The 144,179-nt window shown below is 44.5% G+C and overlaps 1 protein-coding gene and 1 long non-coding RNA gene across 2 annotated transcripts; one reads left to right on the top strand and one right to left on the bottom strand.

The window, feature by feature from the left end:
- Positions 1 to 1,906: 1,906 nt before the first annotated feature.
- On the bottom strand, positions 1,907 to 114,857 carry Sgpp2 (sphingosine-1-phosphate phosphatase 2). The gene is made up of 5 exons (XM_016009877.3): positions 114,577 to 114,857; positions 60,983 to 61,141; positions 28,939 to 29,118; positions 25,072 to 25,161; positions 1,907 to 5,355 (listed from the first exon to the last, which is right to left on the bottom strand). The coding sequence occupies exons 1-5, from the start codon at positions 114,736 to 114,738 to the stop codon at positions 4,804 to 4,806; spliced, it is 1,143 nt and encodes a 380-aa protein (XP_015865363.1). The 5' UTR covers positions 114,739 to 114,857; the 3' UTR covers positions 1,907 to 4,803.
- LOC143268302 (uncharacterized) lies at positions 65,189 to 72,253 on the top strand. Its single transcript, XR_013044060.1, has 2 exons — positions 65,189 to 65,559; positions 70,404 to 72,253. It is a non-coding gene; the product is annotated as an uncharacterized LOC143268302 (long non-coding RNA).
- Positions 114,858 to 144,179: the final 29,322 nt, after the last annotated feature.

A 144,179-nucleotide genomic window follows, 5' to 3' on the forward strand; every position in this document is an offset into this window, starting at 1 on the left:
AGAGTTTACAATGCAAGCAAAGCTGGGCAGATGGCTTACTGGTTGCTGTGAGAGCTGGAGGACCTGAGTTCGAATCCCCAGAACCCATTAAAAGTGGGGTATCGGCTGGGCATTGGTGGCGCATGCCTTTAATCCCAGTACTTGGGAGGCAGAGGCAGGCAGATCTCTCAATTCGAGGCCAACCTGGGCTACAGAGTGAGTTCCAGGAAAGGCACAAAGCTACACAGAGAAACCCTGTCTTGAAAAAAAAAAAAAAGGGGGGGGGGGTATCATGTCTTATGTCTATGACCCCAATACTAGGGGGCAGAGACAGGAAGAACCATAGGGGCCTGCTGGCCTAGCTGTCTGGCCAAAATAGTGAGCCTTAGGTTCAGTGGGGGGACTTTGAGACATACGGTGAGAAGCAATGGGAAGATGTGCCAGGCATTCATGTCAGCATACACACTCCTACAAGCAAAATCAACACAAGTGGCTTTGAGGAGGATACTGTCTAACATGAAATGTGCTTGGCCTGGTCAGTGTAATCGGGCTGGAGAGATGGATCCAATCACCAGAGAGATGGAGGACAGTGAGGAGTCCTGGCAGAGCCCTGATCACAGCAAGACAATTCAGTTTTGGAGGCGAGTTTGAGGAACTGAGAAGACTACGGGATGTGGTGGGCACAAGGGACACACAGCTGCTTTTTTTTTTTTTTAAATAAGGGGACCTGGGAACAAGTGGTTCAGAGGTGCAGAGGAAGGGTACCCAAGGCAGACTGAAGTAGTTGAATGAGGATGGTAGAAGGAGCCTGTGACGTCACCACATCTGTCACCCAATTCTTACATAGTGACTCGGTCTGGGTTTTCCCTCTAAGAGCTGGGGTGCGTGCCTCCATCCAGCTGGTCCCTAGAGACAGTATCTTCTTGTACCTTGTCACCCACCCCCACCCCCTCACCCCCCCCATTCCCCCCACCCCTCCTGCTGAGGCAGCCTGGTCTCTTCTTTAAATCTGGCTCCTGCAATAATCTCTAGAAAGCCTTCCTGGACTTGTTCTGCATGCCCAAATAAAACCTCTTCTTGTCCCACCCCATCCCACGGCCTGGGTTTTTCCACACAACTTTGACACTTCAGATCTTGACTTTAAATTCTCTGAGCCGGTGTCTTCTCTGACCTGGGAGAACTCCACAGCACAGAGTGGAGCTTTACAGCTCTTAGGTGTCCAGCAAGTATGAGTGACAAGTATATCCTGGTCACAGGACAAATGCAGCCTTGCGTGCGTGTGCCCTTGGACATAACTTAGTTTGGCACTTTAAAGAGAAAACTGGGGTGCTTAAAGACAGACAAAGCATTGTAGTGAGGCAGATTTGACTCGGGAAAGTGTTCAGTTGGCTCGGCCACTAGGGTAGTCATTTATGAAAACATTTCATTTTCCTTCAGTAGCAGCACCTATGACAGTTTCCTTTTGAACACAGTGAGTGACATCCATCTCCACATAGCAAAAGGATTCTCTCATCAAGGAGTTAGAAGGACTTAAGCATACCTCCGTGACACACTTATTTCCTGCTAGACAAATCTGTGGCCACTATGAAGTTGACCAGCATTTGCATGCAGAGGGATTCTGGAAGCAGAAACTTCTACAGCCTGTCATTGACTTCTCTCCCACTCTCTTCACTTCAGGTCTCACAAAACCAAGGAAAAAACCCAGGTTAGGAAAAAACTACCTGGGTAGAGTGGATCACACCCATAATTCCAGCACCTGGGAGACTGAGGCAGGAGGATTAACATGTGCTACATTAAAGACCAGCAGGGACTACATAACTACATAGCAAGCTCTCGGCTAACCTGGGTCATAGAATGAGACCTTGTCTCAAAAAAAGAAAAAAAAAAATCTACAGAAACAACCATTAGATTTTAAAGCATTTAACAATCACAGTCAAACAAAAGAGATTTTATTTTAAAAAGAATAAATTTACATACAGTGCATAAGCAAGACAGCTGAAGCCTTCCAAAATAGAAACCTGAAACATATGGTCTGAAATACCACATGCTGTGATTACCCTGGGAAGATGCGCTGTGTATTGGGGCAAGAAAATCCCGTGACCAGGCACAGTGTGGAGGGTTTTAGTGGCTTCTGTCAAAGGGTGTTAGTGTAGGGGTCTTGCCTATGTCTTTTTCCAGCATGTTCGGCTATGGCACAGGTCTGAGCAAATAGGACACAAAAATGACAGCTCTTTGGAAAGTTCTAGATGGGTGCTTTGGCCTTGGAGTAGAAGCAAGATGGGAGAAGGGTGTGTTATTCTTCCCGATTCCCGGAGGGGCCAATATGCCTAAAAGCTTTGGTGTCAAGGTTGGTCCGGTGAGCATGACGGCCCAGATCAAGAGGGCCTTTCGACTGAGACTGGATCTTAACCAGCAGGGGGCACTCTTTCCCCAGAGAGAAAATCCAAGTGTTCCGAGGGGACACAAGAGAGAATTCACTAGGGGGAGGTGCTCTGAGAAGTGAACGAAGTGGATTGAAAGGGATCAAGCAATAGCTTTTAAAACCAGTACTGTCGGAATCCAAACCTAAACTTGGCATCTCCAACAAATAATTTCTCCATCCATTGGAGGTCATCAAGTACATCCAAGAGTGGCCAGTCATGACCAATTCTCAGGCCACTGCTTAATGCTGTGTGGCTAATATATTCATCCACCATCTAAATTATGTAAACACGGCCTTAAATGCACCCAGACAGTGGTCAGCTTTCCCGTTGTTGGGACTAAAACATCTTAATCACCACGCCCCGCTGCTGTGACAGTAGATGTAGCCCTTCTTTTGCAAAGATAAACACGGAGGAAGCGAAGCCTTTTGTCACTAGGCTTCAGACAAACCGACTAAAACCATCCTGCGAAAATATTAGCCGGTATTATAAGCTCTCATTTGGTAGCTGGGCGTGGGGAGAGGGAAGAAAGGGCCTCATCAACAGCTATGCCCTAGAGAGGCTGGCCTGGGTGAGAGAACCCGTCAGCCAGGGCTTGTAGCACCCCAGCCGTGGAGCTGAAACACCGGCAGAGCAAAACCAGGCAAATGATGGGTTATTTTGATCCCTGCTCTTAACTATGATAAATGAGAGAAGTGTCAAGTTAAAAGTGGGCACTTTGTGAAGAATATTTGTTATTCTTTTTGTTTGTGTGTTGTTTGTGTCTTCAAGACAGGGTTTCTCTTTGTGGCCCTGGAACTGGATCTGTGGAGCAGGCTGGTCTCGAACTCACAGAGATCTGCCTGCCTTTGCCTCCTGAGTGCTGGAATTAAAGGCGTGTGCCGCCATGCCCACTCCAAGAACTATTCTTGAGAAATTAAAACACTGTGTTCAGTACCAAGGAACATCATTCCAAAATCAGAGAACATCATTCCCAAATCAGAGAATATGTTGCTCTTGGTTTTCACACTGAATGCAAAGGTCTGAACCTTGGTAACTTTTAAGGGGTGGGGATTAATTTTGTCCAGTATGTGTGGATAGTGTTGAGGTGTTAGGATCATGAAACATTGGCCTCAGTGGTACCACCCCTCAAAAGATCGGTAACTATGCATCTACAGCATCTTTTCAGGATGGGCTGATACCTGATCATGGTTCTGCAGAGGAGTCCAGGGAAGGAGCTCTGTATTGCTGTCATCCTAAAAAACTGCTGCATCTAAGGAGGACCATGCTAGGTTTAATGGGTGCTATAATGAATTGGCTTATTTTCCCAAAATAGTCTGAAGTTGTTCTTGCATGAATGGCCCTTAAAATTGCCAAGAGATACGAGGTGGGAAGACTGAGAGGGAGTCCCTGATTCTGCTTAGCAGGTGAATAATTAAAAAACAACAAAAAACTATAGAACGTAGCTGAGCAATGATGAGGTAACGTTAGGGGTATTGGGGCGGGGGGGGGGGGGGGGAGATGAGGCAATGTCAGGGCTGCCTAGCCTCTCTTGGTCAGACTTCCAGAGGACGAAGCTCATCCATTCTCGTGCTGATCCAGTGCTTTCCAAGTTTATATGGCTACTTAAACTGAAGGTGCCAAAGACCAAGCAAGAACGAGCAGGAGTCTCAGCGTGTCCTGTTTTCACCTGCGAGGAGGTAGCAGCCCGTCATGTGTGGCTTAGACTAGTGCAGGAACCGAAACCTGGGATGCTGCGAACTCTGTGCAAGGAGGATCAGCTTCTTGTTTCCCTAACGGTGGGCTGGTAGAGAGCAAGCTCTTCCTGGGGGCCTCCGAGCTCTGCTACTACAGTCTTAGAGTCTCTGCACAGGAAACTATTCCAGAAGAGTCTCACCACCCACTCAGGCACAGTTTAGTCCGATTACAGCACAAGACGTCGCTCTGCCCAAGGAGTGCAGTTTTCCATGGTACCACCCTTTCTCCCAAACCCAGTTCCAGGTTGGGGAATGAGACTAGGCATTAGGCAAGGTTGGAACGGAAAAGAAGTGTTCTGCCTTCATATTACCTCAAGTCTGTCGGCCCTCTGGAGCCCGATAGGGCTCGAAGCCATTTCAAGCCAGGCCACAGTTCCTGTCCACCCAAGACTGGGTCCTAAGTCCATGTAACAGAAAGGGGAGGGGTTGGTTGCCTTACAGGTGTGGTTGCAGGCTGGGGTCAACGGGAGCACAGTCCTTGCAGACCAAACACACTGCTGGTGCCACAGCAGGAGTTATCACTATGACATCAGCAAAACAAACAAACAAACAAAAAAACATTACCTAAGATTTCCTTACATAGGAGGGGTTGAGATCGCCCCAACTGACGGCTTTCTCACGTTTTTTGCCTTTCACATTATCGGACTAGTTTCCAACTGTTCAGGGTCTCAGAGCAGTCCCAGAAACCTGTGCAGCATGGGCACAAACGTTGTGGCACAGACGCCGACAGACGTGTAGGTGACAAACTTGTAGGGGACCTCGATCTCCAGCCTTCGCCTGGCCTCCTTGTTCCTCGTCACCACCCTGAACCACGAGAATAACACTTGCAGGGAGAGCTTTTGCACCAGCTGCCGAACCAGGACGATCAGCACGATGCCCACCATGAATTTGGTCAGCCCCAAAACCAGCATGTCCGTGGTGAGGGGTGGGATGCTCTGAATCACAGGGAGGGGCGGGGTGGGCTTGGACACCAGCTGGAAGAAGTGGTTAATCCAGAATCCCAGGGCCACCCCAGCCCCGGCAGCCACGATGGTGGTGGTGTCTGCCCTGGTTGGGCTGTAGTAGTCGGACACGGGGTAGTTGTAGCACAGGAAGAACGGCACGACGATGACACACACCGGGAAGAGGGGGCTGGCGGAGTCCAGCGAGTCGATGAGGGTCCAGGCCGGGTAGGTGAGGGTGATGAGGACTGCGGTGATCAGCACGCCGCCCAGCACATCCTGCCGGAGAAAAGAGCAGTGGTTTATCAACACTTGAAATTCAGTCTTCGCACTGTTTTATTTTATCGTGTGTATTCAAGGAAAGTGAAAATCAAAGAATTTGGAGTGAAAATAGGAAATAACACATATAGATAGCCACCATGTTACTCGCATTACATACTTTCTTACAAGAGTGTTTCTGTATTGTAGAATAAATTCTGGGTTTTTTTTTTTTTTTTTCTGAGTAGTGATAGTCTTGTAGTCATTGAATCTGACTTTGTTATATATATCTCAGGTCACAAGAATTGTCATAGTCTTCACAGATGTGGCATCATCCTTTCTTGGCAGCACGATGAGGGCACTAAACTCTAGTACTGTGTTTTTGAAAAACTGAATATTAAACATTACCAATTGGATGGCCTGTTAGCTCCTTAAACCCTTGGCTAGAATAAAAACCACAGGAGGAATGCATGCCCCAATAAGTACCTGGCAGTTATAGCAAAGGGAATACACCATTTAATATTTTCTTTCTAATATTTAAAATACTCCAATGTCAACTCATAATAAGAGAGATGAATCAAACCATTTGGGGAGAAATGAGAACTTGAGTTTCTGTAACAGCTGGTTTTTGAATGTTTATAGAGATTATATTAATTCCCAAACTGGAGACAACCCCAGATTCTTGAAGGGGTAAATAGCCTGTGGTATATTTATGTCCTAGAATACTTTTCAGCAATTAAAAAGCAATGAACTACTGATGCATATAGTACAGCTCAGATAAAATCTCCAGGAAATACTGCCGAATGGAACAAGCCACCAAGCTTCATGGGTACATACACAACATGGTTCTGTTTATATGGCATTTCTAAAAGACAAGACCCCAGTGACAGAGAAGAGGGTCAGCTGTTGCCTAGGGGACTTGGGTTATCTGGTGTGACCATAAAGGATATCAAGAGGCAGTCTGGGGATAATGAAACTATTCTCTACTGAGATGGTGATTATAAAAATGTATGTGTGCTACAATTCATAAAACATTAAGCAATTATTACATTGTTTTATGTGTATGCATGCACACGTGTGCATGCTACAGCAGGCATGTGGAGGTCAAAGAGAGCTGGGTCCCTTCTCCCCTTCTTCTGTGTGGGTCCCAAGGATTGCTCAGGTCATCAGCTTTGGTGGCAAGCATCTTTACCTCCTGCGACATCTCGACAGCCCCAAATTCACAAAATTTTATGCCAACAATAGTCATTCTTTTCAATTAAGCATTTCAAGAAATGAAAATGAAAATGCTAGTGGGCTCTTTTGTTCCCATCTACTAACCTTGCCATGTGCCAATTGCTACAGCTTAAGAGAACCCCAGAGACCTGGAGAGGGTCCCTAATTTCACACTTCTCCCTTCTCAGAGTGTGCTGAGAATCTGCTAGAATTATTACCCAGTTCTTCTGACAGAATTCTGTTAGCTGGGCATGGTGGTGCATGTGTGTGATCTCAGCATTTGGGAAGTGGAGGCAGGAAGATGCGGAGTTCCAGATCCATTTGGACTGTATAGGGAGACTTTGATTCAAGAAACTGAAGGGCCAGGTGGTGATGGCACAGGCCTTGAATCCCAGCACCTGGGAGGCAGAGGCAGGCGATCTCTGTGAGTTTGAGTCCTGCCTGGTCTACAGAGCAAGATCCAAGACAGCCAGGGTTATGCAGAGAAACTCTGTCTCGAAAAGCCAAAGCCAAAGCCACACACACACACACACACACACACACACACACACACACAAAAAAAAAAAAAAAAAAAAAAAGAAAAGAAAGAAAGAAAACTTAAATCTGTTAATGAAGCTATCTTCCACCCATCCCCTGCATGCAAAATGCCGCATGCTTTCTGGGGCAGGAACTTGTCAGTAGCTTTTAAAAGTACACATTTATAGCCGGGTGGTGATGGTGCACACTTTTGATCCCAGCACTTGGGAGGCAGAGGCAGGTGGATCTCTGTGAGTTCAAAGCCAGCCTGGTCTATAGAGCAAGTTCCAGGACAGCTAAGGCTAGGACACATTTATGGTCTGACCTAGCAGCCTCACCCTGGGACCTAGCCCCGGGGCTGTAACTGCCCACAGCGGAAGTGAGATGTCATGTTCTTTAAGGCAGTGTTGCTGGAAATAGCTCACCGAGTCTCCCTCCAGTAGCGTCATTCCACTGAACTGTGGGATAGTCACACCATGGAATACTACGCAGCCGTGGCGAAGAGAATGCTCTGAGGAGTTTCAAAAGGCAAGATGGGCCCGGGGCTGTCGGGGTCACTAACAACGGCAGAGCACAGCTGCCGCAGCTTTCTGCTGACGACATTCAGTCCATCTGGCAACAGGTCCAGATGGAGTCTGCTTAGACTGTGTGAGTAGTGCGCTTAGGCCATCTCCACCTGTCAAGTTCTTAGAGCAAGCGCCTAGGGCTCAGCTCTAGAGCTGTGCCTCTCGGTCACATGTCTCCAGAGGTGGCGATGATTTCCCTCCTCCCTAAACTGAAGCTAAAGAACCATACTTCATATACTTTCCCATTTTTATCTTTGCTGTGAATAGATACTTTCCTTTGGGCCAGAAAGTCAAGGTTGAGCCAAGATTGCTTATTTGCGTTCTTCCTCAACGCTCCTGAACTAGTGTCCAGACATTCTCTTACAGAGTCAGGAGGCAATAACTGTCATACCAGAATGTCTGGGGTATTGGCCACCCATTGTTTCAAAGTAGAACTAAGAATTTACCCTGTTTCCTTCTGTCTTCTTCTGTAATTACAATGACCAAAGTCCCTGACATCGGGTTGGAATAGCCTTTACAAGCTAACTGTGTTCATCTTCAACCCAAACTACATTATTCTGGTCCACATCCCCAGCATTTCAGACAAAACTAATTTTAGCCAACATGGCTGATGATGGAGTTTTTCTCCTCCCTTCTAGGCACACACTTGGATTTTCATCAAAGGTGAGGCTATAATAAAGACATTTAGGTATTAGTAAGAAAAATACCTGAGCCATAACTAGTGACAGTTGTTGCTAGAGTTTTCCTGCCTTGCCCACAGTCAGGACAAATCCCTGTCACCCGCCAGTCCCACAGCCACTCAGACCCAGCCAAGTAAACACAGAGACTTATATTGCTTACAAACTGTATGGCCATGGCAGGCTTCTTGCTAACTGTTCTTATAGCTTAAATTAATCCATTTCCATAAATCTATACCTTGCCACGTGGCTTGTGGCTTACCGGCATCTTCACATGCTGCTTGTCATGGCGGTGGCTCGGAGTGACTCTCTCCACCTTCCTGTTCTCTCATTTCTCCTCCCTGTTAGTCCCACCTATATTTCCTGCCTGGCCACTGGCCAATCAGTGTTTTATTTATTGACCAATCAGAGCATTTGACATACAGACCATCCCACAGGGGACAGTTCCAGGTTGGGGACTGTAAATTGCTTATAACAAAATTATTTTTTAAATACTTCTAAAAGTATTTTTTTTTTTTTGAGACAGGGTCTTCTCATTCTGTAGCTCAGGCTGGCCCTAGCACTAGTCAAAAAAAAAAAAAAAATTAAACAACAACAAAAACCAAACCCAAAACAAAAAAAAATTCAAAAATACTTCCAGAGATGAAGATAATTAAACTACCGAGCATGCTACATTATATAAACCTGCAGACCTACAATTCTACTCAAGAAGTTTGAAGAAAATGAACAGAATAAAACTGTTCACAAAAGTTCACATCACAGGGTGCTGCAGAGGCAGCTTAGTTGGTGGGGTGCTTGCCCAACATGCAGAGACCCCCAGCATTGTGGGGCATTTACCCACCAACCCCACAGTTCCCCAGAGTTTTCTTGAGTTCAACCTGCAGGAAATATTAGAAGGATTTAGATTGTGGAGATAAACAGAAAATACAGGATAGCCTCGAGAGGGCCTGGCACCTTTTCCAACAAGCCCTGACTGTCTCTGCCCCAAGGTATTTATAGAGATGCCAAGGGGGGAGCAAAAGACCTCCTCCCCCAGCACAGCCAAGTGCAGACCATCTCAGACACCTGCACTCAGGCTTGTGGTCCAATCATCCTCTCTATGAGTACCAGCTGGGTAAAGCCACGAGGAACCTGAAAATGGGCTCCCACACAGCATCAGCACAGTATCAACCTAGGACATAGTGCTATACATCTGTCATCCTAGAAAACAGGGCACCTAAGGCAGGAGGGTCAAAAGTTCAAGGTCATCGTCAGTCACAGAGTGAGTCCAGTGACAGCTTAAAATATATCAGACTAGGTCTCAGGAAGGAATGAAAGAGGGAAGGATTAGTTTACTCTTAAAACTGGTCCTTTCTGGGTTATTTCCACTCATGCAACGAAGACCAAAGGTAACATGATCCAATAGAGAAAAATCAGAAAACACACAAGCAAGCAAAATTAGCATAAAGAAAGGGACACACATCACAGACTCTGAAAAGGCACGAATCTGTGGTTCACACAAAATATAAGAGGTGCTGTGGATGATTGATTGATAAATAAAATGCTGATTGGCCAGTAGCCCGGCAGGAAGTATAGGTGGGACAAAGAGAGAGGAGGATTCTGGGAAGTAGAAGGCTGAGAGGAGGAGATGCTAGCCTGCCGTCCAAGGAGCAGCATGTAAAGGCAGCAGGTAAAGCCATGGAACATGTGGTGACATATAGATTAACAGAAATGGGCTGAGTTTAAGTGTAAGAGCTAGACAGTGGTAGGCCTGAGCTAATGGCTGAACAGTTTAATTAATATGAGCTCCTGAGTAATTATTTTATAAGCCGTTGTGGGGTCTCTGGGGCTGGGCAGGACTGGAGAAAACTCCAGCTACAGAGATGAGCAAACACTGTTTCCTTATTAATAATAGAGGAAGACAATTTTCCATGTGAAAAGACACATTCTTGAAAGTCTCATTTCCCTCCCATGGCTTCAACTTTAACAGTTAGTGAGATGTATTGAAGAGAATACAAAATCTAAAGTATATGCATACCTATACACACACATATATATATATGTATGCATACATGCATGCACACAAACACTTATAGCCATGAATGAAATATTAGAAGGAAAGAAAATGATGGAGGGTGGGTTTCCTGTGTGGGAATATTACAGATGACTTCTGTCTTCACTTTACTGACTCACTGCCATAGTTTCCTGAATTTTCTGCAATTAATACCTTTTTCTTTTTTCTATCGCAATAGTATTTATTTGTTTGTTTATAGAAAAATGTTTCCTGAAGCTTGCTATGTTGCCAAAGATGACTCTGCACTCTTAATCCTCCTGCCTCCACCTCCAGAGTGCTGGCATGGCAGTGTGCATTACTATGCCCAGCTTTGTATTTTCATATTAATAAAAAATGCCCTCAGACTCATCACAATAGCCAAGCTACGGAATCAGCCTAGATGTCTGCCAACAGGTGAATGGATAAAGAAAATGTTGTGTGTGTGTGTGTGTGTGTGTGTGTGTGTGTGTGTGTGTGTGTGTGTAAACCAGTTTCATCCAGCCAAAAAGCAGAATGAAATCATGTCATTTCAGGACAATAGATGGTAGTAGATGTCACTGCTTTCAGCAAGATAAGCCAGACATAAAAAGACAAGTATCAGAAGCAACATCAGGACAAAGTATAGTGAAGAAGGCTATTAACACGGGCATTGTGCATTCTTACCTTTAGCCTAACAGCAAGGACTCATTCACTCTTTGGTGAACATCTCTGGAGTTCCTACAGTGTGCCCTTACCCCTCAAGAACCGTCTACATTTGTGAATTCTGACCCCCCATCCCTTTCCCGTGTGTGGTGTACTGGGAAAAAAATGTCATCCTATTTCCCAACATGTCCCCTGAAGAACACTACTGAGGGGCTGGTGCAGCCCAATATTATCTGCCTGGAAAGAGGGGCAGAACCAGCCCTTGGCTCATTTGTTTGCAAAGAATGCTTTCAGGTCCCTGGACTATTTAGGCATTTAGGCTGGGGAACTCTGACTCTAGCATCTTCCCGCTCTGCCAGGCCCCCTGCTGAGAATGCGAAGGGCCTGCTCTGCCCTGGAAGGCGGCCTCACCGAGTGGGCTGAAGCCAGGAACCCAGACAAAGCCAAGATGGGATGAAGGCTTTGAAAGCCTCTACACTGACAGGGAACAAGCCAGACCTGGCCTTTGTCTGGAGAGCAACTGCTATGAATCTGTCAGTGTTTCCCTCTGAACATCTCAGAATATGCTTTCCTGTGCTAGCAAAGGTTTAATTTGATTGCACGGAATAATGAAGACAGGCCTCCATAGCTGCCTCAGCGGGCAGGAGGCCACAGGGCTCATGAATATGCATATCAGTGATTTCAGGAACCTGTGTGGTATGTCATTCCCATTTGTTTGGGGAGGGAAGAAAAGTGAATGCCTAAGTTCAAAAGTATTTCTTTCCAATGGTCACACAGAAAAGTCTAATCTATAGGATGTAGAACCCATTTCCTATAGGATGTAGACCCTATTTTTGGCCCAGCAGACTTAATGTACTTCCTTATTATATTTCTGAGGAGATCTAGTTATTCCTTCATTAAAACTTACTGGCATAGTCACTATTCAGTGAATTGAATACAATCTTTGAGCTAGGGCTGGTAAGATGGCTCAGCCATTCAGAGCACTGGCTGGTCTTGCGGAGGACCCAGGTTCAGTTCCCAGGACCCACATGGTGGCTCACAACCATCTGCAACTCTGGTTTCAGGGGACCTGATACCCTCTTCGGCAGCACCAGGCACATGCATGGTGCACGTACATATATGCAAACCAATATGTCTACACATTAAATAAAAATAAATGTTAAAAAAAAAAAACATCGGCCCATGTTAATTTTGTATTCGGAAGACGTGTAATTTGGAAAGGTTTTAAAAAGATGTTCCATTAAGCAGATAAATATTTGTAAGTAAAACTATCTGTGATGATTATGTGTCCTGTGCTAAAGAATTTACTTGAATCAATTTTCCTTATATATTATCTGTTTTTATCACTTATTTGTGTGTCTGTATGTGTGTATGTGTGTGCGTGTGGGTGCCCACAGAAACCAGGAGAGGGTGTTGGGTTCCTGAAGCTGGCATTACAGGTGCTTGTGGACCAGCCACCATGGATGCTGGGAACCCGCCTCTGGTCCTCTGCAAGAGCAGTATTCACTCTTGACTGGGCCACCATGTCTCCAGGCCTCTCACTTTCATTTTAGCCCAGGGTATCTCACTGACCCAACCTTGTGCTTTAGCTAGACCAGCTGGCCACTCGACCTGCTCTCTCTGCCTCATCAGCCCTGGGGTCACGGGCATGGGCTTCTGCTCCTCCTGGCTTTTATGTGGGTACCAGGGATGCAAACTTAGGTCCCCATACTTGTATAGCAGGTACTTTACCCCCCGGGTCATCTCTCCAACCCCTGTATGTCTTCATTAAATGGTTCTAGGACACTTAAAAGTAAGGCAGGCATTATAGTTCCTAAGATAATTATATAATCTGGTATTATTATAGCTTTGCATGATATCAGTATTATCTAGGAAGATTGGAGGATGATGGTCTTACTAATAAAAACCCAGAGCTAGATATTGGGGTGAAAAGCTGAGAGATCAGAAAAGCAGAAAGAAGCCAGCCACATTCTTACCACTTGGAGATCCTCTGCCAGAGAGCTACTTCTGGTATACCCACACCTACATGCTTTTCCGTTCGGCATTTTACTTCCTCTCTCCACCCAGCTACATCACTTCCTCTTTCTGCCCAGTTCTGTCACTTCCTGTCTGTCTGTACAGACCTCCAGAACTTTATGGTTAACTAGTGTTGGAATTCAAGGCATGTGCTACCACGCCTGGCTCTGTTCCCAGTGTGGCCTTGAACTCATAGAGATCCAGACAGATCCTTGCCTCCCGAGTCATAGGATTAAATGTGTGTGCTACCATTGCCTGACTTGTATGTTTAATATGGTGGCTGGCTTTTTCCTCGGATCCTCAGATAAACTTTATTGGGGACACAAATAAAATGTTACCACAGAAGATACTGGTACAGTGTCCATTTCTAAACTTTACCTGTACCTAGCCAGATTTAGGAAATCCCTTGCTTCTCTTGTCTCCACAGAGTCTAGCGAGTCTGAGCAGTCGTTCTTCATGAGGCACACCAACCTCCCCACCCCGAATTCCCATGTGTATGAACAGTGGAGCTGTGATGAATGACAGGGCTTGGCAGGCCCGTAGGGTTATGACAGCAGCTCAGACATGTTTCCAGGCAGGTTTTAACATCATCTCTGACAACGGCTAAGGAGCTCACAGGAATGGCAGGCCTGAGGAAGGACGATCTGCCGGGAGACACAAAAGACACTGTCAAACTCTTCAGTGGTCTTTCTCAAGCCTGGGTGGGCAGCAGGGCGTCAGAGTAACCGGAGAATAGAGCAGAGTCAGGTTCCGTGTGACGTAAGTGGCCAACAGGCCTGTGCAGGTTGTGTGCAGTTGGCATTGCGGCTGCCTTGTCTGGGGATGTGTGTGGACCGCTTTCCAAACTGCACCTTGCACAGAACCCCACAGGGAAGCTCTTGAATGTGGCTTACGATGATGTAGGTCCAGGTGGGACCTGAGATGGCATTTTTAGTGAACTCTCAAAAGATGCTAAGAGTTTGAAGCCAGCCTGGATAATACAGCAAGACCTGGTCTCAAGAGTCCCACTACTAATACATGCTGCTGATGAACACGAAGCTGCATGCAATAAGAGGGACGTAAGCGAGATTGAAAGACACCATTGAGATGCTCCTGGTTATGGGCAGTTAAACAAGTGGACAGTGCTGGTGATCTGGGGAGTGGTACCTCTAGGGAGATGCAGAGCTGAGGCCCTGAGAGGACTTCTGGAGTGCTGATGTTATCTTCTGATGTTGGTTGTGTTTACATGCAGCAAAGTATGCTCTCCTCGCTAGAAGGTCCCTGAGCTTTGCAAATAATAATTTGGCTCCCTTATATGATACATCCATAAAATGTTTTATAATTTTTTTTCTTATCTGAACCACAAAAGGGATGGTCCTAGGGTTAGACTCCATGTCCCTTATCCTATGTATGTGACACTAACCTTCTCTTTAATTGCTAGTATTGCTTACATACTCTCATCCAAGGACCAAGTAGCAGGGTCTGTTGTCATGACATTTTTAAGTTCAGGAGAAAACACAGACTTCCTTCTCCATTTCTGACTGCTCTGTCATCCCAATGATTAAATGAGATTTGCCCAGCATGTCCTGAGGACCTCTTGTGAGGTGTCCTTCCCTCCTAAGAACTGGTTTTGGGGAGCTAGCTCAGTGAGTAAAGTGGGTGTTATCCTAGCATAAGAGCCCGAGTGAAGACCCCAGCTCCCATGTAAAAAGCTAAGCATGGCCATGCATTCCTACAACCCCGGTGCTGGGGGCGGGGGTGGAGACTGGAGGATCACTGGGGGGCTTGCTCCACCCAGCTCCGGGTGCAGTTAGGACTCGGTCTTAAGGGTATGAGATAGAGATCAATAGAGCAGAACACTGATGCTCTCCTTTGTTCTCTGTGTTCAGAGAGAGAGAGAGGATGAGGATGAGAATGAGAATGAATTGAACTCCCATATAGCTGAAATTCACGTGATTCTAGTTTGGAGATAAATTTGTACACATCACTCCAAGGTCACTAAGCCTGCCACCCTCTACTCTTACAGATTTAGAGGCATAGACCCAAGCATCCATGCTGACACAGTATTTGCTATTGTACGACACTGCCTATTTCATATTTTTATAGGATAAAGATTTTTCTCACAAGCAAAGCAGAATAATGCTGGGGAAAAAAAAGTAGTCTGTGATCAGATGAACTCAGACCCATAGCTGAATCTTTTATAGTCTGACTCAAGAAACTGCAAAGAAGTAGGAGGGGGGAAAATGAGATTAACAGATGGTCATCTGTTAATACTGGTGACAACCCAGTGGACATTACTGGGAGCCTGGGATCCTGCTGGGAACTGGGGTGGGAGGTGATGGCATGGAAAAGTAAGGAAAATAGGGGTGTTTTCCTCTAAGGACTCACAGCCTGAGGGGCCAAACAGACCGACTATATCCAAGCACACACTTACACCAGTTTGTACTTCTCCTAACAAGATGCACATTCAGCATGAACTCAGATCCTCAGTGGCCCTTAACTCCTGGGCCATCTCTCTAGCCCCTCTGTTATTACTTCTAAAACATCCCTGAAAATGCAAATGAAGTTACAATAGTCATTGAATATTTAAATTTGAGGGAGCTGTCTGTTCCTGGTGACTGGTAAGCTAGCCTTTGCTTCGTGGATCTTTACATTAATCCATTTTCTGGGTGGCTTTGAGGTGTCATGAAGAACATGGGAAGCTTCCTGCTGAGGCAGAGAAAAGAGTCTCAGTCTCCCCCCAACCCCCGTTGAGTCACAGTCTCACTATGTAGCCTTGGCTGGTTTCTAATTCACAGTGATCCACCTACCTCTGCCTCTGGAGTGCTGGGATTGAAGGCATGTGCCACCACACCTGGCTAGAACCTTACTCTTGACGTACTGTGTTTCTGCCTTCATGACACTGAACTTCTGACCTTTCACATTTGAGGGGTTGGAGAGATGGCTCAGCTGCTCTTTGAAAAGACCCAAGTTGGGTTCCCAGGACTCATGTTGGGTGGCTCAGAACCGCTTATAACTCTAGCTCCAAGAGATACAAGACCTTCTTCTGGCCTCTGGGAGCATCTGCACACATGTGGCACACACACATGCATGTATACACACACAATGGGACTGAGAGGCCACTCAGCAGTTAAGAGTCTGTACTCCTCTTTCCCAAGACCCAAGTTTAGTTCCCAGCACCCATGGCGGGTGACTTACAACTACCTATCACTCCAGCGTCAGGGGAATCCATTGACTTTGGCACCCTTCGTATGCACAAACTGCCTCCCCAACACATATTAAAAAGAGTAAAAACAAAACAAACAAACAAAAAAAAAAACCCAATAGTTTTTTAAAAGCCTCAAGCCATTTGAGACTTTCCAAAGGAGTGTCTGACCTCTGAAATGGTGGACACTGGATTGACATTTGTCCTCAAGATGGGTATGGTGGCCAAAGCCTGTAGTGCCAGTACTTTTGGGGCTCAGGTCGAGGCAGAAGGATGGTGAGCCACTGCCTCAGAAGACAAAAAAGAGAGTTTGCTTTTAGATCTGATGGGACCTAGAAATGGGCCTTATTTTCAGGTTTCAGGAGTTAGCTGAAGAACTGCACCCAGCCTTGGATTTCATCATTTTATCCCCCTCCCCCATGTGACCAAAGAAGCAATGATTACAGTGCACTTTCAGGTGGAAGGTCCTTCTTAATTTCAATTATGCCAATAAAGGAAAAGTCAAATTAAGTTTTGAAAAAAGCTAACTTTACAAAATTCAAGGATGGACCATGCTGTTTCCATTGGAGAGGCCATGGGCTTAAGACAAGCCCCACCCTCCAGTGAATCTGCAACACATTTCACAATCCCAAAGGGCGTGCCCAAAAAAAGAAAAAAAAAACCACACTTGGAAGCCTGCTTCTGTGGAAAGCTCAGCCCGTCCCTTCTTCTTCTTTTCCCAGTAACTAGGACTCGCCTAACCATCGGATGCACCAAGCAGAAATGCTAGGTCCCAATCCATGCTCTGTCCCTGAAGGTGGCCTTTTACATTTTATTTGGGGGAAACTAGAAATGTTTTCAGTAGGACCTACAGTTAATACAGGGTTTAGGAGGCACCTGTGGCCCTCTCATGGCCATGAACTACATGCTTCCCAATAGTTACCTCGGAGGTTTGACTCAGCATCCTTAGACCAGTTCTAAGGGGAGCCCAGCCATCGTCCAGTCATGAGGTCTGGGAGTCCTTCTCCCAGCCCTCCACACTGGGCTCTTGCCCAGCTTTTTCCTAGAATCGAGGCACTTCCGGGACCCTACTCATCCACATCTATAGAACAGAGAACAGTGCCACAATTGTGACTTTGGGGTCAGTATTGAAAAAACAAAGTAAAAAGAAATTAAGTTGTCTATGTTTGCTATTGGGATTGTACACTACAAACAATTCTTGCTAAGCCCTAACTTCCGTTTCTCCGATAAAATGCCTCAGTTTACCTTATCGCCCCCCAACAATGGCTGTCTGGACTTCTGGTTACTGAATAATAATGATTTTTTTGTCTTAACAAAAGAAGAAAACAACCCAAAACTTTATAAACAACAGAGGTTGAAGTACCATGAACACTGACTACTTTTGAAACCAGAAATAATTCTCTATTTTTACAAAAGGATAAAAATATTTGTGCCCAGGGCAAAGAGACAAAACAGACCTAATAAATAACATGGTGACAGAGGCTGGGACACGCAACCCAAGTCCCTCTTTATCTCAGAAACAGACTTACCTAACGGTATAAGAGAAAGCTGGGCTTGAGGAGATGTGATTTATGTTGTCATTGGGTCTTTCCTTGTATTAAAGGAGGGACTTTAAAGGCAGTTCTTTCCTTCTTCTAAGTGGTTTCTGACAACTTGAAAAACACACCCAGAATATTGTCGACCAGAGCCAGAACCCAGCTCCTGTGATCTGCAGATAATTTAATATTTGACAATCCTTTTCAACATCCTCCAACTCCAAACAAGACTAAAACATTACTTGGGGGTGGGTGGGTGGAGAGAAGTCAGCAAATAAAACCTAATACCTAAATAATTAACCCACAGATGAGACAATAAAAACGCAGCAGCATTTCGGCTTGTCCAAGACAAAATAAGGGACTGTCTGCCATTTGCTCACAGTTCCCATGTTTGCTGATCGACCGACAAAAACATCAGGCTAATTTTACTGTTAATACATTGGGATGTTGCTTCATCACTCGGTGGATTTAGAACTGGTCCTCTGTAGTTGCATCAGTCAGGATATCACAAATAATATAGTGTGGCCAGCCTTCCACACGAGTACAGACACAGTGCCCTGTCTGTTTTTTGAGCCTTTGACAGAGCCGGAAAAATGCCGCACTGGACTTTGAGATCTTCTTCTGATAACTGAGAGCGCTTTACTTGGGAGAACTGCCCCTGCTTAGGCATGACGACTCAAACCCTGAACCTACTGCCAGTTCTAGTTCTCACTAAACAGGCTGGCTCCTGAGCCAGCTGGCCCAGTCCCAGAGAGCCCTTGGCCTGATGATGCAGCAGAGGGAGTCATCGTCCAATAAGATGTTTTCTGAAACTCTCATCACAGGCATCCTTTCAGAGGAAGTGAGGCAATCTATGCCCAGAGTTCTTAAGCTCTGGCTTCAGGTTAAAGAACAGCCAGACAGCATGAATCACCTTTGCAGAGATGAACTGGAGGAGGTGGGGGGGGGGCAGGGAAGAAGGAGCTTTTGGAAGGTCCAGACATCAGCCTTTCTCTCCCAATGGCCACTAGTGCTTCTTTTTATCATGGTTACAAAAGCCAATGCATTTTCCTCCAGGCTTAAAGTGGGTTGAACAAGTATCTGCTATTTGCATTCCTGACCAGGTAGATGGTGACCAGTTGATGTCTGATCTCACTGGGTTCATTCCAGTCTCTGTTCTCAGGGCACTGCTTTGCAGCCCACAGGGATGGCTCCCAAGATTCCATCCTTGTATTTGGACCCCTCCCAGAGCCAAATGTCAGGTCCCAGCAAAGTCTCACATACATACGTCCAAGTTTTGACGCGAGAGCTGTTGGGAGATAGGCTATACCAACAGTGAGAGCTAGCCTCCTCACAGCCACCTGCTTCTGGTCCTTGATGTTCAGTGGTGGGAACCAGTTGTCCATGAACTACTCCAATCACTTCAAGACATTTCCTCTCCTCTCCTCTCTCTCCTTCCTCCCCTCCCCTCTTCTTCTCTCCTCTTCTTTCCCTTCCTCCCTCACCTCTAACTGGCTAGAACTATTTCATTCTTCAAACCAAGAGAACATGAAATTAAACACCAAGGGGGACAAAAAAAAGATTCTGCAAGTCACTGTATCCTTTCAAATGCTTTTCACTGCAGCAAATGGGAAATGTGAGGCTCAATACAAACTGCCTTAAGCAAGAAGGAACCCTGATTTGTTGTTTTCTCCTGAATGGTGAACCTGGAGGTAGGATGACCCTAGACATGGCATCATCAACCAGTCAAGGATGTCAGCGGTGGCCCTGTGTTTTGTTTCCATGTTTGGTCTAACAGTGCTGACATCTCCAAAGGCCCCTGAAGGCATCATGTACTGCCCAACCTAGATGGAGTTATGCCACTGTGCACACCCCGCAGCAGAGAGCAACTTCTCTGTGCATGGAACAGGTAATCATAAACAATATCCTGTTAGTGAGGTGAGGACATAGTTAGGAGTCAGAATCAACTCATCCCGGTGACTACTTGGATGTCAGAGGTGTGGGAGGGAAGGGCTAGGGTCATGCCCATATTTCTTTTGTGGGTATGTTGGTCATAGGGAGGTCCTTCGCTGAGACAGGGCCAGAGCTGGTTTGGCAAGGATGGCGCCATAGCTAAGCAGATCTACAGCTCTCCGTGTTTTATATGGGTCTGCCCAGGAGTCGAACTGGGGCTTGTTAAGAAAACCTTGTCCTGGACAACCAGGCGTTCATACCTGACAGGCAGTTCTGCAGGGGAAACCACTCTTCCCATTATGTGCCAGTGGCCATTAATGGAAATCATGAGCCACCTCAATGACACATTCATATGCCCTGAGCATTGCAGCTGTCTCCACCTCCCCTTCCTCTTACAACTGATCCTGTTCAGATGCGTGTCCACCCCACACCAGATGTGATCATCCTTGATAGAGTCAATGCTTCTCGGCCCTAAATTAAAATCAACCAGGGAGCTGCTGGTGTAGCTCAGGACCCATGTTCTGAGCAAGATGTGTGTGTGTGTGTGTGTGTGTGTGTGTGTGTGTGTGTGTGTGTGTGTGTGTGTGTGTGTGTATATCCATGTGTGTGAATGAGGGTACACCTACGAATACCATGGCACACCTACGAATACCATGGCACACTTGAGACGGTCAGAAGACAACCTGGGGTATCAGTCCTTGCTTTCCACCTTGTTTGAGACAGAGTTGCTAGTTTGTTTTTGTTTTGTTTTGTTTTTTTGCAACTTACACCAGGCTAGCTGGTCTGTGAGATTCCAGGGATCCTCCACCTCTCTCCCACTTCCCCATAGGAATTCTGGGATTGCTCCATCAGGTTTTACATAGGTTCTAGGGCTTTGCAGGTCCTCATGCTTGTGTGGCCAGCATTTTTACCCACCCAGCCATCTTCCCAGCCCCTGGAGGAAATCAGGAAATTGTGGTAACAATGTTACTACAGACAAGCATCATATAAATTTCACGGTCTTCACCACTGTAAAGTGGTGTCAAGCACGACACTGCCGTGCAACCACCCCCAGCATGCATCTTCAGAACTTTTTTCTAGGCCAAAATTGATCTTCTATGCTCAGGAAATAATTCCTATACCCTCCTACCCAGCTCCGGCAACATAGAGTGGACCTCCTGCCTCTTAAAACGACTACTCGAAGCTCTCCAGGTAAGTGGAATCACACAACATTTGTCCTTCTGTTACTCGCTTATTTCACTTAACATGATACCTTTGGTACTTAGGATGCCGCATGCATCACACTTTCCTGCTCACTTGAAGCTGAATAATATTCTACTGGGAGTATATACATTTTATTTATCTATTCATTTACCAGTGGACATGGATTGCTTCTTCTTCTTTTCTTCTTCTTCTTCTTCTTCTTCTTCTTCTTCTTCTTCTTCTTCTTCTTCTTCTTCTTCTCCTCCTCCTCCTCCTCCTCCTCCTCCTCCTCCTCTTCCTCCTCCTCCTCTTCCTCCTCCTCCTTTTTTTGTCTTTTGCTGTTGTGACTAATGCTGCTATGGCTGTGGGTATCTACATAGCTACATATATATCTGTAGATATGTCCAGAGGTATTTTTAAGATTTCCATGGGATAATGGAGGGGCCCAAGAGGCGCCACGCCTCCCGAGGGATTACCGACTGTTAATGGTTGCTGGTGGAGCAGAGATCAGTTTCTTCAGTGGTGTAGCCAATGATCAGTTGTCCAGGGCTCCAGCAGATAACCTTCCAGCTAATTAGATTCAGAGAGCCACACATAAAGAGGACGTGAAAGTAAGAGGAGACTTCTTGGGGACAAGAAGGGTTTCAGTTGGCGGGAGTGACAGAGGCGAAAACAACTAAAACGTATTATCCATGTGTATGAAACTGTCGAAGAATAAGAGAGAAAAGGATTTCCGTGGGATTGGAACAGTGGGATTGGCAGCAAGAGTGGGGATACCATTGGTGTTGCTTCCTGCAGACTGTTTTGAGGGGTCCTGGGAAGAGACCACATTATCTCAGTTGGCTCCTGCCAGCTGGGCCTTGCTAATTATAGCCAAGTTATCTCCAGCGCGTACATCTGCCTCCTTCAGTAGACTCAGAGACCCAGGAGAGTGGGTGGGTGGGTTTGCACCCCTCGAGATCCCTAGATCTTGTTCCAAGCCTGACGCCCATCAGAATTATCGAGTTGCTGCTGAATAAAGAGCTACAGGAACCTATAATTTCCCACCATCCCACACCGCAAACAGCGATCCCCTTCGCTGCCAGGATGTCGTGACTCATGGCCTCCTGAGCCAGCTCTAGTTCTGCAGCCTGATGTGTACTCTGGGCCCGAGTCAACGTGGGGGTGCAAGATCTTCATGAGACAGAACTGCAAGTGTGAGAAAGCCAGTGGGCTCCAGGAGTGGAACAAGGCCAAGGAAGGAGAGGAGATGCCTTGCTTTTCACTCTATTCTCATCCTTCCCAAGGAATGGCTACCGCCCATTCTTGCATCTAAATAAGAGGCCCAATCAATCTCCCCGCAAGTATCTGCTTCTCCATCTCCAAAAGCCACTTAAAAAGAAGAGAGACAAGAATGTAACTGAGTTTCACTGGAGTGGATTTGTGTGTGTTTTCCTCTCTGTGTGTCTGGAGCTCCACATTCCTGGGTTTTCTTTGGTTTTAATTTTAACCTGAGATCGATTTTATTTTTTTTCCCTTCAAAATGGAAACCTATGGAAATTAAAAAGTAGCACTAGATAAAAGAAATGCCAGAACACCCAGGAGAGTCCTGGGTAGCACCACACTGAGGTCTAGGAAGGGATTTGCAGGGACCATCTTTGTCATGTGGAGAAGTGGTGTGGCGAATTAAGAATGCTCGCCTCCCCTCCCCTCCCTGCCATCCAAGAAGCGAGCAGATGCAGCAGGGTGCACTAGGACGGAGAAGCAGCAATGGTGTCTTGGTAGGCAGAGTAACACTGACTCTTCACGGCGTCTTTGGTATTTCTCACATCTGGGCTCCCTTTCACTCAAACAGTAAACTGCCTGGGGGCTGGATTAGCCGGGGTATACCTGGGAAAACATATGGCAGATGTCTTCGTTTCTGCTTTATTTTGTTCACCGTGGAAACAGCTGCATTGATTTTAATTTGGAAATACTGCATTAAAATGGTCACTTGAGGCCTAGGGTGTCCTCCCAACTTGCTATATAACTTGAAGGCGACCTTGAACTTGTGATCCTTCCGCCTCTACCTTCCAAGTGCTGGGGGCACAGCTGTGCACCACCCCACCCAGGTTTATTCAGTACTGGTGACGGAAACAAGGGCTTGCACAGGCTAGGCGAGCATTTGCCCACAGCAGACTCATCCCAGCCTCCTACCCACTTAGTTGTATGCCTCCCCTGCCTCATCTGATGCCTCCAGTTGTCCTCATTGACATTCTGCCATGATGAGCCATCCTTCCACTGTTACGTGATAACCCACTCCCGGCACCAGGGAGAAACTCAAGAAGGCCCCGGGAAGATGGCCTTCCTTGACAAGGCCTTTTGCGAATGTCGTCTTGCAGGTTCACAGTTGAGATGAACACAATAATCAAAGGCCCGCTTGTTTTTAAAGGCATCATTCTTACACAAAGTGGAATGAGAAACGGCGCCTCTGTAGCAAACCCTGACTGTGCTCTGTGCTCTGCAGCTCTGTGGCTGGAAGAGGCATTGGGCCCTGGATACTCAAGGACTTTTTACCGTACTACCTGTGGCAACCCTGGAGGGGGAAAATATGCAATATGGTAGCAGGGTGGGACAACTTCTCAATGCCTATGTAACTCTGATTTACCACCGTCTCTAGCCTAGAAAGCTATAAAAAGAAGGGAAGCTGTGGCTTCAGCCCTTCTGACGAGCAGAGGACAACAGAGACCCTTGTATCTCAGGTCAACTCCGTGAGGACCTGTGTGGGACCAACGAGACGTCTCTCAGCTCTGCCCTGGTTACCGTATCAGTGGTGAACCAGCCTGATAAGAAACTGCCTGAGTCCTGGCTGCTCTTAGACCGTCTTCAATGTCTGAAGCTAGCTCCTTATGATGGCCTGGGTATGGACCACCCACCCCAGGTTCATGTGCTTACACACCGAGTCTCCAGCTAGTGGTGCCATCTTCTGAAGCTGGGGAACCTCTTAGAAGACGCTGAGGAGAGAGCCATAAGGGTGGTAGCCTGAGCCTGCTTCTTGCCTAGCCTCTCTCTGATTCCTGGTATGCTGGGGTGGGGTGGGGTGAGGTGGAGGGGTCCCATCCACACACTCCTGCCTCCATGTACACTACCACATCTCCCCTGCTACAATGGAGTGGTGTACTCTTACAAATCACAGACCAGCAGAAACATTTTCTCCCTTGAGTTGTTTCAGTAAGATATTGTCCCAGTCACCACTTCCAGTACCTAATGCATTTCACCCTGGTGGCATTATTTTAATACGTTCTGTTGTTTTAAACCGGAATCTCATGTACCCCCAAGCCTGCCTGGAACTATGTATGTATGGCTAACCTCAAGCACCTGCCTCCATCTCCCAAGTACTAAGATTCTAGGTGTGTCCTGCCAAGTGTGGCTTTATCTTTTTTTTTTTGAGACAGGGTTTCTCTGTGTAGCTTTGTGCCTTTCCTGGATCTCGCAGAGTAGACCAGGCTGGCCTCGAACTCACAGAGATCCGCCTGCCTCTGCCTCCCGAGTGCTGGGATTACAGTCGTGCACCACCACCGTCGGCATGGCTTTATCTTAATACTTCCTTTGCTAGTCCCCTTCCCCTCTTTCTGAGACTTTCCTTGATGGAGTGATTGAGTTCGCAGTACTAGGAACTGGACCAAGAGCCTTGAGCACAGAAGACAAGGGATCTGTCACTTAGCCATAGCTCTCATGGGGAGAAGAGGAAGTCCTGAGTGAATATGTAAGGAGCCAGGGAAGTCCTGGGTGAATGTGTGTTGTGGACATTGGTATGGTCAAGTCAAGGACCCCATGGAAACAGCAAAGCTTTCCTCTGATGTTGACAATGAAACTGCACCCCCACCCCCACCCCCATCCATGAACTGGTTCCCCTACAGAGACCTCCCACTGAGACTAATTCCTCCTCCTTGTGGGATATGTGATAAGTGCTCTGAGTGTAGTAAGTGCTCTCCCATCAGGGTGAGCACAGCTCATGGGATCCCAGCTTTCTCTAGGGACATCTGCCATTTCTTGATTTCCTCATTGCCTCATCTCACAAGCCCTATAGGACGCTGCAATCTCCAGCCTTCTTTTTGCTTTTTACCCTGAGATAACATTCTTCTGTTGCGTAGACCTTGTGATCCTCCTGGCTCGGATTCCTGAGAGACACTGATGAACCAAGCTGAAGTAAGCAGCTTAAGGCACACAGAGACACTCGGACCAATGCTGTTCAGTCCCAAGGCCTGCCCCACAGCCTTACCAGGACCGTGTGCATTCCAGTGTAGAGTCTGCTGAGACACACCAACGTAGAGAACACAACAGCCATTGTCAGGCCCAAAGCAAAAGGGTACTGCAGAAGAGGAGAGAAAAGAAGGATATTAGATCATATTCAGATGAATGCCCCGCCTCCCCTGTGTGTGTGTGTGTGTGTGTGTGTGTGTGTGTGTGTGTGTGTGTGTTATTTTCATTAGGGATTGGATTTAGAGCTAAGTAGGCATTCTACCACTAGCCCCCTTCTATTTGATTTTTTTGCCGTGAGGCAGTCTCTAAGTCACTGGTGGCTGTGCTTGAACTTGGGATTTTCTCATCTGGCCCTCCTGAGTAGCTAAGACTCAGGTTAGACTTAACTGATTTGATCTCACAGCTGGGAATGGGATTCATTGTACATGGTTGTGAATCTGAATCTTATCTTCCCTAACCCAGCAATCTAATCATCTGAAAACATTTTCAAATCAGGCCAGGTAAGGAGAAAATGCCTAGAAATACAGTTCTGGGGGAAAGCTTCCCAACATATAAACATGTAAGTAATATACAGAAGAACTAGGGCTGGCAGTTTGAGTGTAATAGATAACTTTTCTTTTACATATTTTTTTAACCATTTAAAAAATATTTATTGAATCTGGGTTACCACCTACATCCTGAGGAGCAACCCTTATGGCCACATAGAATGCTCCTTGTACTTCAGGCTTCCTAAGGAGGGCAGCCTGGGGCAGGACAGAGATTAGGGCCCACAGGGAGAGGTGCACCTCAGACACATTTATTGATGCTACATTGTAACTGGTACTTAGACAAGGATACAGTAGTGTTCCATGTTCCCATCTAACACGGCTTGCTGAAGTTTGGCAGAGATAAGTCATCTTGAATGGAGTCAGGGTGTGGTTATAGACAGCCATGGGCAAGTGCAGGCTGGAGCCTTTCAAAGGTTTACTTCTTTTATCATCATTCCTGATCTTATGAACAATGAAGGTCATCAACCCCCTTCCCATCCAAGTATCCTGACAAACCTGAATATAGCGAGGTCTCCTGGGGACCCAGATAGTCTTGGAAACATCCTGGCAGGACCAACGCCACCCACAACCAACTGGGGAAAGTCGCTGAACATGTAGGCACCTCACAGAGTCTCTACCAGGTTGTTTTAAATCAGAACCTGAGAAATAAACAGCTTGACTAGGAAGTAAGGTATATGGCTGTCGTTATATAGTGTGAAGTCCCAACAGATAACTGTTCCTTCTGAGAAGCCCCAGGAACAACAGGCTGAAGAATGGACATACAGATGTCACAGCATTTGTCTAGCATCTGTTGAATTCGGCGTCTGCAGGGGCAGGAAGAGTAGCTGATGGAGTCTGGCTAAGGCTGAGTCACGTAAGGAACACAGATGCTGTTATAGCCAGGTCATAGACATACAATGTACCTGCTTTGATTACTAACATGCTCTTCCATAGCAATATGAACAGATACACCAGCATCTGACAGAGCAGACACGGCACTGATCCACCCAGTCGTTAGGTCTCCACATGACCCTAGGATGTAGGTTCCATGTCAGGCCTGTTGTACAAATGGTGATGCCTAATATGATGGCCATGAGGGTGAGTCATGGCCACACTGAACTTGACCTCAGGATGCTTTCCTGTCAGTCATGACATTTGGCCCTCACAATAGGAGCCAGAGAAATGGGCACAAAGTCACACAGCCAGTGGCTCAGGAAGCCATTATCAGGAAGCCTGGCTCCACCAGGAGCCATTATTTTCTATTCTTTCCTAGGTAATACTGAGTCTAGTAATACTTGGTTGAAAACATCTATATATATATATATATATGTATATATATATATATATATGTGTGTGTGTATATATAAATATATATATATATTTGTATATATGTGTGTATATATATAAATATATATATATATTTATATATATTTATATATTTTTTTTTGAGACAAGATCTTACTATGTAGTCCAGACTGGCCTTAAACATCTGATCCTCCTGAAGTCTCCTCAGCTTCTCTTTAAAGACTTTTCATTGACTTAGTCTCAGATTTGCATTAGCAAGTATTTAAAGTGAATAAGTTTATGCATTCAGATGTTAGCTTGACTGCACAAATAAATAAGTAAATCCACATTTAGAGCTATTAGCAAGTAAATAAACCCAAGTAGCTGAGTGTGTTTATCATGAAAAGCTAAGCAGGAGAGCAATCACACTTGAGGCCTTAGGGTGACTACCACATCCTGGAAGCCAGAAAGAACATTGAATTGGATAACTTTAAAGGGGCATTCGGACTTGTAGGCAAGATGGCCTCGATGACCAGAGGCCATGTCAGAACGAACTTATGTTTGTACTTATGGAAACAAAGGGAACAGGAATATTTTGAAGTGAGGTTTTAAATGGTGATTGCTCTCTTCCTGAAGCCAGCTTCTCCTCACAGTGGGTTAGAATGGCATTCAAGTTGGAACCTAGGAGTGTGCTTTGGTTTCAACAAAAAATGCCCCACCAGATGAATGTTTGGTCATTGTAGTCTTGGACTATTTGATGTAAACTTTGGTGGTGTAAACGTTAGGAGGAGCACTCCGGTGGACTGAGGTCACTCAGGCATGCCATTAAAGATGAAATCTCTCATCTGCCCTGTATCTCCCATCCATCAGGATGTGAAAACCCTCCAAGGCCATACACACTCCTGCTACTATGATGGTCTGTCCTTGATCTTTGTCCTAAATGACAGCATATTCACAGATCTCGCTGTGTACCAAGAACACTGTATACTGGGTTGGTCCTGGGCCTACTGTGTCCTGCTGGGCAGTAGAGTGTGCATGAAACCCAACTCAAAAGCCAACATGAACTCAGACAGTTCTGGGGACCCCAGATACTTTTGGGTCCTGGCATGGCATTTGAACAGGTCACCACACAGTGGTTACAGCTAGTTGGATACATTCCTTATGAATGTCTTTGTCCGACTGAGCAAACAGATCTATGCCCACGTGGTTGGGAAGAAGATTAGAGCTGAGATCTGATCCAGTCCTGACCTCTTCCAACCACGCCAGCTGAATGAAGAACCTTGGAATATGGAACAGCTGGGCATCTGTGGGGTACAGAGCAGGGTGACCCACTGTTACCATTTACTATAAGACCACCAGATTCGATGAGATCTAAAACTTCCAACAGCTAGTGAGTACAACTTATGAAATTAAACTCTAAGTTAAAGTGACATGTCTCCAATAACAGAAAAAAAAAATCTTCCTCGCAGCAATCACATAACTTTGAAAAGTTCTTACTATAATTATCATCTGAGCAGATATTAAATGAAATTCTTCTAGTTTCAACATTTATTAATCTCCTGTCATTTATATGGTTCTAAAAAACAGGGCATCATTCCTAATAACTGGTCCCTAACCAGGGGCAGAGTCATCCTTGGAAGGTAATTTGGGGTACCCGACTCTCTTCTGCCCCAGGCCAGGAGAGTCTGGCAGAGGGATTTGGTGGGATCATCTCTGCCCTGGAGGATCATTTATGAGGATCGTAAATGCTTTGTGTCTGTCGCAAGTCTGTCTAGGCAACATTTCAAGTAAACAGTTCGTGGGGAGGATGATGCCAGGCAGGTCACACTATGCTCCCCATTCCGGGGCCCATCCTCACTCAGAGGCATAATCTGATCTGGGTGCTAAATTAGACGGTCCCTTTAGGAAGAAACTATCAACATCCCTGAAGCTTTCAGACTCCCTTCATTTTTACCCCATAAATCTTGATGTCCCTCAAAGCAGCTCGAAGAGAAATTCTGAACTGCTGCCTCCTGTCTTCCTCATTCTACAACCAGAGGTGAGTGCTGGAGGAACAGGAATGGGCCCCACCTTACCTGGTACCTATCCATGGTAGAGATGAGGAGGGTGAAGGATATAGCAGTGGCTGCCATGGCGTGGGTGGAGGGCATTCCGTATTCTGCAACCACTCTCTTTTCGAGTTTCACCACGGGAGGGGACGAGGGCCGGGGCCACTTCAGGATGTCCTTGGCCACCTGACCAATGTACATCACCAACTGTAAAACCAAAGGGCCGAGATAAATATAACCCAATAAGGATGATAACTATACCTCTAAACTGTTCTGTTATCTGCCATTCCCAGTCTGCTGCCTGGAGTCCCCTTCTCACTGCCCCACACTCACTGGGGATGTTTTATAGCGCACAGCTGATCCAGACTGGGCTCTTGGTGTATGTACAGCAAGCACGTTATCAGCATGTCAGCCCCTCAGTCTTATGCCTAACAAACACTTGAGTGCCGTGTGTGTATGTCAGGTGCCGCTGTCAGCCAAACGGTGAGTCTTCAGAATCCATGCTGTAGACTACTGTTTGAAGATACCTCCAGCCCAGGAGTGGTCTGGACCAACATGGCCCTCATACTCAAGTCAGACAACGATCGTGTAACCTTTAAATGCCCTCACTGTAACTGTCTTCTAAACAATCAGACAGTTTTAAGATTTAACCACAGAAGTAACTGTTCTTATAGAACATTTCACTTAGCATTTTTGTTGTTGTTGTTGTTTTGTTTTTGGTTTTTGAGACAGGGTTTCTCTGTGTAGTTTTGGTTCCTGTCCTGGATCTCACTCTGTAGCCCAGGCTGGGCTTGAACTCACAGAGATCCGCCAGCCTCTGCCTCTCGAGTGCTGGGATTAAAGGTCTGCGCCACCACCACCCTGCTGCATTTTTTTTAAAAAAGCTATTGTCACTCCTGGTAGATGTAGGGAAGATGCCAGATAGAATTAAATTTCACTTAGAAAGCTATAAAATAATATAGTATGGGCATTTTGAGACTGATAGCAATGAGAAGTCAACCTATAATTTGTGCAAAGATGTTCCCCCCTCATGACCATTGAATAAAGAAATTTCCCTCATTGTTTTAAAATATTTTTTTTTGTTTTGGATATATTTATTTTATGTACATGAGTGTTTTTCTTGCATGTATACATCTGTACTATGTGCTTGGTGATTGCAAAGTTTAGAAAAGGGCATGAGATTCCCTGAAGCTAGAGTTACTGACGGTTGTGAGCTGCCCTATGGGTGCTGGGAATAGAACCCGGGTCCTCCGCAGGAGCAGCCAGTGTACTGAGCTGCTGAGCCGTCCATCCAGCTCCCACACAATCTTTTTTTTTTTTCCTTTCTTAGTAGACCCTAGAAACCAAGATTTGCTGTTCATGCGCTCTAAAACTGAACGAATGAGGCTGTTAACCACAGACTCATTTTTTTGATCAAAGAGCTTTATGTGGCCACCCCATGATCTTTGAAAGAGGAGACAGGAGCATCATGGCGGCCCAAGTCCAACTTTTGCAATGCAACTCATGGTCTGAGGGTCGGTAGAGACTGAACCACCGGAAGTGGGCCTCTCTCTGTCCCTTTCCCTTCCTCTCTTCCTCCTCCCTCCCCTTCATTTCTTCTTTATTTCCTCCCTGCCTCTCTCCATTCCTTCCACCTGAGGTGTTCTGCTTCCCTCCCTCCCTCCCTTCCTCCCTCCCTCCCTCCCTCCCTCCCTCCCTCCCCTTCAGACCTTTGTCACTGTGGGAGCTCAGGACCTCTTTCTGGCAGAAGAGTCTCCTGCAGAGGTCAGTGTGTCAATGGCTTTAGTCATGAACCTTCTCATGGTAACTATGGCAATAGTATCCGTGTTACCACGGCCTCATTTAGCTTCTGGTGGGTGGGGTCATCTTGCTTTGGAATGGAACTCTTATGAAGGACTATTTCAAAATTATTTGGATGAGCCAACTGATTGCCAGGAATTTCCACATTCTGGGGCTTTCTCTCCACATTTCAAGAGGCAGGCTGATCTGGAGCTGTATCCCCCACAGGAGGCACTGAGCCTGGGTTAGAACTCAGCAGAGGCCATGGTGCGCAGCAGGCCAAATCCCCAGGCTGTAAACCCTCAGGGACAATCGCTCTGAATCCCATCACTGTGATTTCCAACGGATGGAGGCTGAAACACAGCCTCTTAACCATCCCTTATTACCAGAACGACTCTCCTGGAGACCCACTGTTTTCATGCCCCCCCCACCTGCCCCCCGCCCTGGGAACCTGTAAAACAACATCCAGCTATTATCTAGGGAGGTGGCAAATACTATCGACTACTAAGAGTTTCTCGGAGGCCGCCTAAATACACTCCAACTCTGCCCCTTCCTCACCAACGTCCACAAAACATCAGACATAAACGACAGTCTAGCTGACTCAAAATAACTGAGAAGACTCACAGACTGGAAGCCTTAAAATCATAACATCAAGAGAGATTGGGTAACCCTCACTTGGACCAAACTTAATTTCCTTGAAGTCCTTATAAGTCCCTTTGACTTCATTTCTGTTTTCCTCTCTATGCTCAAAGATGTTTGGAATCAGGACAATTGTTTACTTCACGTAAAAAACATTGCCACACCTACACATTATTTCCAACTTAAAAAAAAATCTGAATAAAAATGGCTACAGAAACAGCTCTCTTTAAACCAGAGAAAACAGACCTACAATCTTCACGATACACATAAAGAGCTGTCTCACAGGGTAGAGCTCTGTCCCTGCAACTGCTACTTAGGACAACCTGGTGTCAGCTTGGCCTTGAGTAGGAAAAGGGCAGCATACAGTCTCGCCAAACATACAACAGAATCAAACAAACAAAAACTCCTTTAACAAAAAGTTATCCACAGAGCTCTGAGGGTGCACCCTCTAGGTGGGGTCCTATTGGGAACTGATGGAGCCTTAGGCTGTGGGGCCCAGTGAGAGGAAGTTAGGTCCTTCTGTTGTGTTTTTCCCCATTCTCTTTGCTTCCTGGCCATCATGAGGTGAGCAGCTTCCTCTACCAGCAGCATATGCTGCCTCACCTACCCTAAAGCCAAAACGACAGGGTTTATAGATTGCAAACTTTCAAAACTGCAAGTCAGAATAAATATTCAGGCAATAGCAGGGATAAAGCATCCTCAAGCTCTTCTCAGACACTGAGAAAATCCAAATGCGCAGCTACTCTGGAAAAGTCTGGCAGTTTCTAAAGACATTAGGTACACTTTCATCATGTGATCCAGCCACACCACCCTAGCCATTAGCTCCAGACAAATGAGACACTATGCCACACAAAGGTTTGCCTGTGAATGTTCATTGCATGTGTTTTTGAATCATACTCCCAAGCTGGAAACAGCTCAAGTTCCACCAGAAGGTGAGTAAAATGTGGAGTCACCATACACTTGAACCCTACCAAGAGAAAACAAAAAAACCGGAGCTGTTGACGTATATTTACAGTAGAGGCAAAGCTCAGAACAATGCCGCAGAACGAAGCAATAGACGAGCAAGCGGCGCGGCTGAATGCTTCTATTTATATAGCATTCTTAAAAATAGGACCTGACCTCTGTGTCTCCCGATACCTTTATATCAAGGGTACAGCTAGAATGGGGATCTCAAGAATGGTTGGAGGGAAGGAAAGCAATTAAGAAAATACTGCAGAATCAAGGTGGAGGGACACCAGTGCACTGCAGGCCAGCAGGGAGGAGAGATTCGAAAAATGCTTTGTGTTGCTTTTTCTTTTTAATCATGTAACAATACTGAGCGGGTTTATAACTGTCAGGAGAACAACTAGAGAGGAGTCATGGTAATAAGATGGAAGAAAGAAAGGGAAGGAATATGACCCTAGAGCCGACCAGGTATGTGGAAGTGCTCTTCGGTATGAGAAGAATTAGCCACTAGTTCTTAGCATCAGTGGATGCTAGTGATCATAGGTTAGCTGGGATCGTAGGCACCACTATCACGGCGAGGGGAGAAGGCTGAGGATGCTAACTGCTTCCTGATAAACAGGACCATACTACTTGGTGAAAACTGGTTTTCCGTGACCCTCGTGTTTCCACCAGGTAAAAAGTCCATTGCAGCACTCTAGTCTGAAGCCTCTGCTGGACAAATAAGTACTAAATATATTTCAAAACGCAATTTGACCATGCACCAGCATTTCCAAGGCTGCTACTGTGGGTAGGAACTAGAGGAGGGTTGGGCCCTGGCTTATTTGAGCTTTATCAGGGTTTCTCACTGTCGGGGCAATTGCTGTTCATTGGATTTGTGGCTTCTGCATGACACTCTGTGCCCCAGGCATAGTACTTGGTACACTCGGGATGCCCCAAACAGAAGACCAGATTCAAAGGCTCATCCACCCTATGGAGTATTCTCCTGTAGACATGCCCAAGCAATGATGGAGTTTAAAGTGACTCCCGACATACTAAGCTTAAAAGTACACATGTGTGGGAGGCTATGCTACCCAATAAATCTACACCATGTAGTTAGAACCTAAAAGACGTTAGTATGTTGTTTAGATGGCTAGACCTAAAAGACAAACACATTGTATGATTCTGTTCCTATAAATGTCCAGATCAGATTGGGCATGGAGGCCAGATGTCTGAAATCAGAAGTCAGCTGATCCGTGCTCACACTGAGGCTCTTGGGCAGAGTTCTTTCTTTGCCTCTTCCAGTTACTGGTGGCTGTGAGCACTTCTAGATGAGTTGGCCAGCTCATTACAGTCCCTGTCTCCGGAGTGACATGGTTTCCTCCTCTTCTGTCTGTGTCAACCTGCCTTTCCCTTCTGCCTGACTGTTGACATCTGTTAGACTTGGCCCAACTGGAGGATCTAAGATGAACATCCCAAGATCTTCCACTTATGTCCATCAGAACCCTCTTCCCTAAAGATAATACTCACATGTTCTGGGGTTTAGGATTTGGCATGTGTTTTGGGAGACCACCATTCAACCCACTATATTTAGAAAGCAGTTGGTGAATTACTAAGAAAAAGGCACTAAACTGATTTGGGAAATAGCATGCAGAACAATGTAGACAAGGTCTTTTTTATTTTTTTCACAGAGCAAGTGAACTCATCTGGCCAAAAGGATGCTTGGCTTCACTGCATTTTATTAGATTAATACAAAGCACTATGCTTTATAAAAATAGAGTGCCCCTGCACTCCATGGAAGAGAATTTGCCTGTCACGTTCCATGGGTTTGGTTCCCAGCACTGAAAAAAACACAAATGGAGGTGGTGTATTTGACAGCATTGAGGGGAAAAACAGTTGAGTCTGAGACTTCAAATGTTCAACATCATATGTCATTGATTATACATTACATTAGGAGTGAGGCACAGCTTTGTACATATTAGAGTGGCCAAAGTCCAAAAACCTGACAGTACCACATGCTGGCAAGGATGCAGCGTAAAAGAAACACCCATTCTTCACTGGTGGGAGGACAAAACAGTAAGAGCACTTTGGAAGACAATTTGGAATTTTATATTTACAAAGTTAGACATACAAGTTTGGGATCATACTTGGCAATTTATTCAAATGAGTAGGAAAATTTATATATACACATATATATTTATGTATATATGTATAAACTTTACACATGGGTGTTTATAGAGGCTCTATTCATAATGACCAAAACTTAGGAACAAATGAGATATTTTTAGTAGAATATACATGTAAATATGTATGTATGTATATACATCCATCCATACATTGTGGTACATTCCAAGACTGGAATATTTTTCAGCACTCGAGAGAAATGAGTGATCCAGCCCCCAAAGGCATGGAGCAACCTTAGATCCATATTACTAAGCAAAAGAAGCTCGTCTAAGCAGGCTACACATGTGGTTCTAACTATATTACTACATTCAAGGAAAAGCCAAACTGTGAAGCCTGTGGGGGTAGAGGGATGGAAAGACGAGCGGAGAGCACAGAGTCTGTTTATGGCGGCGAGACTGTTCCGTTTGATACTCTGGATGATAAATGTGTGTCGTTGTCGACTTGGTCACAACCCAAGGAACATAAACCATCAAGAGTGAAGCTTAATGTCAACTATTAACTTTGGGTGACCAGCATGTGTCAATGTGGGGTCACTAGTTACAGGAAAGGCATCACTCTGGTGGGGGATGCTCTCAGTAGGAGCAGAGGACATAGGACAACTCTCTAAATTTTGCCCAGTTTTATTGTCAACTTAAAACTGACCTAAAAAAATTAAAGTCTATTTAAAATCAGAAGACAACTGTTTCTTCATTTATGTCTCAGTTAAAGAGTCTAATGATTAACCTAACAGTGCTCCCCATGAAGAAAGGACTTCTGTCTGTATTGTTGAAGGCCCTCCTACCTAAAGGGATCCAATTAACCGCCACTATCCATCCTTCTCCTTTGGGATAAGACCCTAAAGGCCTGGCCATAAAGGCAAAAATCCAGGAGGAGGCAATGCAGGGGGGAATTTCTGCTCACTAATGGCTTCAGCAAACTAGCTAGGTCACACTTCATGCTGCTTTGAGATGGTCAGGGGTTTGATGACAGGTATTAACCTTTTTCTTCCCTTTTCTGTTTATTTTTTCTTGCTTTCTTACTATCTCTTTTTGGGTGTGTAGTATATGCATTAGTGTGCACATGAGTGGGGGGCATGTGTGAACATGGGTGGGACATGTGTGTACATGGGTGGGGGCATGTGTGCACATGGGTGGGGGGCATGTGTGCATGTGGATGGGGCATGTGTGCATGTGGATGGGGCATGTGTGCACATGGGTGGGGGGCATGTGTGCACATGGGTGGGGGGCATGTGTGTACATGGGTGAGGGCATATGTGCACATGGGTGGGAGGCATGTGTGTACATGGGTGAGGGCATGTGTGCACATGGGTGGGGGATGTGTGCACATGGGTGAGGGCATGTGTGCACATGGGTGGGGGGCATGTGTGCACATGTGGAGGCATGTGTGTGTGCACATGGGTGGGGGATGTGTGCACATGGGTGAGGGCATGTGTGCACATGGGTGGGGGGCATGTGTGCACATGTGGAGGCCCGAGGTCAATGCCAGGTATCTTCCTCAGTTGTTCTCTTTATTTTTTGAGGCAGGATTACTCACTGAATTTGGAGCTCACATTTTCCCCTGCACTGGTTGGCTATCTACCCCCCACCCCTGGGACCTTCTTGCATCTCCCCAGGGCTAGAAGCATGCACCACATCCAGCATGTATGTGGGTGCTGAGGATTGAGCTCAGGTCCCCTGTCCATGTGTGATCAGGTCGTCCTTTGCTCTCAGGTACTCCATATTGGGGAGGAAACCAGGTTTTCAGGCTGCCCCCTGCCCTGAGGGACTCCAATTTATAAGCAGCTTTTGATTTCAGTTTTAGGGTAGATGATGACTGTGTGCCTGGATACACCAGCAAACACCACTATCTGGCTGGCACCACCATATGGCACAGATTGATAAATGACTATTTCCTGGGGAGGTAGTGGGGGGGCACATGGGCACATTAAAATCATGTCACAGAAACCTTGCCCAAGAACTTATTGGACACACAAGACTAACGAAAGAGTATAACTCTCTTACTTGGCCCCATGATGGTAACAACATCACCCACCTGTCAGCTGACACCAAGGACCAATAGGGAAAGACTCCCAACATTCCCAAGGACCACAGCTCAGCTTGGTTGCTGGTCTACTCAACTGCTGTTCCGCCCAGCCTCCTGCTTGCCTGCCCGGACCTGCCATCCATCAGTCTACCCATTCTGCCTTGGGACCAGGTCCTTCCCTTTTACCTCACAGACGGCCTCAACTCGGCGTTCTCACTCTCCATCCTGACTCCACAGCAGTCTGACTTAGAGGCAGCTGCTCTCCTGCGGCTGGTTTGGGGTCTCTCTCTTCTCAATACAAGCTCCATCTACATCTCTATCAAATTACTTCTGGAAACTCCTGAAACTCTATTACAGCCTCTTTAACATGGTGCATCCATTCTGTAACTCAGACATGCATGTGTGCACATGTGTGTGTGTGTGTGTGTGTGCGCGCGCGCGCACGCGCGCTCATGTGCACACATGTGTATTTACTGTGTGATGTTATAATGAGAGTTAATATTAGTAATTAATATTGGAATAAAGGAACCAGTGTGTTCACCTTGGCCGGATTACCAAGGAAAGTGGGATTATCAGGCCAATTGCTACCTTTAAACTACTGACATTAGGGAAAGACACAAATGTGTTCATCTGTTTTCCTAGTACAGCACACTCGTGAGCATCAACCCACTGAGCCCTCTCCTCTCGCCAGCCCTTAACCTGTTGCGTTACTTCACTCTGCCTGCAACATGAATGATGCACAGGTAGACAGATGTGGTTCTCAGATCAATGGCAGCCCACTGGACCAACTCTCCTGGTGTAAGCCTCATCCGTATGCCGTAAAAGAACGCCCAACGTACTCCCGTCCTGGGAGGTGGGACTTACAAGGATCTGGGAGAGAAGCTGACTCCCCTTCTCCCAGTGTGCCCCAGCCTTCTCTTTATTACCACCCAGGATGACAATTCTCCCATGTCTGTGTCTAACACATCCTCACTTAGCGTGGCTTTACTTTTCACCGTAGCGTAAATGAAGGAAAACTTGTTTAGGAAAGAGAGGATTCCTGAAACTACTTTGTTATGAGTAAAGCAGCTCTAAGAGCTATGAAAGCAGAACTATACATGTACATCTTTCCTGGCCATCCCAGCCTATCCTTCCCATAGAGTACTCCCAGGCCCATGTTGTGGGGGAAGCCAAAGCAGCTGCAGAGGCCCTTTCCAAAGGATACCTGCATGCACGCGCGCGTACACACACACACACACACACACACACACACACACACACACACACACACACACCTTGACAAACCCTAACATCTTTCTTCTTTCTGGCTACTGCTGGTGCCTCCTTTACCATGGGACATCATATCCAAGAGATCTCAGTGTGCCTGTGTGTGCATGTGTGTGTATGTGTGTGTGTGTGTGTGTGTGTGTGTGTGTGTGTGTGCATGTAAATGTGTGTATGTGCATGTAGAGGTCAGCTATCAATGGCTCCTCTATCCCACTTCATTTTGTGGGGGTGGGGGTGTGAGACAGAGTCTCTTACATAGCCTTGGCTGTCCAGGAATGCACTGTGTAGACCAGGCTGGCCTCAAACCCACAGAGATCTGCCCACCTCTGCATCCCTGAGTGCTGGGATTAAAGGTGTGCACCACCATCACCCAGCCCATTCCATTTCTTAATACATCCCAATCGGTCTCCTTCTCCTCAGATTACTGACATAGGTCATGATCAGAGACCAGCCCACTCCTAGGCTTCTGATCAAGAGAACAATAACACAGAAATTTATACAGATGTTTGTGTTGTCTGTCGTTTCAAAAGCCTTCTCACTAATGTGAAATGTCCATAGTGATCAGAAAGAGAGAAAGAGGTTAAAACCCTTTCTTAAAGCTGGGGGTGGGGGCACCAGGGGGTGGATTCTTCTGGAACTGATGAAAATGTTCCAGAGATAAATAATGCTGAGTGGCCACACTGCTTCATAAATATACTGAACCACACGGTTTAATGGGTAACGATCATATATATTCATTGTATATGTGATGAGTTTCATTAAGACTCTTCATTGAAGTAGGTCATATACTCTGATCATCAAGGAGATATTATAATAATAAATAAAGGTGATTGTTATATTATATTATATTATTATATATATTTGCAGGTGAGAGAGAAAGAGAAGTGGGTAGGGGAGACCTTTCTGCATATTGTGCAAACCTGAAAACCTGAGTTTGATCCTGAAACCCACATAAAGAGACAGACATGGTGCTACATATTTCTAGTCCTAGCAGCCCTACAGGGAGATGGGAGGTGGAGACAGAACTGGCTGGAAGCTCCCAGGCACTATCTTAGAGTACAGTGTGTAGAATAAATAAGAGTGACCCTTCCTCAGCAAGATGGAAGGAGAGAATCGACTCCTGAAAGCTGGCCTCTGCCTCTACATGCAGAGCATGACATGTGTGTGCCACACTTGCACATGCACACAGACACATAATAATACAGGAAGAGAGAAACCAGGGCTCAGAATGGGCCTCTTCGACGTGTCCTTGAATGCCCTTGTTCCCAAAATGACAAGGTCACTATTGACAATGCCTGAGACTCCTGGTGTCACTAGAAGCAAGCTATTGGGATTATGAATATTCATTTCCTCATCCCATTTAGTCCCTCTGCTGACCACTACATCCACATAGCACCCAGACCACATGGAATCCACCCACTGAGAAATCATCTCCTCAGGATCACGGGTGTGGAAGTTTATGATCATGTTGCAGTCATAGAGTCTACAAGTCCACAACTTCCCAGGCCTCCTTAGCTGGTGGTCCTGTTGGCTTGGAGTTCGGTTTTGTTTTGTTTATTTGTATCCCTCCTGGAATACACACTGCTCTGTAGCCTCTCATTTTGCTTTAGGGAATGAATTAAAAGCAGTTATTTGGAACATTCTAGAGGCCTACCATCCACCAGGAAAGGTTTTCAAATGGTGAATGTCCATTCAGACTTCTGGATTTAATTTTATTAATAACAATAATTAAAAAAATAAACAGAGTCCTTTAACTGTGTGTGTGATGGGGGTCTGTAGGGGTGTGTGAGTTTGTGTGTGGGAGTCCATGGAAGAAACAATTGTCATTTCAAACTAATAAAAACTATAGTCAAGCCGGAGGCATCAATGCAAGGAAATGGAGCAAACACCTCACACCACAGGAGAAAACAGAAAGCCAGCCTTTACATACCCGAGTTTTATAGAAATACATAAAACAGCTGGGCAGTGGTGGCACACGCCTTTAATCTCAGTATTTGGGAGGCAGAGGCAGATGGATCTCTGTGGGTTCAAGGCCAGTCTGGTCTGCAGAGTGAGTTTCAGGACAGTCAAGACTACACAGAGAAACCCTGTCTCATTAAAAATACACACACACACACACACACACACACACACACACACACACACACACACACAGCCAAAGCACAAATGGGAGGTAGGAAAAAGAAATAATTCAGCTATGATGCTTATTCTTCCCAATACTCCATTTGATCAAGTTCAGATCTGTTGATGAGGTTTTGAAGAGAAACACTAAAGGTACAAAAATTAATAATGCAGAGATGTGGTGTGTACATCAGGAAAGTTACTTCAAGGCCCTCGACAGACAACAGCTTACTCTCATGTAGGGATGGCATGACTGTGATGTTCACATTACCTCTGTTTTACAGATGTAGAACCTGACATGTAGACATGTCTTGCCAACAGTAGAACAGAGGAGCTGAACTTGACCTTTCAAACGCTATGTCTTTTTACTACATCCCACCATCTAGCGCCTGACAAACTCACTACACCTGTAAATCAGATGGGAGCAAAAAACACCTGAAAACAGAGATGAGCCCTCACATAGCCCAAGCTCTACCTTAATGCATTAGAACCATCTCGATCTCAGTGGAGGCCATTAGGTGTTGAAGTGATGAAGATGTTCACATTTGGTGAGAAAACTACCATGTAGTTAGTACAAATCTCAAATGGTCTTATTAAAAAAAAAAAACAGACCTTGCCTTGGAGGAGTTGGGAATGGGGGGTGGATTGAGGGGGGGAAGGCTGGAGGGGGTGGGAGGAGGGAGGACAGGGGAATCCATGGCTGATATGTAAAATTAAATTAAATATAAAATAAAAATAGTTATTAAAAAAACATGAGAGCCAGATATTGGGGGGAACGCTGGAAGATCAGAGAAACAGAACAGGCCACAGCTAACCTCACTCCACCAACTTCTCAGCTGATCCTGTTTCCTCAAAGTGGAAGCCTCTGAGTCCTCATCCAGAATGAATCTCAGCTGAACTGCTGCTCCAAAGCCTAAAGGCTTAACCAGGATCTAGTTCCTGGTCCTCATGCCTTATATACCTTTCTGCTTCCTGCCATCACTTCCTGGGATTAAAGGTGTGAGTCACCATGCCTAGCTGTTTCCAGTGTGGCTTTGAACTCACAGAGATCCGGATGGGGAGCTCTGTCTTCGAAATGCTAGCATTAAAGGTGTTTGTGCCACCATTTTCTGGCCTCTGTATCTAGTGGCTGTTCTGTTCTCTGACCCCAGATAAGTTTATTAGGGTGTACAATGTTTTGGGGAACACAATAGCACTATACTACCAAATACTTGTCCCACCAAGGAATGGTCCAGAAGGCTTGAATCAATTTTTTACTCCATGTTGGGTGTACAGCAACCCAACTGAGATCTTCAGTCCTAGGAGCCACGCTACACATATGAAAGGAAAACTACACAGAAACATCTCTTTCAAATGAGCGAGCATCAAGCATCAGCAAAAGCCTGAAAACTGTAAATATGCATGATAGGACACCGGCTAAACAAATTAGGCACATTTAAACATAATTACAGCTAAATGAGAAAACCAAGATGCGGTTGAGAATATATTTGGCTTCTATTTGCATATTTTAAAATGGATTTACATATAAATGTGGGTAGGCACAGGGGAAAACGGTTGGTAAGTCTGATAGGGTTTAGATGGAGTTCTAGGGTGGCAAAGAGGCATGCTTTGCATGGTGCATCTTGTGGGCTATTAGAGATTTTCATGCACATAACAACGACCTGCCTTCCCCAAGCAGCCAAGTTCATCCCTGGTCATCAAGCAGCAACAGCAGCATAATGACTAGCTCTCTTGTGTTGTCAAGTCTGGTTTGGCAAACTTTTAAGTGGCCTATGGACAGACCTCAGATGGCGTCTTTCCTGTGGGCCTCCTACCAAGCTGGTTGAGGAGGTTTTTCTCATGTGCTTCAAGTTGACTCTTTCCCAAGTCTTTCTCAAAGTGCTCACAAAACTTCCTCCCAGAGTCTTCCCTAGTTGTATGACTCGTGTTAATATTCCTTTAACATTGTTCTTTAAATTGGTGGGACATTTAGTGGAACATTTATGAAACCATGGCCTTATATATGTGGTGTGTGTGTGTGTGTGTGTGTGTGTGTGTGTGTGTGTGTAAACATGTGTATGTGTGAGTTGCCCGTGCACAAGCATGTAGAGGCCAGAGATCAATGTCCTGTGTCTTCTTCTATCCCAGTCTTTTGAGACACAATTTCTCACTAAACCTGAAACTTGAGGCCAACAAGCTCTGGGGATCTACTTTTACCCTCCAGTGTTGGGGTTATCAACACATGCCCCCATGCTTGGCTTTTAAATGGATGCTGGGGATCCAAGTTCAGATCCTCATACTTGTTCAGCAAGCACTTACCTATTTAGCTATCTCCCCAGCCTCCTGTGAGTTCATATATGAAACGTGATTAATCTAAGATGTATATATTTAAACTAAAGAAATAAAACATCTTGCAGATTAAGTGTTTGGGAATCAAACTTGTGTTATTACAATTATACAGTTACCTATGACTAGAGGTAACTTATCTTTACATGTGACTGTATCTAATGTATGGACATTCTATCTCTCAATCCCTACAACAAGCCTAGGATATGGATGAATGAACAAAAGCCAGCAGGAAATATACATACATTCCATGTTAGCCAAATTCTTGTTTTCTAAAATCTGGTGCTCAGTAGACTTAGAGGATCTTTTAAATCTTTTGTTATTAAAATTCATGCCATTAGATGGGCAGTTGAGGCAAAAGGATTATGTCTGAGGCCAGCCTTACATATAATGAGATAGGGTTTCCAAAGCCAAATATTCATACTACTTGCTATCTGAAGTTCAGAATCCAAGTAGAATCCAATAGTACCCAGGGAAACTTCTGTTTCATTGTGAAGACTCAGAAAAGATTTGTCTCTAAGAAGATGGTCATAAAAATAGATGCTTTCCTCATACCCCCTTCCAACATAACCACAAACATCTGTAATCCTTCACAAAATAAGAAAATAACCCTGTAGGCTAAATTATTTGAGTTTTTGTAAGATGTCTCAAATTTGCTGGGGATGGGGACAGAATTAGTTGGGAAAAAGCATGAATATCATCTAATGAGATTCCATATCAGTATATCCTAGAACAAGTCTAGCTTCCAAAATTGTCTAGTCTTGAATTATCTCAAGACAAGAGGAGATGCAGCTGTATTTCCCTCTCTTGTCCTTTCATACAGGAAGCCCCCAGATGGAGGAGAGAGGTCCACTCAGTCTTGCTGACCCCATCAACCAAGAGCCTGACTTGAGGCTAAAGTCATTGACTCAGAGCCCTAGTATTCTGGCCAACCAACTGTCCTTGTATACTTGATCAGATATGTCTTTCAAGCTGGCCTTTTATAAAGAGGTGTTTTGTTTTGTTTTTTATGTTTAAGGGCCTGTCTATATGCTGAGGCACTCAAGCTGAAGCCCGAGAATGTCTGCCACAGGCCCACATTCCAAATGGAAGGCAACAAAAGTTTGAGGGATGGCCACACCAAAGAAATAAGAAAGACTGATTTCTGAATGGTTAGACTCTGAGGAATCTAACAGCAATGCCATCCATCCCGGTTCTGAGTTACATCCACAGTGCCTCGGGGCTTGCTTTTCCCATGAGCAGCTAGCTGCACTGCTCTGAAAGAAGTCTGGACTCACGGTGCCAGCTCATGCAACTCCTGCTACAACCAACAGGATTAAAACTTCTTCCAAGAGGGAAATGGTGTTGGAGAAGCTCAAGGGGCCTGTTAGAGAAAACTCCAGCCTCTCAGGGTTTCCATTTTAACAATGAACCAAATGGCAAGGACAAATAGGCAATCATCTCCAGGCTCTTAGGTCTACATATTCTTTGTCCAGAAAGTGGATGTTACCAGGCACATCTCCTCATGTTAAAGCAGCCACATATATGTGGGGGAAGTATCAGCCCATGATGAGGTGCTCAGTCATCAGCAGCCCGCGGACAAACTGAATTACCAGCTAGACACTGAGCGGAAATGGAGAGCAAAGAGAACACATGAGGATTAAAAACTCAATATGAAGCCTAACAAGGTTATGAGATGCATAATTGCAGGAAGTAGGGAAGAAAATTCACTTAAGATGACGCAGTTTTGGGGAGGGCACCCTGGATGTGAGTCTGCTCGGGCAGTCTAGGGGCACAGCCAAATGGACTCCTCCCGTGATTTACCCAACATCCATTTCCATTGTCCACTTGATGTCATGGGCTGTGTTACCAACCCCGGGAAAAGCCGGTTTCAAACTCACTTCTAACCGCATGGTACTCACAATCAGGAGTGACTGTCAACCACAGACAACAAAACTGTCTTAAAATGTAGACACTGAGTATTTGATTTTCTAAGACATGGTCTCATTTATGTTGCTCTGGCTAACCTGAAACTCACCATATAGTCTAGGCTGGCTTCCAGTTTTCTGGGATCCTCTAGCCTCGGCCTCCTGAGTGCTAGACTTACAGGTGTGTATGTGATTTTGATACTCTCAAATCAACAGCATGTTTGTCAAACTCCATCTGTTCTTGGGTGCTGTTAGTTTCTGATGATGCCGCCGCAGCAGCCTGCCTCTGTCTCCAAAGCAGTCACGTCGTAACCCGTCACCGGGTGCCTCTCCACTGTCCACTATGCGGCATGTGCATCCTTTAAAAGTGCCAGCCAGGCACATCTCGCTCTTTTTGTCTCTTTGCCTCTTTCTTCTCTTTGCCTCTTCTTTTCTTCTCTTGCTTCTCTTCTTCCTCTTGTCCTTTCTCCCTCACTCATGTCCCCACTCCGACATGGCCTTTCCCTGGTTCGCTGTCCCCCTCCCCCAATAAACCACTAACTCTGTGGCGGGTGGCGTTTTGCTTCGTGGCATAACTTGGCAGGGCCCACCAAAAGGTACTCACTATTGCCTTTTTTTTTTTTTCTTTATCCTTTCAACTGCCTTCCTCCCTTGGTTCTACTTCACTTCCCTTCCTCCCGAGGTAAAAACAGAGGCCTTCGGGTGAATGTTAGGATTCACAGCTCTCACCAGCCCCCATCCTATTTTTCCATCACCACACCACCAGGACCATGGACCTCCCAGGGCAAAGTGTGCTGGTTCCTGATCGAGCCTCTCTCCTGAGGGCTGCCTCAGCCTTGTGACTCTCTTCCACGAGCTCTGACGTTCAAGTGGGGGCTCTCCTATCTCAGGGATGAACACCTCTCAGGCAGATTAACTGAAAGACTAGTTCCCTTGACCCCGAGGCTTAATGCTGTCCGCTCAGCAACATCTTTTTTACCACCCCTTCCACTCCAAAAAGACATCAAGTTGCTGAGCTCAATTACAAACAATGTAACTTGCTAACTCCTGAATGAAGGGAGTTTAAAACCAAGACGACAGTGAATGTGAAAAGCTTTAGCAGACATATAAACATTCTTTAGCCAGGATCCCTGAAAATCAACTTTCCCATCCCTTTAGGCTACAAAGATGTTTGCTCAGCAAGCCTGTCTTTCCCCCTATGGCTTCCTCCCCCTCTTTGGCTGCACCCCCTCTTTGGTCTTTGTGATAGGGATTCTCAGGGTAGAGAAGAAAGCCCTTCTCCCATGGGGTGAGATGACTTCCCTCCTGGAGAGCCAGTCTTTAAGTAGGAAGGGACAAAGGTCTGGGAGAGCTCCAGCTTGACGCCTGCTCACTGCAGGGAGCAGAGGAGGAGACGGGGCAGCAGAGGAGAGCCAGGATGCTCTGTGCTGGCTCCTACTTGGCCAGTGAGTGATTAACTCTAGTTATTGAGGGGTTATTGGGAGGCTGTTGGTCACACCACCCACCTCTCCCAAACAGGGCTATGGCCAGGGCAGTAACCTCCCCATGACCCTTTTTAATGAGAAAGGTTTGACGGGAGCCTGCCAGAACGTGCCTTTGGGGCACAGGGACTTAGTCTTATCCTCCGGCCGTCTCCACTTTCCACTATAAGGCTGAGGTTCATGCAATGGTTACAATGACAGGAAGTAAACAGAACCATTGCTGGATGCAATACCTCACCAGATTCGAATTACAGCACATGTTTTATTTTAAAGACCCACGGTAACACCAATGCAAAGATGGCCTGATGATTTCTAAAATCTAGCTATCTGGCAAGCTTACCTGCCAGGCTGTTTAGACTTTGTTCCCAATGAACAAACAGAAATCAGTGTGAAAGGATAGTCATAAAAAGTCTCAGGGACAGGGCGGGACTTCCGGCAGAAGGCAGGATGGGTGGAGAGCACCGAGTCCTCAGCACCCAGGGGTTGGGGGGCACCAAGTCCTCAGCACCCGCGGGTCACAGGGGCACCGAGTCCTCAGCACCCAGGGGTCGCAGGGGCACCGAGTTCCCAGCACCCGCGGGTCACAGGGGCACCGAGTCCTCAGCACCCAGTGAACACATGAGTACCTAGTAATAAGCACCCAAGAAGAAAAAAAAAAATGTCAAACGTTCTAGAATAGCTTAAACAATTTGAGTGTGACAAATAAATTGTAAGTCAAGCCTGTACCCAAACGACATCTCTTAGGAAAGGCCACCTTATTTTAGCACAGCATACCCCCTACCTTTCACATACATCTCACTCCTTACCCCATGTTCCTTTCATTTTTCTTTATAGAACTTAACCCTGCTCACACTTAGACCGTTCATTATGAGTGTTCTTTAATATTTTCCTTGCAGCTTCTGAGACTGAACCCAGGGCCTCACATGAACTCAGGGAGGGCTCTACTACCGAGCTGCAATGCCATCCCTCTCTATATTTTTCTTTGTCTGTGTCAGGATCTCACATGCCTCTGACTAGGCTCAAATTCTCTATGAAGCCAGGGCTGATCCTGAGCTTCTGAACTTCCTGCCTCTACCTTGAAAGTATTGGAATTACAGGTGGATATACCCCATGTCTGGCCTATTATACATTTCTTTTATTAGCTTCATCCTCATCCCGAGTGATGCTCTGACTTGTTTTTTTGTTCAAAGTCTCAAACAGTACCTGGCTCTCCTTAGGCACCCAAATACTTTTGTTTGGTGAACTGAATGAAATAATGACGCCTCTAGAGATTCAGTGGCTTTTACATGCATAGACATTGATGTTAATAGCATCACAGTCCAGAGTAGAGACCACCTCTTTTATTCTCATTTCACACATTTGAGAAGTGAGGTACCCACTGAGGGAAGAGACAAGCAAGAGCTCAGGGATGTCAACAGTGGAGGCACAGCTGAGCTCAGGTCTGACCCAAGTAGCTCACTCCACATTGTACAAAGAGACAGAAGGAATCCTCTGGGAGGCATATCAGGAGCAGAGAGAATTCTGGAAGCTTCCAGAAGCAATGTCTTCCTCTGCCCAGTCATTATCATCGTTTCACGTTCCTCCAGGCAATGAGCTCTTTCTTGTTCTGGGCCTTTCTTGAGCTAGGACGCTCTCCCTTCCCCATGTTCACACAGCTGGGTGCTTCTCACCTACCAAGGCTTAAGTTTAAAAAGCTTGTATGAAGTGCCCAGTTTTCTAAAATGGGGAAGGCAGCTCTGACCAGGTCCCCAACACCACTCAAGGGATCTTCCATTGCCTTGTGGCTTGTCACGGTCTGTTTTGCCTACACGGGGTCCCAGGAGAGCATGGTGGTACCTGTTCTTTTCTGTGGCTGATTCCCATCACCAGGGATCATGCTCAGCACAGGGTGGGCCTTTGTGTAATGTTTAATAGACGAATACATTTAATAAGATACGGCTCACCAATAGTTTGGCAGAGAGCTGATGCTTTTCAAAAAACAGTTAACACCAGGTCTCTCATTTCAAGATTTTATGTAATATAGTATGTAATATAGAGTAATATAGGATTACTCTAGGCTGATAATTTGTATTCAAAGTGCTGGAGACAATAAATGTTTCAGATTTGAGATGTTTTTAAATTTTGTAAACACACACACACACACACACACACACACACACACACACACACACACACACAATCTCTTGGGGATGGGACCCAAATGTTTCATATGTATCTTACATACATAGACGAAAAGAGATCTTATGCAATTTTTTTATTTTTGGCAGGGTCTTACTACACAGTCCATACTGGCCTCTTAAATTGTCTTTGTAGAAATAACCTTTATTTATTTTACCCAGGACTTAACTGAGTTCCTGCCAGGTGTCAAGTTCGAAGGAGGGTAATGAGCCACGTGGCAGGATGCAGATGCAGGGGTCAGTGGCATTTGTAGAGATGATGCTTTTGCTGGTCCCGGGGCAGCAGTCAGGAGCTGGGGATAGGATGGAAGGCAGGGAACACCAGCAAAGAAGCATGGAATAGAATGTGCACATGGAGGACTAGGGACCAGGAAGCTTTGGAGGCTTGAGGTCATCATCGGTGGCTCTGTGATTCCACAAACAAGAGCAGACAGATTTGGGAAAGGCTAAAGGCTTTGACTCGGGTTGAGGCTCAACTGCAAAATACCTCAGTGGTAATTTTAAAGTGCTGGACCATTAAATGTGTTTAAAAGTTCACACTTGGCATTTGAAACAGATCCCGTGAGGAGGATGGACTTCAAGTCTAAAAGAGTATCTGGAGGGAGCCCTGGATGGGGCCAGGAATGACTCAGTGGTAGAAGACTAGCCTAGCAGGCACGATGTCCTGCGTTTGATCCCCAGCATGGGAGTATGGTAGTGAAGAATAAAGACAATCCTGGCCTGAGCTGAAAGAGTGCTTCTAGAATTCTCTTCTAGAATATAACATGGCTACTGTATAGTACAGAATAGATCCTTATTAGATGAATGAATACACATCCCTGGTTCCTTAGGAAATTCCATGCTAGCCACTGTTGTAGAAAGCATCAGCATGAGATCTGAAGACAAATGGGCCCAGACCAGTGAGATGGGTCAGGAGTAAAGGTACTTGCTGCCAAGCCTGATGACCTCAGTTCTATCCCTAGGCCCACATGATGGAAGGGGAGAATAGATTCCCACAAGCTGTCCTCTGACCTCCAAATGAATGCCATGACACACATGTATGTACACATGTGCATACGTATAAATAAATAAGTGTTAAAAAAAAAGACACAGTTGACAGGAACATTGCAAATTGACTGGGTTTGTTCCATGGCTCCTTTTGCTTCCTCTCCCTGGGAGATTATCTGAGAGATCACTCATTGTTTTAGATTAAACGTCTTGCTTTTTATGATCTACCAAACAATGAAGCAATGAGAATGAACAAGTCATTCATCTACCTGTCTACACATACGCCACCACATTCACTTAAAACTGCATGACATCAGGACTGGTGGGACGGCTCAGTGAGAGGCTAGGGCAGTGGTCCTCAACCTTCCTGATGCTGTGACCCTTTAATACAGATCTTCAGGTCGTGGTGACCCCCAACCACAGAATTATTTTTGTTGCTACTCCATAGCTGTAATTTTGCTACTGTTGTTATGATTCATAATGTAAATATCTGTTTTCCAATGGTCTTAGGAAACCCCTGTGAAAGGGTCGTTCAATCGCTTCTTACTCGTAATGGGGTCACAACCCATAGGTTGAGAACCACTGGGTCAGAGAATAGAGTCTGATGACCTGAGTTCAATCCCTGAATCCCACAAGGTAGCAGAAGAGAATCAACTCCACAAAGTTGTCCTTTGACCTCTACATGCTTACACACACACACACACACACACACACACACTCACCCCCCAAAATAAATGAATAAGATTGCATAACCTCAATTTAACTATCTGCATTTACACATATATCCATTTGCTATTGTACACTTATACATAAACACATACACATGCAAACATATATAGGAGAAGGCTGAGGCATCCCTCAGGGGCAGAACTTTTGCCACTGCAAAATAAATAAGCAAATAAGCCATCTATTCAGCAGAATACATAGTTATCTGATGCAGTTGATCTAAAGTTTAGGCTTATGAAGAAAATTTAAGTTTTTATATATTTTCAAGCAACATGGTACTTCCCAAAACTAATATTGCTTATGAGCTATTAAAGTAACAAAGCTGGGTGGGAGGCTGTCCAGACACAGCTGAGAAAGAGGTACTGGGCAGCTCCAGTTACGGCTGGAAAAGGGCAGCCCTGAAACACATTACGAGGAAAGACAGGGAACCATTAAATATTTTGCATGCTTTTCTCATTATGTTTGATTATAGTTCTACCTAATGCTTATGAGCTTGCAACAGTGCAATTAGAACGCCACTCTGATGTGAGCAATGATATTATAATTTCGACTTCATTTTTCCAGCCAGTATATTAACTACCAGCCTAAAGGCAGAGAGGCTCTGCTATTTGTATGCAACTCTGCTGGAGAAAGATTTCAGATGCTTTGCTGAAAGATCATCTGTAATGTCAAGGGCTGAGGGCTGCGAACTGGGAGCAAAACACAAAATTACACTGAGTGAGGCTTGTGGGGGTGCTTGGCTGTGCATTACCACTGACAAACACAAATAAATTAGGATTTAGGTGAGTGACTTCATGCAGAAGGAGTCCTGCAGGAAGCTAGGAGAGGTCTATTTCAGATCTGGAATTTAAGATCAGCCTGGGCTACATAGTGAAACTCCTTTTTTTTTTTTTTTTTTTTTTTTTAATTGTTTTGTTATGTTTAACCATTAAAGGAAAAATAAAAAGTTTTGGTATAAGTAGTACAAGGTAAGTTCTGGAAAACAGCCTTGAGCTTTTGTGAGGCATCCGGCTCATTTCTGCCAAGGAGACATTTCTTTTGGGCCAGTGTAGGACAAGGATGGCAGGAAAGGGCTGGCTCGGGAACAAGCTCTGGGTGTTCTTAGTGTCCCATTCTCAGTCCCTTCACAGTAATGCATACCAATCAAAGTCAAATGTGCTTAAGAGTACATTCGAAAGGGCACGCTCTTGCAGAATCACTAAAATATTACTCTTACAAAGGAGCCGGCTGACTCCTGGCTCCTGTATCCTTTTCTACAGGCATGCTACCCAGACTCTTGACATCCTGTCTAGAGAGACAGAAATGCTATACTACCTATCTGTAATTTGCTTATAGCCATCTGTTTCCAAAGGGCAGGTGAAAGAGCTGGCAGAGACACTGTGTTATAAACAGCTCATCTTAAAGGGCCAGTGCACTCTTATAATTCTTTTCAGACTTAGCGGAAGTGCGCCCAGACAGTTTAGTGACAAAGGGTTGCTGTGAATAACTCAATGTATTACACCTATAGTGCTAAGGGCCATTCACCCCCAAGAGAACAGAAAGATACTTAGGCTTGCTGTACGTGGAAGACTACAAGATTTAGAAAATGGTCTATGAGATGTGTTCAAAGACAACTATGCTGGTTTTCATGGTTGTATCAACATTTACCATTTAAGGGCAAATAATCTCAATGTAGTTGTTGGTGGCACAATGCAGTAACAGAAACATGCTGAGTGTGGGCAATGCCCCAAGTTCAATCCCCAGCACCATCAGTAACCATAATATACTGATTTCAAATAGCAAACATTGACAGATGTCCAAATGACCACAAAGGCGTATTTATGATTGTCTAGGTTTTGATTTGGGTACCAATCACCTTAGCTTTTCAGATCACTTCATTCACAAGATTTCTGTTGCACATTTTCTGAACCAGGGACTAACACATTCGTGGCTCTTTATGTTTTAATTTTAAAGAAAACACTCCAAAAAGTTCCTTAAAATTTTTTCCTATCTCTCACATAAAATCTCCTAGACATATTTCTCATAACTGCATATGCACTCAATATGAACATCCCCAAGAGAGCTAGATGGCAGGTTGGTGCATCCTTCAACACATCATTTTAGGTTGCTGATGTATAGCTTTATTTAAAGACAGGCAGCTGGTTTTCTGTAACTCAGACCTTGGCAGTGTTTTCATATTTTAATCCTTTAAACAAACAAACAAACAAACAAACAAACCTTCTGATTGCCTTATAGGATAAAGAGTCAAGCATTCCTTGTTGCTAGGTAGAGTTTTCCAGAGAACATAAAATCCCATCTTTAACACACATTCTGAACAACTTCCACGTTATAAATCTAGGTTTATAGACTAGTATAGGACAGACTAGTAAAGGACAGACAGCTGAGCCATCTCTCCAGCCTCTCAGGTTCTCTTTACTTCACACCACCTCTTTGCGAAGCCCTCACGTACGGTTCCCAGGCATGTTATAGACGTGCAGTCAATTGTAGAGTCTATATTAAATTGAGGGTGTAATATTCTCATCCTTTCTTACAGCCTAATAAAAGAAATAATCTGCTCCAGCTTCAGCCTGTTGCTATGATAAACCACTGCTGTTTCACCTTCCAGTTCCAAGTCACAGTCATCATTCAGAGAAATCAGCACAGGGACTCAAGTTAGGTGTTTGAAACAGAAACCATGGAGGAAGGCTGTCTGCAGGACTACTCTTCAGTCCCTGCTTGGCTGACTTTTATATAAAGCCCAGATCTGTGTGAGGAATGGTACGGCCCCCAGGGAGCTGGGCCCTCCTGTATCAATTGCTAACCAAGGCAATGTCTTACAGACATGCTCACAGACCAACCCGATGTAGGCAATCCCTCAGTGGAAGCGTCTCCTCCCAGACGACTCAAGACTGTGTCCAGCTGACAATTAAAGCGAACCAGGATGTCATCTCTCACACTTGACTCCGCCTTTATTTGTTTACACAGTGTGGGTACAAAAGGAAGCAAGCTTACTGCTGCTCACAACCTGCTAATTCCTACTTAGAGGTTTCTGGAAAAGCTTCAGAATGCCATTCTCCATCTGCCAGAGTCCAACTGCTATCTGTCCAAAGAGCACTTTCAAACTGAAATGAAACAAACAAACAAATCACTGTTTCCCTGACTCTGATTTCAGTGCCTGGGAATGCCAGAAAAAAAAAAAAAGAAAGAAAGAAAGAAAAAAAAAAGAAAAAGAGAAACAAAACCTTAATTTTAAAAGGGACAAAAACGCAACGTCTTTTTTCAGTTAAATCTGAACAGACCCAGAGCAAACAATGAATTTATATGCTCATGCTCTCCTCCGCCACCCCTAGGGAGCAAGGCTTGTGGGCGTGCTTCTCACCCACATCACCTTTGGATCTAAAAGCTCTCTAAGTGCACCCTCACTGAACTGCTGTCCTTTGGCTTACATTCATTCATAAGAACAAAGGTTTCCTAGGGACTTAGATCCAGGCTAGAGTCACCACCATACCCCTAAGAGTCCATTGTAGAGAAGACCTCTGTCACTTCTCCCTATCCAGAGCCTGTGGGAAGACTATGAAGCCAACCCAATGTAAAGGCTTGTGGATGACCCGGGCAATTATTTTTTAAATGTATTCTTTTCTATGTATGTATGTATGCATGTATGTATACATATATGTATTATGTGGGCATGTGTGTGCATGTTGAGGCTTGAGGAATGATATGGAGTGTTTTCTTCAGCCACTCTCTACTTTATAATACTGAAGCAGGTTTTCTCATTTGGACTTAAAGCTTGCTGATTTGCTGGTCTAACAAACCAGCTTATTCTGGGAGATCTCCTGACTCTGCCTCCCAAAGCTGAGATTGCAGGGGGACTCCATGCCTGCCTCGCTTCTTTGTGGGTTCTGAGGATTTGAACTTTAGTTCTCACACTTGTGCAGAGGGTACATTGTCCACTGAGCCATTGCCCTTAGGACCAGGGCAATTTTTTTTTAAACAGTAGATGTGTGGTTTAAGCCAGAACTTAAAATTAAAAAGATCTGAATATTCTCAAAGATGCACGATTGCTGATATTTTCACAATCATAAAAGTATCAGAGAGCAGGGCTGGAGAGATGGCTCAGAGGTTAAGAGCACTGGCTGCTCTTCCAGAGGTCCTGAGTTCAATTCCCAGCAACCACATGGTGGCTCACAACCATCTGTAATGAGATCTGGTGCCCTCTTCTGGCCTGCAGGCATACACGAAGACAGAACACTGTATACATAATAAATAAATAAATCTTAAAAAAAGTATCAGAGAGCAAAGAGTCCTGTGGGCATTCTGCTGGACCTCACAGTTTATAGTCAATCAAGCTGAAGCCCAGATACAAACACTGTTGACTAGTTATTTGTAAACTCCAGACTATAATGAACTGCAAAGCCAAAGCAGTCACAAGCCCACTGTGGCCTAGCTCCATCTCCAGGAGGGCCTCTCATCTTGCTTTACATGTGTATCACGTGCCACACAAACTACAGGGCAAACAACCGTCAGCGGGGCCAGAAGCCAAGTCCTCTGATTCTAAAGTCATAAACCATCCTTTGACTCCATGTTTCAAGATTGAAATATCGATAAATCTTCCCTAATCCTATAGCTCATTCTAACTTTTTTTTAAAATCATGAACTGAAAGTTGCTTTTAATGGTACATAAAATCACTTATCACAAAGTAGCCTATAAACTGCATACTGCGATTCCTGCAAAGATAGACCCAGACGTAGTTAACCTTCAGCCAACAGACATGGCGGGATTCACAGAGCTTTCATTTGCACAGTATGTCCGCCTCGTTCCCTCCCTCCCTCTTCTTACCTTCTCCCTAGTACTAGGGATCGAACCCAGGGCCTAAACCATGCTAGGCAAGTGCTCTATCTGTGAGCAACATGCTGGGCACTCCATTGTTTTCCTAATGTGGCTCATTCCTTACAGAATGAAGAGCAAAATTAATTGAACAATTTTTAATACACAAAACCACCAAAGTATGCTTAACGTAACGATGGGAAAAGGTAACTGCAGGATATAGAGGCTTCGAGACCCTGCGACCAGTTAGTTCTGGTTTCAAATCTCCGCTCCTTCCTACGGGCTCCATTCTGTGGCATTCCTAAGGTCCACACCCTGTCCAGCACTAGTGAGGATGCCCGAGAGGTGGATCTCACTAGAGGGAGAGCGCTCTTGTCTTAGACACTAGCGTACGTATAGTCCAGTTGAGGAAGGTCTCACTGAGCTGCATACCCTTAACGTGGCTGACTCTGATGCAGTCTGCAATGTCATTTAGTCACAGGCAGTTGGTCAAGCCCCTGGCTCTGTCTCATAGAGAATGAATTAAGAGCTTGCGCACTGGATTCAGCCCGACAAGGAGAGCACAGAGCCGTGGCTGGGGCTTTGAACATCAAGAAAGAAAAAAAGGCTGGGACACCGGTAGCCAGGGTCAGCAACACGGTTTCCTGATGGTTAAGACCCACAGAGAACACAGTACCTCTGGCCACTCTGTACAGTTATAGACGTCGGCCGAGCAAAAAAGATCTGCCTACTGTCTGGCAGCAACTACCCTGTGAAGATATCCTATGTGGCGGGGTGCTCCTACTAAAGAGGGTATTAAAGAGGGGGTCCTCTGCTGTTTCCCAGGACACAGAAGGCTTCTGGGGGAGCCCCATCCTGCACAGTGAAAGCAGAGGGGAAATCAGAGAGGACAGCCATTAGGTTCCCAGGGGTGCGCTGGCCTGGAGGTTCTCAGGCCTCCAGAAAATTCCAGAGGCCAAAATAAAGTAGAACCTCTCGGCTATGACTGGACAGAACATTTGAGTGTGGAAGCTTGTCCCTCATCTTCCCAGCATAAGAAACAGTTCCTAATCCTCACAGACTACAGAAGCACCAATATAGGGCTTTTAAGTACCTCATCTCTCACTGTGGCAAGACAGCACAGGAATTCAGGAGGATGAAGGTACCCAGAGGCTAGCTGTTCGGCAGTAGGTCTACCTTCTCAGAAAATGCCCAGTCCCCTGCAGGTCAAAGCCCCACCTCCCTGAAAGGACAAAGGGCCTTTTTTTTTTTTTTTTTTTTTTTTTTTGCCTGAGGCAGTCTTTTCCACTTGGTCGCTTTGCAAATTAGGATAAGGAGATGGAAGCTGGGCCTAAGATTAGCAGGCGGCCTTCCCTCTAAGGGCCTCTAATTCAGAAACCACAGTACCAAAGCTTTTCACCTTTACTGTCCTTCAGATCCCAGGGATGCTCCAGCCTTCCAACGGGGTTGTTTAAAAAAAAAAAAATCTGGGACATGCAGTCAGCAGGTGGCTGTGAGGATGAGATGTCACAGGAAAGCATAGCACAAAGAACTGAGAGGAGCTTGTGTCCTGTGGCCACAGAACACACAGGACACCTGTGACCCGAGGTGGAGCCTTCCTAACTAAATGGTAAAGGGGTTTCTGAGTGACTGCAGTAGCCATCGGAAGTGGCATACTGCGGTGGATAGGGAGGATGGGTGGAATGGGATGGATTTGGGGATAAGACCCGGGGTGACCACTACAGGCTGAACTTAGCGGCTGTGCCCCCTTGGGCAGGTCCACCTCTTTCTGTGTTAGTTTTCTTCGTAAAATGGGGCTCTGGGTGTATGTAGTACTCGGCATAGAGTGTGTGCCCGATAAAAAGCTACTAGGGGAACCCATGTCCACTCAAGAATATAGCTTTATAAAGAAAACGTTGAGATTTTAAAACAGGCTTTTTAAAAATTTTATTATTCATTTATTTATGCATTTATGCTTTTATTTATTTTGAGACAAGTCTCACGTAGTTGGCCTTGAACTCTGATCCTCCTGCCTGCACTTTCCAGGTGCTTGGATTGCAGGACTGCACAGCCAAGCTCAGATGAGGTTTTTGTTTGTTTGTTTGTTTATTTGTCTTAAGAAAGAGTTGTTAAAGTTTTTATTTGAGCTGGGTGTGGTGGTGCACACCTTGAATCCCAGCCCCCGGGAGGCAGAGGCAAGAGGAGTTCAAGGCTAGCCTGGCCTACAGAGCAAGTTCCAGGACAGCCAGAGCTATACAGAAAAACCCTGTCTGGGGGGGAAAAAGCAAATTTTTCTTGCCTGTTGACTAGTTAAGTTTCTTCCATTTGTTTTGCAAATAGGTGGGATAGATTCTGGGGAAAAAGCTAGTCCAGAATGGTACCTTTCTAAGGATGCTGAGGGACTGATAATAATATGTCTGTAGGTGATGGGATGGAGCCATGATAAAAGAGAAACAGGATTCCTGACATTCTGCCATGTCAGGATGTGCCTTAGTTTTGGGGTGATATGAATATGCCTTGGCAACATCTATTTGTTTTATTGTCTTCCGTTTGAGACAGGGTCTTAGTCTGTAGCTCAGGTTGGCCCCAAACTTGTGAGTGCTAGGATTACAAGGGTGAGCCATCATATTCAGCTTATAGAGCATCAGTAATCAGTGTGAAACAAAATAAAGAGATCCAGGGCTGTGCGTCAAGATGTGGCAGAGCATATACTTCGCATCCTCAGGCAGATCTAGTCCAACTCCATTTTTCAAGATAGTCTTCTCCTGCACTCTGTGTTTCAACCAATTTTATACTTACCTGAGCTTCTAGGCAATTACCCACCCACACAGAAGTTCAGCGAAACATCAGAAGTGATAGTTGAGTGAGCTGGGCAAAGATCTCTGTCATCCAAGTCTTAGGAGATGGGTGACATGGAGAAGGTGGGCACATTTCCAGTTGTTTACTCATTCTCAAATTCATATTCCCTCTCTCCCACTCTGCCTTCCTTCTCCCTCTTCCTCCCCTGCTCCCGTCTCTCTCCACGGCCTCACTGGATAGCCTAAACTGGCCTCTGATTCACAGTCTTCCTGCCTCAGCCTCTGACACCAGGATTACAGTTCTATACCATTGTGCTGGTTCCTTTTTGTCAATCTGACACAAGCTAGAGTCATCTGGAAAGAGCAACCCTCCACTGAGAAAATACCCCCATCCGACTGGCCTGTAGGCAAGTCTATGAAAGCATTTGCTTGATTAGCGATTGATGTGGGAGGGCCCAGTCCACTGTGGGCAGTGCCATCCCTGGGCAGAGAGTCCTGCATTCCATATGAAAGCAGGTTGAGCCAGCCATGAGGAGTAAGCCAATAATCAGTGTTCCTCCATGGCTTCTGCATCGATTCCTGCCTGCAGATTCCTGCTTTGAGTTCCTGCCTCGGCTTCTCTTGATAATGGCCTGTAACCTGTAAGTTAAATACACCCCTTCCTTCCCATGTTGCTTCTAGTTAGCATGTTTTGTTTTTTTTAATCATTTGTGGATGCCAGATTTTATGTAGACACACACACACACACACACACACACACACACACACACACACACACACACACACCATGACAGTAGAAGTGAAACTCTTTGGGGAATTAAAGGAACTGATGGTAGGAGAGAAAGGGGAGGGGAGGGGCGTATGGAGGGAGCATGTTCAAAGTACGTTACAGACTTCCATGAAAACGTCTCTGTGAAATCCAATACTATGTACAGTGAATATATGCCAATAACAAAAAGGATGGGGAGGAATCACTTTCAGATAATGTGATAATTACAGAGAGGCAGATGGAGTTGTCTACCACATGAGTCCGTTTGAAGGCTTTTTGCTTTTCATGGTTAGCCTCCACTAAAACCAATACTTGCCTCTATTATGTGTCAAAGACCAAACCAATAGACTGAGTCTAACAACCCCATCAAGACATTTACTTAATATTTAACTAAGGCTAAATTACAGATTCCACTTCAGAGGGAAAGGGGCAGAATCCCGGACGCCTCATTCTATTGCATTCCATGCGGGTTCTAGGGGGTTTCAATCTGGCTATTGTTGGCTCTGCTTAAAGAGTCATTAATCTCAAGTGAGAACCAATTTAACAAGCCGAGACATCTTTTGAAGTGACTGGTGGGAGCAGTTTAAACAGAGGATTAGGAGATAATCACATTTTGAGTCATCTTTGGGCCCCTATAAAGCTGACCCCAGGCCAGGGGGTGTGAGGTGCAGGCCCTCTTCCACACCTCTCTAAGCAGGTGACAAGCTCCTTTGTCAGGCAAGCAGGTGGCCGTCGGAAACACTGATCTCTTTAGACACGTCGTCAACTCCGCAGTGATGCTCAGGACTGCTTCATAAAAAGATACCCAAACCCCACAGCAGTAAAACCCTCACAGGCTAGCAGGCATGAGTTAAATGTGGGCGCAGAACTGCCCTGTGCTACTGGTATCAGCTAGCTGGGTGTGAGTAATCAAACAGGGGGGAAAAAAAACGCTGTTTCTCCAACTTAAGCTCATTTATTGAGAAAGCGCAGGATCCCAAAGGGCCCCCTGGAAAGAACACTGTGCTTTTCTGGTTTTCCTTATTGCCAAAGTTGTGGCATCTACAAGAGAGAAAAAAACAACAAAACAAACAAACAAACAAAAATGGTGTATGCTTGCCAAGCCATTAAGCTTTTTCTAAACTGTCCCTTCAATTGTATTGCGTACAAGCAGCAGGCAGTGCACAAATTATTTGACACTAAATCAGCATTCATTTCAAGAGAACTGTCTGGTATTGAGGGAGACTCACAATGCAAGACAAAAATCATCGAAGACAGCCTAGCACTTTACAAAAGCATCACTATAGTCTATGCCATTCCACCCAATCTTTGCTATTTTTCTCCCTCCTGCACACCACAGAGGGACCTCTTTAAAATGTCACATACATAGCACATGTGTGACCACGTGACAAGCCTCCAGGGATCTCTGGCTGTGTCCTTTCAGCTGAAATCAGTGGAGATGGCAGGCTGGAATCACAAAGTGCTTTGAACAGGGTTTCCATTCTGGGTTTCATCACAGTGGCAGTTTGACTGTATTTGGTCCCCCATAATCTCATAGGGAGTGACATTATTAGGATGTGTGGCTTTGTTGGAGTTGGTATGGCCTTGTTGGAGGAAGTGTGTCACTGTGGGGGCGGGCTTTGAGGTTTCCTACAGTCAGGATACTGCCCAGCATGTCAGTTGATGTCCTGTTGCCTACAAGACTGTAGCAGTCTCAGCTCCAGCATCACCTCTGCCTGCATGCCACCATGCTCCCCGCCATGGCGATCACTGACTGAACCTCTGAAACTGTAAGCAAGCCCCCTCAACTAAATGTTTGCTTTATAAGAGTTGCCGTGGTCATGGTGTCTCTTCACAGCCATAAAAACCCAAACTAAGGCAATCACCCAGGTCTTTCTCATCCCACAGCCCGATCCATGGCATTGGCAGCCCTGTCAATCATCTCTCCCTACCCCTATCCACAGCTGTTGGCATCAAAAGCAGCCAGTCTAAGGGACTGGCCAGAGATGGACAGGTTTGTGGGATTGAACTCTATAATGAACTACATATGATTGTCTTGAAACAGTCCTAGCTGACAGCAGGAGGTAACAGGGAATAGTCACAACTGTGTTGTACCTGACAACCCAACCATTCCCCAATGTCAGACCTTTGAGGCTGTGGTTCCTGGATTCCCCATACACGTAGAACATACCCTACTTCTCTGAGCGAGTTTGAACAGCCCTGTGTTGCCGAAAATAACAACATGCTACCTGTGTCACATCAGCCAGATGTTGCTTTTAGGACCATGAGCCTCTGCCCCAACCTCTACGCTGTGATCATGGTGTGAGTAAACTCCCTTCTCCCCTCATTGAGGACACGCCTTGCTTCTGATCAGGGAGAGAGAACCAAAAGCCATGAATTATTAGGGGAGAAGTCGGGTCTGCATAGAAACTTCCAGAATCAAGAAAGGGCTTGGACTATAATCAGAAAAATGGAAATGGTTTAGCTATGATTACACATACCTCCACACACATGTGGACATTTGCAGACAGATGCACATAACACACACACACACACACACACACACACACACACACACACACACCACCTCACACAGCCGTGCAAAAGAACAACAACAACATAAACCAAACACAAACAAACAAACACATCGACCAGAACTTTCTCCCAACCAAGGCTAAGAGACAGGGTACCAAGGAAACAGCAGGAGGGGGCTCTTGCTGTACACCTGACTCATCACAGTTGTCTCGTGTGTTACCCCCTAGGCAGGCAGTCAGCCGAGGATGTTTTGACCTCTCCAATGTATGAAGAGTCATTGCTTCCCAGTGCTTGGAATTTCTGCTCTACAGCTTCCAGTTAGATTTTCATCAAATTTTATTAATATAGCCTCTTGGAAGGTTTTACCCCACACTCCACAAGAGTTCTTACAAAGCTCCTTTCTTCCCTGCCCAGTGTCTTACCTCTCTTCTAGTCTGTTTTCTTATAGAAGGGAGAATATCAAACAAGTACGTGAAGGCACAGGTTGGCCTGTTTTTTTGCAAATAAAATGCACTATGCTTTTTCTAAACTAAACTAGAGCAAATAGCAAATTCTTGTGCAAGTAGTGTTAAAGGAGAAAGACCACCTGTTCAAGATACTTGCATACCAAGGCAGGTAATCACCTTAGATGTGTCTGTGATAAGTAAATAATAATGACAAAATACTTACAACCCATATCATGACCAGTCTTCTGGACAAATAAGGATCAATATTCCAGTGGGTGAATGGGAGAAATGTGATGTAGAACACTTCCTGGCCCAAGGCGGCTGAAAACCGGAACAGGTAATAGTAGAAATAATTCTTCACAACGTGCTTCTCTACATAAGCCTGTAAGACAAAGGCCGGGAGATTCTGAGTTCATTCAACATGCCTGGAAGAACCTTGCCTAAAACTCACCAGCAGGGTGCTGCCTCATCCTGTTACTGTGGTCTCATTAACACCAGCCGGTATCATTGCTGAACATCTGCCAGCCCCAGCTTGTAAACAGAAGCACAGGAGACATTAGGGGTTGTTGTTGTTGTTTGCTTTGTTTTGTTTTTACGATTAAACATGCAGCATCAAAGGCAGATGTATGAGGAGAAGCTCCTCTCTCCCTCCACACATCCGAGTGTGCACGTAAAACAAACCAGAGCCTCTGTCTTGTGTGTATAGAAGGCTAGAAACCTGTAGGAGGACCAGAGCGGCCCAGTACCATATGGGTTCCTGAAATTCAGAGGAGAAAAATGATGCTTCTCTCAAAGATAGCCATTCATCCCATCCAAGTACTGACGCGTGTAGCATGAATCTTAAAGAGTCTTATTAATAAGAATGAACCTGGGGGCAGTTATTGGGGTGAATACTGGAAGGTCAGAGAGACAGAACAAGCCACAGCTAACCTCACCTGGCCAACTTCTCAGCTGATCTTGTTTCCTCAGACTGGAAGCCTCTGTGTCCTCATATCCGAATGGTTCTCAGCTGAACTGTGCTGCTCAAAACTTAAAAGCTTAACCAGCCAAATGCTTCTAGTTTCTGGTCCTCATACCTTATATACCGTTCTACCTTCTACTACCACTCCCTAGGATTAAAGGCATGTTTTACCATGCCTGGCTGTTTCCAATGTGGCCTTGAACTCACAGAGATCCAGAGGGATTTCTACCTCTGGAATGCTAGGATTAAAGGCGTGAGTACCACCATTTTCTGGCCTCTGTATCTAGTGGCTGTCTGTTCTCTGTTCCCAGATAAGTTTATTAGTGTGCACAATATTTTGGGGAATACAATGCCACCACAGACGGGGCCTAACCTTGCTTAGCTTCTGAGATCAGGTGAGAGCAGACACATGCAGGGTGGTATAGTCTCTAGAACATATGAATACATCACCTTGCAGAACAAAGGGTCACTGCAACTACAATTCAGCAATGAAGTGGAGGTAAAGCTGCTTTCCTAGATCATCTGTGTGGGCTCTGTAGTCACAGGGATCCTTTCATAAGATGGAGTGAGGGTGTGCCACCAGGCTTCTGGGCCTGGCTTCTAAGCTCAGGAGCCCATTTTGACTGTTGGGCATGTCTTTTCCCTGGCTTTTATGTATTTATTATTTATTCATCTATTTATTTTACATCCAGGCCTCAGCCTCCCCCTATCCTCTTCTCCCAGTCCCTCCTTCCCTCCTCCAACCCTGCTTCCATCCCCGCCCCAATCCCCTCGTCTCCCATCTGCATCCAGGAAAGGGCAGGTCATAAGTATCAACAAAACATGGCATATCAAGTTGCAGTAAGACTAAGCACCTCCCCATGTATTAAGGCTGGGCAAGGCGACCCAGTATGAGGAGTAGGGTCCCAAAAGCCAGTAAAAGAGTCAGAGACAGCCCCTGTTCCCATTGTTAGGAGTCCCACAAGAGGACCAAGCTACACAACTGTAAAATATATGCAGAGTGCCTAGGTCATTCCCATACTGGAGGGCATGGAGGGGGAGAGTTCTTGAGGGGGGCTGCTAGGTCATGCATTTCGGGATTTGGTTGAAACCTGGTGCAGGAGAATCTCCCAGGAGTCTACGGGAAGGATCGCAGCTTAGACTCCTAGCAACAGCAGATACGTAGCCTGAACTGGCCATCTCCTGTGACCAGACTGGTGCCTGGCCCAATTGTTATCAGAGAGGCATCGTCCAGCAACTGATGGAGGTGGATGCAGAGACCCACTGTTAAACATTAGGTGGAGTTTAGAAATCCTGCAGAGGAGGAGCATGTAGGAGCTGAGGGGTCAAGGTTCACAGAGGGCTCACCCAGTCAACTAGCCTGGGCTCATAGGGGCTCGCAGAGACTGAACTGTCTTTTCCCCTTCTTAATAAACTGTCTCTATTTCTACCACTCAAGATACAAAGGAGGAAGGAGGCAGAGACGTCAGAATCAAAGAGCTAGGTGGAAATGCTGGCCAGCTAGATTTGAGGATAGAGGAAGGGACCACAAGCCAAGGAGGGCAGGGTGTGCATTCTCTGAAAGCTTAAAGTACGGGAACAGACTTCTCCCTTAAGTCTCTAGAAGAAGTCAGGACCTGGATGACACCATGACTCCAGTCAGTAAAGGTCCATTTTAGACTTCTCACTACCAGATGTCTAAGAGGGTAAGTTCCTGGTGCCTTAAGCTACTCAGTTAGTAGTGACTTGTTTCAATAGCAATAGATAACTCAGCCAGGGACAGGAGAAAAATACTTGTCTCTACATTTTAGTTCACCTTGTAAATAGGACTAATAAAGGCACACCACAGGGATGGTGTCAAAATACAGCAAGTACCCATGGGGGACGTTAAACTGTTCTCCCATCTTGTCACCTGCCTGCCATCACCTTATCCTGGAACAGGCAGAAGGGGAAATTGCCAGGATGAAGCAGATAATGCACCTCAATACAGCGTGTGACTGATCTGCCAGCTTGTCACAGTCTAGACTCATCTGGAAAGAGAGTGTCAACCAGGAATTTTGTGCTTTGTATTGGCCCGTGGGCATGCCTGTGGCGGGGTGGGGGGGGTGTCTTAACTAGGTCAATTGATGTGGGAAAGCAGGCCCACTGTGGGCAGCACTATTCCCTAGGCAGGGAGTCCTGGACTGTTTAGTAGTGGAGAAATGGAATGGAGCGTAAGCAAGCAAGGATGTGTACATTCATTCTCTCTGCTCATGGCTTTGACTTCACTACCCCACAATAATGGATCACAACCTAGATTTGTAAGCTGAAATAAACTATCTTCCCCGTATTTGCTTTTTGTTATTTTGTCACAGCAACAAAAAATGAAAGTAGAGCACCATGGTAAACACGTTTATATTATGGCAATATTAATAGCAAATTTAACAAGAGAACATTTTACTTTGTTAAGTGAACCAAAAAAATCTCTTGTCTCTCTGTCTCTGTCTCTTTGTCTCTGTGCCCCACCCCACCCCTTTCTGGTGGAGACAGGGACTCACCATGTATATAACCTAGGCTGGCCTGGAACTCGCTATATCACACAGTTGCTTCAAACCTGACACTGATCCTCCTAGGCTTCCCAAATGCTAGGATTATGGGTGTATGGCATGATGCCAGATTTATAAGGATTTCAATGCCGCTGAAAGTCATACACATTACAAAACTGAAATGCAGACACTGAAGATAAGGAGGATGGCGGGGAGGGAAGGTGGGGTGAGGGTAGGGGTGGGGGCAGCATTAGACTGGGCAGCATTAGACTGGGAGGCCTCCTAAAGACTTACAGGTCTGCAATTTTGTTTTATGCCAAGTCAGGGGTCTTTGAATTCTCAAGGGAAAAGTCATATGCATTTATTCTAGAGAAATTCACCCTTGGCCTATAAAGTTCAGCAGCTACACTGTGACCTGGGGATATTCTAGAGAGCAGGTATGGCAGGAATTCTCATTTGCTAAGGGGCACTGTAGAGGATAATTTGGAGGAAATAAATTTTTAAAGGGCCAGTGTTTTGGAGAACTTGGAAACAGCCAACATTACTTTTATATTTCAGGCATTAAAAAAAAAAAAGATGACCTTGAAAATTGCACAAATACACTATACTTGGTGCTGCTGGCTCTCTCCCAGGTATGCATCTCTCCATCTTTTCTTCTCTGAAAGGTTCAGCATCTCAGCCTCCCCAGCAGCACCCTGGAACTCAGAGGGAAAGGCCAATGCCTCTTGCACCAGGAGGTGATCTGGAGTCACCAGAACCGGTCACAGTTAGCTTGAGAATTCAGTCTCAAGTCAAGAACGCACAAGGTTACCCTGAGTGTGGTTCAGGTAACAGTGGCAAATCCTGTAGGTTGAAAGGGGAGTAGTCCTTGCTTCTGGGGGTGAAATTTACTTCTAAATGAATTTAGAGAGAATGGAAGTACAGCAACCCTAAACAAGAAAGACAACAATACATGAAAGAATTCTTCCAGGTAACATCTCTGGATACATGACTAAATAACGTGAAAGCCAAGTTTTATCACTAAAGTCTTAGTTAATAGGTACCCAAGTAAAGTGGTAAATTATTATCTTTTTATAAACAGAATCTGAGTTTCTGAGCAGAGATATGGTTCAGTGGGTGGGTGAGCCTCACTGTGCATATTTGCTGTGCAAATACGAAGACGTGATTTGAGCTCTCTAGAATCACACAGAGCCGAGCACTTGGTGAGCATCTGTAATCCCAGCACTCCTAGAAGACAGAAGGCAGAAACAGGAACGTTCAGAAGCTCATGGACCAGGGAACCCACAGTACACAGCAGTGAACAACAAAGAAAGGCAGTCTCAAACAACGTGGAAGGTAAGGATGGGCACTCAAGGTTGTCCCCTGGCCTCCACAGCACAGGCGCATGCTCATTCACACCACCAAAGACATTGTTTTACAAGAGGAGAATCTGAGTTTCCCTTGAAGGAGATCTCAATGTGTAGAGCTTTACTATAGTTCAGGAAAGAACCCGAACTGCATTTCTCGGGTGTGTGCTGGTCTCCTCTGGGAACCACTACAGAGGCAAGGGCCAGGGCTTAGAAATAGAGATGGGGGGTAAAGGGGGCTGAGAAGAGAGGCCAGAGCTAAGAGAAAGAAGTCCTCGCCCCAGATCCCTACTTCCCTGATCCCAGCTTGCCACATGGAAGGGACCCTTTAGCCCAGGTGCTTGGGCAGTGTTTTGGGGTCCTTGTCTAGGAGAGAAAGATCAGCATGTTATATTACAGGAAAGAGTGAGGTAGTATTAAACACGGCCATGCAGGTTGACAGAGAACAGTCATTAAAATGTTTGAATGCTTGTCCTTGGCGGGTGACTTCCGTACTGTGATTTTTTCCCCTTCCAGCTTAATACATGTTAGGATTTTTTCTGTTATTAAAACAAAAGCCAAATGCTTTTTAGTTGCATATCATTTGTCACACAGCCAAATAAGAATGTCTGTCTTGTAAACAAGGGTGATAAAATGGAAATTATCCCCACAGGCATTAATCCAGACTGCCAAATGTCATCGATTTTTCTCATTAGTGTATCTTATGGATTGCTTGTGTTTTTCTAGGGCATTTTGGTTTTTTTTTTTTTTTTTTTCGTATGTTTTGTTTTTGTGATCTCAGTTTCCTAATCACACCTTTCCTGTTTGACCATGAATTCTCCAAATGCGCATTCCCCTCTATGGGGGTTCCCATCGTGGTGATACAGGGGAGTTGCTGGTATTTGCGGGTAGCCCATCTCCTGCAAGGCTGTAGTGAGTGAGTAAGAAAGCTAGAAGGGACCAGGGTGGCTGCCTGAGGGAGACAGCCAGTGGCCAGAACGGATGGCTTCTCGACTCAGCTCTATTCAGAATAGCTGAGCAGCGTTTTGTTTTCTAAACATGAGCCCAGGAGTCCTAAATGCCAAGGATATTCACCCAGGTCAGTGAGGCTGTATTGTCAGACAGGGCTGATCCAGACAGCAGAGAGTGTCCAGCAGACCTGGCAGCCTGCCCAGGCTTTCAGAGGAAGGACACCAGGAAAGGCTTAGTCAAAACGAAGTGTGACCTTGGGGAAGCCCATTGACCTTTCTGCCCCGTGCTGGCCTTAATTGTAAAAGATGGAAAGGACAAAGCAGATTGGCTCAGTTGACTTATTTGTAAGCATCTACCTCTGAGCTACGTCCCTCCCCTTACTCTCTAGACCAAGTATGGCTCTTTCAAACGGGAGATCTTCCTGCTTTGCTTGGCCTGAGGGATTATTGGGCAGGCGCCACCACACCTGGCCTCCGTTGCTTTTTACTGCATGATTCAACTGAGAGGCAGCAGGAGGAAACAGCTCATCAAATAAGATGTTGCCCCCAACTGGAACACAACGATGTAAGACTGAATGTCCAAACAGGTTGAAAGTGAGGAGGAGCCTGGGGAAGCTGTCGTAGGCTACATCTCTCTTACTCCTCCAAAGCCCTCAGCAGCACCCATCAGGGAAGTGTGGCAATCAGCTTAAAAACCACTGAGCTTAGTGTCTCTTCCTGGCCAAGATATCACCTTCCTGTCATTAACCTTTGGCCCCAAGCACGTGGGCTCTAGCTAAGTTTGAGGACTCTAAGGTGAACTCTGGAAGAACCTTGAGGCAAGGCCATGCTACCTGCCTATTCTTTTCTCACATTAGAGCTATAAATATGTCTTCTTCCAAAGGTCAAGTTCAAGACATCGCACTATTACAACAGACCTAGAAGAAGTCCGTACTGAGAGGACAGCGTGCAAGTCTAAGCAGGCTACTTTCATCAGGGGCAGAAGAAGCGGCTCACTCTCGAGGCTGAGAGACATTAAACCCATTAGACACTTGTTTTTAAATGACTTTAAGACCCAAAGGCCTTTTACAGAATACACCAATGGCACTCTGTCCTTAGCAATGGTTTATCAAAAGGAGAACATTATCATTTAACGTTCTTAATTGGGCTTTATTTTGTTGTTGTTTGGTTAGTTTTGTTTTCAAGATAGGGTTTCTCTGTACAGCCTTAGCTGGCCTGGAACTCTCTGTAGACCATGCTGGCCTTGAACTTACAGAGATCCACCTGTCTTTGCCTCCCAAGTGCTGGGATTAAAGGTACGTATCACCACCGCCCAGCTTGGGCTTCATTTTTTATTCTAGAATCTGGTAACACTTTATTCTACAACACAATAAATGTTTCATGAGCTCGGCAGAACATTCTAGAGCACTGGTTCTCAACCTTCCTAATGCTGTGACCCTTTAATACAGTTCCTCATGTTGTGGTGACCCCATCATAAAATTATTTTCATTGCTACTTCATAACTGTAATTTTGCTACTGTTATGAACCAGAATGTAAATATCTGATATACAGGATATTTGATTTGTGACCCCTGTGAAAATGTCATTTGATCCCCTCAAAAGGGTCTTGACCCACAGGTTGAGAACCACTGTTCTACAGACAGAAAATGGCTTGAAGAATGCAGAAACCAAAACCAAACATGGATTACTTTCCTTGCAAGCAGACAGAATAAATGGAAAACAGCTACTTCTCCCTACTGTTTTGTTGTTGTTGTTTTGTTGGTTGGTTGTGTGTGTGTGTGTGTGTGTGTGTGTGTGTGTGTGTGTGTGTGTAAGGATAAATAGCAGGATCTTGGTGGTCACAGCCGTTGACACTGACCTGTTTGAGAAATTTGAGTGTTCTTTCTCTAATCATGATTATTAGAATGCCAAATAAATGGCTGACCTGGTGAGGGAGAGGACAGGTCACAGAGCCAGGTGGTTAGGATCCCAGGCCAAAGGGATTAGAGGCTGTGGTTAAAGCCAGGCTGGCTCACGGCTCACTGCCTGAATAACGTCACATCGATCATGTGATCTCACTAGGCCTCAGTTTATCCATTAAGTGGGAGGAGTAACAGAACAAGCCACAAAAAGATGCTGGGAGGATTGAGGGCGGACATTTCTCAGTGAAATCTAGTTGTTACCATGATGATGAAGATGGTGATGATGATGGTGGCTGTAGGGAAAGCAGTGACATCTTCTGCAAAGGGCTTTTCAATTCTAATAAACAACCAAATCGCCATTTGTTAAAATGCAAATTGACCTGGGGTAGGATTGAGGCGTCTGAGAGCTCCCAAGGGAGGATGATGCATGTTGGTGGGTATAGGTCACACCCTGAGTAATAAAGACCAGGTGCAAAGGTTTCACAATACAAAAATAAGACTCAGATTCAGTCCTCAGCCATAGAGGCCACAACAGGAGCAGATAAGAATGCAAGGCATCGTAACTTAAGCAACAGATTAAACTGTTGGGCAAAACGAAGCTTCGGGGGGGGGGGGGGGGGGAATCCTGCCATAGGCTAAGTGCGAGAATGGATCACAGTCAAGCACCTTCCCCTAGAAGGTCACAAAGGAAGAGCTCACAAAACATACACTTCAATGAACTAGCAGAGAACTGGCTCATTGGCAGATAAACTAAGCTGGCTTGGGGCTCCTGGCCTTGAGTTGGGAGAAGTCTACATAATTTCTGGATAATAAACCCAAAATTAGTAAAGACAGGGTCACAAGGTCGACCCTGCCTTCTCAGACCAGCATAATACAGAAAACAAGCCTCATCTGTTGCTCTAGCAAGCGCATTTGGATCACCTCAGTTCTGGCCGAGAAGCCAGCCTCTTGTGTGGGAGGAGCCGCTGTCATTAGGGCGTCTAGGCCACTGATTATTTTCACACTTAACTGAGAAAGAAATCTTATTTTTTCAAGGTGAAATAAAATATAAGGGAAGAGTATAATATTAAGAACAATATTGGAAATTCTATTGTCTTTTCTAACCCAAGCTGGCTGAGTAGGGATTCTTCTGCCATTTCTAGCTATGTTTCCAGTAATGGACAACATGCCTTTATAGCTAGGCCTCCAACTCATTGTCATTACTGCCCAGTGGTTGTTCCATTGGTCCAAGCTCACCTGGAGACAAATCTGTATGCTAACATGCTTCCACTGCTGGTTTTTTTTTTTTTTTTAAACACTGGGGAATCAAGGCTTCGAGCCCAGAAGGAAAACAGAATAGTGACGACGAAGAAAGATGGTAAAGAAAAAGAAGGAGCCAAAGCCAGGAGTGAGAGCATGCAAAGGTTGCATCTTTCATCCATGAGTCCAGCTTGGATCACAGGTTGGGCAATCTAACAGCTGTCTTCCCTGAGGTAGGGTGATGGAAATTTCAGGACGGTGAGACTCAATAAAAATGGAAGGATGAGCCGGGCGGTGGTGGCGCACGCCTTTAATCCCAGCACTCGGGAGGCAGAGCCAGGCAGATCTCTGTGAGTTCGAGGCCAGCCTGGGATACCAAGTGAGTTCCAGGAAAGGCGCAAAGCTACACAGAGAAACCCTGTCTCGAAAAACCAAAAAAAAAAAAAAAAAAAAAAAAAAAAAAAAAAAAAAATGGAAGGATGACTTCTTCAAGCAAAAGCTGGAAAGGAAACCACACACTAATCATTTTCTTCTGCTTTGTTGACATTTGTCAAGATCCATCCATCTGGGTCCAAGACTACCAGGGAGGGCAAAGGGGTCTGGGCATAGTGTGGCTTTTTTTTTTTTTTAAAAAGGTAGTTTATCCTGTCTACAACCCAACTGTGTTTTTCTACTGGCTGATCCTTCAGCTCTCAGCTCATCCTCTGAACATCTCTGATGTCTTCTCTGTCTTTTTTCCCAAGGCACAGTGACTGTGTTCGGCATCATCAGGAACAGTAAACCTTGGCTACCAACTGGGAAAATCTCAACAGCAGGACACAGTGATCTAAGTCACCCATGACTTTGGGCCTGTGTCTAGGCATGGGCCTTGCAATTGAACACAGTCTTGCTTCCTTATGACTTTTAGATCCCTGGGGCCTAAAACCCAGCACTTTGGGTTTGCTTAAGAACAGAATAGAGGAATGGGTCAGCATCTGCAGAGGACAGCAATTCACAGATTTTTCCAGAGGACAGAGACCAGCACCTCTGCAAGAGAATTCCCTCCACAGACCAGAAGAGCCATGTGGAGTGACACAGAGAACAGAAATAACCACTGCCAGTTCTAAAGGGAGAGCAAGCCAGCTGTCCTTCAGACTTCCCGAAACGTCTTCGGACTATTTTTCAAAACATTCTGGATCCGCTAAAACCCAGAACACTTGTGCCAAACATTTTTCCATTTAATTGTTAAGCCCTTGTGTGTTGGGGGAGGGAGTTTTTGCTGCAGATGTTTCTGATTTGTTCATATTAACTTATCAAAATGACATTTGGAAGATCGAGATGATGTTCAAGAAGGAGTTATATGAACTTGGGTTCATTAGTTCTAATCTGTAACACCCCAAACATGTATACATGCACACACACACACACACACACACACACACACACACACACACACACAGACAGAGATGGGGTACAGAATGAAGAATATAAACATGGCAGGGCTGGCTATCTCCTCTACCTTCACTGTATGCCCCTCCTTGGTCTGAATTCCCTGTAAAGAAGTACCAGTGACTAAACCCAGGGCTTTGCAATACTAGGTAATAGTTCTATCACCGAGCACTACCCATCCTCCCTTCCCTTCCTTCTTTCCTTGGCTTGGCTTCAGTGTTTTGCAGTTTCCATAAAGCTCTGTCTGTCCTCAAACCCCCCTATTTCAGCCTCCTGGGTGAGGATTACAGGTGTGTGACACGACACCCAGGTGCAGTCTTCACAGACATTTTCTAAGCTTTCAAAGAAGCCACCAAAAGTGTAAGAAAAGCTGTTCAGACACGTGTGAGCTTTCCTCCTTAATAATCTTTTACCTGTGATGGAGTTAGAGCAAACATTTAAATTAGCAGTAACAAACCTGAAACCCAATTAACTCAATGCCAAAAGGTCAAGGTTTTATCGGAGGACTTCCTGCTTCCTTCTTTCTTGGGTAAGGAACTTCTAGCTGGCTGCTTTCTTTATCCAAGACTAACATGGGAGAAGTGTGTATGCCACAGAGAAAGAGGTAGCATAGAGGTAGTTGTGCTGTGGAACATCCCCTCCCCCACACCTTAAATCTCCCCTCTACTTCTGACAGCTCTAAAGGAACCCAGGACGGTAAGCACAGGACTTGGGAAGCATTTTCCCTCTCTGGTCCATCTCACCCTTCCAGGGGTGACTTGTCATTATCTGTCAGCAGACATCCTGGTGGAGCAGGGAGTCACCGGACTGGGAAAGAACATGAGGGGAACGGGAGAGGACATTTTGTCCAGAGGGTCTGTCCTTACCCACACCCTTCCTAAGTCTTTTCTACGTGGAAAACTTGTAAGATATCCCATCAGCTTCCTCCACATTTTCAAACCGTCATTGCCCACTGGAAGGGTGGGTCTAAGGAAGCTTAAAACCACTAGTCGCAAAAATAAACTCAGGAAGAGCTTTGAAATTGTGTGTACACACACAAAGGAATATGCAGTGGAACAATGACCTTTCCACCCAGCCTGTTGCTGACCCTCTGATTTCTGTGTGCTTTGTGACTTATTTTTTTTTTTTTTTTTTTTTTTTTTTTTTTTTTTTTTTTTTTTTTTTTTGGTTTTTCAAGACAGGGTTTCTCTGTGTAGCTTTGCGCCTTTCCTGGAACTCACTTGGTAGCCCAGGCTGGCCTCGAACTCACAGAGATCCGCCTGTCTCTGCCTCCCGAGTGCTGGGATTAAAGGCGTGCGCCACCACCGCCCGGCTTGTGACTTATTTTTTTAACTGTAGTTTTGAGATTAAAGTTTGGGCCTTTTATATTGCATCCCCCCCACCCCCCACCCCCACCCCCCACCCCCCGTATCTGATTTCCACTTGTTTTTTTCTGATTAACACATTTCAATTGAAAAAAAAAAAAAACCTGAAAATTCAAAAACAAAACCCAAATTACCCATTGTTCTATTCCTCAGACTTAGCCTCTTAGAACATTCCTACTGTTTCCTCCTAGTGCAAAGCTGTGTGTGCAGTGATAGGTGTTTTCACACAATTGTGATTACATTCGTCCGATACGTTGTAGTATTATTTAACATGCCCTGAGCAGTGTTCACGAGGGCTGAGGACATTTTGTGTTGTTTTGTATAGTTTTATTTTGTTTTTTTGAGATAGGGTTTCTCTGTGTAGCCCTGGATGCCAGGGAACTCACTGCATAGACCAGGTGGCCTCTGCTGGTGGTCATGGCTGTGTCAGAGGAGCAGAAGGAGGCCATTGAAGTTCAAGGTGTCAGCCCACCAAGAGGCGAATCCCTGATGGGTGTATCTCAGATAGGCAAGGCCTAGCCTGAGTCCACAGACTCCAGAATGTCTTTTGCTCCTGTGCCTTTTTTTTTTTTTTTTTTTTTTTTTTGGTTTTTCGAGACAGGGTTTCTCTGTGTAGCTTTGTGTCTTTCCTGGATCTCGCTCTGTAGACCAGGTTGGCCTCAAACTCACAAAGATCCGCCTGCCTCGGCCTCCCGAGTGCTGGGATTAATGGCATGCGCCACCACCGCCTGGCTGCTTCTGTGCCTTTACATGTTTGCTGCTGCCATCTTTCTCTGGTATCTGGCATGGTGTAAATGGGTGTGGGGAGATCCCCACTGCCTGTAATATAGTGTGTTTATCTCATGGAAATATCCTATTCCATTGGGCATTTTTACCTGTGAATTATTATAAAGATGATTTCTTCCTAAGCTGTATTGTCTAACTGATAACAATAATGTTAGTTCAAGCAGAGTTTTAACGATTGAAAATAAATACAAGCAGTGTCACATAGCTAGGGCCTATGAGTTTCACCTAAGGAGCTGCATAGATTGTAATTCAGGTTAATGATTAAGGAAAACAATTGAGTCCCAAGAACCAGGCTGACTCAAATTCTTTTAATCTTGATATTAAAAGATGAATTCACAGGTTTTGGTGTGCATCATAGCTGAAACAAAGCCTTAAAATAACTTCAGGTTAGATGAAGATGTTTTGATAATAGTTTTAAGATTAGAAAACAGTTTAAAGTTTACAAGGACACACTTGAAAAATAGAATGTAACCACGTTGTAATTTTTTTTTGGTTTTTTCGAGACAGGGTTTCTTTGTGTAGCTTTGCGCCTTTCCTGGAGCTCACTTGGTAGACCAGGCTGGCCTCGAACTCACAGAGATCCGCCTGCCTCTGCCTCCTGAGTGCTGGGATTAAAGGCGTGCGCCACCACCGCCCAGCTCACGTTGTAATTTTTATATTGCCTGAAAGATTTTGTTGGAGTATATAAGCTGTAGAGAAAAAAAATAAAGACCCAGAATAGAAAATAGAGATTAGAGAATATAGAAGAACAATAAAGAAAAAGTCAGGCTGGGCGATGGTGGCGCATGCTTTTAATCCTAGCACTCGGTAGGCAGAACCAGGCAGATCTCTGTGAGTTCGAGGCCAGCCTGATCTACAGAATAAGTTCCAGGACAGGCTCTAAAACTACACAGAGAAACCCTGTCTTGAAAAACAACAACAAAAAAAGTCAGAAGGAAACCATCAAGAGACTGTGTGAATGTCTTTTCCCCTCAGATAAAAAAGTCGTAGCACACTGACTCCACAGATTTCTTTCCAGCCATGTGATGCTGGAGGCTGGTCCCCCAGGCAGCAGTAGCCCTCAATCTCAGAGGTCTGCCTGCCTCTGCCTCCCGAGGGCTGGGACATGTTTTACATCCTGGTTTTGACTCCACTTTTTCTGTGTGGTACCTTTTCTTTCACTCTTGTACTGGAGGAGGCGAAGGCTGGCGGGAACACCCCAGAGGTCCCCTGAGTCACTAGTGGGCTACATGGGTATGGCTTCTTCCATCTAAGACACTTCCCGTTAGTGTTCCTGGCCCGCATCTGCTGGAGCACATGGAAGCACCATGTTTTCTAGTCCCTCTCTACCTCACACTCCTTTCCACATCCACACTGACAGTGTCTCCTGCGGGAATCTTCCCAAGGACTTCAAGTCTCTCATCCCTGCTTTCCACCTCCTCACAGCTACAAAGTTTCCCTACCCAGCCCAAGCTAGCCTCAGATTCACCATCCTCCTCCTTCAGCCTCCAGAGCAGCCGTTCTCAACCTGTGGGTCTTGACCACTGGAAAACAGATTTCTGATGGAAGCCCCAACCATAAATTTATTTTCATTGCTACTCCATAACTGAAATTTTGCCACTGAGCAGTGTCTCAGTTCCTAAGACCGTCGGAAACATGTGTTTCCGCGGTGATTGCGACCCACAGGTTGAGAACCACTGCTCCAGAGCAATGGGATTGTGCCGCCATGCCTGGTTGTTTTAATTCTTGCTTTGCAGAAACTCTGCGGGCATACTTTAAGGTCATCAAAGGTCCACAGCTCAGACACCCTGCTGAAGGAATGAAGGGTGATTCGGGAATAGGAATGGACCACAACAGGGCTTTAGGCAGAAGGACCATCCCTATCCCTCTTATAGCAGATGAGGCCAGGCCCTCTGTGGTTAGGAACCCATCAGCCTACTTAATCTGCTGCAAATCCTTTGGCTGAGTTAAACGGAGAACAGAACCTCAGAGGGTCTTGGTGTTGTTACACCTTCCACTCAATGCTGGATCTTCAGGACAACCAAACGAACACACATGTGAATGCATTGTGGGGAATCAGCCATAACAGTAGATGCTTAATCAGTGGTAGGTGTGCTTGCACTGTTTTTATTAACAGTATAAAGCGAAGGATTTCAAAAGGCTATCTGCTCCTGGTAGGATATAAAGCAGAGGAAGCAAACAAATTAAAAAGAAGAAAGAAAGCCATCAGGACGGGAGGAAAAGAGGCGAGGCAGCCATGCTGAAAGGGTGACTTGGATTTTGACACCAGCCGGAAGGGGGAAAGGATGCTGTTCCCGTGGGTGACCTCTGAGTGCTCCCACTTCCTATCCGAAACAAAAACCGAGAACTCAGCGCGCCTCGTGGTCCATCCAGAGGATGAGTCATGCTTGTCCGTGTCAGGCCTTGGCTTTGCCATGTGGGATTTGATAATAGTTATTTAGGAAGAGACCACAGGAACAAAAACAATTTGATGAAACCCAGAGAAAGCGAGTCTGTCTTTCACGGATGGCGACCGAATGCCACAGACTGAGCGCCGACCCACCCTGAATTAGCCCGCAGGCTCTGGGCTTCGACGAGGCTCCTTCGCCACCAACATAGCATGCTTGGGATTCCTGCTCAGTAAACATGGACTGCGTTCCTACACCTACGGAAATAGACCTCGGGGATGGCCAAGTGTGCCAAATGTGGTTCTCATTTCTTTGCACAGGAAGACGCTTTCCAGAAAGTACTGGCTGACCTCAGCCGGTGACCCTGAAGTGTCAGAGATGGTTCAGAGGACTGTGACTTGGCAGCAAGGAAGCAAACTAGACCTTGATGACCTATGTATGGTATCTCCGCACATAAAAGGAAGACAAAAAAAAAATCAGGATGGCCATGAAAGGGGAAAAAAAAAAAACATTTGAAGTCTCAAAGCCTCATGTCAAAATGGCTGATGGTGTCAGGGGTGGTGGTTCAAGACTTGAGCCTAGCACCCAAAAGGCAGAGGCAGGTGGATCTGTGGGAGTTTGAGACCAGCCTGGTCTACAAAGCAAGTTTCAGGTCAGTCAGGGCTACACACTAAAGACCCTCTCTCAAAAACAAAACAAAACACAAAGGATGGTCGATGGAGGTCCAAGTATACAGCGCCCCACCTACACCCTCTCCTTTCTACATCAGGGAGAACCTGCCATATTACGCCAGTTATACATCTCCTCAACCGACTGTCGGCCACCGGGCTTCTCTCATTAAAAGGATGACTTCAGCAACTCCAGAATCTCAGTCCTTGTCCTTTGGAGTGTGGCTTCCAGACAGCGGCACAGATGTTGCTTACAAATTCACAGTCGTAGCCCCATTTGGATCTACGGAGTTCCCGGGAATTGTAAGGAGGGTCTCTGGTGCTTCGCTCCCACAAAAAGACCAAGGTGTGAGCAGAGCTGTCTCCACTGAGAATCCGTTACACTGCAGTTTAACACACCACATCCTGTTACAGCTGTGAACACAAACAGACCTACAGGCGCTCTTTTGTTCGTCTGATTTTATTTTCATTTTCTGATGTTCCGGGGCTCCAGGGCTCCACTCAGACTAGAAGAGTTCTCCATGAGATATATACCCCCCCGTCTTAGGGATGTGTTGCGGGACGTCTCCTGGGCACGGCATGGTGTCCGCTGTTGGTCATTAGAGAGGCTCTGATTACCTGTCAGACTGAAGAGATAGCTTGGTGCCTTGCTTTTACGTTCAGATTTGAGTCTCAGAATCCATGTTTAAAAAGCCAGGCTTTGTGGCAGGTGCTCGTAATCCCCTGAACCGGGGAGGCGATGGCCAGCTAACATAGCCTAGTTGGAGAGCTCCAGACCAATGAGAGATCCTGCCTCGAAAGACAAGGTAGACAGCAACTGAGGGATGACACCCAAAGCTGATCTCTGGCCTGTGGGTCACAAGATGGCATGGGGAGGGCACACGAGGCCCCGTCGCTTCTGAAGACTGACGAGCAGTTCACAATGGCAAGGAGTGAGACTCTTTAGTGGTGTGGCCACCTCTAGCAGCTGCCCACACTCCTGCAGCAAACCCCTTGCCCATTATCCTGTAAGTAATTTCAATTAAACTCATTGGCCCAACAAGGTAGACTTGAGTGAAAAAAAAATTTTTTTTTTTTTTGGTCTGTCTTGATACCCCACCTAGGATGAGTAGACACTATTTATATATCCCCAGGAAAAATCAGGAAGAGACTTTAAAAGTACAGAGGCAAGAGGAGACAATAGCCTTCATTAGGACATTTTCATACGTGTACAAATGTATTTTGATCTTATTCACCCCCACCCAGCCTTGCTGTCTCTTGTTCCCCTTACACTCTGGCTGGTCCCTTCCTCCTTACAACTAGTCTCCCTTCTCCTTTCATGTCTCTCTCTTTCTTTTTTTCAGAAGTCCATTTTTGGGGGGGAAGGGAGATTCCAGATAGGGTTTCTCTATGTAGCCCTGGCTGTCCTGGAACTTGCTTTGTAAACCAGGCTGGCCTCGAACTCACGGAGATCTGCCTGCCTCTGCCTCCCAACTGCTGGGATTAAAGGCGTGTGCCACCACCAGAAGTGGCCAAAAGTGGATCTTAAAGGGCCACGCTGACCAGTGTTGTCCCACCCTGGTTTACAGGAAATGGCAGGAAGCCAAGTTCATGTCCACAGGGAGGTGCTGAAAGCCAGCCAGTGCTTTTCAGAGAAAGCCATACAGCCAGTCCTGACCACCTCCAGGATCTACAACCTGGATTCTGTTTGGTTTAGAAGCTCCACTTTGACCCTATTCTCAGAGAAAGTCCTTCCGTGGAACTCCTCACAGAGCAAGGCCAGTCTTCTAGATCTTTCTCCAAGCCCCTGGAATCCTAGCATTCCCTGCCCAAATGCCCAAGCCTGTATGCCACACCTGTTCATGTCACATAGCTCAAGTCAGGCCTAAGATGAACAACAGCTCTGTCTCCGTGGGCACTGCTCTAGGCCTGAGACCTAAGCTGCCCTTAGGATCATAGACAGTCTGAAGAATGTGCTGGAGAATTCCATGTCCTGTCCTAAATGTGATCCTGGCTGCCTCCCTAGCCAGCGACATTCCCACAGGGAATTCTAGAGTCCCAGGATTATAAATTCTAACCTAGCTTTCCAGGTCACATAGGTTAAGGTAGGAAGCTAAGAATAACACAGCCTTCAATTAGCTGCTTAGTAGGAACTGTTTTTGAGCCATGGGGTCTACACTGGTGTACTTGTCTGCCATCCTTTATGCCTCATGTTTGGAAAACATGGTAGTTAAAAAAGAAACAGGAAATGGAGAACAATAGAAAACCCACTGAATAGTTTACAGCATTAATAAAGTATGAGGCTCCGCCTGGGCTACTTTTATGCTTCTGAAGGATGGGAGGAGAAAATCCTTTGGACAAAAAAAAAATATATATATATGCAGGTCCCTGGAGACTGATTTTTAATCACAGCAGCTCCAGAAGAATTGCGGGGAGCGAGAAGGGTTTCACCGCCAGAGTTGAAAGACCCTTTCACGGCTCTTGGATTCTTCTTAACTAATAATTTGGTGACAGGACCCAGAAGGGACAATTTTGTTCTTGTCGTCACATGCAACCCACAACTTAAGCAGGAAAAATAACCTCTCCCGCTGCGCTCCTTCAGAACGGTCTGCTTTTGTGCTTGGGAGCAGCGAAGCCCTGGTCCAGCTCACGTCATCCCCGTGTCCTCGTGAGCGGAGAGAGATGTCACTCGGGCCGGGCACTAACTCGTGGACCCCCCAGGACATGCCATCCCCATCCCTCGAGCCTTCTTGTCATCTGGATTCCCTGTGAGAACATGCCATGTTTTCTTCTTCACAGGATTAAACTTAAATGCAGTGATTTGTAGAGTGCACCACGCCTCGAAATTCCAACCGCGCCTGAAGCTGGCCTGCTGAGGGAGGTAGGGCAAACGAGCACAGATAAGGTTGGATTTGCAAGGCTGGATCTGCAAGTCGTTGAAAGCGGTGCCGTCCAATATGGTAACCATGTGTGACTGTTTTTAATTCTAGGAGAAGGAGTCCAGTCCCGCTGCCACGCCGGTCACATGTGACTAGAGCTCAGCAGCCACACACATGTGGACATCGGCTACCAATTTGGACAGAGGGGTACAGAACACAGTCAGGGTGTGCTGCCTGTGAGACTGTTGGTGATTTCTTGGTGGTTCCACCAAAGCCACCTTCACACACTGAGTTATCAGGGTTGGGATTTCTCAGGGTGACACATTTGTCAATTAAAAACCATTCATTTTTTTTTTCTTTAAAAAAAACTTACGATACTTAGTGTGTGTGTGTGTGTGTGTGTGTGTGTGTGTGTGTGTGTGTGTGTGTTTGCATGCACACATGAGTGCACACACATGGCTTGTGATCCAGCACATGTGAGGAGGTCAGAGGACTAACTGATTCTCTCCTCCCACGTGGGTCCTGCAGACTCAGTCAGGCTCGGTGCCTTTACCCTGCCTTGACATCTCACTGCCCTATTTTTTTCTTTCTTTCTTTCTTTTTTTTTTTTTTTAACAAATTCATTTGTCTTTTGACGATTTCACCCATGTATAAAATGCTTACTAATTATTCAGCCCCCACCCTGTCTCATCACCCTTCACTCCTGTCAACTCCCCCCAGCCTCCCCCCACCCCCAGCTTCCTTTCCCATGTTCACGTCTTTTGTTTTGTGACCCACTGAGCTGACCCAGGACTGTCTGAGTGACCATGGGTTTGGAGCTATACCGTGGAGTCTGGTGGGATCCCCAGTGGGGGACACATTTGAAGATAATGACAGCCCTCTGAATCCAGCAGTAGCCACTAGTTCAGCAGGGAGGAGCTGGAACTGGTGAGCCTCTCCTTCGTCTGTGACTGGCTGGAAGCTTGGGGATATGCACACGTGTGGATTCCATTCCTGGGATCTTAATTCCTGGTGGAGTGGGTTCCAAACTGGCCTATCTGTACAATGCACACTGGTCAGTCAATTGCTTGAGCAAGTGGGTGAATCTTTCTGGGCCTTGACTGTAATGCTAATGATAATAATAAAAATAATAATAATAAAAATAATAATAATAAATAATAATAATAATGTATCTATTTCACAGCATAATGTATCTCCCAGAGTTGTGAAAATAAAGTGCATGATTGCAGTGAAACACGGAGTCGGTGTCTGACATTCAGAACATGCTAAGGACACATAAGAGGATGATGCTGATTATTCTCCACGAGTTCTCACTGAACAGCAGCTACTGTCAAGGGGCTTCCACAAAGGCCCATCTCTAGGTGGAGTGAACCCGGAAAGAGGTTTTAAACATACACACCCTTATTTCTCACTCCAGCCTTCATCTCCATGTACCTGAAACAGCAAAGCAGAGGCCCTGAGAAGGAAACGGGAAAGTGCACTCGAGATTCTGAACCTCAGATGTGAGGAAGGCCCTTGGGTCTGGAGATCACAGACTGGCTAGGTCCCAGCACCCTGCCCTACGGAGTGGCCCTACAGTGTCAAGCCAGCTCCATCGACAGGAACACAAAAGATCTGCACTCCTGTGTGCATCAAGGTAACTCTTAGCACCCTTGCTGCGGGGAAATGATACGACTAGAGAGTGTCCTGTGTGGTCCCAAGGTTTCCTATAGGCTCAATGTGACTTTCAACATGTTCTTTATTGATATAAAGAGTAATCTGCACCTTTTTGAGGCCACGTGAAGAACATGAGCACTTCATAGATACGACTTTATTCGTATTCTGAGATTTTGCTTCTGTGGGGAGTTTTTTTTTTCTTTTTTAAATCTCCCCAATTCCAATTCACCCCTGACTCTTCTCTTTAGCATGGCTTTTATGTATGTATGTATGATGTATGTATGTATGATGTATGTATCTATCTACCTATCTATCGATCTATCTAATTTATTTATTTATTAACTTAAAGTGAAGAAACATAGGAAGTAGAGATGCAATTCCAATTAAGAGAACAAGAATACACTGTGTTTCACACTTTCTAAGTTGTGAAAGAAATACACACGGGGGTTGAGAGCAATCAATCAATGTGAAGCAGCCTTAAATGTGGGAGGAATTAACAGAGGGGAGGAAGGAGGGAAAGAAGTACTTTCACTGGTGTCTGAGTTCCAGAACAAATAGAAAATCTAAAGAGCACACTGTGGTTCTTCTAGTGTCTCCTTTACCTCAAAAACACAAAGGCTTGCCCGCCCCCCCCACCTCCCTCCACACAACTTTTCCCTTAGGAGAACGCATCACTAGCAAGCAATTGGACTTCTATCATGGGTTCCAGCTAGGAACTCCTTCTACCTTTGTGGTGGGAAAACCTGTTTACCTGTCTGTGGGTAGCAATTGTTTTCGTCTCATCGACACCCAGTTCATTTCAAAATAGAGGTATTTTTTGAGACTGGTAGCTATAACTAAGTAAGGATGGATAAAGACAGTAAGAGGGAGGCCAGTCTTGTGTCTACGGGGCCATTTCCTCAGAGGCATAGACTATTTGTGAGAAGAGTTTCAGGGATTTAGATAAAGCCACGAGTCCTGGGAAGATAGATTCTTGCAACCCATCACAAACAAGATAATGCATGGTATGTAGGCAATTGCTGACGCCGCCTATAACTGGGCACAGCTTGCTAGCAAGTAACTCAGGGTGTAGGGCAGAAAGTGAGCACTTTATAAAACAGGAGGTAGAATGCCTCTCTAGTGCAAGAGATAATCCAGAATGCTGTATATGCTCGTTATTCTTCAGTGGGTGAATGAGTACTTCTAGATTGAAGCAGATGAAAATTGACAGTATCTGATTGTTTTAATCAGCAAACAGCAACTGCTATGGCTCAGCTCACAAATACAGAGTTCTCATTTTAAAAGAGGAATTCTGCAGCCCACACATGGGCTTCAGTTTGGCCCAAAGCTCATCTTCTCCTTGCCAATGGCGCCAATGTGCTGACATCATCTCACAAAGCAGAGGTCACAAGTGGGTGCTAGGCACACAAAATTACAGTGCACATATACATGCATACTCTGGTACACAAACGGGGCCTTCAAAGCATCCATTGGCAAAACTGAAAAGTTCTTCAAACTTTGTGTTGCTCTTAAAAGCTGTTGCTCTGGCAACAGCATGCATGCTCACGGGAACTGTGACAAGAACTGACTGATGCAAATTAGGGTTATATTTTTTAATTTTATTTAATTTAAATTTATTTAGTTGGGGTTGTTTCTCTTTCCATGTGTATGTATATATTTTATGTATATGTACAAGTGTGTAGGTGCGTGTGGGCGGGGTATATATGCAAGTGTGTGCAGGTGTGTGTATATCCACGCATGTGTGTACAGATGTACATGAATGGAGAAGGGGTGGCCTATGTGTGTACACCCATACATGTAGAAGCTAAACAATAATCTCAGGCATTTTCCATTTTTTTTTTTTTTTTTTTTTGGAAACAAGATCTCTCATGACCTGAAACTTGTGGAGTAAGCGAGGCTGGCTGGCCAGTGAACCCCAGGAATCTGCCTGTGTCCACCTTCCCAGCACTGGGATTCCAAGCACACATAACCATGCCTGAATTTTTTTTTTCTGTGGGTTCTGGGGGTTGAACCCAGGTCCTCGTGCTTGCAAGACAAGCATTTTGCTGACTGAGCTACCTCCCTGGCCCCTTTTAGCTATTTTGAGACAGACTTTCTAGGTAGTACAGCTGACCTTGAAGTTCTGACCTCCCTGCCCCACTCTCCCATGTGCTGGGATACAGACCCGAACCACTACTGCTGGTGCAAGACTGTGCTTTTAGAAGGAAAAAAGAATGGGGAAAAGTATGTGGCTCAGTGGTCCAGCACCAGCTCAGTACACACATGGGGCCCTAGATTTCACCCTCAGCAGTGAACCAAACAAGCAAAAGCACAATATGCAATCCACATTAATCAAAGATGCAAACTTGACTCCTTTTACTTTTCATCTGGTAGACTTTGCAGTCCTAGGCGTCAGCTAACTTGTGTTTGTCTACCTTGATGTAAAATACGAAAGCCTGTGATCAGAGTGCCGCAGAGTGGATGATGCTGTGACAAGTTCAGTGTGAACGCTTTTTCCCTTTTTTGCACTCCAGCCTCCCTGTCCCCAGTCTGTTAGGATGGTTCACGTGGGCCATCTGGGTTGAAAGGGAGAGAGCCGAGACAGAGCACAGTTGGAGGACGGCCCCCGTAGTGATGTCACAAACAAGAACATGTTTTCACCATCTCCACCAACAGGAATTCTCCAGCCTCTCTCTGTAATCCAGTCCTAATGTTGAGCAACCTTCAGCATCAAGAAACTCCGCCATAAATAACCCCAATCCTTCACGCAGCTTAAACCCATTTCCTCCCGCTCTCGGCTCACTGGAGATGGGGAACAGCTGGTCACCAAGCTCTTTGTCACTGGATGATTGGCTCCTGGCTCCGGACCACTGTCATAATGAGGAGTCTGACTGGTTCCATATTCTGCTGTCTGAACAAGCATGTAAACCAGGGAGATAAAACATGCTGCATGCTGAGCTTCAGAGACACACCACCAGGGGAGCCTCATCCCTGGCCATGTCGCCAGGCTGTTCACAGTCTATAAAACTTCGAGTGTGAGACTTCTGCACCGAAAACATCATGTTTCTCAGAGACTTGTTCCACACTGTGAACACAGCACCAGATAATGTAGGGTCTCCTAATGCTGGCAACGTACACAGCATGGAGTGAGCATTTATTAAGCACTTTCTGTGTGCCCATCATCTGTATTGCCTCCCACACTTTTTTACAAAATACCATACGACAAATCAGGATTAATTCCACTTTGCAGGAGAGGGAAGTTTCCTCCAAGAGGCTAGCCTGTCTGTATGCTACCAAGTGAGACAGTCAACATCCCAACCCCCCAGACCAGAGATCTATGCTCTCTTTACCAGCCCTCATTCCTCATAAGAACCGGGTGCTGGTGTATGTCACAAAGCTTGTAACATGGCAGAAACGCAGACATTTGCTTCATCCAACCAAGTTGACCAGTAGAAACCAAGAAGTCATGGAGGGTGGCTGGGACGGTCAAATGTGGTGCTCCTCGCATAGAACAAAAATGAAACTTGAAAGGGCTGGGATGGATTCTTTTCAGATAGAATCCAGCAAGAGCCCCCAGTCTTGCTTAGATGAAGATGCTAAATGATTCCCAAGTTTTCAGCTCTGTGAGGAATTCTCAAGCATGTGCTTTCCAGGCTCGAATCAAAAGTTAGGTGTGGCCAGACACCAACTGGTCATTTTGGATGCTGTCCTGGCTGCGTCACAGTGACAGTAGTCGTTTCATGGTGTTAGAGGCGTCTTCTCTCCCTTTCTCTAGTCTTTGTCCAGCCACAACTGAGTTTCCTTACTGCACTTTTTTCTCCCTGTCACTGGACCAGAGTGAATCCCTTAACAATAGGGAACTGCTCTGCGAAACACAGTGTTCGGGCAACTTGGTCACCCCAAAAGCATCATAGAGTCACTAGAAAGTACAGGGCAGCCACTTGGCATGATCTTCAGTAGTCATTAAGGGACTCAGTACACAGGGAGCTGGAGAGATGGCACGGTGGGTACCAGAAGTTGCTGTACAAGCATGAAGACCGCAGGACAGAACCTAGTACCCACATAAACAATAGCTTAGCATCGCTGCATATGCCTGTAACCCAAACGCTGCACAGGGCAGAGACAGGAGGATGCTAGGGCTAGCTAGCCGCTAGCCTAGCTACAAGTTCAGTGAGAGACTCTATCTCCAAGTGATAAGATAATGAGGAATAGAATCGGACACCTGATGTCTTCCTGCAACCTCAGCATGTGCATATACACAGGCATGTGCTTATATCACAAATATATACTCCATATGCATACATTTTATAAGCCTGAGGTGCACACAGATATGTTAATATAACACCAAATACTGTGCTTCAGTCAATTTTTTTTTTTTTTTGAGACAGGATCTTGCTATGTAACCCTGGCCAGCCTGGAACTCACTACTTAGACCAGGCTGGCCTTGAACTGACAGAGATCCACTTATATTTGCTTCTGCCTCCATCCCTGGAGTGCTGGGATTAAAGGCATGGGGCACCACATCTGGCAAAGATTTTCTTTTGTTCTTAATTATGTATGTATCTACATATGGGAAGGTGTGCTTGAATACAGGTACCCACAGAGGCCAGAAGAAGGTGTCAGATTCCTTGGATCTGGAGTTACAGGCAGTTGAGAGCCACCTGACCCAGGTGCCGGGAATGGTACTCAGGTCTTCTGCTCTTAACTGTTGAGCCATCTTTCCGGCTTCCATAGTCAACTTTTTAATAAACAGATGAGTAAGTGTTAAGAATAATGATTAAACAAATAAAGTTTAATAAAGCACGGTGGTCCAGTCCCGTAATCCTGGCACTCAGGAGACTGAGCAAGAGGATGGTGCGTTTAAGGCCAACCTGAACTACACAAGCAGGCATTCTATCTCAGAACGGATCACAGTGAACACATAACCAATAACAAGTCCTTTATTACCCTTGTCAAGCATTATGTCCTGCCCACCACAGACTCCTCGTACTCTTATGTGAACAGTGCATTCATTTACAGCTTTACAAAACACAAGGGATGCATGACACCAGCCTGTAAGACAGCTACAAGAACTCTAGGTGGCAGGGATTTCTCAACGCCATCATAAGCTTACAAAATCACTACTTATTACCTAGGTGACCTTCTGTAGACCAGAACATACCCACTAGTCTACAGGCACAACAGCGAAGGGCGTTTACCTGTCCTATTCACTGCTGTATGCTGTAGGCCCAGCTCAGCATCTGGTATGTGGTGAGCACTCAATAAACATCTGTAGAATGACTAAGTTCTCATTTGGGGGGTTAGACCAACGCACCTGTGTGATGCACGGTAAAGAAGTGTGTCCTCCAGTTCTCATGGCACTTTCTCCTCTCAGCCCAAGCCTCCTGTTACTTAACTTTGGCCCGTATGTCTTATTTACCAAGCTGAGTTCCTTCAGACTTAGGCCACAGCTACTCTCATCTACTTTCTTGGATACTGAGGCTCCAGCTTTGTACAGCCTTACCTCACGGGTGTCCCAGCAGCTCAGTAAAGCACAGCACAGAGATGCTATTAAATGCTTACTGCATACAACCTACCTCCTTTTGACTCGCTAGCAGAACTCGAACTGAAACCAAACCTCGGGGAAGGAGCTGAGTCAACCGCACACAAGATACCTCTGCTTTCCCATATTCCCTTGCAAGGATGGGACCCAGTGACCATGCGATCCATTCCTGTCAGTGAGAAGCAGGAAGGGGAGCTGTCCTTGGTTATGCTTTCGTTTCACTTATACAAAGAACACAGACACCAGATGTGGTAGTGAACTTCTATAATCCCAGCAATCAAGAGGTTGAGATGGGAATGTCACGAGTTTGAGGCCAGCCAGGGTTATGGAGCAAGAGCCTGTCACCAAAAATAAATAAATAAATAAAAATGGACTAAAAACAAGAGAGAGAGAGAGAGAGAGAGAGAGATGCAGAGAGAACTTGTCATCTATCACTACATCTTCTTCCAAACCTGAACATGGCTCTGATGTCTAAGCGACAAGAGCTACCTTGATATCGTAAGACAACCCAGCTTAGTCCGGAGGAGCTGAGAAGGCAAACAGTCTGAGTCTTTGGTGACTGTGGGAGAGTGAGACAAATGTCAGCACCCACCAGTTTCAGACCTCTTATTGTCACTGAATAGGGGAAAGTTCAAGCAACTTTTAACATTACTGACTTCACCCAGAGCCAAATTTCTTAACGGATCTCCTGAGTTTCCAATCTTCCTTCCCAACCACAATTCTGCCTGTCCTGCTGACATTCTCCTTTATATCTACATCATCATCATCATCATCATCATGTCCCAAATATGTAGGCTCCACATGTTGAGTGATTAATATTTTAATATGAAGAACAGTTAAGACATCCATCTCTAAGTCTTGCCATATAGTGTTCACTTTAGTAAAAGACAGAGCAGGCTTGAAGTGAGTGGGCAAGACAAAGCGTGATAAATAATGGATTGGAAATAGGGTATCATCTAGTCCTCTTGTTAGTTACTTTTCTCGTCAGTTTAACAAACTAGGGACAGAAACAGTACTTGAAGAGGGGATTGTTCACTTTGCTTATTGTTTGAGAGACTTTGGTCCATGGTGGCTTGGCCCCGGGCCCCAGGGCAGAAAATGATGACAGCAGTAGCTGTGGCAGAGGACAGCTGTTCCCAGGACAGCAGACAAGAAGCAAGACACAGAATGCGGGTGCTCTGTGGGCTTCGACTTTCTCCCCTTGTGTTCTCTCTAGGCCCCTAGCTCGTAGGAGGGCCCCTTCCATATCTAAGGTGGTGGTCTTCCCCGCTCGTTAAGTCTTCTTCAGACACATCCCCACAGATGTACCAAAAGTTGTGCATCATCATTTTCCTATGTGATTCTAAGCCATGAAAATGAACCACCAGAGTCATCAGTGTATTAGAAATGAGGATTTGCCGGGCGGTGGTGGCGCACGCCTTTAATCCCAGCACTCGGGAGGCAGAGGCAGGCGGATCTTTGTGAGTTCGAGGCCAGCCTGGGCTACCAAGTGAGTTCCAGGAAAGGCACAAAGCTACACAGAGAAACCCTGTCTCGGAAAAACCAAAAAAAAAAAAAAAAAAAAAAAAAGAAATGAGGATTTATTTATGTGGAACAAAGTTCAACATATGCTAATTGGAAAATTGGGCTGGAAATGATTTCTATTAGTGGATCTAACATATCCATCTTTGTCTAGATGCTTTTCTACTCTTCCTCTACCCTTGTGTACTGGTTAGTGTGATGTCAACTTGACCCACACTAGAGTCATCAGAGAAAAGAAAGCCTCCATGGAGAAGATGCCTCCATAAAATCTAGCTCTAAGGCATTTTCTTAATTTAGTGATTAATATGGAAGGGCCCAGCCCATTGTGGGTGGTGTCATCCTTGGGCTGGTGGTCCTGGATTCTATAAGAAAGCAGCCTGAGCAAGCCATGGTGAGCAAGCCAATAAGCAGCACTCCTCCATGACTTTTGCATCAGCTTCTGCCTCCAGGTTCCTGACCTGCTGAGTTCCTGTCTTGATTTCCTTTGATGAAGAACTGTGATGTGGAAGTGTAAGCCAAATAAACCCTTTCCCCGCAACTTACTTTGGTTATGGTGTTTCATCATAGCAATAGTAACCCTGACTAAGACATCTTGTCAAGCAGGTCTTTTAGATGTTCTTTCCACGTGGCAACTTCTTCCCACCACTGGTCCTTTACTGTGTGGTTATCTGCTTCTGGTATATTCTCTCCAACTTTCTAGCCTACTAAACTGTTTGCACTCTATAAAACTCACCACACATCTTGTCCCATAAGACTTGCCCAGAATGGAGGTCCTAGCTAATGCATCAATGAGGCATGTGGTCAGTCCATCTAGGTGGCCAATGGGAAGATTTTAAGGAGGGGACAAAGTTCAAAGCTCAAAATTCTACAGAGGTGTTCCAGAACAACAGCACAAAGGTCCTCCATATTCATCAGTAGTTCAACAGTAGTGGCTTTGTGTGACCTAATCATACCACAGAAACTACAAGTCTCTACCACAGAGATAACTGCTTAATCATTATAGGGGGGCATCTTAGCATTTGATGTAGAAAAGGCTTCTAGTCTTGGAATTCTGTTTTCTCTGGAGCTTTCTAGACCAGAAGTAATTAAAATGCCTACCCAGATCATGCAAGTGATGTAGATCAAGAATGCCATGTCTGAAGTGAGGCAAAGGCAAGTGGTGTAGACTGTGAACACACTGTGCAGCAAGCAGCCCGATAAGGTTGCAAATAAACCACATGCACTCCTGCAGAATAAGCCATAACATTGCTTGTTTTCTTAAAAAAAAAAAAAAAAAAAAAAGGATGTGGAAGAGGAGGAAGAGGAAGAGGACGAGGCGGCAGCAGCAGCCACCAAGAAATCTAACAAGGTCCCACTATGAAACCCACATGTGAGTAAAGTATGTCTGTGGTCAACTTTTGATCCACCAGACCTTAGCTTGTGGCCCTTGTTCTGTGGCTTAAGGAGGGCCATCCCATATGAGTTAGGCTCTTCCCAGCACCCCCGCATACACAATGCCCATGTCCTCAGTAAGACTATCCAGGGTGACCGCTTTCTCAGAAGTACGAAGTCTGGAATCTGGAAGGATCCTCTTTTCTGGTCATTGAACAGTTAATTCTTTTCTGGGTGAAAGTTTTGGCCAGAATTAACAGGAGCAGGGTGCCCACATGCTTGAAGCTTTATCTGATTATTCATGCTCACAATTCCTTTTCCCACTTTAAAATTCTCTTTACTTACCATATTCGAGTCCTAAGCATGAAATGTATATGTCACATACTGTAATAAAAAAAATCTCCAAGGACTTTTTCCTCCTACAAAGCCCACATTTATTGTTTTCTTTCCTATACCCAAGACTTTCAGCTGTACCTAATTCTATGTTTGGTAAGCTTTAAACCCTCTAAACATTTCCATCAGGAGTCTTTGCATCAACTTCTTCCAAAATGTTGGTTTAGTGTTTTCCTATGGGGGCTAAGGAATCTAAGCAAGGAAGAGCTGGTTCAGTCGGATTCTGATGATCCTCGAGAAATAATTTGTCCTTTTCACCTTTGTACTTCTCTGCATTCTGGATGGACTGCCGCATGTCTTTAAGAACTGTAAGTGATTAGAACCCATGGGCTCAGGTTCTAATCCAGGGTCTGGCACATTCTAGGCACCTCACGAATGTCGGTTGAATATTTATGGACTATCTAGATGTCCTCTAAAACAGTGGTTCTCAACCTGTAGATCGAGATCACCAGAGGGGTTGACTAGCAGATATCCTGTATATCACATATTTGCATTTTGTCTCATAACAGTAGCAAAATTACAGTTATAAAGTATCAATGGAATAATTTTATGGTTGGGGGTCACCACAACATGAAGAACTGTATTAAAGGGTCACAGCATCAGGAAGGTTGAGAACCACTGCTCTAAAATATACTTTCTATATCACGATGAGCTCAGATGAGGGGAAGTTGGACCTGGGAAGATGCTTTTATAGAAAATATTGAGCAATACAGAACACCTGTAGAATGTCTGTGAAATTCCTGCCATGGGAGCCTGAGAAAACAATATGGCAGGATGCTTCAACATGCTGCAATGTTGCATTTTAAAACACGCGACTGGTCCACTTGTCAGGGTCCACTCCTCAGAGATGGTGAAAGAGAGCGGATTTGGACTATTTATGTGATGTATGCCATCTCGTTTCCTTCCTCCCATATTCCACAAGATATGATATGAAATGTATTCCAGAAATGACCCTATCTCAGAAGACAAATGTCCTCAGAAACAGCACCTGAAGTTAATCTCTGAACACACACACACACACACACACACACACACACACACACACATGCACTTATACCCCAAAACTCTATTTTTTTCTGTGCATATGAAAAATGTAACTGGAAAAAAATGATGGAGAGAAGGAAGACATATTTAAAATATAGCATTATTTTAAAAGTATATTAGAAATATACTTATCTCCTTTAAGCATTAATTATAATTACCCATTGTGTAATGAAAAAAACTGAATGGATTCCAAATGTAGAAGCTTGGTTCAAGAGCAGAAGGACCATTTTAACTATTCCTTTTATAGATTAAAGGGGACAGAAGTACAATTTATTGATTTAAAAAAAAACTCTAATCATAATTTATGGCAGCACCTCTTATTAAACAACCCCCCCAAATTTTTAAAAACTAAATACAAAATATATCAAGAACAAATATTTGTAGTGAGATGCTAACCTACTTCCTTAAAGTCAAGAACAGGACAGTCACGTTTGCTATTGCTACCATTTGGTGTGGTTCCAGGGCTTGTCAGCTGTGAAATAACATGGGAAAAAAATGAACATGAGGAAGAAAAAGAAAGGAGGGAAGGAAGGGAACAGGAAGGGAAGAAAGATGAGACAAGAGAAGAGGAGAAGGAAAAAAACCGAGTCTGAAAGGCGTAAGAATTGGAACGGAAGAAAAGTGAGGTTGCCATATGTATTGTTGTTCTAGCAAGTTCATAGAAATAAGAGGTAGTTTATTCAGTTAAACGAGGTTGCAAAGTCAGGACTCACGGTCCAGTTGCTTTGCTACACACAAGCAGGAAACAGCAAAATGCAATTTCAAAGAACGTTTCAATAGCAACAGAAATAAGGGATCAAGGGGGAAAAATCAAGCAAGACTTTATAGAAAATATTAAAATTCTACTAATGAGTACTAAAGAGTCCTGCCATGTTTGGGAATAAAATGAATCCACACCATAAGGAGGTCAACTGTCCTTAAACTAACCCATAGTGTTAATACAATTCCAATTAAGAAATTACATTAGGCCAGGCAGTGGTGGCGCACGCCTTTAATCCCAGCACTTGGGAGGCAGAGCCAGGGGGATCTCTGTGAGTTGGAGGTCAGCCTGGTCTATAGAGCGCGATCCAGGAAAGGCACCAAAACTACACAGAGAAACCCTGTCTTGAAAAAACAAACAAACAAACAAACAAACATAAATTACATTAGAATTAATATTACCTATAAATTATTTTATATTTAAACAATGAAAAATATACTCGTATTATTGAATTGGCTAAAACTGTATTTTCAGTTTTTAGGAGAAAATATGCACTCAGATTTTTTTAAATGGTAATATTTCAAAATGAAAGCTGAATAAAAAATTCCAGCCATCTAATGAGGAACATTTGACAATGACAGTGTGATGCCATGCTCCCGACCCGAGTCCTCTGGCAACGTTTCTTCACTGTCACCAGAGGAAGAGGGACCGAAGATCAAATACAAAGCACGGGACGGACGTGGCTGCGGGCTACCACATCACTAAACTGGGTCCTACAACTATAAAAAGACACCCCAAAGCAACTTTGAAAGAAGCAACAACAAAAATACAGGCCAAAATTTACCGGAGGCCAGGGGGAGTATAATCAACATCTGCCTTTTAAAAGCTGTTTCTGAGCTCTCTAAGAATATGGTTTTTGGTTTTTTGGGTTTTTTTTTTTTTTTTTTTTTTTTTGCTTTAAGAGATCCTTTCTGACACCAAAATCTCTCAACACATTAAGAAAGTCCCATTAGTATACAAGAACATTATGCTTTCTAAGCTGTTAGCATTTCCTGTGGCAGCTGGAAAGAGCCAGGGCAACACACTATTCCATAATGTTTCCTGGGTCTTTGTGTGAAGATCTGGGGCTCCATTCTCTTTCATTAAAGATGGTTACAGGAGGATATCACAGGGATTGATGACTATTCCCTCAAGGTCATGACCGATGCAGTGGATATTCAGGACTTTGTTGAAAAGATGTTGATTTAGTTACTTCTCTGCTGCTGTGATAAAAACACCATGACCATGGCAACTTATAAAAAGTTGGTTTTGGTTTATGGTTCCGGGGGGATTAGAGTCTGTCATGGTGTGGAGACACAGCAGTAGCAAGTGACAGGCACGGGTGACGAACAGGAAGCTGAGAGCTCACATTTTCAAATACAAGCATGACAGAGAGTGAAACAGAAGTGACTTTGAATCTCAAAGCCCTCCCACCGTAATGCACTTCCTCCAGCAAGGCCACAGCTCCTAAACCTCCTCAAATAGCACCACCAACTGGGGACCAAGGGCTCAAATGGCTGAGACTATGGGGGACATCTGTCATTTAAGCCACAGTGGTAATAAAAAAAAAATCTAACAGTGGATCAATGTTAGTGTGTTTGCTTGCTTGCTATTGCTGTGATAAAACACCATAACCAACAGCAACTTCGGGAGGAAAGGGTTTGTTTGGCTTATAGACTACCCTCCATCATCAGGGAACACCAAAGCTGGAATTTAATCAAGCAGGGCAGGAGCCTGGCTGAAGGAACTAAAACAGAGGCTATGGAGGAGTGCTGCTTACTGGCTTGCTCCCCATGGCATGCTCAGCCTGCTTTCCTCCATCTCTCAGGACCACCTTTCTGGAGGTGACACTACACCCAGTGGGTTGGGCCTGCCCACATCAATAATTAACCAAGAAAATGCCCTCCAGGCAATCCGACGGAGGCATTTTCTCAATTGAAGTTCCTCCGCCTTGTGTCAAGTTGACCAAAAACAAACAACAAACAAAAAAACCCAGGATAATTAGTAATCTTAGTAACTGCCTAATCTTTCTCCAAAGCATAAAAACATTCATAGGAGAGTTTAAAAAGAATGAAAATATCTTAAAAATGTTCCTAAACATAAGAAACATTGAGCTTATGTTAAAAAAAAAAAAAGAGAGAGAGTTCAGAGGGTCAAATGCTTATCATGCTAGCCTGAGGACCTTGAGTTAGGATCTCCAGAATGTGCGTATCTGTAATCTCTACTCTCCCAGGTGGAGGCAGGAGGAGGAGACAGGTGAATCCCTCAAGTTCATGGATCAGCAAACTGGGTTTTTGCAGGGGGAGCCAACCACCACCACCACAGCAAAAACCTATCTCAAACAAGATGGAAGGTGAGGAGTATTCAGGGGTGTCTTCTGACCTTCAAATGTGCACTGCAACATACACACACACACATACACACACACACACACACACACACACACACACACACACACACACACCATATACACATTCTCACAACATATGTGCAAATAAAAATAAAACATGAACCAAAAAATGTAGGGAACATAGAAAAATCTAGAGAAGGAAATAAGAGCTTTATAATCTATACTCAAAGAGAAACACTGGTAACATCTAGTTCACTATTTCAGACCCCTTAATATGACATATAAATGCATATTTACAGAGGTGTGATATTTGGGTCATGTTATAAACGTGTTACTTCCTTCTTCCCATTGCTCCGTCTTGTTCCCTTTTCCCCTTTAAGTCCTGAGTCTTCACTCTACTTCTGTGTCATATGTTTGTATTTATAGACCTATTATTTAAAATCTAGAATCTGCATGTGGTAGAAAGTATGCCACATTTGTCTTTGTGAGTTTGGTTTATTTTTCATTTCATGACAATGTCCAGCTCCCCTCCATTTTCCTGAAAAAATGACATCATTTCTTTTTTTTTTTATGGCCAAATAAAACTCCTCTGTGTGTGTGTGTGTGTGTGTGTGTGTGTGTGTGTGTGTGTGTGTTCATGTTTTCTTTATCCATTCTTCTGTTGATGACCCTCTTAGTTGGGTCCACATCTTGCCGATTGTGAGTGGTCCTGCAGTATCCATGTAAAGTATCTTTTTGGAATGCTGTGGTACAATGATTTGGGAGTACACGTCCACCAGTGCTCCCTCTGAATTGTAAGGTAGGTTCTATTTTTAGGTTTTAGGTGTTTCCACACTGTTGTTTGTTTTTGTTCTTTTGGGGATCTGCCACCCAGCTCCCAAATAAATCACACACAGAGGCTTATTCTTAATTGTAAATGTCTGGCCCTAGCTTGGCTTATTTCTTGCCTTTAAATTATCCCGTCTACCTTTTGCCTCTGATCTTTCCCCATTCTCTTACTTTTGTAAGTCTTACTCTTACTCTGTGGTTTGCTGTGTAGCTGGGTGGCTGGCCCCTGGAGTCCTCTTCCTTCTCTGGCTACTTCCTCTCCTCTCAGATTTCTCCTTTCTATCTATTCTCTCACCTGCCAGCCCCACCTATCCTTTCTCCTGCCTCGATATTAGCCACTCAGTTCTTTATTAGACCATCAGTTCTTTTAAACAGGCATAGTAACACAGCTTCACAGAGTTAAATAAATGCAACATAAACAAAAGTAGCACATCTTAAAATAATATTCTACAACACTACACTAATTTCCACCATGGCTGAATCAGTTTACACTCCCACTAGCAGTAAAAGAGTGTTCCTTTTTCCTTCACATCCTTTCTAGTGTTTATTGGTGTTTCTTTTCTGGATGACCATCATTCTGCCTGGGGTAAGATGGAATTTCTGTGTTGTTTTAATTTGTATTTCCCTGAAGGCTTAGGGTGTTGAGCTATTTTTTTCAACTATTTATTGGCTTTTTGTATTTCCTATTTTGAGAACTGTTTGTTCAGTTCATTTGCCTACTTAATAATTGGATGATTTGGGGGTGTGTCTTTAAATTTCACACAATCCCATTTGTCAATATTTAGAATTATTTTCTGAGTTCTTGGAGCCTTTTTCATAATGTCCTTGCCAATATCTTGAAGTGTTTTGCCCATGCTTTCCTCCAATAGTTCCAAATTTGGGGGTCTTACATTAAGGTCTTTGATCCATGTTGAATTTGACTCTTAGGCAGGGCAAGAGATGTTGTGGTTTTCCCCATATGAACATCCAGTTTTCCCAAGCACCATTTATCGAAGAGGCCATTTTCTCCAATGTGTGTTTTTGATACCTTTGTTAAAAAACAAGTGGCTGTAGCTGTTTGAGTTAGTTTCTGGGCCCTGTGTTCTAGTCCATCAGTCCACGTGCCTGTTTTTGTGCTAATACCATGTTGATAAACTTCATTTTTAATTTCCTCTTTTTGTTATATGCCCAGAAATTCCTGGAATTTTAATTACTTTCATGGCCCTTTGGTATTGGGTAATTATAGATTATTATTATCTATTTATAGATAATTATTATCCCTTTATAGAATATAATTGGAGAAAAAAAACTTCCTGTATAGGTATTTGATAAATACTTCCTGGTGATAAAAAGCTACCTGTGCAAGAATAGGAATCTAAGGACGAAAGGAACAGGGGATTCTCCCAACTAGGGACAGGACACTGTTGACCTTGGGACCAGAGCAAGCCTCCACTGGGGTGAGTCAGCTTCCCTGGCCTGGTCTCAGCCCCAGTCATTGTGAGCTGAGTTTAAATAAAGCAACATCAACTTTCATGTTTTATGCATATCAGAACAATGATTGCTTTAATAATTTTTAATTTAAAATTAGTCATTCTCAGTGAAATTACACATGGGCAGAGCAAGCTCTAAAAATCATATCTGATGATAAATTCTCCTAGTTTTTTTTTTTTTTAATCTTATTTTAGTTCACACTAAACCAGTGAACATTATGAGCAGGAACCACACATGGGTACAAAAATAGAAGGGAGCCCAGAGCTCAGGTGGCTCTTTTAAGAGGTTTTGTGGCTGCAGGTGAGCACTGTGGGTGTTAGATTTCAGGGCTCCAGTGCTGCCAGACGATGCTCTGGGAAGAGCAGAGAGGACCAGACAGATGGAAGGGGAGAGAAGAGAAAAAAAAAGACAGTGTCAGAGAGCCTGCCTAACATGCACAAAGCCCTGAGTTCAATCCCCAGCACTGAAGTGAGTTCAGGCCAGTCTGCAAATTGGTGAGACTCTGTCTAAAAGTGAAATTTTAAGAAGTGGGGGCTGTCAGCATGGGGCTGGAGAGATGATTCAGCAGTTAAGAACATGGGCTGCTGCTGTGAAATAATCCTTCTGTACACTGTAAATATGTATTACTCTCATTGGTTAATAAAAAGCTGACAGGCAGATAGCCAGGCAGGAAGTAGGCGAGAACGGCAAACTGAGAATGATGGGAAGAAGGAGGACGGAGTCAGGATAGCAGCCAGCCAGCTGCCAAAAAAGCAGTACATGTAAAACAATAAGGTAACAAGCCAATAGCCATGTAGCAAAGTATAGATAGAAATATGGGTTGATTTAAGTGTAAGAGTTAGCTAGTAACAAGCCTGAGCTATCAGCCGAGCGTTTGCAATTAATATAAGCCTATGTGAGGTAATTGGAAGCAGCTACTGGGATGGGAAAAACTCCGCATACAGGCTGCTTTTCCAGAGGACTTGGGTTTGATTCCCAGCAATCAATGGTGTCTCATAACCATCTGTAACTCCAGTTCCAGGGTCTCTGGTGCTGTTTTGGACTTCACAGACACAAACTAGACATGTAGGCCAACATCCACACATACAAAATAAAGAGGTGTTTTTTTGTTGTTGTTGTTGTTGTTTTGTTTTGTTTTTAAGAAGGCGGGGGGGGGGGGCTAACAGCCCAGTGGCAACAGTGGTAAAGTGTTTGCCAAGATGCAAAGGGCCTTGGAGTTCAAATTCCAGACACACACACACACACACACACACACACACACACACACACACACACGCAGTATGGAATTTGACCTCTTCACAATACTAATTTGAAGTTGCTGAAGGAAGTAAAACACAGAAAGACAATAATTTTTTAAAGACACAGAAAACCTGCAGCCATAAAAGAAGAGTCAAAAACAAAGTCAAGGGCAGGTGTACTTCTGCATGGCCTACGTTCTTCACGGGCAGTCAGCCTGAGGCTCACAACCAGCCACGCCTATGGAAACACACAGCAGAGTGGCTGGACCCCAGGCAGCCGGGAGGAAAATATTACAAATCCTGTGGTGCTTCCTGAGAGCTCTGAGAGCGCTTGCCAAAAATGTGAGGTAGATGCAGGACAATTGGTTGCAAGACAGGGATGATTTTTAAAAGGAAAGCTTTGACTGAACGCATTAGATGTGTTGTGGTGGTTTAAATGAGAAATGTCCCCAAGAGGCCCAGGCATTTGAACACTTAGTCCTCAGGCGGTAACACTCCTGGGAGAGGTTAAGGAAGTTGGCCTTGATACAGGAAGTACGTCACTGAAGGCGGGCTCTGAGAGCTCACAGCCTTGTCCGACTTCTAGTCCACTCTCTCTGCTTCATGAAGAGGTGAGCTCTCAGTTTCCTGTTCTGCTGCTCTGCCTGTCATTTGCTACCATGCCTCCTTGTGATGATACATACTTATTTCTCTGGAATCATAAGCCAAAGGCAACTCCTTCTATAAGTTGCTTTTGGTTATGGTGTTTTATCATAGCGACAGAAAAGTAACTAATACAGTTGTTATATTTTAAGTGCATCTCTTTAGAGACAGTATGTAGTTGTTTAGTGAGGTTGTGTGTGTGTGTGTGTGTGTGTGTGTGTGTGTGTGTGTGTGTGTGTACACTCGAGTGTGTATTCCCACATGCCTAGTTTAGAACCCAGGGCCTTATGCATGCCAGACAAGTATTTCACCACTGAGCCCAGCACAACACTAACTTTTAAAGCACTAGGCAAGTTTCTCTTTTTCAAAGTAATGTTTTCCCATTATTAGTTATGAATCCGATGAGTCAAACAGGCTTGGTCAGTTGAAGTAGAAGAAAGGCATTGATTACAAAATATTTTTCTAAATCTAGGAGAGACTACTGTGTTCACAGAATGCCTTGCAACTTATTTCAGGCCATGTAATCCATGCTTGTCTATACCAGGAGTACTCAAAATGAGGGCGAGAAGTATCAATTCTCATCCCACTGTAGTACTCAGGCAGTGAGCCAAGACTAGACTATTTATAACTCGTCATGTTGGGAAACTTTATACAGTTGCTTATGGAACAAAAATTTTGGATGCTATTGAGAAATGACTGCCGGGGTGTCCAGGGTACTGAGATAGATATAAGATGAAGTGACAGTGTGTCTTACTCTCTTCTCTTTCCAGGTATGATCATTACTCAGAAATATACAACTCCACCTTAGAGCAACCATGATTCCATTCTGTCTGAGAACATGTGTGATAATAAGCGTGGGAATGATGCAGCTCTGAGGTCACCCTCAGAGTCCTCCAAAGATCAAGTTTAAGAGAACATAGGGAGGGCTTCTGGGGTGTCACCTTTCTCTGCAATGACATAGAACCAACTCAGGTTTTGGTTTCACGGTTACAATTTGTGTGTAACACTTCTAAATATATATTGACTAATGTGTGTTCTGCCTGGCCATTTTAGGTACCTCAATCCCTACTCAAGATTCCTGACATACCACAGATGGTTTATAAAACCCAAATGACAGGAATGACCTGGAAGTCACAGAAGGAGAGATACAGGGGACCAGGTGTGGTATAGATACACCCACAGATAACCGGAAGGGAGTTGTCTATGCTTTATACCCCGCCTTGTCACTCAAATTATAAATATTTTTTCTTACAAGAAAAGATTAAAAATATATTATTGATAAGATTTTGCTAGGTGATGTACAGTGGAAAAATTTGATATACACATACACACAGAGATAACAACAACAAAATATTGAAGTCCGGTGTGGTGGTACATACCTTTAATACCAGCACTCAGTAGGCAGAGGATCTCTGTGAGTTCATCCTGTTCTACATAGCAAGTTACACACAACAAGGACTATATAGTGAGATCTCATCTTTTAAAAGAAAAATCATAAGAAGCTAGTAAGAAAAAAAACTGCACAAAAATCACAGTGGAAAAGGGTGAGCAGAGGGCATTCCCATGACATTATCAGAAAGATTGATATGATTGCCTGCTAAAGACATTCAGTCCACTTTGCTAAAAATAAAAGAAAGAAGAAAATAAAGTAATGGAATATTTTCATTTTGCTATCAAATTGCCCATTACTTTCCTTTAAAACAAATAACATTTCACTAATGGATTCCCAAATTAGTTGGTGGAAATGTGCAGAGAGAAAAGATATTTTTATGCTCATCATACCTATCTACAAGGTGATAACTGTAAAGAAGGGGAAAAAGGCAACCCAGAAGGCTATTACAGCCACTTGTAGGAAGGCGTTTGGCATTACCGGCAATAGACTAAATTAGTATTATGTGCCTCCTGATCCAATGCCGTGAGCAAGGACACAGGTCCCAACCAGTGTGCTCCTGTTGAACAGGCAGAAATGCAATACTGAGGAGGCACCAGGCAAACCCACACTGAGAGATTCTATGGAAAAGAACTTGCTTGGACTCAGGAAGTATTAAAGCCAGAGAAGACAATGGGAGAATGGAGAATTGATCCACACTGGATCAGGGAGACGTGTCAGCTCAGCATAATTTATGATCCTGGGTTAGAGCCCAGAAAAGCAAAATGACATCAGCAAGATCTGAAGGCCCACAGGTCACACACTACTTCCCTATTTGGGTGATTGCACCATGTTTTAAGAACCACATTTGTTTATTTGTTATTTATTTATTTATTGTGTGTCTGTATGTGGGTGGGTGCACCTGCCTCAGTGAGCATGTGGAGTCAGATGCCAACCAGCAGGAGCTGGTTTTCTCCTTCTACCTGTGGGTCCCAGGGATTTAACTCGGGTCACCAACTTGGCAAACGCCTTTACCTGCTAAGCCATCTCCTTGGCCTGCCCCATAGTTTGATATGATGCTAATGTGAAGTGAAATTTTTTTAAAGAGAATTTTTAACATTAAGTCAATAGGTTGTTGTACTATTTTTATAGTTACTTAGAGCTTTAAGTTATACATGAAAAAAATTCATGCTGGGAATGTAGCTCAGTTGTTAAATATTTGCCTAGCCTGCACAAGGTCCTGGGTTCAAGCCCCAGCACCATATAAACTGAGCAAGGCAGTGCATGCCTATAATCCCAGCAATAGGAGGTAGGCACAGGAGGATCAGGAATTCAAGGCTACCTTAAGCTACATAGAGAGTCTGAGGCCAATCTGGGCTATACAGACCTTGTCTCAAACAAAAGATAAAAATGTTGGTGATAGCCGGGCGGTGGTGGCGCACGCCTTTAATCCTAGCACTCGAGAGGCAGAGCCAGGTGGATCTCTGTGAGTTCGAGGCCAGCCTGGGCTACCAAGTGAGTCCCAGGAAAGGCGCAAAGCTACACACAGAAACCCTGTCTCGAAAAACCAAAAAAAAAAAAAAAAAAAAAATGTTGGTGATAGCCTTTAGTTACGGTAACCCAAGTGACTACACACAGTGACATGGATAAATTGTCATGTATTCGTGCAACAGCATGAAAAATGAAGACATTACTGTTACTTGTCCCTGCAATTCCCTTCTTGACAGTTCAAGATAAGGTGAAATGGATTCATCAAGATAGACTGATAAGCCAAAGTTACCAGGTGAGGAGAAAGGCACTGACTAATGGGAGCCTCAGAGAGACTTCTGAAACTCTGGAATGTTTTGTAGCTTCACCTGAGAGATCCAGACAGCTAGCTGATTTATCAAGTTGTTCATCTCCGGTCTTTGTGGTTGCTACATGAAAGTTACAGTATAATTTAAATAATAACACCAACAAGAAAAGATCATTTCTAAGAGCTGACAGGAAGCCAGCAGACTTGAGTGACATCTGGGAGCAATGATTGACATTTTCTAAAAGGCAACTGGGCAGTAGGTAAGAAGTGAAAGTGTCCAGATCTGTAAGATAAGTCTGTGGATACTCAGTCTGAAGCAGAGATCCAAAGATACACGTGGAAATGATCCAAAAACACATTATGAAACCATTATAAAGTGAAACATGATTATACAACCATTGAAATAATATAGTTAAGGAATAGTCAAGGATGTGGCAAACATTTATGATACACGTAGATGGAGTTAATTCCATATGTACACAGTTGCTCATTACTTATATGTCCTATATCTTAAAACAGTAGTCTAGAAAAATGTCCATGCCATTCTCCTCTGGGGCATGCCATTGTGACAACACTTGGACTTTCTTTAAATATTTTGGTGTCTTCCACCACATCTGACATAAACATGGATTATCTTAGTGGCTGAAAATTATAAAAATCAGTCTCCTGGCTAGAGATAGGACTAGCATGTGTAAAGGCCCAAGTTCAATCCCTAGAACCTCCTAACATCTCACCCAAGTGTGGGAGTGTTTGTCTGTAATCCGGGCACTCTGGAGGCAGAGACAGGAGGATCAGAATCCGAAGACAATGTGGACTTATTGAGTTGGAGGCTAGCCTAGGCTATGCAAGTCTATCTGAAAAGACAATGACAACACAATTTAATTAAAAAAAAAAAAAAAAAGGTATCTTCTTAGCTAATGATCACCAAAAGGCCAACATTTTTTTCAAGGAGGACCAATCCTTTCCCTGAGAATTAAGCTTCCAGGCTTCCAGCTCCCAACAACTGCCCAGAACCTTCTTTCTTCCTTCATCCCTCTTTCTCAGACTCCCCAGCAATCCCCATAAAATTCTTCGGAAATATTTTTTCCACTATTTAGAGAAATCAAAACACACCCAAAGAATGTAGACAAGGTTTTTTTTTTTTTCTTTGTAATGGCGCTATTACCACATAACCAGCACTAATGGAGTCATAAGGAAGCTGGGGCTAAGCCCAAGGATGTGGGCTGCAGAAGCAGTATTCAAAATGGCTTCGAGACACTATTTCTTTTTCCTCAGACTCCCGATCTCCACACCAAGATCTTGGGCGGCCAACCTCTGCTCTTCCCACGCAGCCCAGCCCAAGCCGGCAGATTTCCTCTCTAACACACTTTACCAATCAGTCCATCCCATACTGAAGCAAGAGAAGACATCAGAAATGTGAATTGCGGTCTTGACTGGAATTTTTTTTCAATCTTTTATTTTCCTAACATGTGGAATGTATTTCACCAGGCAAGTAGAATAATGAAGACCAGTGGATGCTCCAAATGCCAGCGTTTTCATAGATCTCTGATACAGATAGGAACACTATTAACGGGTTGCCTGGAAACCCCGGACAGTGTTTTCTCCAAAGAAAATTGTGTGCTACATCAAATGCAAGAATGCCTTGGCTTAAAATCAGCTCTTATCAGGGCACCAGGAGATTTAATAATTAACAAAAACTATGGCAACAGAAAATGCAATTGCTTCTTGAACATGTAGAAATCTTGACACCTTAATTCTAAGTGAAGGAAATCAGCATTAGACTTGGCTTGCTCTTAACGCACTTCCTAAAACACAGTCACTGAGTCTCATTCTATCGATCTGACAGATGTTTCACCACCAACCACTTTCCGCCATGTGTACACTCCCCTTCATGCTGTCCAACGGAAGAAATGAAAACAATTAAAAGTCATCCATTAATCAAAGCCCTTCCTTGGTTTCCTGGATGAAAAGGCAGGAACCAGTATCCCTGGAAACACTGTAAAGCTAAAAGATGCAACCAGGTGACTGTTCAGGCATAAACAAGTCCCACCTTCCACTGAGAAAGGAGAGGGCAGGTGTTTATGCTGATGCTAAGTAGGGGAAGGGAGAGCCTCATATATCCATCATGTTTCCATTCATGATGTAGTACTGAACGTGGGATACAGTTCAGTATAGAGCTTTTCCTAGCATGCAGGATGCCCCAGTTTCAATCCTTAGAATCACCGGGGGGGGGGGGGGGGGGGATACACAAGAAAGTATTGAATTTGGTGTATTGGAGGCACATGTTAGGCCTGAGGGTACAAAGGTGAGCAGAGGGATGTAAGTCTAATAGAGTCCCATTAGTCTTCTCCACATCCATCTAGTCCCAGCCCAACCAAAGTAAGAGAGACAATGATCCCAGTGCTGGGGATATCATGGGTGAGGAGCTGAGTTTGATTCATAGAACGTATACTTTAAAAAAACTAAAAAGGCAGATGTGGGAGGCAGGGACCATGAATCCCTGAGGCTTGCAAGCCAGCCAGTCTAGTCTACTTGTTTAGCTAGAGACCAGTGAGAGATCCTGTCTCAAAAATAGGTGGAGGTCTCCTGAGGAATAACTCTTGAGGTTATCCCATGGCCTCCTCATACGTGTGTATACATGTGAACTCAAGCTCAGATGTGCACCCGAACATCTCACACACACACACACACACACACACACACACACACACACACACACACACACAGCAATTACACAGAAACTATAAAGTGGGGGCTAGAGAGCTGGCTCCATGTTAAGGGCACTTGCTGCTCTTGCAGAAGACTAGGGTTCAGTTCCCAGCACCCATGTGGTGGCTCACAACCTCATGTAACTCCAGTTCCAGGGGATCCAGTAAAGTCCTCTGACCTCCAGGGGTACATGGTACATACACATACACTCAGGTGCACAGATGTATGCACAAATTTTAAATAAATAAATCTTTAATTTTTATACTACTAAAGACTTTTATTTTACAAAACCATTAGATTACAAAAGGCACATGGTTGAGGAAAGAGACTTTGTAAGAACCATGCCTGATGATGTGATGACCTGAAAGCAAAGTTTAAACTGGAAGGAGACAGTTGGGAGGTTGTCCTCTTATGTGGTAGCTATAATCAATAATTTTTCACAGAGATCTGCCATAGGATTCCACTTAGTCACAGACTTTTTTGTTTTTTGTTTTTGTTTGTTTTGACTTTTGTTTTTCAAGACAGGGTTTCTCTGTGTATCCCTGGCTGTCCTGGAACTCCCTCTGTAGACCACACTGGCCTCGAACTCACAAAGACCCGCCTGCCTCTGCCTTCTGAGCACTGGGATTAAGGGAGTGCATTACCATGTCTGTCTTCACAGAGACTTTTCCATGAAATCCCTTATAGGTAGGAAATGTTACTACATTTTTTACAGACTATTTAAGATCTATTCCTAACACCTCCTTACTACATAACTTTTCAGCTGCACTTTTCTGAACATTTAGTGAGCCCAGATGCACAATTACTTCATGACACTCAATTATAAGCCAGTATATATATATAATATTATTTCCCCCTTTATTGTAAATAGATTTTTTTCTCATATAATATATTCTGATTACTGTTTCCCCTCCCTCTACTCCTTCCAGTTCCTCCTTCTCCCCTTCCTCCCAGATCCACTCCCTTTCTGTCTCTCAAGAGAAAACAAACAGGCTTCTCAGGGATAATAATAAAATAAAAATAAAAATAACCTATCAGACACGGACAAGACAAACAAACAAAAGGAAAAGAGCCCGAGAGAAGGCACAAGAACCAGAGACCCACTCCTTCCCACACTCAGGAGCCCCATAACAACACTATCCTCGAAGTCATAATGTATACACAGAGGACCTGTACACACCCACACACACACACACCCCGTGCAGGCCCTGTGCTCACAGGAGCTTTGATTGTGTCAATCTAGAGGGCCTTGTTTTCTTAGGGTCCTTTGTCTCTCACACTCTTTCTGCCACCTCTTCCACAGGGGTTCCTGAAGCCCAGGCTGCAGGGGAAGAATACACACACACACACACACACACACACACACACACACACACACACACACACATTAAATAATCTTTTAAAAAACCAAATCTATACAAGTGGCAGGGACCACCACATCCTGGTTGCACAGGGGAACCCTTAGAGCAGCTCCCTTCCCACAAGTCCCCAGGCGGTATTCCACCCCCACATCCAGCAGCTCCCATCTCCACTCTGAGCTTCTTTCTCTGCCTTTCCACTGATACACACAGCGCTCTCTTCTCCACCTCTGCTTTCCTATTGCTTTTTCTTATTGCCTTAAGCTTCCCATTGAATGGCGTCTCCTCTCTTTCCCGAAGTTCATCAGCAAGCTCTCTTCAAGTCCTTGTGTCTGGGCCTTGTGGTCTGGCTCCCTCAAGTGAGCAGAGGGATTTAATCCATACCCCATTAACAATCTGATGGATTTTATTAGTCAGTATTCAACAGGCAGATCCCAGATGGATGAAGTCCATGCCTGGCCATTTCATAAGATGCTGTCCGGCCCCCAAGCTCAATGACTTGATCCTTACCCAATCAGCTTGTATCGATAATGATGGCCCCATAATCTGCAACATGATGGCTTACATCTTAAGAAGCCATTTGCATGAGGAAGACGACATACCACGAAGACCCCCAAACAGACATTAAGGTCTGGTTTCAGCTAGTCTTATTGCTGTTTGACTCTGACAATGCCATCTGAAAGGCTTTTACACCAACTCTCCTAAGTCCTGGTTGAGCATTACTGTAAATCACATACCCTTTCCCACAGAGACACCCCAAAATCCCTTCTTAAAGCACTGTTCGACGTTGTTATTATTAATTCTAACTTGCCCTGCAGAATGAAACTGATTCACCATCCTCAAGTCCTTAGGGTGAAGTCCACATTCTGCTACTTTAAGACTTCAGCCCACAGCTCTGCCTTTAGCCAACCGGAAGTCAGAAGGGCTATACTAAGCTTTTTCTATATCAATGCTGGAGATTTTTCATTCGCTCTTTCAAATCTACCCTCCATTTTCTTTCCCGAGAAACTCAGCTTTCTGGACAGGATCAGCCAGGTGCCCAATATCCCTGGATGTGGTGGTTTGAATGTAATTGGCTCCCATAATCCCATATTCCCATAATCTCATAGGGAGTGGCACTATTAGGAGGTATGGCTTTGTTGGAGTGGGTATGGCCTTGTTGGAGAAAGTGTGTCACTGTGGGGATGGGCTTTCAGGTTTCATATCCTTATGATATTGCCCAGTGAGTCAGTTGACTTTCTTGTTGTTTGCAAGATGTAGGACTCTCAGCTACTCCTCCAGCACCACATCTGCCTGCCCATTGCTATGCTCCCCTTCGTGATCATAATGGACGGAACCTCTGAAACTGTAAGCGAGCCACCCTCAATTAAATGTTTTCTTTATAAGAGTTGCCATGGTCACGGTGTCTCTTCATAGCAATAGCAAACCCTAACTAAGACACTGGATATTCTAATGGAATCTGGCCACAGGGGTGCACTGGTAGGGTATGATAAATGGGGTACATGGAATATGAAATCAACATGTATTTCCCCACCCTTTGCCTTGCTGTGTGATTACCTCTCTCTACAAAGTCTCCCCGCCCCCTTTCTGTTATGCATTTGCTGGAGATAAAAATCTAACACTTTTATGGTCAACCAGGCTACAGTCTCTGCTCTCAGCCTCAGCTGCTATCAGGGACCTGCCGTTCATTCAGCTCAGGGGCCATTGGATCTGGTGTTAGTGAAACCCTGTTCTCTCCTCTTGCATATTGGTTGTAGTATTAAGGCAACTCCATGTAATTAAAAGGGAAGTTTATTTTGTGGGGTAACTTAGAAGAAAAGGGATAGGTTACAGGGTCCGGGAAAGGTGTAGCACAGTCCAGTGGTGGTCTCTGGAAAACTCTGTTCAATCTACCTCCAGCGTCCAGGATCCAGGAACCAAGAGAGCCGGCACATACAGATCTCGGGTCTTCAGGGGTCCTGTCTCAGCCCCCGCCTTGTAGGCGTGACAGTTACCAAAGCCTCAGTGGGGGTAAAACTTCCAGGTAAAAGCTGGAACAGCTACCCACCACAATTGCACACTGAAGCTGGTGTCTTAAGATGCTTCATTTTTCCCATGCTGAATTTTTTTCTTATCCTGCCTACATATTCATAAAGGATTCCCTATCTGAACTCCTTTCAATTAGCCACCCATGTGTTGAATCTTAAATAGGTTTTATTTTTAGAGCAGTTTTAAATTAAAAAAAAAAATAGGAAGATAGAATGGCTACATTCTCTCCATACATTCTGCTGCCAATCTACATGGGTACTGACATTCTAAATTAGTATGGCATGTTTGTTTCAAAATGGATGCATTCTAATTAATTGAAGTCCATTCTTTATGCAAACTCTTAGTTTTCATCTAAGGTGTAGCATTCTGTCCCATCCAGGGCTTTTCCTCTCCAGTCATCAGTTTTCTTAGGCTCCTCTTGACTATGACTGTTTCTCAGTTTCCCTGCTTTCTGATGACCTCTACAGTTCTGAAGCATACTAGCAGGATTTGTAGACTGGCAGTCATGTATCTAGATACATAATTTAGATATTCATCAAGAGTCCACACTGTCAATATGACTTTCACTGTTGGTGCTGACCTTGGTCACCTGACCAAAATAGTGTCTGCTATTTCTACACTGTAACATTACTTTCCCCTCTCTTCCCTCCATACTATATTCTCTCCAAGCCCCTATGGGCAGCCCACATTTAAAAAATTGGGGGCGGGGGGTTGGAGGCTCAACAGCTGAAATGCTCACTTTGCAAGGACAGGTTCTGAGCGTTTGATGCCTCGAACCCGTGTGAAAACACTGGATATGGTGGTATCTGTTTGTAACCCCAGCCATGGGCACAGCAAGGGTACAAGGACAACAGACATATTCCTGGGGTTCACTGGCCGGTCAGCCTAGCCTATGTGCTAAATTCCAGGCCATGAGAGACTCTGTCTAAAAAAACAGGGTGTTTGATTACTCAGGAATGACAGCTAAGGTTGACCTCTGGGCTCCATCCCCACCCTCACATATATATTCACCAGCACACACACACACACACACACACACACACACACACACACACACACACACACACACCCCACAATGTTGCTCAGCAGTTGAGTGCTTGCCTAGTATGCTTGATACCCTGGGTTCCAACTTCAAAATATAAAACAGGAACAGGCATGTTTTATCTCCCTAAATGGGGAGTAGAGCTTTTGTGGGTTTTTTTTTAAATTGAGGTAAGCTATTCATATGACTTATCATTTTAACTATTTTTAGGTGTTTCAATTACCCCTATTATGTAGGACAGTCTTTTCCTGGTGGTACTGATCTCATGCTAATCTTGTTATCATTCACCCAAAGTGACACATGCCAAGTTTTAGCACACAAGGAACTTCAAGTAAATGAGTTTCCCTCATTTTTATCTATTGATCTCTTTTCTTTAAGCCCTAACATGAGATATCAAGGTCTCTGCTAGGGAGCCAAGCCCTACCTACTATTGCCTCCTGTATTCATTCTTTTTTGAAAGAAAAATTGCTTCATGTGCATGGGAGTTTCACCTGCATGTATGTCTGTGCACCAAGTACACAAGCCTAGTGACCGTGGAAGCCAGAAGAGGGCTTTGACTCCCCTGGAACTGAAGCGACAGGCAGTTGTGAGCTGCCATGTGGGTGCTGGGAATTGAACTCAGGTCCTCTAGAAGAGCATCCAGTGCTCTTGACAGCTGAGCCATCTCTCTGACCCCTGCATTCATCCTTCTATCCTAGTTTTTCTTCATGTTGCACTTTTTACTTGAGCTCTCCTGGGGCAAGGACCTAAATTTCATTTATCTTTGTGTCTCTGAGATAGATGAATGTCCCAGAAACACAGCAGCTGATCAATAAATGGTTATAAATAAGGGAAGCAAGGACAGACACAAGTACCAGTGGCCTGTTTATTCCAAAGAGAAGAGAACTCATTAATGTGTCACCTTGGCCAAGAGTGGGAAGTGTGTGGTCATGCTTGTTCATCCTATTACACCCTGCCTCTAGGATCCTTTGGTTAAACCTATGAAAACTCATGACATGTATCGATATCTTTCATCCCTGCCTGGACATTTAAATTAGGAGGTTACAAATGCTATGTGGAAATACACTTAGATAAAGATGCTACTATTTTTCATGTGAAAACTGGCAACAATCTAAAGGCCCAACAATAGACCAATAGAATTACAGGTAACCCATGTGATAGCGTAATAAGAAGTCATTAAAATACCATGTTGAACTCTGCTTGGGTAGCTATTGGGCAGTACAAGGGCATGGGTAAATTGGTCCTTCATGCTTTCTCAAAAATTCTCCTCTGAATAATGAAAACATCTGTAACTAGAAAAGGAAGAAAAGAGGTCATCACATCTGTGTTTTCAAAGTGGTGTATTGTAGCATGAATCTTAAAAGGTCTTATTAATAAAAATAAACCTGGAGCTAGGTATTGGGGTGAATGCTGGAAGATCAGAGAAGCAGAACAAGCCACAGCCACCTCACCTTGCCAGTTCCTCAGCTGATCCCGTTTCCTCAGACTGGAAGCTTCTGTGTCCTCATCCAAATGGATCTCAGCTGAATTGCTGCTCAAAAGCCTAAAAGCTTAACCGTTCCTAGTTCCTGGTTTTCACACCTTGTATACCTTTCTGCTTTCTGCCATCACTTTCTGGGATTAAAGGCTCTTGTTACCATGCCTGCCTGTTTCCATTGTGGCCTTGAACTCACAGAGATCCAGATGGATCTCTGCCTCTGGAATGCTAGGATTAAAGGTCTAAGTGCCACTATTTTCTGGCCTCTATGTCTATCTAGTGGCTGTTCTGTTCTCTAACCACAGATAAGTTTATTAGGGTGCACAATATTTTGGGGAACACAATATCATCACAGTGCATCTACCCTTTCAAGCCTGAACACTCCACAAAGGATAATCAAAATGTGGAGTTAAAATGTCCCAGCGGTCATGACCACTACCTGGCTCACTTCCACCCTCATACTGATCATCCCAAGGGTGTGAGTCCCAGGAAAAGAGAACCCAGAGCTTCTCACTCATTCTTTGGCTCTGCTGGGCTCCACTCGACATTATTTTGCTTGTTTGACTTGCTTTTAAAGTTCCATTCCTTTAAGTGACTGTAACGTAAAGCCACTTAGCAAAGCACAGTTCTGTTCCACTCTGCTCTTGTGCAGATGGAGCAAGAGAGACCTAGTCCACAAAACATCACAAGAGCCAGTTCCCAGTCTCCTGATCCCCAGGAAGTTAATAAACCAATAATCCAGTGAAGGCATTATGTGGTCTGACAGTTGGCTTAGAGGGAGTTTGAAGGAAGAACGGAAGTGCAAAGACTTCTAAACATCTTCCCTTTCCTCCTGTGTTTTATAACAGAAGCTTTATTGCTTTGTATTTTTTTTGCAAAATTCATTCATTCAAAATATCATAATATATACACAACAACCAGGACTGAAAATAAAACAGGAGTACAAAGCATAGTGTTTTAAATGAGAACTGCTATCTAGACTCTAGGATTTGAATAATGAGTCCCTAGTTGGTACTTGGGGGTGGGGCATTTAGAAGGAATGGTCTTGCTGGAGAAATATGTCATGGAGGGCAGGGCTTTGAAGGTTTAAAGCCTTACATCTCTCTGCTTGAAGAAGTGAGTGTTCAGCTTAACTGCTCCCGCAGAGTCTACAGCTTGCTACCGCATTTCCCTGGGATGGACAGTCTTCTCCCACTGGAACCATCCACTCAAATGACTCTTTCTTCCATATGTTGTCTTGGTCATGGGGTTTTATCACAGCAACAGAAAAATAGCCAAAATACTGCCTAGTTCAACAATGAACCCAAGATGGTCTTCCTGGAACTCAGTCATGTGGGTCTGAGCTTCACTCCAGGACACGTTTCCTCTTTGTTAGTGAAATGTTGGTTTTTAAACCCAGGAAGTGAGAGTTCTTGATCTTCTCATTTATTTGGGCCTCTCGCTCATCAGACATGATGATGGTGGTGTCCTTTTACTATATTGCTTTTTTGACCCTTTTTTAAACAGTTTTCAATATATTAATAATCTCTCCTACATTGTTTTTCTTTTGTATTTCTTAAATCAGCATATATATGTGTTAAATAACGTTCTGATGTCTTGAAGCAAAGGATATTTTGGTTTTGTTTTGGTTTGTTTTGTTTGTTTTTGTTGTTTGGGTTTATTTGGTTAGTTTTGGTTTTTTGAGATAAGGTTTCTCTGTGTAACAGCCCTGGCTGTCCTGGAACTCCCTCTCTAAACCAGGGTGGCCTCAAACTCAGAGATCCACTCGTCTCTGCCTTCCGAGTGCTGGGATTAGAGGTGTGTACCACCATCGCCCAGCTTGGAGCAAAGTATTTTTCAACATAACCTATTTTTTGATTCCCACTCAACCAAATTTTAGAATTATGTGTGAGCAGTTGTCAAAAAGTATTTATTGAGCATAGTGATGTTTGGGAAGTCTAAGCCTAGTCCAGCATAATGATGAGGAAAGGCTATACAAAGCCTAAACACAACCGTGTTGGGCAAACAAGGCTGTCAGGCATCAAAGCACCATTGTATGGAAGGTTGGTTTGACCTCAGAACAAATAAACACAGTTCTGTCCTCGCCCCTGCCTCCCGACCCAGTCCTAGGATCCCTGCATGGTTCAGGACACTACCTCCCAAGGCCATTCAAGAAAGCCCTCTGATGCTTAACCCTGCAAACTTGCTACCTTGTAAATAGCAGCTGGTAGCACCTCTACCTCATTTCTACCCTGTCCAGCCAGGTCTGCTACCTCACACCTTCCCAGCAAGGCATACACAAAGCCCTGGCATTTCTGCGCTGGAAGCTTCAAGTTTAGACTCTGGAATCAAAAGATCTGGCTTCCCGAAACTATGCAGCTATCTGGGTAGTTCTCAACAGGCCATTCAATGCTAGGGACTCAGACCTACTGGACAAAGTCTAAGGCCAAGTCCATTTTTTTCAATGATGGCTTTATGCAAGCCAAGCCACACCCTAGTTAATCTCTAACCTAAAAGGGTGTGGTATTATGAGAATTTGTATGGGAAGCCTTTATTCATTTCCTTACTCGTCTAGTGTTAAGGATTACAATAAATACAGAAAATGCAGAAGATGAATTGGATTCCTTGAGATCTCAAGTAACTCCAATGAAGGAATTAACTTCTCAACTGTTTGAAGGATCCTAAGTCAATGTCCCAGGGCTGTCTTCTAGGCTATGTGGAGGAAAAAAAAAATCATTTGATATTTTAATTTGATCTTTAGTAGTCTCTGTTTAAAATCTTAAAAGGTATTGATTTTCCTCTACAATCTATGCTTAGATAGCCACAACATTCACAGAACTTCCACTGGGTGAAGATCCAAGGGAAGAAAACGAGCATCCTGAGATTCCCCACACAAAGGCAGTTACACAATGCAGCATGCTCTGTAAGGAACATGCCTCAAGAAGCGGGGAGAACAGAGAGAACCAGAGACAGCCTGGAGGCAGCCAAGGGCAAGCCCTTGAGAGTGGACCCGTGTCTGATTTGATGGTGCACACCTACAACACCAGCCCTTGGGAGGCTGAGGCAGGAGTTTTACCAGTTCAAGGCTAGCCTAGACTACATAGTGAAACTGTCTTGTAAAGAAAAATTGCAGAACGGCTGTTCAGCCCCCACCTAGTCTGTAAAAAGCCAGAAGAGAAAGGAAATGGGTGTGGGGATGAGTTTTCACAATTGCCCCCTTAAACCCCTGTGAGTTATCTGGGGGCAGGGATGCACTTACCTCTGGGGAAACTTCCCATTGTATTTGTTAAGGGCTAACCTTCCCACTCTCTCAAAACAAACCTTTTAAAGCACTCACAACCCCTTCTCTTATCAAAGGATCAAAGTTAATTTTTTTCCTGTTACAGCCACTACAGGGATTTATTATCCTGAATTTTTCTGTTTTCTTTTACTTACTTCAGGGCTATAGTAATCCAAGTCTAGGGTGGGAAACCAGATCTCCCCTCCTTGATTCCCTTGACCACCTGTGCACTCTGAGAAGCAAGGGGGTATGCTCAGCTTGTTTTTAAAGGGGAAGGGGAACCTTCCCCAGAATGTGCAATCACTTTATCACTGGGATTGTTAAAAAGTTTAAGACACACCCGTGGGGAAAAAAAATTGGTCCTTGCCTTCCGGAATTAGGAAGAGCAGGTACAGAGGGGAGAAGACAGGTAGAGAGCAGCTGGTACTGGTCCTGACTGTAAGCAGGGTGCCCGCTCAGGAAATGCCTCCCGCGGGGGGTGGGGGCGGGGGTGGGGCATTAGTCTTACGCACTGCCTCTGTCGCCTTTGGGGACAAGGTGCTAGTAAAGACAAGGGTCTTGAATCAATCTAAAAGCTATTCGCATGCCGTACAACACAGTGAAGGAAGTGAAAATACTGTAAAGAATTTCTCTAGCTGAGAACACACAACCAGCCCACTGCCATCTTTCCAAAGGAATTCCATAACTCAGTGCCTATCCCTACACAAGAGCCAGGTTCTTGACTAGTTTATCTGCATGCGAGGACGTGTCACCTTCCAGTTAACAGAAGAACAAAACATTGGGGGGTGGGGGTGGGGCGGGGAGTAGAATTGCTTCTGTCCTGGTTTGTCATTTTCTGCTTAGCCCAAGGAAAGGGCAGCTGCTGGGGGCGCCCAAGGGAGACAAGCTTCCGTAGCTGCCATCTGCCGCCTGCCTGGTCCTTGCCGCCTGGAGGAGTGAGTCCCTGTGCGCTCACTGCACAACGCTGCAGTGGAGTTGTGTAACCTGGCTCAGGATGCAAAGCATCTACGGAAAGGCCACCAGGGCCAGTCGTGAAAGACCGAGCAGGCTGGAAAGCCCCCCCAAGACTAGGAGATATCGGGAGGGAGACCGTGTTGGACCCCCATCCTTAGGGGTGGCTGGAGGTGGGGGCTGTGCATCCTCTGAGGAGCCCAAGACTCGGGGTGCAGGGAAGCAAAGCGCGCGACTCCGGAGTCTGACAGGAGCAAAAGGAGGATGCAGCCGCAACCTAAGGACTCTGGGGGAGTTCTCAGGCTGTGTCCCAGGGAAGTGCCAAGGACATCCCCACTTTCCAGTTACGTAACTCTCACACTTTGGGCGGAATCTACTGAAACACGAACTTACTCATTCAAGTAATTAAAGTAGAAAGTCTCTCAACGGATACATGCAAAGGCCCTGAGTGTTGTCTGAAAGGACGTAGCTGCCACCTGCAGCGATAGAGAGTGGCATCGTGTGACTGTCCCCCCCCCCCAACCCCGCCAGTACCCTCCCTAAGGTGGATGCCGGGTGGCGGCGGAAGGCGCCCGCCGGTCCCCATCACGGAGTCGCCGTGACCGGCAGGTACGCGGGCGTCCGTCGCCCTCCTCCCCACGGCAAGACACCTGCCCGCGGTTACCTGCGGGTTGGCGGGGAGATGCGCGACTTCGGAGACCCTCGTCGTCCTCTCGGAGGGGCCGTTCTCCCCAGGACTGTCCTCCCGCGCCGGGTAGAGCCCGCAGCGGCGCTGGAAGCGCGCCACGAGCTGCGAATCCTGCAGGCTCCGCAGCAGCTCGGCCATGGTGAGCCGCGACCCCGCTTGCTTCTCCGACCTGCAGCCACGCGCGTCCGTGTCCTCGGCGTGCGCCCTGGCCTGGCGTTCCGCAGCCGGGTGCTCCGGGCGCCGGGCGAGCGGGCGGGGCGCAGCGCCAGCCAACAGGTGCGCCGCCCGGGTCCTAGCGCCCGCCCTGCACTCGGGAAACTCAGGTGTCCGCCTCTACCTGGCACACGTCGCGGGCCCCTTCCTCGCCATCTGGACGGTCCCAGCCCGCCCCCACCCCCACCCCCACCCCCGACACCTGTCTCCTCCAGGGCGGTCTCGCAATTGCTTTGAAGAATCTAGGTGCTGGGCCTGCAAGCTGACACCACTCTGTCGGGCTGGTACAGACTAACCACTAAGGAAGAGCATGGGTGCACCTGCCGGGTGCATCCTTCCAAACGCTGCAGGAAGCCTGGAAGCTTTGGGACCCTCTTTTCAAAACTTGAGCCCAAGATGAAGCTGGTCCCCAGCACACACACACACACACACACACACACACACACACACACACACACACCTACATCTCAGTTCCCTCTCCCCCCACTTTTGCCTGGTTTCTGCAAGATTAATTCCCAGGAGTCCGGCTCCTAGGGAGAATTCCCAGTGCTTCCAAATTCAGCTCGACGCAAAGTTTCCTCTTCACAGGCCTGTCACCCCCTTCAAACTTGTTCAAGAATAGAATAAATGCAAAGAGGCTGGAGTGAACCCGAGAGATGTCATGAAAAACAGAAATCTCCCCCCCTCATCCCGCCGCCGGCGCCCCCGCCTTGGGTCTTGGTAAGACTTTAGACCCAAAGGGAACAAGGTGCTGAGCGACCACAAGGCGCCCCAGCGACTGCTTTAGAACAGCAAAAGAAATGTCCTGCAGATGTGCCCTGGTTTTTCCTAGGCCCTGCTAAACCTCCCTTCCGGGTCTCTGAGATCCTAAAATGACCTCTGCACTTCATCGCAGGGGCTGAAAAGCAACAGTTAAATGAGGCCCAGGTGATTGCCCTGCAGCAAGACTACAATCCAATCCTTAGTTGGGAGCCGAAGGCTGCTGGGGTGGGGGGGGGATGGGGGAAGGTTGTTCGTGGCTGCCCTTGTGAAACCTGCTGTTTGGCTGAATAAATGGCTGTGGATGAACACCCGCCGCCACCTAGCTCAGCCAGTTGTCCTTCTAGGCTGGGAGGTCTTTGGTTCCTGATGTCTGAGGATGGTGTGGTCTCTTCCCTTGCTCTTTAGTCCTATCTGGAAAACAGGGTCAAGGTGATTAAGAAGGCAGCAACTTCTTCAGAGATGCTATTTTCCTCTTACAGAGAAGCATGGGGCTGCTGTCACAGCCCTGTGATGTCACATCCAGACATGTATAGTGTGTCGCCCCCTCCCCCTGCCCCCCAGTGCTGCTTGCTCTCATTTACAGACACGGAACCAAACCCCATGGTTTGATTTTAACAGCTGGTTTTACAGTCGCTCCCAATCTCTTGCCTTTATAGATTTAAAAAATGTGTTCTCCCATGAAGACACTTGGATGTCTGTGTCTCCCAAATTTGTTGCTCTAGCCTTTCTTTATCTAAGGAAAGAAGGAAAAAAAAAAAAAGACAACATAAAAGATGGCGCACTGAGCGTGGTGACAAATTAGATTTCAGGTACAGCCTTTTTTTTTTTTTTTGGTTTTTCGAGACAGGGTTTCTCTGTGTAGCTTTGCTCCTTTCCTGGAACTCACTTGGTAGCCCAGGCTGGCCTCGAACTCACAGAGATCCGCCTGCCTCTGCCTCCCGAGTGCTGGGATTAAAGGCGTGCGCCACCACCGCCCGGCTGGGTACAGCCTTTTTGACTGACTCAAGTTTTCAGTGATTCATGAGACCCGGGATCAGTCAGTATGGGTTTGTTTTTCCTTCTGTGATGAAACACTAATCTCCATTTGTTGTCTTTCTTAAAAGGCTCTTGTGAAAATCTCCAGATGATCTCCATGAAGCATCATGAGCTGGTCTCTGCAATATACATTGTGTTGTGTGTCCTGCTCTGCGCTCCCTGCCACCATCCTCTGAGGAGAGCTCTCTCACAGAACCCGGAGCTAGGCTGCCTCCGCCCTGCACACAGCCACATCCTCAGGTCCTCACGCTTTCACAGCAAGGACTCGTAGTCCCTGGTCCTTTGGATTTTATTTTTAAAGAAGGGGCCTTGTTATGTAGCCCACACTGGCTTCAGACTCTCAAATCCATCTGCTTCTGCCTAGGAAGGGCTAGATTACAGGTATGTACTGCCATGTGCAGACAGAGACTTGTTTTGAAAAACTCAGTATTGGATTTGTTAGTTAGGGGTAATGGTTAAGTTTCAATAATAAGCAGCCCCCCAAAGACAGTGGTTCTAAAAACAAAAATATTTATCTCTCTGTTGCATGGTCCCAAGGTAAGGCTGCACGGACACATAACTCAATGACTTGAGTTCTCTTCATCCGATTGCTTCCCCATGCCCTGCCCTGGCACCACACCTTAAGTCCGTGTCTTCTTGGGTACAGCTCCTGAAAAGGAGCAGGTGGTGAGTCACTTTCACAATGGGCAAGTGAAGCAGAGGTTTATACTATCGGTAGGAACACACCCTTGCAGTCTCAGGAGAAGCTTGGAAGTGTGTCACTTCTAGCAGGGAAGCCTGGGTCTGGCTTCAATTTTACTGCTGTGGAAAGAGAAGAGGACAGCGTTATCTTGTGTTTATTCACTGTTCGTTCCTGCAAACTACCAGAAGTCTCTACTAGAGTTTGGAAACAAATTATTATTGGTAAAAATGACATAGAATAGGAGCGGCTAGATAGCTCAGCCAGTAAAGGTGCTTATTGTCAATCTTGGGGGCCTGAGTTCGATTCTCAGACCCTACCTGGTAGGAGAAGAGACCTGATGCACACACACACACACACACACACACACACACACACACACACACACTAAATAGATAGATAGATGATAGATAGATAGATGATAGATAGATAGATGATAGATAGATAGATAGATAGATAGATAGATAGATAGATAGATAGATAGATAATAGATGATAAATAAATACTTTTTTTTGTTTGTTTGTTTTTTGAGACAGTGTTTCTTTGTGTAGCTTTGGCTGTCCTAGAACTTGCTTTGCAGACCAGGCTGGCCTGGAACTCACAGAGATCCACCTGCCTCTGCCTTCCGAGGACTGGGATTAAAAGTATGTGCTACCACTGCCCGTAAAATGTATTTTTAAAAATACTGTAACATATAAATCAGTGTTCTACACGGTGTCTAATTTAATCTAGGCTCTCTGTCTTTGATTTGGTACCCTCTAAATGCTTCGATACAAATGCTTTTAAAATGTTTTTCTTTAATTTTGAGAATTTCATATATGTATTCAAAGAAATATGATTATAGCTACATCGATTTTTCTCTTCCAACTTCCTCCATATTCCATATTCTCCCTAACATGCCCTCCTGCCAACATCCTATCTTTTTTTGATAAATCACAAAGTTCAGTTAGTGTTGCCCATGTATACATGGGTATGGGGGATCCACTGGAGCATGGAAGATGTTTTTTTATCTTTTAATTTTTTATTTTTTGCTTTTCAAGACAGGGTCTCTTTATAGAGCCCTGTCTTCCTGGAACTCACTATGTAGACCAGGCTGGCCTTGAACTCACAGAGTCCCACCTCCCTTGCCTCCTGAGTGCTGGAATTAAAGGTGTGTGCCACCAAGTCCAGCAAGATATTTTTTAAAAAAGAGACAGAAAATGTTATTAGGAACAAGTAATACTTTTGTAACTTAAAAGAATTAAAATAAATGCTAAAATCATCCTCACTTTTTGATGAGAAACCTTAGCATTATTTACCCACTAGATTTTGAATATTGATTTAGATTTTTCTCTACAGAATAGGTCACTTCCAAATTGCAGTTCAACCTTTCTGTTTCATCCAGGCAATGTTTCTTAGATCAAGACAATTAGCCAGGGTTTGGGCTCTGTATTAGTTATCTGTGGCTGAGTAACAATTTTCCCCACACACAGTGAGTTAAACCACAGTATCGTCACCTTGTAGTTTCTGTGGTCAGCACCCTACATGCATGTTATCTGGGGCCTCTGACTTTCAGTTTCTCACAAGGCTGAGGTCATCTCCACCTGTGCAGTTTTGCATTTCAGTTCTATATGGGCTGCTGTATCTAGGCCTCCCTCCCATCTGGGTCATACGTACCTCCTCACAGTGCAACTGTGGTCCCAGAGCCTTGCTTACAGAGGCAGATCTGCAGAAACTGAATCTTAAAACTGTTCTATTCAGAGAGCTGACAATCATAGACAATGGTGGATTGACATCCTATCAAAGTCTGAAATCATTTCCAGACAGCAAATTTCATAGGCAGAAGGAAGTGGGGGGGCACTCACATTCTGGAGCTCACTCTTGTCCCTCTGGCGAGGTGATCAACCCCATTTGGGGTATTTGTGATGTCTGTGCTTCTTCCCTTGTCTTCTCTTACATCTTTCTCTGACATTGTCGCTGTTTGGGCTCAGGTGCTTCTTGAAAGGCAAGTCAGGTCATTCTCTACCTGTGTCACCCTCGTCCTCCCCTAGGGGCATTGGGCTGAAAGGAGATGAACTTCATCAAGCAAACTATTAACGGTGTGTTTATGCTGGGCTGTTAAGCCTGGATGTGTAGATTCATTTCTACAGTGTGGGGTGCAAGCGTACCTTTCTAACACAGACTATGACAGTGCCCACACCCATGCCCAGTGTTTTCAGAAGAATAATTGGGAAGTTTCTTCTTGCTACGGAGGTGAAAGGTACCTGGACGCAGGGAAAAGCCACAGGTATGGACTCAATTCAAGACCAATAAATGAAATTTCAAAATACTCTTTCAGAAGAAAGGAATTTCACATATAAGCAAATGCAAATATATGGCTATCTCTCTTCTCTATTTTTAAAATATAGATAATAGCATTCTTCACACAGGGTACCGTCTTGGTTTTATCACAGAGATTGGTCCATGTAAGTATGGTTCTTATGGCTGTACACCATTCCATTCTATGAGCTGAAATTTATTTTCCTAATATAAATTTGGATGGTGTCCAATGTACTGTTTCCAAACAATGTACACTAAGTAACCTTTGTTCCCACCTATGTTTCTAGTATATACTGTACCAAGGACTGGGATTGCTGGGTCAGAAGTATATACCATTTTTAGCATAGCATTTAGCATAGCATTTGTCAGTATTAAATATTGCTAATTTGGCTCTAAGAAGTGATGTGCCAACTTTACTTAGGGAAGTTTCTTGTTCCTCTGAGTTCTCGCCCACAGTGTTTATGGTCTTTGCCAACCATGTGGGTTACATGTAGCATCTTGTGGGAATTTGAATAGGAATTACCCCATAGACTCATGTGTTTGAATGCTTGGCCCAAAGGGAGTGGCATTATTATGAACTATGGCTTTGTTGGAGTAGATGTGGCCTTGTTGGAGGAAGTGTGTCACCTGTGGGGGTGGGCTTTGAGGTCTCATATGCTCAAGCTAGGCCTAGTGACAGTCTCTCCCTGCTACCTGCAGGCCAAGATGGAGAACTCTCAGTTCCTTCTCCAGCACCGTGTCTGCCTGCATGCTGCCATGCTTCTCGCCATGATGATAATGGACTAGCCCTCTGCAATATAAGCCAGCCCCAATTAAATGTTTTCCTTTGTATGCATTGCTGTGGTCATGGTGTCTCTTCACAGCAATAGAAACCCTAACTACGACACATCTCAGGGTAGTTTTAATTTTACATCTGTCATTATGAATGAGGACAGCCAGATGTGGGGTTCCTCTCCCTTCCTCCTTTCCTTTTCTACCGCCTCCTCCTTCTCTTCCCTTCTCCCCCTCTTCTTTCTTTCTCTTTTCCTCCTCCATCTCTTCTTTGTTCTTTCCCCCACCTCTCTTTCTGTAACAGGGTCTGGCAATGTAACTCTCAGGCTGGCCTAGTTCTTTTATGTAGTCCGGGCTGTCCTTGAACCCATGCCCTTCTTATCCCCACAGCTTAAGTGCTGGTAATTACAAGTATGAGCCACCCACCATACCAAGCTAGCCGTGTGTGTGTGTGTGTGTGTGTGTGTGTGTGTGTGTGTGTGTGTGTGAAGCTGTATAGAAACATTGGATCTATTCTTATCCCTGAATGACAGATCTGGATAAGAATATCAACTTTGTTCAATCAGTAGCAAGGAAAACATTACAACTTCCTCGCTCTCTCTTCCTTCTTTTAATGCCACATTAACCCAGCTATGCCAGGAAGTACCACTCCATTGTTTAGCAAGGTGTCAGGGTCAGTGTTTGCAAAGCCACAGGTCAACCTTGGGTATTGGATGAGGGACCAGATGTGGTCTGGAAACCTGTTCCGACTCCAGGTGGACTGGGTGAGGCTGACCTCAAAGCTGTGGGGAGTCTTCCCAGTGAAAGGAGACTGTGTATTGACTACTTGCCTCATTCTCCACAATACAAGCTAAATTAAGTAACATTATACAGGCTGAACAGATTGTATTTATGTATTTAGGAATAGATGTGTATATGCTTATATCTATGTAACAACAATTAATGAAAAAAGAGGCCATGAATTTGAAAGAGGGCAAGGAGGGGTATATGGGAGCATTTGAAGACAGGAAAACATTTACATTTACAAATAGTAGTCCTAATGCATGGAAGGTCAATTAGCAATGCTGTGCCTCTGGGATGCTTCCCTGTGTTCCTGTGGAAATCTAGAACACCCTGGAGGACACAGAGCAAGCCCCTGTATCATCCAATCTAGTCATGTGTGGCCCTAGTTTTCTTTGCCTTTCTTAGCTTGGTGTTAGTTAGTAAATGATCCTGTATTTGAATTTCCTTAAAGGTAATTAAATCTACTCCTACTGACGTCTGAAGCACATATTAGCATATTTAATGAGGTATATTGTCTCACCTAAATAACAAACATCCACCTTCCAGAAGAGACAATGAACAGAATTCTGTGTCTGTGATTTTGCCCTTTGCATTTCCCATTATCTATAACAACTTTCTTTCTTGCAAAACAGTTCCTTGCTATGACTAATTATGCTGGGAGTTGGAGGCACTGACAGTGTAGGCTTGAGTCGGGCATACTCAGGACCAAAAGCAATCTCGTGGAGCCCAGGCAATTCTCTCTACTTCTCTGTGCATAGTTATCCACCTGCGAAGCTGAGTGGAGAGCAGAGCCTATTCTTTGAGGGCCGTTTCACTGAGTTCATTAGGTGACTCTTTCGTCCATTTTCTTCTGTGGTTGCTGGGACTGACCCAGAGCCCGAGGCATGCCACTCAAGCACTGTACCACTGAGTTACATCCTTTCTGCTTCCTTACTTTAACTGTAACAGCGTGGTCTACAGATCCCCCAACTTTCTCCATTCTGCGCCAGCATAGACACAGTTTAATCTGCAGCGTTAGCTTGATAGTTGAAGCCACTCTATTAGATTAAAAAGCTTCATACGAATGCTGCAAAACTCTGCTGACATTTGAGGTCACCATATAGGGGCAGGGCAAGACAATAGTTATGATAATCAGCAGAGTAATATGCAGAGGTTAACAGGACAGTTGGACATACTTCTATTTCTGAACTGTATGTGAGTCTCTACATTTTAGTCTTAAATGCTTATGGGCTTTTTTTTTTTTTTTTTTTTTTTTTTTTTTTTAAAGACAGGTTCTTACTGTGTAGCCCTGGCTAGCCTAGAAATCGCCATGTAGGTTAGGCTGGCCTCAAATTCACAGTGATCTGCCTACTTCTGCCTCCGAATGCAGGGATAAAAGGCATGTGCCATCATGCCCGTTAATGTTTGTGGCTTTTACAAGTATTTCAGTGTTAACAATATTCCCTATTAAAATACCATGATATTGCTTCATCAATAAGTACTGTGGAGCCTTATAATGCTATACTGTAGTCATGGTCTGAGTTTATTAGCCATTGTAAATATCATATACATCCATGTAGTAATTGGTATACGAAGTTGTTAAACCCTAGACTGAATGCTGGAGAGGTCTAGCTGTCTCTCAGATCACATTCACAGAAAAGAGCTGGAAGTTCACAAGAACCAGGAGCTTGTCCTACTTTTCAGTGGTTATAAAATCTCCCTCACATGACTAAAAATATCATCCCTTTCCCTGCTTGGTTAACTATCCCCTTTGGTGGTCAGTGTTACAGAAACAACAGAAACCAAATCTGTTCAAAAGTCATTGGCCTATAAAATGGAAATATGACCCAGTACAAAGGCCTGTGGAGCAAGAAGCCGATGGAGTCTCATAGATGTTCCATCCTGGGTTGGACCTCAAATGTGCCCTCAGACTCATGTTGGCTGGTGGCACTGTCTGGGGAGAGTGTGGGACCATTAGCAGATGGGACATGTGCCAGTTAGTTCTTGTCCACTTAACACAAATTAGAGTCATTTGTGAAGAGGGAACCTCAGTTGAGGAACTGCCTCCATCAGACTGGCCTGTGGGCATTTCTATGAGGCATTTTATTAGTTACTGATTGCTAAAGGAGGGCCAGGCCATTGTATGAGGGTTGTGCCATCTCTAGGCAGGTGGACCTGAGTTGTATAAAAAAAGGAGCTGAACAACCCAGAGGAAGAAAGCCAGGAGCAGTGTGGTCCTCCGTGGTTTCAGTTCTTGCTTGAGTTCCCATCCTGCCTTCCCTCAGTGATGGACTCTCCTCTCCTCTCCAAGTTCCATTTGGTCATAGTGTTTATCATGGCAACAGAGAGCCAACTGGAACAGAGTTAAGTCACTTGGGGTGGGCCTTTGAAACTGTAGCTAGGTTTTTTACTTTGGTGGCGTCTGAGTCCTAGTTCTCCATGATGTGACTGGCTGCTACTTCATGAATCCCACAAGAAAGCAGCTTTGAAATGCCTTCCCTGCTCTGGTGGATTGAAATTCCTTGAAGCCATGAGCCAAGATAAATCCAAGGAGTCTACAGTACAGTACATGGTTATGGCTCCCAGTGATGCAGTATATGCTTGAAAATTGCTGAAAGTGTATTTAGATATTCTGAGCACAAGAGCAATAACTATATGAGACAATATGTATTTTAATTAGCTTGATTTAGCTAGTCCTCATCATATGCATATTTCAAAACATGCTGTATACTAAATATGTAATTTTGTTAGTTAAAAGATAGCCACAAACAGGGATGCCTTGCAGGCATACACCTCTCACCGAGTTAGGAGGATGGTGAGGGTGTGAAAATGTAGGTATGATGAGTGGGTTTTAGTGGTTTTTGCAGTTGTGTGGTCCTTTAGAACAAAAATTGCAGTATTCATTGATGTTTATATGTCCCTGGTCACCTTCATCCTTTACTTCCACATAAAGTCAATTGTTCCTTGTTTTTCCTTTTTCTTCTTAAGTCCTAGGAAATCAAATGTAACCATGCAGGGTAAAGGAAAAAGTGGATTCTATGCAGGAGAGTTGCTCATCTGTGTGGTAGACGAAGAAAGCGCCAACCACATACTGGCTGCATTAGAATCTTCAGGTGATGGTAGTTAATCTTATATGCCAAGTTGACTGGAGCACAGGGTCATATTTAGTGAAACAATTGTGGATGTTTCAGTGTAGGTGTTCTATGAATGGGATTAACTTTTAAATTAATGGACTGAATTAAGGGATTACCCTTCCTAAGGAGGGTGGGGCTCATCCACTCAGTTAAAGGATTGAACAAAATGAAATGACTGCATCTCTGCCTGGCCACCTTTAAACTGGTGTGTCTCCTTTTTCCTGTTGTTGAATCATAGATTTTTCCTGGGGCTCACGCCTGTTACCCCAGCATTGAAGCTGCAGGTCTCAGCTCTCTGAGATCCAGGCATTTGTACTGGAGTCAGCACTATGCCTTAAACTCTCCTGAGTCTCTGGCTCACCAATTCACCTTGCAGGGCTTGGGACTTGGCAGCCTCCGAAATGGTAAGGGCCAATTTCTTATCATAAAGCCCCTTCTAAACACAACCTGCTGCTCTGCGGGCTGTTTCTCTGACTAACACACCACTCTGGGTATTTGAAATAGCAAGAGGATCCTTCCACACGGGGATTAGGTGCTCATTACACATAAAAGGGCGTGGAGAACATCAATTATGGAACTCATCCCCTAGTATCTGCACCCTCGGAAAGAAAGGCACCATAGGATTCACTGATGAGTCACAGGGAAGCAAGTGAGTCATGACAAGATGCCAGCCAGCTCTTGACCACGCCTCATCTGTCTGTCATCTGCAGGGGCCTCATACATAGCTGCCTGAGCAGCTGAAGCCAAGGGTATCATCAAACCAGCATCTCTCTGTTGCTGGAGGGCTTCTCTCCAGGTTCCCCAAGCCCTGCAGTCCCACAATCCACATATAAAATAATCACTCAGACGCTTATATCACTTATAAACTGTATGGCCATGGCAGGCTTCTTGCTAACTGTTCTTATATCTTAAATTAACCCATTTTTATAAATCTATACCTTGCCACGTGGCTGGTGGCTTACCAGCGTCTTCACATGCTGCTTGTCCTGGCGGTGGCTGCAGTCTCTCCTCTCAGCCTTCTGCTTCCCAGAATTCTCCTCTCTCCTTGTCCTACCTACTTCCTGCCTGGCAACCCACTGATGGTCACTGGCCATCAGTGTTTTATTTATATATAGAGCAATATCCACAGCACTTCCCCTTTTCTTCTTTTTTTAAAAAGGAAGGTTTTAACTTTAAAATGGTAAAATTACATATAACAAAACAATTACCGAGCAAGAATTATAGTTACAATATTAAAGAAGATGTCCTATCTATCTTATATTTGTGAGTTTAAGGTTTTATGTCTAACTTATCTTTTATTATAACTGAGGAAATTACAACTATCTAGTTTTCAACCACATCAAAGACCTGAGAAGGAACATAATGGTACCTGAGAAATGGTAGATGGATGCAAGCAACTTTCGGGAATCTTGCAAAAGTAGACCAAGACAACTGGCAGCCTGGACAGTCACCTAATGTTTCTCAGCATTGTTGGTGCATTCAAATTGGCTACAGGCCTAGAGTCTCTGACAGACCATTTTTAGAAGCAGGAATTCTGAGAGACCATCTTACCCTGTCTTGGCAGAGTACGGTGGTCACTTTCCTTGTGTCCCGCTTGTCCAGAAAGGACAGCATTATATTTGTACTGTCAGCCATCAAGGCAAGGGCAGTTCTTTGCCCAGTAGGCCATTTTGTGCCAAGAAGACAAACTTCCCAATGGAAATGTCTTAGAAGCCCAACATTCTCTTGGGATCAAATTGGTGCAGCCAGGAGCAATTGTGTCTCATGTCAACAGAATTCTAAGTTATTTAAATGCCATATTCTCTAGGTCTATGAAATGTTTGAAGATTACCTATCTATCTGAAATATATCTATGTATATCTAGAAGACTTAACTAACATGGCTACAAATATGATTATCATAGATGACTAATTATTAATCTATTTTTAATTATCCATTACAATTTTAAATGAGTTACATAAACATAATACCTCAAACAAGAATAGAAATATATATATATATATATATATATATATATATACAGTATAACAAAATTAACTTTAAGTTTGTATTAATAAACTAAAATTTATACCAATGTAAAACATTTTAAACATAAACTAAAATCTATACCAATGTAAAACATTTTAAACAAGTAGTTCTTTGAAAGTAGGTTCATTAATCTACCCTTTTATCTTATCATCTCCATATCCTCCTATATATCTAATCATATCCCCTTTTTCTTTTTTAGAAAGAGATCACATTTATAATCAACCCGTTTTAAATAAAAATATTGGTTTTTCTCTGTCCCACACCAGAGGGCTCTTCTGATTTGGGACACAAGAATCTCTTAACCATTTTTTTTAAAGCAATATGTCTGGGTTTAGAGGGGGAGTGAGCCAATTCCACCTCTAAAGCCAGCTTGGTATATTTGGGAATTTGGGTGTAGCATCTCTTACTACTTCCTGCTGGAGGGGGGCGCTGTATCTTATGGGGACGCAAAGGAAATTTTAAGCCTATGGGGTAGTCCTTGAGGCTGTATTGTGTGAACCAGTTGCCTTGAAACCGCTCTGGATGTTGGATCATCTGGGCCATGGTGTCACCGGAGGCCTTTCAGGGGGTCTTGGCTGGTGAAACCTGAAGTATCTTAATCTGGAACAAATCCACAGCCTCTGGCTTTCTGTGGAAACAAAAGCAAAACCTCTTTTCCAAAGTAACATATCCTTATACCCAAATTTTGAAGTCAAGGTACCTTTAAAATATACATTTTGGCATAACTCAACAGCTTTTGTAATCAAATGTTTTTCTTCAGTTACGAATATCAAAGAGAACATAATCCAGATTCTCTGTGTGGTAGCCATCTTTACGTGGCTTATTTTTTATATTAACTTGAGCTTATTGGTTTAAACTGCACCATTTTAAGACTGAAATGGCGGTGTGGCTGCTGGCTCTGCCCACTTTAGCTTCCCAACATGGCAGTGGTATGTTTTCCGCCAGCTCTGGGAGTCATCAAGTCTCAGAAATAGTGGGTCTAAGCTTTTATCAAAGCAGCGTGTAGCCCAGAAACCTTTTTTTTTTTTTTTATTTTAAATACTAGTAAAGACTAAATCTACTACACAGCGTAATGTGCCGCTGGCAGACGCCTCATTCCCGCCATACTGCCGGTCAAACGCACACGCCAGGAACCCGCCAGTGTTCAAACCCGCGTTTTGTGGCATCTAGCTGCCCATATGAGACAAGAAGCAGGAACCTGGTTTTGGCTCTGTTTAGAATTGGTTATTAAATATTCTCAGGTTTAAGGTGGAAACTCGAGCCGTTGGGTGCCATTTGTTGCTGGAGGGCTTCTCTCCAGGTTCCCCAAGCCCTGCAGTTCCACAATCCACTTATAAAATAATCACTCAGACACTTATATCACTTATAAACTGTATGGCCATGGCAGGCTTCTTGCTAACTGTTCTTATATCTTAAATTAACCCATTTTTATAAATCTATACCTTGCCACGTGGCTGGTGGCTTACCAGTGTCTTCACATGCTGCTTGTCCTGGCGGTGGCTGCAGTCTCTCCTCTCAGCCTTCTGCTTCCCAGAATTCTCCTCTCTCCTTGTCCCACCTACTTCCTGCCTGGCAACCTACTTCCTGCCTGGTCACTGGCCATCAGTGTTTATATATAGAGCAATATCCACAGCATCTCTCACTGGGGAAATCTAAACTAGAAAGTTTGGGCAACAGAGTTATAGGCCTCCAGTACCTGCAATAAAAGGGACAAGTTTTAAAGCATCAAAAAGAAAATAGAAGAGAAAAGAAATGATGGGTAAAACCCCATCCCAGCCAGTTCAACACAATACCGGACACACGTGATTTTAGCTGCGATAATATTGGCAGGTAGAATGGAGACCTGTTGCCGGGGATGTATCCACGTGATTCCATGAACCCAACACTCCACCTCAGTGGCAATACCACAGTATCAGTGCCCTGTCCGAGAAGATCTGCAGGTGTTCAGCTCAGGGGTCCTGAAAGTGGGGAATGGGAGAGCCGTATTCTAAGCCCCCTTCTCTCCAGGTTGTCTTTTCCTCTTTGAGGAAAGCCAAAGGGAAAAAAGTTATTTAGAGACTAAACAGGACTGGATATCCACACAACAATCACAGAGTGACACTTGCGTTAGACATCCATTCATGCCGTAGGTCCCAATTCCCATCATGTATTCCTGGACATTTCAAAAGGCTCCATAGGTCAGAGTCCCTTGATTAGTCTTTCTGCAATCTCTACTAGCCGGGACTTTGCTGTTCCCCTCCACCCCCGGAATCAAGGGGATGTTGCATGTAGAAGGTGTCTGAGTCTCAGGCTAGACTTTCATGGCTACACATCCAGGCATGGTCTGACCTACTCTGGTGATGGGATGACCAAACACCCTAATTGTCATGGTAGAAACCCCATCCAACGACTGAGGGAACTGGATGCAGAGATTCACAGCTAGGCCCCGGGTGGAGCTCCGGGAGTCTAATTAGCGAGAAAGAGGAAGGTTTATATGAGAGAGAATTGTTGAAACCAAGGTTGGATAAAGCACAGGGACAAATAGCCAAACGAATGGAAACACATGAACTATGAACCAGTGGCTGAGGGGCCCCCAACTGGATCAGGCCCTCTGAATGGGTGAGACAGTTGATTGGCTTGATCTGTTTGGGAGGCATCCAGGTAGAGGGATTGGCTTGATCTGTTTGGGAGGCATCCAGGTAGTGGGACCGGGTCCTGTGCTCATTGCATGAGTTGGCTATTTGAAACCTGGGGCTTATGCAGGGTCGCTTGGCTCGGCCTGGGAGGAGGGGACTGGACCTGCCTGGACTGAGTCTACCAGGTTGATCTCAGTCCTGGGGGGCGGGGGGAGAGGCTTTGCCCTGGAGGAGGTGAGAATGGAGGGTGGGCTGGGGGGAAGGGGAGGGGGGCGGGAGGGGGGAGAACAAGGGAATCTGTGGCTGATATGTAGAACTGAATTGTATTGTAAAATTAAAAAAAAAATTTTTTTTAATTCTTAAAAGGTTGTCCTCTCTCTCTCTCTCTCTCTCTCTCTCTCTCTCTCTCTCTCTCTCTCTCTCTTTCTGTCTTTCTCTGTCTCTTTGTGTCTGTCTGTATCTCTCTCTGTCTCTCTCTCTCTCTCTCTCTCTCTTTCTCTGTCACGTGTGTCTGGGATTTGCCTTCCGTCTTCTATCGTATTCCACAATCTCTTGGCAGACTCGTCTGTAGTATTAGTGGGTCTCCTCCATCCCCACCTCCTCTGCCTGCTTTTTTTTTTTTTTTTAATCTCCCAGGTGTAATGGACACCTGCCTGTCCTATCTACCCATTGTAGTTGGTTGTTTTGTTACTCTTGGACTCTTTTGGGGGCCTGCCACCTCGTTCCCAAATAAATCACACATGGAGGCTTATTAGTTATAAATGCCTGACCTTAGCTTGGCTTATTTCTAGCCAGCTTTTCTTGATTTAAATTATCCCATCTACCTTTTGCCTCTGGGCTTTTACCTTTCTCTATTTCTATATACCTTTCATTACTTCTTATTCCATGTCTGGCTGTGTGGCTGGGTGGTTGGGTGGTTGGGTGGCTGTCCCCTGGAGTCCGCCTCCCCTCCTTTTCTTATTCCTTCTCTCTTCTCTCTTCTTCTCTTTCTATTTATTCTCTCTGCCTGCCAGCCCTGCCTATCCTTTCTCCTGCCTTGTTATTGGCTGTTCAGCTTTTTATTAGACCAATCAAGTATTTTAGACAGGCAAAGAAACACAGCTTCACAGAGTTAAACACAAATGCAACAAGAAGGAATGCAACACATCTTTGTATCATTAAACAAATGTTCCACAGCATAAACAAATATAACACATCTTAGAATAATATTCTACAGCACCCCATTGTATTTCATCTTAGATCAGAGATAGGGTTGTAACCATTGTGTTATCTACCTGTATACTCCAACAGACTGCTCACAGCTATCTGACTGACTGATTTCTTTCAACTTTCTATCCTTAAACCATTCATAGAAATTTAGAATTCCATTATATGTTTTTTCATAAACCCTGAAGTTGCAATGGCCTTTATTTCATTTTACTTTTTGTGATCCTAGGTATTGGACCTAAGGCCTCACATGTGCTCTCTAGTTCTCTACTACTTGCTAAAGGTCTAAAATAGCATTTTAAAAACACTGGGAGAAAGTCTTACCAGATAAGAGCAGGCTCACTAAGTAGACTGAGATGGCCCAACATCCTGAAGGGGTTCGACACCAGCCAGGGAGGCATTCAGAAAAGACTGTCTACTGATGTCCATTTGGGATGGGCCAGTTGAAACCTACTACCTCACTTCACATTCAAAGCTAGTCACTATTCTAGCACGTGCCATTGGCCTTCCTGGCAATTTCATAGGTGATTGCTAAATAGTAAGGCTAAAAGGGACTTTTAAATAACAGCCTAATGGAAGAAAAGCTATTTCTGTTCTAAAGTATGTATGTTCTTTACTGCCTAGCCCGCAGAGGAGTTGATGGTTGATAATGGGTTGAAATGATATTTTATAGCATTCACTTTATAGCCTTTTCAAATTTCAGTTTTCTCATCTATCAAATAGGGCAATAGTACTTTTTCCTAACTTTTCAGTTGCTGTGACAATCAGAGATAATGCTTATTTGCATTCCTTCCTCGGTTTTTCTGAGCAAACAGAAGGGCCATCTATGCTAGGGCTGTTAGACCTTCACCTAGTACATGATAGGTGCTCAGTAAAAGGTCACACAGATGAGATTAGGAGAGTAAATTATTTCCTCATGTCCAATAATTCAAATATTTTTTTCATTAGTAAATTTAATTTTGAAGAATGACTGTGCTATCTCTTTACTAAGTATTAATTCAGGAGAAAAAAGCTATTCAACACAGCATAGTCATCAGCCTACATGTATTGGTTTAAAAAACATAAAAGTAAAAACAGTTATGACCTAAAAAGCCAGACTATATTCTCATGTACCAATTGAGTATCTTTTTAAAAACTATTTTATGTTTAGCCTGCATGTATATCTATGCATTGTGTGTATGTCTGGTACACACAGAGACCAGAGGAGAGCATTGGATCCCCTGTGACTAGAGTAACTGGCAGTTGTGAGCTGTCACGTGGGTGCTGGGAGTCTAACTCCAGTACTCTGAAAGAGCAGCAGATGCTCCTAACCACTGAACTCCTGCCCCATCTTTTTTTCTTTTTGAGACAGGGTCTTGCTGTGCAGTCTTGTTGGCCTTAGATCCATAATTGTCCTTCCTCTGTTTCCAGAGAGCTGGGACCAATAGCAAACACCACCATAAACGGAACTTTAGAATAGGTTACAGAATAATTCTTTTATGTTTGGCCTTAGTTCAACCACCAGCAACAATGAATGATGGCCACACCATGGCTTTTTTATTTTTCAGTTGTTTTTTTGTTTTCTTTGTGTGTGCACATATTTGTACATGGATGCACCATTTGCATGAGTTCACATGTGTCATAGTTAGGGTTTCTATTGCTGTGAAGAGACGCCATGACCATGGCAACTCTTACAAAGGAAAACATTTAATTGAGGTATAGGCTTACAGTTCAGAGTCTATTATCATCGTGGCGGGGAACATGGTAGCTAAGAGCATGGTGGTGTACAGGCAGGCATGGTGCTGGAGAAGTACCTGAGAGTCTTACATCTTGACTCAAAGGCAGCAGAAAGTGGTCTGTCTCACTGGGCATAGCTTGAGCATATATGAGACCTCAAAGCCCACCTCTACAGCGACACACTTCCTCCAACCAGGCCACACCCGCTCCAGCAAGACCACACCTCCTAATAGTGCCACTCCTTTTGGGTGCCATTTTCTTTTGCACCGCAGCGTGTATGTATGTGTGGAAACCAAAGGCTGGTGTTATGTGTCTTTCTTAATTACTTTCCACTTTAATTTTTGAGGCAGGGTCTCTCACTGAATCTGGAACTCGCCAGCATGATTGAACTGGCTGGCCAGCAAACCCTGAGGATCCTCTGTCTCTACCTCCCTAGAACTGACATTATAAACATGGTTTTTGGGGTTTGGTTTTTTTTTTTTTTTTTTCTTTACATGAGTTCTAGGGGATTGAACTCAGATCTTTGTTCTTATACAGCAAGCACATTACTGGCTAAACCATCTCTCTAGGCCCACACAGAGTACTTTGAGCAAAATAATCATGCATTTAATCCATAGGATACCATTTAATGAGTGGATATCAGTTCTTTACCTCAGGTGGTTTAGATCTGAACATTTGTAAATTCAAACTCACAGGTCTCAATGCACTGTCACTTAGCTTCATTACATCTCTGACGAGGCAGAATGGTCATGGAGGAATGACAGAGGAAATCTCACTGCACTAGCAAGCAGAGAGAGAATAACAGGACAGGGGCAGGGCAAAGGCCTTCAAAGATGTTGTAGGCCTCCTGTGGCCTACTTCCCCAACTAGGCCTCATCTACCAGATTTCTCCTCTCTCACAGCAGCCCATCAGTGGGTTAATCCACTGACAAATGCAACACCTCTGTAATTCTGTCCCTTCCCCAAGGCTCCACCTCTGAATACTGCCAACACTGGGGACCAAGCCTTCAACATATGAGTCTTTGGGGGAACACTTCACATCCAAACCATAGCCTTCTGCTCATGGCCATTTGAACATGTTAATCTTAAAATATACAGGGAGAAAAACCCTTCACTGTATCAACTTTAATGAGACCAATAAAGGTTATGCAGGTGCATCACGTATCTCAGGTGTGTTGTTTGGCAGGACTTTGTTTAAGGAAAATGTGTCTAGTGACAGATCAAAGCTCAGATGGCAGCTGATCAGCTAATGGCAACAAGAGCCACTTTGCATATAAAGGAAGAAGCATCATCACGTTGCCGAAAGTATGCATCAGCACCTGGCTCTTGAGTAACAAATGGGCTGACACACACAGGAGCATGTGCACTAATAACACCTTGCACAATCGCTGCAGCAAAGTGCCCTGAGACAGTCAGAAGAGCAGAGCACCGTGTCTTGGCTGTCAGATCCCTCCTCCACAAAACTAAAATAGCGTGCGTGGCTTTCCTACTTACTAGGGACATCAGAAGAAGAAACACAAAGTCATCGATGGGACAGCGGGAGAAAATGGTCATGAAGCACAAGATCTGATAATCAAGAATGATGGGTCAGCCTCAAAAATAGATCATTGTAACCAGGAGCATTTTATCTTGATACCACAAAACCAGACGCAGTTGCCTATGATTTATTGTCACTTCATACTCAATTGTCAGTCACTATATCTTCTTAAATTTTAGCTTTACGTTTATTTATTCTCTGAAATTTCATACATGTATATACAATGTATCTTGATTATATCTATCCTTGCTCCTCCCTCCAATTCTCCCCCAGATTCCTTCCAAATCTGTGTGTGTGTATTTTTAACCTATTGAGTTCAATTAGTCCTGTATATGCATGGTGATAGCCACTGAGAGAGACATGGGGAACACCCCAGTTGGTACACAAAGAAAATTCAGTGGAAATACCATCGTAGCTGTATTGCCTGCATAGAGAGTATATCTCCATCACTATTCTGAGACCTAGCCTTTGCATAAACTAAAAAGAGTAGGGTTGAAAGAAACTAGGCTCATCCTTTTTAATCTTGAATTGAGTTGACTATGAAACAAGTAATCAGCTGTAAATATTCACCCAATGAAGAATACACTGTGGTGTCTTCCTTCTTCCAAAAAAAAAAAAAAAGGCTAATTATTCACTGATAAGAGAATCCTTTAAAGTCAATCAGAGGTCCTAGGTGTTGTAACCTTGGTGAGAATTTTAAGTGCTTTTGAGATTTCGACTGCTGTTGCTCTCACTGACTATCAAGCACTTCGGATGGTCCCTGACTGTGCTGGGAATGTTTCCTAGAATAGTGAACCTAGTGAGTTTTCCTGTGGACAAATTCATCCTTCCTCATCAGATCCTGAATGGTTTTTAGCCCTGTGATTCGCGTCTATTAATGCACAGTGTGATTTCAGTTTCAATGAATCATTTTGTAGGACTAGGTAGATGGAGAGGTCAAGCTGTGATGCTACCTGGGTGCCTTCTGGCCAGGCCTGTGGAGACTGAGACAGAGCATCTCCTTTCAAGCTGAGATGCCCTCATCTCAATCAACAGACACAGGCTACCTCCAGAAAGGCCATACTGGTACCTTGATGTAGTCATTCTACAGGAGAGAAATGACTCAGGTGGCCCGTGTACCTGGTACTGTTTAAGACCCTCACAAATTCTTGTGCTGGACAGATGGATCACCTGTTAAGAGTACTGGCTGCTCTTCCAGAGGATTTGGGTTCTATTCCCAGCACCCATACAGTGGCTCACAACCATCTATAACTCAAGTTCCAGAGGGCCCAATGCCCTCTGTTGGCACCAGCTAAACACATAATACACAGATATACATGTAGGTAAAAAATAAAAAAACTCATACAGTTGAAATACAAGAAATGCTACAAAAAAAGAGTATCACTGATTCTTGGCATCCCCTTACATGCGATAAATGACAACCACTAGAAATAAAACTTTGGCTCATATTCTACATGGGTAGTCCATAAAGGTACCTGTGCTTTATAATGCTTTTGACACATACCCCGAATCACTGATGTAATTAAGTATTAACAAGACTTCTGCCAGTAGGGTGAATCCCAAGGGGATTCATAGTGGGAAGAAAGGCAGCAAGTTAGGGAAGATGCAGAAGACCCTCCTTTGCCTTGGACAGGATATGGCAGGGGCTGGGGAGATAATTCAGGTGGTAAAGCATTTGCCTTGTAAGCACGAGGGCCTGGGTTCAATACCCAAAACCTGTGTTTGAAAAGCCAGATGCCGTGGTGTATGCTTGTAATCTCTGCCCCGGGAAGGTGGAGACAAGTGGATCCCTAGGATTCAATGGCTGGTCAGCTTAGCCTACTTGATAAGTTCCAAGCCAATAAGAGATCCCATCTAGGGGAAAAAAGGTGGAGGTCCCTTAAAAAATGACATCCAAGGTTGTTCTTTGGTTTCCACGAACATCTACAGTCACATGTACACATATCTGTACACACACACACACACACACACACACACACACACACACACACACACACGGGAGGGGTATGGATGACAGAATTTCAGGATAACTCCCAGTCCTGATGTATCCTACGCTGCTTCCCAATTATTCAATTAAATGCTCACTTAGTACCCCTGGGAAGGGATTTTATAGATGTAATTAAGATCCCAGTCACTTGATCTTGAAATAGAGTGATTATCCTGGCATGCCTGACCTGAGGACATAAGCCCTTTAAATCAGAGTCTAGCAACAAACAAAGCCAGAGATTTGAAGTGAGACAAGAATCCGATGCAGAATTTTACTGCTAGGTTAAAAATTAAGGGCTCCAGAAATTCTGCTCTTTCCTGGGCGCTAACATTAAAATGAGGACGTTAGTCCTATGAGAACCAAATTTGCTGCAACCACATGACCCTGAAAGAGGACCAAAAGCTCCAGAAAGGTATGAAGCCCTACCTACAATTGACTTGAGCTCCTGGCACCCCAAGCAGAGGACTCAGTTCACCTTGCTTAGATTCCTGTTCTTTAGAAACTGTGAATGGTGAATTTGTGGTGTTTTAAAGTTCTGGGCACACATAAATGTTTATTCAGCAGTAGAAAACTAAAACAGAAGGGAACTGAGGAAGATGTGGAAATCCAGCATAGAAAATGGGGCATGGGGAATGAAAGAGTGGGTAGGAAGATCCAGAATGGCCTTTCCTATAACCAAGTGTAGCCAGAAGTTTCTCAGTCCTTCCCTGGCCCACAGTCCCACAGCCATTTACAAAATAATCACTCAGAGGTTTATATTAATTATAAACTGTGTGGCCTATGGCTTCAGATTCTTGATTGCTAGCTCTTTCATCTTAAATTAACCCATTCCTATTAATCTATATGTTACCACATGGCCATGGTGTTACCGGTCTGCTGGCATCTTGTTACTTCTTTGGTGGTGGGCTGGTGTCTCTCTGACTCTGCCCTTCTTCTCTCTGTATCTCTGCTTGGATCTCCTGCCTGGCTGTAACCTTTCTTGCCATAGACCAAAACAGCTTTATTTATTATCCAATGGGAGCCACACATATTCACAGCATACAGAAAGACATCCCACAGCAACCAAGTAGGTGTATTTCCTATTACATGCCTTTAAGGGTGGGCTCAGTAATGAATGGCTGTAAGTAAGGGACTACCCACCTACAGTAGCATCAACACTTTCCCCTCAGCTGGTGCCTTACTTGGTCCTGTTGTTGTGGATTCTTTCTAGTTTTCTGAATCTCCACCAATTTCAATGTGCTGGGTTTTGTCTCCCTATGTTGTGGCCATAAGACGGCTGCTCCAAGGACTCCACATATTGAAGTTGAGAAGAAAGAGTGTAGGCAAAGGGCCTTTGCCTATTGATGTGGCCTTGTTTGAGAGACAGTGAGAGGAGTTTGGAAAGTCAATGTCATAACTGCTTTCCCTGAGCATCTGTAGCCCAGTATCTTGGGGAATCAGCTTCTAAGGGCTGCCTGACGTGACTGCACTTTGCTGCCAGGAGCTGGTATAGATCTTTCTCATGAGCTGAAAAAAAAATCAAGGTCATTTTCAAAGAGGAGAGGGAGGCTAGAGTGGGCTTTTCTATAAGGATGGCTATTGACTAGATGACAGATGGCTTTCTCCACAGTTGGAGAGAACATCTACTGTCATTGATTCAGTGTGTGCTGAACACTAGGGTGTGGCCTGGGGTTTACAAACATAGGTGTGATCACTGTGTGTGTGTGTGTGTGTGTGTGTGTGTGTGTATGTGTGTGTGTGGCTGGGGGGGGGAGAAAGACACAGAAAGTGCAAATAATTTTAGTGAAAATGGCTGTATTTAGGTCTCCCCTGAAAGTCTCTGCTTTGGATCTAGGGAAATGGCTCCGTGGGTAAGTCTTTAGGGTCTGAGTTCAGATCTCAGCAGCAGGGTCTGTGCCTATAACTCCAAAACCGGAGAAAGGGGAGTGATAGTGGATCCCTGATGCTAGTTGAAAATCAAAACTCCAGATTTAGTGGAACATCCTATCTCCAAAAATAAGGTGGACAGTCTGCCATCCACATATACAATCCTGTGCATATACTATACACACACAGACACAGACACAGACACAGACACAGACACACACACACACACACACACACACACACACACACACACACACACATTGTGATGACTGCACTATGTTCCTTACCATAGTCATATTAGATAAACCACAAAAATAGCAATAACAGGCCCTAAGAAAACAGATATTGATTTGTTCTTTTAAAATAGATAAGATGTTTTAACTGGTGGGAAAGATACTCAGAATAAACTTCTAGGAAATATTAAATTATTGATTAATGTCTTGAACTAAATCTGGGCAAGAGTTGCTCCTCACAATGACTAAGTAACAGAAACCCTGTACTGAGTTCCCAAGTGTCCATGGGCAGCTAGGGACTTGAGACACAGAATATAGGTTTTTCAAATATTTAGCTTTGATTCACCTATTTCTTTCTTTTTTTGTGTGAAATGTCTTAATGGAAACAATTGTTTTCCACCCAAATATGAATTTGATGGTATGGAATATGATATTTGAAACTAATTAGTAACAGAGAAACAGATTCAGTAATCATCTCTTTAAAGTTTTATTTATTTGATTATTTATTTATTTATCTATTGGCTTTCCAAGACAGGGTTTCTCTGTTTAACAGCCCTGGCTGTCCTGGAACTTACATTCTTGTCTTTTTTTTTTTTTTTTTTTATGCCAAATGCCACTTATTGAAGGAAGGAGGAGGTCTTAAATACAGGCTTACAGCACAATGGGAGAACCCTGGAAGGCAGAAGTTCGCTACTGATGTTTTACATCTTGCATCTAAGCTGTTAACAGCTTGCATCTAAGCTGTTAATGCCCATTAAGCACGATACACAGACAAGGAACTTCCCTTAAGCATTCAGGAGGGTGGAACCTGGCAGGGAATTAGCATAGGGATGATATCAAGGTCAAGGTCAGCAAGCAAGGCAACAGTTACCCAAAATGAGGGTCAGGGCCCTATAGGTCCCCCCTTTTACCAAAAAAATGAGCTTCTGACTTAGGTTGCAAACTTTTCTATCACTGTGATAAACACCAAGGCAACTTACGGAAGGAAGAGTTAATTTGAGCCTTTTGATTCCAGAGGGTTAGTGTCCAACACCATCATGGTGGAACAGTCTGGCAGGGGGCAGGCATGGCAGACAGAGCTGGAAGCTGAGAGCTGAGGCCTCACATCTTGAACAGGAAACAGGAAGCAGAGAGAGCAAATTCAAAATGAGAGGCTTTTGAAACCTCAGAGGCCAGCTCCAGTAATGTACTATCTCCAGCAAGGCCATGCCTCTCAAACCTCCCTAAACAGCTACCAGCTGTGGACCACATGTCCAAACGCCAGTGGACTGTGAAGGCATCTCATTCAAATCACCACAGTGGATCGATGCAGCGAATGTATTCACTGACCAGTCCTATCTAATTCTATTGCACTAGCGGTCAATGGTGTTAAAAGAGAAAACCTAACCTTCACAATCGCTGCACTGGAGGAATAACACATGCTGTGTTCTTATGGAGTGCAAAATAGTTCTTGGTACTTCAACTTGAATTCACTTACCCATTACATACACACACACACACACACACACACACACACACACGAAAGAAAGAAGTATGATGGAGTTAAAACAACAACAAAAAAAGCTCTAGCTCCTTCATACCTTGTGTGTCCTTTTGCTCACATTTTATTCTTCCTCATCATCTACTATCACTATCTCTTGATCTTCTAAATTTTAGGATCATACCTACACCAAAACCTGTTTACATGTGTACATGTATAGATTATATGCTAGAATGCACATATAAGGGAAATGTGCAGTGTTCTTCTTTCTGAGTTTGGGTCACCTTGCTTAATATTATATTTTATATATATAAAAAGATGTTCCATAAACTCATGCTACTTTTTAAAATTCCTGTGTGTTTTCTTCCAACATTTTATGATTCCAGTTTTTAATCTAAGAATCAGTCCATCTGGAATTTATCTTGATATATTAAATGAGGTGAGGGTTTAACTGTGTATTAGTTACATTTCTTGTCCTTGGACAAGCTACTAGAGAGAAACATCTCAGGAAGAATTTACTCAGGCTCACGGGTCAGGAGACACCGTCCAGGAAAAATCTGATGGTGGTTGGGCTTGCAGGTGTAGAGATGAGAATGTGTAGGGAGTAGTGGCAGGTTATACGACATCAGTCAGGAAGAATTAGGGGTTCAGGAAGAAGTGGGACTAAGTTGTTCCCTTCTCATCAACAACTTTGGTTCATCCAACCAAATGCCACCTCCTAAAGGTCCCACAACCTCCCAAAGCAGTCACAATTTTTCTTTACCTCTTTGTTTTGGATATCATGCTTCATGTCCTCTTTGGGGGTATTTATTTAATGTTGCTAAGTCAAATCTGAGTGGATCTCACTGGACATAAGGCACATGATCCCCCTCTCTGCCATACACACTCAAGAGACATTTTATAATGTCTGACATATTTATAGTTATCGTGTCTTGGGTAGGAATGCTCCTGACATTGATTGATTGAAGTCCAATGATGTTATTGAACATCTTCAGAACCAAGCACACCTTCATACAACAAAGAATCACTGACCTAAATGCCAATATACCCAGGTTAGGGAGTACCTTTGTACTCAGTAGTCTCATGTTTTAAAAGGTATTTGAAAAACACAAGGAGCCATACTCACTATTTTGGTGGCATATATAATGACTAAATAATGAATATCAGTATCTTGGACTTAACATTAAGTATATATATCTCAGTATAATTTCCTTTGTATTGAACCTACTCTATGCTAGTTGAGGTTTAAGGATCTATTATTCATTGCTTTTCAAATGTTTATGACATTATCACACTTTCTTTTGCCCATTTATACTGATTGCTAAGGAGGTAGACATCCTACGGTGTATCTCAGTCCCATGCAATGAATGGTCCAGCCCCATGTGCCAAGAGCATCCAGGCTTGGAGACACTGCAGTGCAGTCAGCCTCCCTGTGTCTTTTCCATGTCTCTGATTGGTTCTCTGATCACCCAATGATGACGAATATTATTTAAGCCGTTAGTTTCTCTCTCTGATTCTGAGAATCCATTCTGTTTCTTACTGACTGCAGGTCTAAATGCCTGGTGATGACAAAAGTATGGTCGAAGAGACAAGGCTTTGGTTTCCCAAGTCCTTCTGTTTTGCAGAGGGTCTTTTTCTCTGTGTGCCTTGTTTCTCTCTCTCTCTCTCTCTCTCTCTCTCTCTCTCTCTCTCTGTGTGTGTGTGTGTGTGTGTGTGTGTGTGTGTGTGTGTGTTTGTATTTTCTCATTCCAAATAAAAGTCTTTCTTTTCTAGCATGGGAAAAAATAAGTACAATTGTTGTACCAGGACAACAATAAAGATGCTTTGAGGGCAGCTGAGAGATTGGATAGACCCCATGTGTTGTTAACTGAAGAGTATAAAAGAATAAACTCATTGGAAGACGTCCCTTTGAGAAGAAAGAGCCTCAAAGACACCCTGCTCATACAGGACCACCTACAAAGCTGCTTCCCCTGAGCTCAGCTCCCCAAGTATTCAAGTCATGGTCCAAGAGTATCCAGCTACTGTGTGAGCCAGGGAATAGACCTTCATGCCTCATGTTGTCTATAGGATGCTAGTTTTGTTGTGATGCGGAATGTAAGAGATAGTTGTGAGGTTTCTACGTAGATTTCAAAGGAAGGCCTGTGAGGCCAATGAGTGACATGGTCAGAATCTCTGTGGAGCTACCCAAGTCCATAGGAGGTCATATCATGCCAACACATGCCCCAGATGCTGAAGGATGGAGCTAGAGGACCAACTGTCTGCAGGCTTTCTCTCTAGCTCTTTTCTGATTCTTTCTTGTTATTCTTTTATTCTTCCCTTTTGAAATAGGAATATTTATTCTGTGTCACTGTATCTGAGGGAGTATGAAACTTGGATTTGAAGCATAGTTGTTTGTTTGCTTTGAGTCTTAGAGACGTTGAACTGGGACTTTTGACCACCAATGAAATTGTTAGGAGTATAGGGAATATGGGATATGAAACAAATGAATTATGATATAGACATGAGCTCAGGGGCAGAACATGACGGTCTGAATATGAAATGTCCCCTAAAGGGTCATGTATTAGTTACTTGGTGGCCAGCTAATGGCTTCTGGAAAATAATTGGAACTCAGTGGTCCTTGACCTAACCAGTGGATTCAAAATTGGATGGCTTATGGGAAGATGGTGAGGAGTAAGAGGTAGGGTGCAGTCAGGGGCTTGTCTTTGGGGGTGTGTATCTTGCCCTGGTCCCTTTCTATATGTCCTTTCTGACTCACCATGAAGTGATTCTGACACATACTCCTGCCGCCATGATTCTCTGCCTAACCAGAAATAATGGAGTTGGCCATGATAGACTGAAACCATGAACAACAGCAACAACAACAAAACTTCCTCCCTTAAGATGCGTATGACAGATATTTTGTCACCAAAGTGAAAAGTCTGATGAACACACATACTTTTTGGGTTTCAATAGTGTACCCCTCTCCTTCCATCTTTAGTCTAAGTGGATGTAATGTGAACCTTGCCTTTGCAAGAATTAATATTTCCTACATCTCTCTGAAGTTGACTCAGGACCATGGAAACTGATAAAAGGTCTTGTCTACTCCCTGTGATGGTCTGATACTAAGTAATTTTGATGTATTTATTTATTTTTATTTCTTATATGTGTGGATGTTTCGCCTGAATGTGTGTGGCACTAGACAAGTTAAAATAAACCCTCCAATGACATCTAAAAATACCCTACAGAAAGAGACATGCCTGAGGTCTGTGAGAGAGAAGCAAACAAGAGAAATCTAAGCTTCACATAGAGTCCATGGGGGTTGGATCTTACAGCAGTTGGCTATCTACTAGTTATTATGGACCTTAAAGGCCAACAAGAGAAAGTATATTACAGTAATTTGGAATGGTTCCTATCTGTAATACAAATGGACACAAACCTAATTTTCTAAGAATGGTAGTAACTAGCGGACTGCTTCTCATCATGGGGAAATAAAACTAATATTGCCTCAAAGATATTTCTGGAACATTCTCCTCTGTAACAGGAAAATATCTTGTTTTTTTTCATTAAGAATTTTTTTTATTCATTTTATATACCAATCACAGGTCCCCTTCTCTTCTCTCCTCCTGCCCCTCCCAACCTCCCCCCTTAACCCACCCCTCATTCCCTCCTCCGAAAGGTAAGGCCTCTCATGAGGAGTCAGCAGAGCCTGGTACATTCAGTTGAGACAAGTTTAAGTCCCTCCCCTTGCCTCAAGGCTGTGCAAGGTGTCCCACCACAGGTAATAGGCTCCAAAAAGCCAGCTCATGCACTGGGGATGGATCCTACTCCCAGGGGACCCCTTAAGCAGATCAAACTAGTTTTAAACCCTCAAACAATGTGTTAGACCATCCTACAATACTGTCAGTGGAAGGAAAGAGGCCTTATACAAAACATGTCAGTGAGGGAGAGAGCCGTATTGATACAAATGCAATGAAATCCATATAATTTGCAAGTACTAAAACAAAATTTCTCCAGAAGACCGAAAGTATTTCTTCATCTCCTGGAGAGGCAGTGGTCCGTGGCATTGCCTACCTTATGGGGCTGGGGGAATAATTCTCGTGCCTTGTAATGTACCATGAAGTCTGGCTCCTTTCCCATATTGTTCTGTGATCTTAACAGTACAATTCAAAGGAAACCTGGGGCCAGTGGGTCAGGGTTACCTTGATGCAACCTTTCATATTTCCAAGCTCATCTCAGTCTTCCTTCCTTCCTTCCTTCCTTCCTTCCTTCCTTCCTTCCTTCCTTCCTTCCTTCCTTCCTTCCTCTCTCCCTCATTCTCACCCTCCCTCTGTCTTTCTCTCTCTTTTTTTTGTTTCTTATCTTTTATAAAGTTGAGCCAATAATAATAAAATCTGTAAAAATGAAATGCATCGTAAGAAACACATTTCTACAGTACCCATAGGGGAGGGTGGGCTTTTTAGAGTTGGAAGCAGATTCCTGACCCTTGAAAGTGCAGCTTTTAGGACACTCATGTGGCTGCTTTGCTTGGGTGAATCTCCTTCACTTTCAATGACTTCTTTTTCCATTCTCTTTCTCTATTCTGGACCTCTTCTGTTCGGCAAGGCTTCTTTCCGCCTTCCTCTGTTTCCTCAGCCCCCACGCTGGCTTCTATTACAGAGACACTGCTGCTCAGAGCTGACACAACCCTGGCTTTCACAGAAGGTCATTTCCCACAAAAGAATTCTGGTTTATGTTTGTGTATGACACAGTCCTGCTTGGGGACACACAGAGGCTGCGAGAGTCACATGATGCCTTCCAGCTGTTCATGCTCTGTTTTGATACCATCAGCCTCGGCAGAAGGGCATCACAAAATCAAAAATGACTTCTAGGAATAGGGTCCACCCTTGACAGGCTGCGACCTTGTCTTTGAAGCGTAAGAAGAAAGACTGAGACGCTTCCCAAAGCCCTCGACATGGTGCTTCTATCTATTTTTAAAGCCTACCCCAGGCTTCCGGCTTGTCAAAGGGAAAATGAGGAATGATCAGTTATGGTAGAAAGATGATGGCCAAATACTCTCCATGCTCCACAGCCTAGATCTTTCCATGAGTACTTGGCATTTTCACCCATTCCATTGTCAGAGCTTAGTCGTTAATCTGGTAACTTTACAGGGTTGGTCAGGTGATTTGACATTTAGTAGGTTGAAAATGATTGACTTTTGACACTGGAGAGAGAGCTCGGTGGTTAAGAAGACCTGCTGCTCTTGTAGAGGTCCGAGTTTGGTGCCCAGTACCAATATCAG

This window comes from Peromyscus maniculatus, chromosome 13 (assembly GCF_049852395.1).
Source record: "Peromyscus maniculatus bairdii isolate BWxNUB_F1_BW_parent chromosome 13, HU_Pman_BW_mat_3.1, whole genome shotgun sequence".
In the NCBI taxonomy this organism is placed as follows: domain Eukaryota; kingdom Metazoa; phylum Chordata; class Mammalia; order Rodentia; family Cricetidae; genus Peromyscus; species Peromyscus maniculatus.

Excerpts from the sequence above, each read along its gene's own strand:
- Sgpp2 (XM_016009877.3), bottom strand. The coding sequence starts at position 114,738 with ATGGCCGAGCTGCTGCGGAGCCTGCAGGATTCGCAGCTCGTGGCGCGC. Across the intron at positions 29,119-60,982 it reads GACTGGTCATGATATGGGTT|TTGGTGATGTACATTGGTCA; the intron begins GTAAGTATTTTG and ends TTGGTTTTACAG. Across the intron at positions 5,356-25,071 it reads CTGGAATGCACACGGTCCTG|GATGTGCTGGGCGGCGTGCT; the intron begins GTAAGGCTGTGG and ends TTTCTCCGGCAG.